At 35.2% G+C, this 123,825-nt stretch overlaps 7 protein-coding genes and 1 long non-coding RNA gene across 29 annotated transcripts in view; all 8 read left to right on the forward strand.

The window, feature by feature from the left end:
* Positions 1–28,921, forward strand: part of LOC113660904 — a 50,525-nt gene extending 21,604 nt beyond the window's left edge. For 9 of the 17 annotated variants that reach the window (XM_047804833.1, XM_047804835.1, XM_047804837.1 and 6 more), the window contains 40 exons: positions 7,012–7,044; positions 7,160–7,294; positions 7,592–7,765; positions 10,215–10,247; positions 10,363–10,497; positions 10,793–10,966; positions 12,094–12,126; positions 12,242–12,376; positions 12,648–12,821; positions 15,605–15,637; positions 15,753–15,887; positions 16,184–16,357; positions 16,650–16,682; positions 16,799–16,933; positions 17,228–17,401; positions 17,695–17,727; positions 17,844–17,978; positions 18,279–18,452; positions 18,743–18,775; positions 18,892–19,026; positions 19,326–19,499; positions 19,794–19,826; positions 19,943–20,077; positions 20,378–20,551; positions 20,800–20,832; positions 20,959–20,973; positions 21,824–21,985; positions 22,159–22,268; positions 22,437–22,501; positions 22,592–22,728; positions 22,840–23,007; positions 23,701–23,898; positions 24,074–24,238; positions 24,682–24,860; positions 24,953–25,123; positions 25,319–26,680; positions 26,773–26,814; positions 26,978–27,037; positions 27,135–27,198; positions 28,046–28,921. In XM_047804833.1, coding sequence (XP_047660789.1) covers positions 7,012–7,044; positions 7,160–7,294; positions 7,592–7,765; positions 10,215–10,247; positions 10,363–10,497; positions 10,793–10,966; positions 12,094–12,126; positions 12,242–12,376; positions 12,648–12,821; positions 15,605–15,637; positions 15,753–15,887; positions 16,184–16,357; positions 16,650–16,682; positions 16,799–16,933; positions 17,228–17,401; positions 17,695–17,727; positions 17,844–17,978; positions 18,279–18,452; positions 18,743–18,775; positions 18,892–19,026; positions 19,326–19,499; positions 19,794–19,826; positions 19,943–20,077; positions 20,378–20,551; positions 20,800–20,832; positions 20,959–20,973; positions 21,824–21,985; positions 22,159–22,268; positions 22,437–22,501; positions 22,592–22,728; positions 22,840–23,007; positions 23,701–23,898; positions 24,074–24,238; positions 24,682–24,860; positions 24,953–25,123; positions 25,319–26,680; positions 26,773–26,814; positions 26,978–27,037; positions 27,135–27,198; positions 28,046–28,107 — 5,729 coding nt within the window. In that variant the 3' untranslated portion in view covers positions 28,108–28,921. The remainder of the gene's footprint in view (positions 1–7,011; positions 7,045–7,159; positions 7,295–7,591; positions 7,766–10,214; positions 10,248–10,362; positions 10,498–10,792; positions 10,967–12,093; positions 12,127–12,241; positions 12,377–12,647; positions 12,822–15,604; positions 15,638–15,752; positions 15,888–16,183; positions 16,358–16,649; positions 16,683–16,798; positions 16,934–17,227; positions 17,402–17,694; positions 17,728–17,843; positions 17,979–18,278; positions 18,453–18,742; positions 18,776–18,891; positions 19,027–19,325; positions 19,500–19,793; positions 19,827–19,942; positions 20,078–20,377; positions 20,552–20,799; positions 20,833–20,958; positions 20,974–21,823; positions 21,986–22,158; positions 22,269–22,436; positions 22,502–22,591; positions 22,729–22,839; positions 23,008–23,700; positions 23,899–24,073; positions 24,239–24,681; positions 24,861–24,952; positions 25,124–25,318; positions 26,681–26,772; positions 26,815–26,977; positions 27,038–27,134; positions 27,199–28,045) is intronic. The other 8 variants (XM_047804836.1, XM_047804845.1, XM_047804847.1 and 5 more) reach the window with 8 other exon arrangements.
* A 143-nt stretch (positions 28,922–29,064) lies between these two features.
* On the forward strand, positions 29,065–33,818 carry LOC113660910. The gene is made up of 8 exons (XM_047804853.1): positions 29,065–30,450; positions 30,970–31,017; positions 31,448–31,554; positions 31,980–32,028; positions 32,232–32,341; positions 32,534–32,598; positions 32,948–33,084; positions 33,566–33,818. Exons 2-8 carry the CDS (start codon positions 31,005–31,007, stop codon positions 33,778–33,780), a joined length of 696 nt encoding a protein of 231 aa, XP_047660809.1. The 5' UTR covers positions 29,065–30,450; positions 30,970–31,004; the 3' UTR covers positions 33,781–33,818.
* An 812-nt stretch (positions 33,819–34,630) lies between these two features.
* LOC125139729 (adhesion G-protein coupled receptor F1-like) lies at positions 34,631–39,171 on the forward strand (the record flags this gene model as incomplete). The annotated part of the gene is made up of 9 exons (XM_047804851.1): positions 34,631–34,790; positions 34,968–35,132; positions 35,532–35,707; positions 35,800–35,970; positions 36,177–37,535; positions 37,628–37,669; positions 37,827–37,886; positions 37,980–38,043; positions 38,679–39,171. Coding segments are annotated over 9 exons (2,259 nt in total), but the record flags the coding sequence as incomplete, so codon positions are not given.
* A 2,966-nt stretch (positions 39,172–42,137) lies between these two features.
* LOC125139730 (adhesion G-protein coupled receptor F1-like) lies at positions 42,138–46,247 on the forward strand. The gene is made up of 7 exons (XM_047804852.1): positions 42,138–42,396; positions 42,571–42,635; positions 42,985–43,121; positions 43,469–44,788; positions 44,881–44,922; positions 45,088–45,196; positions 46,037–46,247. Exons 4-7 carry the CDS (start codon positions 43,733–43,735, stop codon positions 46,198–46,200), a joined length of 1,371 nt encoding a protein of 456 aa, XP_047660808.1. The 5' UTR covers positions 42,138–42,396; positions 42,571–42,635; positions 42,985–43,121; positions 43,469–43,732; the 3' UTR covers positions 46,201–46,247.
* Positions 46,248–53,836: 7,589 nt separating this feature from the next.
* On the forward strand, positions 53,837–61,846 carry LOC125139769 (GATA zinc finger domain-containing protein 14-like). The gene is made up of 13 exons (XM_047805154.1): positions 53,837–53,883; positions 54,426–54,581; positions 54,714–55,901; positions 56,647–56,783; positions 56,997–57,182; positions 57,786–57,932; positions 58,794–58,969; positions 59,068–59,238; positions 59,484–60,833; positions 60,984–61,025; positions 61,106–61,165; positions 61,269–61,332; positions 61,661–61,846. The coding sequence occupies exons 1-13, from the start codon at positions 53,837–53,839 to the stop codon at positions 61,735–61,737; spliced, it is 3,801 nt and encodes a 1,266-aa protein (XP_047661110.1). The 3' UTR covers positions 61,738–61,846.
* Positions 61,847–73,104: 11,258 nt separating this feature from the next.
* On the forward strand, positions 73,105–89,259 carry LOC113660905 (adhesion G protein-coupled receptor F5-like). 6 transcript variants are annotated; one of them, XM_027174769.2, is made up of 23 exons: positions 73,105–73,168; positions 74,567–74,629; positions 76,489–76,583; positions 76,959–77,007; positions 77,121–77,270; positions 78,482–78,652; positions 79,225–79,440; positions 79,684–79,833; positions 80,287–80,457; positions 81,087–82,007; positions 82,189–82,298; positions 82,445–82,509; positions 82,821–82,957; positions 83,981–84,166; positions 84,322–84,522; positions 84,736–84,882; positions 85,594–85,772; positions 85,871–86,041; positions 86,269–87,618; positions 87,753–87,794; positions 87,879–87,938; positions 88,057–88,120; positions 88,629–89,259. In XM_027174769.2, the coding sequence occupies exons 2-23, from the start codon at positions 74,617–74,619 to the stop codon at positions 88,709–88,711; spliced, it is 4,731 nt and encodes a 1,576-aa protein (XP_027030570.2). In that variant the 5' UTR covers positions 73,105–73,168; positions 74,567–74,616; the 3' UTR covers positions 88,712–89,259. The 6 variants fall into 6 exon arrangements, with proteins under 6 accessions (XP_027030570.2, XP_047660806.1, XP_027030573.2 ...); XM_047804850.1 differs by having other exon boundaries at positions 79,297–79,440; XM_027174771.2 differs by lacking the exon at positions 73,105–73,168 and having other exon boundaries at positions 76,994–77,007.
* Positions 89,260–99,118: 9,859 nt separating this feature from the next.
* LOC113660902 lies at positions 99,119–121,674 on the forward strand. The gene is made up of 38 exons (XM_047805155.1): positions 99,119–99,308; positions 102,900–103,073; positions 103,442–103,576; positions 103,707–103,880; positions 104,531–104,704; positions 105,143–105,277; positions 105,379–105,552; positions 106,007–106,141; positions 106,241–106,414; positions 107,039–107,215; positions 107,583–107,717; positions 107,838–108,011; positions 108,467–108,601; positions 108,701–108,874; positions 109,904–109,936; positions 110,472–110,699; positions 110,882–111,016; positions 111,147–111,320; positions 111,625–111,657; positions 111,760–111,894; positions 111,995–112,168; positions 112,356–112,388; positions 112,508–112,642; positions 112,817–112,990; positions 113,201–113,233; positions 113,786–114,058; positions 114,239–114,348; positions 114,526–114,590; positions 114,763–114,899; positions 115,172–115,357; positions 116,869–117,072; positions 117,319–117,483; positions 118,308–118,486; positions 118,634–118,804; positions 119,046–120,398; positions 120,550–120,591; positions 121,127–121,186; positions 121,349–121,674. Exons 1-38 carry the CDS (start codon positions 99,119–99,121, stop codon positions 121,403–121,405), a joined length of 6,549 nt encoding a protein of 2,182 aa, XP_047661111.1. The 3' UTR covers positions 121,406–121,674.
* LOC125139748 lies at positions 102,081–102,718 on the forward strand. Its single transcript, XR_007138850.1, has 3 exons — positions 102,081–102,247; positions 102,439–102,471; positions 102,590–102,718. It is a non-coding gene; the product is annotated as an uncharacterized LOC125139748 (long non-coding RNA).
* Positions 121,675–123,825: the final 2,151 nt, after the last annotated feature.

Here is a 123,825-nt window from a genome sequence, read left to right on the forward strand (position 1 = left end):
TCTGCTGCTGTCCCTAAGGTAGCTGAACCAGGAGTGGAACGTTAAAGGTTCTGGTTGCTCCTTGGGAAATTGGGATGGCATGATGTTCATGATGATCTGGAGTCTTCTGCAGCCTTGAATCGTATACAGGCACTGAGCCTTCCATTGGTTTTGGGGGGGTTTAATGGCCAGTGGTTGCTAGTAAATGGTAAAGGAACTGCTTTCCGTGCCTGATAACATGTCCTCTTCTCTGTTGGTATTTAACTAATAAGTTTGGCTAGTGAAAAGCTCGCTTTAATCCTCTGCTGGCTCTTCAGTTAGCATGAAGAGCTAGGGAGGATTGCCTGGCATGGTCTGTTTGGGGGGGATTTTGTCTGGCTGCTTTCCCAGTTAATGGGAGATTGTCTCCCCACGAAGCTGCTGCTGTTCCCTGACTAGCTTTCATGGAGCTCATGAAAAGGAAGGGGAATTCAGAACAGAGCCATACCGCCAAATGTAAATTTCATAAGCTTGCAAATAAAAAATTTAAATATTTCAAAGAATTGTCTTTATTTTGACTCAAGTGGTCCTGACTGAATTATAATTATAAGCTGAGAGCAGAGTCAAGGATGTCCTTAGCACTTACCCATGATCTCACTTCTGGGCCATACCCCGCCCAGTCATCCAGGTGCTCCAACTGGCCCCTCTTGCTACAAGAGTCCAGTATCATGTGGACAAGGTATGCTGGTGTCCCATCCTTTTACAAGGGCAGAGGAGTGCTTTATGGTGCTTTAAACCTCTACTCTTCTCTAATTTAACCATCTCTTCTTTTGAATTTCATGCCATTTCAGTTACCTCTCCTATCAACCTTGTTATCATTGTTGTCTACCGCCCTCCTGGTCCCCTAGGAAACTTCCTGGAAGAAATGGACTCACTGCTTAGTGCTTTCCCTTCCGATAGCTCCCCTCTGACAGTGCTTGGTGACTTCAACCTCCCCTCTGACAAGCTACATTCTTCTTCCCTCCTGTCTCTTCTCGACTCTTTCTCCCTCACACTCAACAGCTACATCCCCACACACAAAGGAGGCAATGTCCTGGACCTGGTTTTCACCCGTCCTTCTCCAGCTACAGATGTGACTGCTACCCCACTCCACGTCTCTGATCATCACCTGGTATCCTTCACCATCACTCTACCTATCTTACCTAAAACTACCTCTCACCCCCTTGCTCTTACTCGCCGCAACCTTCACTCTGTCTCACCTTCATCTGTAGCTTCTGGCACTCTTTCTTCCCTTCCTGATGCTAAGTCTTTTTCCTCACTACCCTTAGACTCAGCCACAGATACTTTCCTCTCATCTCTTTCCTCAACTATGGACTCCCTCTGCCCTATGTTCGCTAAACCCAAGAAAACTTCTTCTTCTGCTCCTTGGCTTTCAGATGTGCTGCGCAACAATCGAAGAGAGCTAAGATCATCAGAGAGAAAGTGGAAGAAATCACAACTTGATGCAGATCTTGATTTTTACAGAACACTTCTTGTCAAGTTCTCCTCAGATGTGACTTCTGCCAAGACTTCCTTCTACAAGGAAAAGCTTGAAGCTTCCTCACATGACCCTCGGAAATTCCACAACATCATCTCTTCTCTGCTCAACCCCCCGGCTCCACCTTCTTCATCCTCCCTGACTGCAGAAGACTTTGCTTCTTTCTACCAGGAGAAGATTGAGGAAATCTGCCGGACCTTCACTTCAGCCCCGACTGCACTTACATCTCAGAGTATGGATTCCCCTACACCTTCGTTGTCACATTTTTCAACTGTGGCAGCAGAAGAGATTTTACAACTCATCCAGTCCTGCAATCCTACCACCTGCCCATTGGATCCACTCCCTACCACTATGCTCCAGACCATCTCACAAGACCTCTTGCCCTTCATTTCTACTATCGTCAATAGATCCATAGCATCTGGTCAGGTACCAACTACTTTCAAGAGAGCAAGGGTTATTCCCATCCTAAAGAAACCTGCTCTGGATCCATCAGACATCAGTAACTACAGACCGGTATCACTTCTCTCATTTCTTTCAAAAATTCTTGAACGCATTGTCTATAATCAACTGTCTGTCTATCTCTCACAGAACAACCTCCAAGATCCCAAACAGTCTGGCTTTAAAGCAGCTCACTCTACAGAGACAGCCCTTTTGGATGTCTCTGAGAAGCTACATACTGCTAGATCAGCCAAACTATCATCCGTCCTTATCCTCCTTGACCTTTCAGCAGCGTTTGATACGGTCAACCACAAGACTCTCTTATCCTCCCTCAAGAGTCTTGGGATTTGCGGATCAGCTTGGGAATGGTTTGCCTCCTACCTGGAAGGACGCTCATATCAAGTAACATGGAGGGGAGTGACATCTGCTCCACGCAGACTCTCCACTGGCGTCCCACAGGGCTCAGTACTTGGTCCTCTTCTTTTCTCCTTGTATACTCACTCTCTTGGTGAAGTTATTTCATCACATGGGTTCTCTTACCACTGCTATGCTGATGATACACAACTTATCTTCTCTTTCCCACCCTCAGATGCCACAGCTTCTGACCGGATCTCAGCATGTCTGGCAGAAATTTCATCATGGATGACTGCTCATCAGTTAAAGCTCAATCCTAGCAAAACTGAACTGCTGTTCATCCCAGGTGATCCATCCCCAGGTCACGATCTTGCTATATCCTTGCACAACGATCTGATCTCCCCTTCAGCCACAGCTCGCAACCTTGGGGTAACCATGGACAATCAACTGTCCTTTTCCTCTCATGTTGCAAATGTGACTCGCTCATGTCGGTTTCTTCTCTACAACATTAGAAGGATTCGGCCATTTTTGTCCACACAGACTGCCCAGGTACTTGTTCAGTCTCTTGTCATTTCTAGACTGGATTACTGCAATGCACTGCTGGCAGGTCTACCTATGAACGCAATCCGTCCTCTGCAAATGATCCAAAATGCAGCTGCCCGGCTTGTTTTCAACCTGCCAAAGTTCTCGCATACCACCCCGCTACTGCGATCCCTCCACTGGCTTCCGGTAGCTGCACGCATCCGGTTCAAAACACTGATGCTGGCCTACAAAGCCAAAAATGGACCAGCCCCCTCTTACCTCAAAGCCCTCATCATTCCTCGCACTGCACCCCGCAACCTCCGATCTACCAGCACTGCTCGACTGGTTCCACCATCTCTCAGGGTAAGAGGCAAGTATACTACAAGACTCTTCTCTGTACTGGCACCAAGGTGGTGGAATGAACTTCCCATAGAGGTCCGGACAGCCGAGTCACTGGCTATTTTCAAGCGGCGGTTGAAGACCTACTTATTCAGGAAGCACTTCAACTAGCACTTCTTTCCTTATCTTTTGCATTTTAAAAAAAAAAAAAAAAAAAAAAAAAAAAAAAAAAAAAAAATTGACACTTTTTCATTGTAACTTTGAACAAATGTTTTAAACTCATGGTATCTTAAGTATGTAACCTAGTGAACCAGCATTAATGTATTCAGTGTTAGAGATTTAAGCACTTATGTACGTCGCTCTGGATAAGGGCGTCTGCCAAATGCTGTAAATGTAAATGTAAATGTAGGAGGAGAGGCATTGTTACCGGAGTGACTAGGTTTTAGGACGGAAGCATAGAATGATGGGCATACAGTATGCTGTAATTGGCTGGTAGTTGCTGTCTGTATGTTGTAGCGATTTTGGCTCGCGAAGCAAGGTAAACGTTTATAAGTAACTATAATGTGTTATAGTGACTTCTTCTAAATATTTTAACCTAAGTTGAAATTAACGGTAATGGAATTAACGTTACACTTATTTGGTCTGTTCGTCTGGCGAACAGGCCGTGTAACCTTTATTAATTCTATGAAGGCAGTATCTTCCCGGCCAAGAAAGATTCGCTTCCCATTTACTTTATACCGTAATTTAAATTGAATTAACTTAATAGAGCATGTAGTTCAGACCTGATGTTGCAGGTACCTTAATTTGTGAGCGATACTCAGAGACAAATCATCTGTGGCTCAAAATTATGACATTTAATGAATGAGACAAACACAACATAAAACTAACTACACAAACAAACAAAAGAAATAGGGAAAACGAAAATGAAAATAAAATAAAACAAAAGAAATTAAAATTGGGGAAAGGGAGGAAGAGACTGGAAAGAAGAAACTAGAGAAAGGAAGGAAAGGAATGGCAAGCTTAGACTCAAAAATTAATCACACCCTACTTAAAATTACGCATCTAAACTGGTTGGTAAAGGAAACAGTTACTTGCATTGGCTTACTGCACAAGAGTCCGGATGCAACAGAGAAATCTCTGAAAAGTCAGTTAGGGTGGGGTCAGACGTTCTTCCAAGTTCTCCTGAAGATCAGAGCAGTTGTCGTTCTTGGAAGTGAAGCTTGCTGGAACTTCTTTGAAGGAAGATGGAGTCGTCTTCAAGCTATTCCGAAAGTCTGACCACGGATTAGTGGTGTTTGTGACAATTTAAAGGTCGTGAACTCCACCCATCTTTGGGGAGATGACCAATACTTCGGTCAAGATTTTGGAGGGAAAAACTCCCTTTGTTTCAGGTGTCTGTGGGCGTGGTTTAGCTATCAAACTTTTAGATGACTTTAAAGTTTGATCCAGGGTATATTAAGACGGTATGGCACCTTTCGTGCTCAAATAAAATACACCATTGTTTTGAAAAACAAGTAACCGATAATTTAGTGGTCATTTGGATACTAAACATGAAGGGTAATGGCGGTATAAAGGCAGCGGTACATTACATACATAGATCAGTAATCGAAGGGTAACTGATGTTAATACGATATTGTGTTGTTATAAAGGCAGAGAAACAAAAGGAAACACAAAACAAAATGCACTTTCCTTAGGGAAGTAAAAAGATAGAAAACGATAGCTTCGTATACATTCTGACATCGGACCTTAAAGGGGCATACAGCATTAGAACAGGTATACATTAACATGCCATGATCAGTAATTGGAGTATAACTGATCTTAAATACAATGTTGTTTCTGACACATGAATAAAATACACCCTTGTCAGGAAAGTAAGGAGCAAATAATTTTAAGTCAGGCAAGCCTTCCTTAAAAGAAGAAACCATTACAAAAAGGGTTATAAGAATGTGAACCTTAGAGTATCTTATCTTCGGGTTTTATTAGTAAACGGAATGTCTCATTGTGGTTTTTTGTGTGTGTGTGTGTGTGTGTGTGTGTGTGTGTGTGTGTGTGTGTGTGTGTGTGTTCTGTTTGAGGGCCCCTATGAGTTCAATTGGAGGAGCCACATGGGGTTATCTGATCTTTGTGTAGGCTCCAGACATTCTGGAGCCAGGTGTGTGTGTAAAACTGGGTTGCTCATCGGTTAATTGAGGAGTTGCTGTTGAAATTTAGGGTGCCTGGGACATGAAATCTAAAATGACCTGTACCAGACGCTACAATGTTATCGGGTTAATTTGTCTGAAAATTTTGAAGGGCCCAATGTACCTGGGGTTCAGGTTTTGGCATGGGAGTTTAAGGCTTGGTTCTCAGTCGATAGCCATACGATTTGTCCTGGTAGGTAGGGGACATGGGGGTGCCTTCTGTGGTTAGCTTGTATGCATTGTCTGTGCACAGATCATTGTAAACCCATATGCTCAGTCTCCAAGGTTTCTCTGCTCTGTTGATAAAAATCGTCTACTGTGCAAACATTCAAGGGCTCCTCTGACAAGGAGAACAGGGGTGGTTGGTAACCAAGAATACACTAGAACAGTATGAGACCAGATGGCCCCCGTAACAGAGAGTTTTGTGCATACCTGGCCCACGAAATTAATTGGCTCCAATCCTGTTGTTCATTTCTGCAATAGATTTTCAGGTAGGTGCCCAGCTCCTAATTATTGTGCTCCACCTGGCCATTGGCTTAGGGGTGATAGCTGGACGTAAGGCTCACATGTATGTCCAGCTTCTTACGGAAAACACCTCCCAGACCCTGGATGTGAACAATATCCTCTCAGATGCCGAAGCAGCGGGATACAGTATGTTTTTGAATAAAATCGTGGCTGTTTCCATTGACATAGGTAGCCCTCTTAGGATGCTGAGTCTGCAGGCGCTGTTCAAAAACAGATTAATATCTACCAGAACCACCATGAAACCCTGGGAACTAGGGAGGTCAGTTACTTAATCTATCGAGAGGTGGGACCATGGTATTTCAGGTACTGGCTGGGGTTGTATGAGGCCTGAAGGCGTGGCAAAAGTCGATATATGCTCTGACATCCCTGGCCATGGAGGGCAACGAGAAAGCATTTCTGAGCATGTTTAAGGTTCTTTGAATGGCAGGGTGTCCTGAGCTAGGTGCAGTATGTACCCACTTTATGGTGCATTGAGGGAGTGCAGTTGGGACGTAAGAACTTGGAAGCTTGCTGGACCCCTGCATCTCCACTGGTCTAGTGTCTCTTTTATGGACAGGATTTCCCAGTTGCCAATGTCATAGTTAGTTTCTGCTGGGCTTAACTTGCAGGAGAAAAGTCACAGTGGTGAAGCTTCCCTGGGTCTCTGTTTAATTGGTAAAACACCGATTCTGCAACACAACGTATCTGCTTCCAGAGTAAATAGGCTGAAGTGGTCCGGCTGGCAGAGGATGGGGGCTGTGGTGAATATTTTTGAGTATTTCAAAGGCTTGTTAAGCAGCCTTTAACCACTAAAGTTTTTTGGGATTCCCTTTAAATAGTGAAGTGACGGTGTGAAGAACGTAGCTTAGAGGTTGGGTATAAACACCTGGTTGTGAACCGGAACTGTACCGGGAAGGTAAATACATTGGTGAGGGCTTCCTCCCATGGGTAGGTGGATGCTTTGCAGGTGTAATTGTAACAGTAAACTACGACCACATAACATGCTCAATATAAAAAGGACAACAGACTCTCTAAAGGTAAAATGCACAATAGTGAGGAATGAAAGAGAAATAGCACATATTCTTTAGATATTTGTCTCTGAATGCATTAAACTAGTTGATTTCAAATTTGATATTTATCCATTTATTTTTAAAATTGTACCATGTCTTTACTTTACAGATAACACTGCCTGCCTCACTGAGCCACTCCCAGGTAAAACTATGCCAATAAATTCTACATGACGTACAGAGTCTCACCAATGTTCTTGCAATATTAATTTCTCTTAAAATTATATATTTAAATGGATTTTCTTTCATGGTTCTCCAAGCTGATTATCTGATTGAGGTTGAGATTGCTGTAGCAGACATATATATTCAGTATCTACTGAGGAACCTTTTGGAGAGAAGAAATTTAACCTTAATAAACAGTGACATCAATATCACTGACATTAACATCACTACAGGTATCCAACTTTAAATTTTATATTAAATCTTATACACAAAATCTGTCAGAGATCATTATATACTTGTGTTTTCATATGAATCATCATTATGTGTGTCACTGTGTCATTATCTTAAAATATTCACTTACAATTTTAATGGAGTTATGTAAGCTCTTGTCAGATAGTTAAATTATTTGTTTCTCCTTAATTAATCTATAAGCTTTATTAACAAAAAATAGATTTTTTTCCCTCTAAATGTTCAAAGGAAACATAATCATAAGAAAACCACACCTTATAATGTTTTATTCTGTTCCACAGTGTGCAGTTTGACTGGTACTGATTATCAGTGCAGGTGTGAGAATCAGTATTTCTGGCCGTGTGAAAAATGCACACTATATGGATCTTGTAATAACATAACCAATTCGTCGTGTGGCTGCATCAATGCTTTACCAAAGGATGGACACTTCTGCCAACCAATGAATGAGTTGATGAGTATGTATAATATGTAACATGAATTATAAGCTGAGAGCAGAGTCAAGGATGTTTTTCACCCGAAAAAGCTTGCCGAGTTTGGTGTAGACAGTTCTAAAGCTTGCAGAGATATAAACCTCAAAAATTTATAATGGGAGTCTATGGGGAAAAAGGCCAATTTGAGACCCGGTACCGGAAGTACCTGTACTCGGATCGCTTAGAAAAGTAAGAGCAACAAACTTCAGACCATAGTCTACAACATATCCGAATTAGGTGCATGTGAGTCGAAATACCTAGGAGGAGTTACTCTTGATAAATTTTTGTCTAAGCTTAAATAGGTAAACAGAATGTTGGCTTCTACGAAGCCAACATAATTATAAGCTGAGAGCGGAGTCAAGGATGTCCTTAGCGCTTACCCATGATCTCAGTTCCGGGCCATACCCCTCCCAGTCACCCAGGTGCTCCAACTGGCCCCTCTTGCTACAAGAGTCCAGTATCATGTGGACAAGGTATGCTGGTGTCCCGTCCTCTTACAAGGGCAAAGGAGGAGAGCCGTTGTTACTGGAGTGAGGAGGTTTTAGGATGGAAGCATAGAATTACCGGCATATGCTGTAATTGGCTGGCAGTTGTTGTCTGTATGTTATCGGGTTTAAATTTTCGGAAAATATTTTGAGTCGATAGCCATACCATTTGTCCTGGTAGGTAGGGGACATGGGGGTGCCTTCTGTGGTTAGCTTGGATGCATTGTCTGCGCACAGATCATTGTAAACCTATATGCTCAGTCTCCACGGTTTCTCTGTTCTGTTGATAAAAATTGTCTACTGTGCAAACATTCAAGGGCTCCTCTGACAAGGAGAACAGGGGAGGTTGGTAACCAAGAACACACAAGAACAGTGTGAGACCAGATGGTCCCTGAAACAGAGAGTTTTGTGCATACCTGGCCCATGAAACTAATTGGCTCCAATGCTGTTGTTCATTTCTGCAATAGATTTTCGGGTAGCCACCCAGCTCCAAATTATTGTGCTCCACCTGGCCATTGGCTTAGGGGTGATAGCTGGATGTAAGGCTCACATGTATGCTCAGCTTCTTACGGAACACCTCCCAGACCCTAGATGTGAACAGAAACAATATCCTCTCGAATGCCGAAGCAGCGGGATACAGTATGTGTTTGAATAGAACCTTGGCTGTTTCCATTGCCATAGGTAGCCCTCTTAGGATGATGAGTCTGCAGGCCTTTAAAAACAGATTAATTTCTCCCAGAACTGCTGTGAAACCCTGGGAACTGGGAAGGTCAGTGACTTAATCTATCGAGAGGTGGGACCATGGTATTTCAGGTACTGGCTGGGGTTCTATGAGGCCTGAAGGCTGCTGATAAGGTGTGTGGATCTGGGCAAAGACGTCCCAAAAGTCGATATATGCTCTGACATCCCTGGCCATGGAGGGCAACGAGAAAGCATTTCTGAGCATGTTTAAGGTTCTCTGAATGGCGGGGTGTCCTGAGCTAGGCGCTGTTCAAAAACAGATTAATATCTACCAGAACCACCATGAAACCCTGGGAACTAGGGAGGTCAGTGACTTAATCTATCGAGAGGTGGGACCATGGTATTTCAGGTACTGGCTGGGGTTCTATGAGGCCTGAAGGCGTGGCAAAAGTCGACATATGCTCTGACATCCCTGGCCATGGAGGGCAACGAGAAAGCATTTCTGAGCATGTTTAAGGTTCTTTGAATGGCAGGGTGTCCTGAGCTAGGTGCAGTATGTACCCACTTCATGGTGCATTGAGGGAGTGCAGTTGGGACGTAAGAAATTGGAAGCTTGCTGGCCCCCTTCGTCTCCACTGGTCTAGTGTCTCTTTTATGGACAGGATTTCCCAGCTGCCAATGTCATGGGTAGTTTCTGTTGGGGTTAACTTGCAGGAGAAAAGGCACAGTGGTGAAGCTTCCCTGGGTCTCTGTTTAATTGGTAAAACACTGTGCCGATCCTGCAACACAAAGTATCTGCTTCCAGAGTAAATAGGCTGAAGTGGTCCGGCTGGCAGAGGACAGGGCCTTGGGGAATATTTTTGAGTATTTCAAAGGCTTGTTAAGCAGCCTCGAACCACTAAAGTTTTTTGGGATTCCCTTTTAATAGTGAAGTGACGATGTGAAGAAAGTAGCTTAGAGGTTGGGTATAAACACCTGGTTGTGAACCGGAACTGTACCGGGAAGGTAAATACATTGGTGAGGGCTCCCTCCCTTGGGTAGGTGGATGCTTTGCAGTTGCAATTGTAACAGTAAACTACGACCACATGACATGCTCAATATAAACAGGACAACAGACTCACTAAAGGTAAAATGCACAATAGTGAGGAATGAAAGAGAAATAGCACATATTCTTTAGATATTTGTCTCTGAATGCATTAAACTAGTTGATTTCAAATTTGATATTTATCCATTTATTTTTAAAATTGTACCATGTCTTTTCTTTACAGATAACACTGCCTGCCCCACTGAGCCACTCCGAGGTAAAACTATGCCAATAACTTCTACATGACGTACAGAGTCTCACCAAAGTTCATGTAATTTTAATTTCTCTTAAAATTATATATTTAAATGGATTTTCTTTCATGGTTCTCCAAGCTGATTATCTGATTGAGGTTGAGATTGCTGCAGCAGACATATACATTCAGTATCTACTGAGGAACCTTTTGGAGAGAAGAAATTTAACCTTAATAAACAGTGACATCAGTATCACTGACATTAACATCACTACAGGTATCCAACTTTAAATTTTATATTAAATCTTATACACAAAATCTGTCAGAGATCATTATATACTTGTGTTTTAACAGGAATCATCATTATGTGTGTCACAGTGTCATTATCTTAAAATATTCACTTACAATTTTAATGGAGTTATGTAAGCTCATGTCAGATAGTTAGATTATTTGTTTCTCCTTAATTAATCCATAAGCTTTATTAACAAAAAAAATTTTTTTTTCTCTAAATGTTCAAAGAAAACATAATCATAAGAAAACCACACCTTATAATGTTTTATTCTGTTCCACAGTGTGCAGTTTGACTGGTACTGATTATCAGTGCAGGTGTGAGAATCAGTATTTCTGGCCGTGTGAAAAATGCACACTATATGGATCTTGTAATAACGTAACTAATTCATCGTGTGGCTGCATCAACTCTTTACCAAAAGATGGACACTTCTGCCAACCAATGAATGAGTTGATGAGTATGTATAATATGTAACATGAACTAGATTTGTAAAGTTTGTCGTGACAACTTTGATGTTGGCTTTGACAATGCAAAGGCTGGTGCTCTTTTTAGGCGAGTGGACATAAGGGTCAGTGTTACTTTTGGAAGCAAGTAGACAGAAAGCTAGGGTGCCAAAACATTTGGAGGTAAGTGGAGACGAGCATGTGATGTCATCTGAATACTCTTGAGGAAGTTCCCCACATTGGGCTGTTTTGATATGTCACATGTCCATGTTGTTCTAATTTTTTTTTTCATGTGATGTCACGTGACGTGACCAGAATACACATGAAGCAGTTCTCATTGTGCTGAGTGTTTTTATATGTCAGAAGTCCATGTTGTGCTAATTTTTAATTTCTACATGACATCACGTGATGTGACATCACGTGATGTCATCATTATACCCGTGAGGAAGTTTCCCTCATTGATCTGAGTGTTTTGATATGTCACATGTCCATGTTGTAAAAAAGTTTTTTGATCTAGCATATTTTAGGGGCGGGGCTGCGGCACAACCGAAAGGCCAGTCGATACACCAATTTAAAATTTTCAATTTAAAAGTATCAACCGAAAGTATCTGGCCGAGTTTGGTGTAGATAGTTCTAAAGCTTGCCGAGTTATAAACCTCAAAAATTTATAATGTCAGTCTATGGGGAAAAAGGCCAACTTGAGACCCGGTACCGCAAGTACCTGTACTCGGATCGCTTAGAAAAGTAAGAGCATTTTTGTTTTGTTAACCAGTAAAGTTTTTTGGGATTCCCTTTTAATAGTGAAGTGACAATGTGAAGAACGTAGCTTAAAGGTTGGGTATAAACACCTGGTTGTGAACCGGAACTGTACCGGGAAGGTAAATACATTGGTGAGGGCTCCCTCCCATGGGTAGATGGATGCTTTGCAGGTGTAATTGTAACAGTAAACCACCACCACATGACATGCTCAATATAAAAAGGACAACAGACTCACTAAAAGTAAAATGCAGAAAAGTGAGGAATGTAAGAGAAATAGCACATATTCTTTAGATATTCGTCTCTGAATGCATTAAACTAGTTGATTTCAAATTTGATATTTATCCATTTATTTTTAAAATTGTACCATGTCTTTTCTTTACAGATAACACTGCCTGCCCCACTGAGCCACTCCCAGGTAAAACTATGCCAATACCTTCTACATGACGTACAGAGTCTCACCAATGTTCATGTAATTTTAATTTCTCTTAAAATTATATATTTAAATGGATTTTATTTCATGGTTCTCCAAGCTGATTATCTGATTGAGGTTGAGATTGCTGCAGCAGACATATATATTCAGTATCTACTGAGGAACCTTTTGGAGAGAAGAAATTTAACCTTAATAAACAGTGACATCAGTATCACTGACATTAACATCACTACAGGTATCCGACTTTAAATTTTATATTAAATCTTATACACAAAATCTGTCGCAGATCATTATATACTTGTGTTTTAATATGAAACATTATTAGCATCATATATTAATATGTTAATGGAGTTATGTAAGCTCTTGTCAGATAGTTAGATTATTTGTTTCTCCTTAATTAATCTATAAGGTTTATTAACAAAAAAATTTTTTTTTTTCTCTAAATGTTCAAAGAAAACATAATCATAAGAAAACCATACTTTATAATGTTTTGTTCTGTTCCACAGTGTGCAGTTTGACTGGTACTGATTATCAGTGCAGGTGTGAGAATCAGTATTTCTGGCCGTGTGAAAAATGCACACTATATGGATCTTGTAATAACGTAACCGATTCGTCGTGTGGCTGCATCAACGCTTTACCAAAAGATGGACACTTCTGCCAACCAATGAATGAGCTGATGAGTATGTATAATATGTAACATGAACTAGATTTGTTCGTCATGTCAACTTTGATGTTGGCTTTGACAATGCAAAGGCTGGTACTTTTGGAAGCAAGTAGACAGAAAGCTAGGGTGCCAAAACATTTGGAGGTAAGTGGAGACGAGCATGTGACGTCATCCGAATACTCTTGAGGAAGTTCCCCACATTGGGCTATTTTGATATGTCACATGTCCATGTTGTTCTAATTACTTTTTTTCATGTGATGTCATGTGACATGACCAGAATACACTTGAAGCAGTTCTCATTGTGCTGAGTGTTTTGATATGTCAGAAGTCCATGTTGTGCTAATTTTTAATTTTTACATGACATCATGTGATGTGACATCATGTGATGTCATCAGAATACCCGTGAGGAAGTTTCCCTCATTGATCTGAGTGTTTTGATTCGTCACATGTCCATGTTGTAAAAAGTTTTTTATTTATCATATTTTGGGGGCTAAATATTCGGCTAAAAAGGCCTAACCAAGGCCTAAAAAAGGACTAACCAAAAGGCCAGTCGACACACCAATTTAAAATTTTGTTCAGAGTATCACCCGAAAAAGCTTGCAGAGTTTGGTGTAGACAGTTCTAAAGCTTGCAGAGATATAAACCTCAAAAATTTATAATGGGAGTCTATGGGGAAAAAGGCCAATTTGAGACCCGGTACCGGAAGTACCTGTACTCGGATCGCTTAGAAAAGTAAGAGCAACAAACTTCAGACCATAGTCTACAACATATCCGAATTAGGTGCATGTGACTCGAAATACCTAGGAGGAGTTACTCTTGATAAATTTTTGTCTAAGCTTAAATAGGTAAACAGAATGTTGGCTTCTACGAAGCCAACATAATTATAAGCTGAGAGCGGAGTCAAGGATGTCCTTAGCGCTTACCCATGATCTCACTTTCGGGCCATACCCCTCCCAGTCACCCAGGTGCTCCAACTGGCCCCTCTTGCTACAAGAGTCCAGTATTGTGTGGACAAGGTATGCTGGTGTCCCGTCCTCTTACAAGGGCAGAGGAGGAGAGGCATTGTTCCTGGAGTGAGGAGGCTTTAGGACGGAAGCATAGAATGACGGGCATACAGTATGCTGTAATTGGCTGGTAGTTGTTGTCTGTATGTTATCGGGTTAATTTGTCGGAAAATCTTGAAGGGCCCAATGTACCTGGGGTTCAGGTTTTGGCATGGGAGTTTAATGCGTAGGTTCTTAGTCGATAGCCATACCATTTGTCCTGGTAGGTAGGGGACATGGGGATGCCTTCTGTGGTTAGCTTGGATGCATTGTCTGCGCACACATCATTGTAAACCCCTATGCTCAGTTTCCAAGGTTTCTCTGTTCTGTTGATAAAAATTGTCTACTGTGCAAACATTCAAGGGCTCCTCTGACAAGGAGAACAGGGGTGGTTGGTAACCAAGAATACACTATAACAGTGTGAGACCAGAGGGCTCCCGTAACAGAGAGTTTTATGCATACCTGGCTCACGAAATGAATTGGCTCCAATGCTGTTGTTTATTTCTGCAATTAATTTTCAGGTAGCTGCCCAGCTCCTGATTATTGTTCTCTATCTGGCCATTGGCTTAGGGGTGATAGCTAGATGTAAGGCTCACATGTATGCCCAGCTTCTTATCGAACACCTGGATGTGAACTGTATCCAGCTGTCAAAAACAATATCCTCTCGAATGCCGAAGCAACGGGATACAGTACATGTTTGAATAGAACCATGGCTGTTTCCAACACCATAGGTAGCCCTCTTAGGATGATGAGTCTGCATGGCCTTTAAAAACAGGTTCATTTCTACCAGAACCACCGTGAAACCCTGGGAACTAGGGAGGTCAGTGACTTAATCTATCGAGAGGTGGGACGATGGTATTTCAGGTACTGGCTGGGGTTCTATGAGGCCTAAAGTCTGCTGACAAGGTGTGTGGATCTTGGCACAGACGTGGCAAAAGTCGACATATGCTTTGACGTCCCTGGCCATGGAGGGCAATGAGAAGGCATTTCTGAGTATGTTTAAGGTTCTCTGAATGGCGGGGTGTCCTGAGCTAGGTGCGGTATGTACCCACTTTATGGTGCATTGACGGAGTGCAGTTGGGACGTAAGGTCTTGGAAGCTTGCTGGGGCCCTTCATCTCCATTGGTCTAGTGTCTCTTTTATGGACAGAATTTCCCAGTTGCCAACGTCATAGTTAGTTTCTGCTGTGGTTAACTTGCAGGAGAAAAGGCACAGTGGTGAAGCTTCCCTGGGTCTCTGTTTAATTGGTAAAACACTGTGCCGATCCTGCAACACAAAGTATCTGCTTCCAGAGTAAATAGGCTGAAGTGGTCCGGCTGGCAGAGGATGGGGGCTGTGGTGAATATTTTTGAGTATTTCAAAGGCTTGTTAAGCAGCCTCGAACCACTAAAGTTTTTTGGGTTTCCTTTTTAATAGTGAAGTGACGGTGTGAAGAACGTAGCTTAGAGGTTGGGTATAAACACCTGGTTGTGAACCGGAACTGTACCGGGAAGGTAAATACATTGGTGAGGGCTCCCTCCCATGGGTAGGTGGATGCTTTGCAGGTGTAATTGTAACAGTAAACCACCACCACATGACATGCTCAATATAAAAAGGACAACAGACTCACTAAAGGTAAAATGCACAATAGTGAGGAATGAAAGAGAAATAGCACATATTCTTTAGATGTTTGTCTCTGAATGCATTAAACTAGTTGATTTCAAATTGGATATTTATCCATTTATTTTTACAATTGTACCATGTCTTTTCTTTACAGACAACACTGCCTGCCCCACTGAGCCACTCCCAGGTAAAACTATGCCAATACCTTCTACATGACCTACAGAGTCTCACCAAAGTTCATGCAATTTTAATTTCTCTTAAAATGATATATTTAAATGGATTTTCTTTCATGGTTCTTCAAGCTGATTATCTGATTGAGGTTGAGATTGCTGCAGCAGACATATATATTCAGTATCTACTGAGGAACCTTTTGGAGAGAAGCAATTTAACCTTAATAAACAGTGACATCAGCATCACTGACATTAACATCACCACAGGTATCCGACTTTAAATTTTATATTAAATCTTATAGACAAAATCTGTCAGAGATCATTATATACTTGTGTTTTAATATGAATCATCATTATATGTGTCTCTGTGTTATTATCTTAAAATATTCACTTACAATTTTAATGGAGTTATGTAAGCTCATGTCAGATAGTTAAATTATTTGTTTCTCCTTAATTAATCTATAAACTTTATTAACAAAAAAATAGATTTTTTTTCCTAAATGCTCAAAGAAAACATAATCTTCAGAAAACCACACCTTATAATGTTTTATTCTGTTCCACAGTGTGCAGTTTGACTGGTACTGAATATCAGTGCAGGTGTGAGGATCAGTATTTCTGGCCATGTGAAAAATGCACACTATATGGATCTTGTAATAACTTAACCAATTCGTCGTGTGGCTGCATCAACGCTTTACCAAAAGATGGACACTTCTGCCAACCAATCAATGAGTTGAAGAGTATGTATGACATGTTACATGAATTATAAACATGTTTATGTGAGGCACTTTATATAGTTCATTAACATATAATGATTACTTTTAAACAACAAATGTGTGATAACCCACCACTACATGACATGCTCAATATAAAAATGACAACATACCTGGTTAAGATAAAATGCACAGTACTGAGGAATGTAAGAGAAATATCACATCTCTAAATAATCGACTCTAAATACATTAAAGTAATTGATGCCAAAGTTGAAATTTATCCATTTACTTTTAATATTGTGGCATTTTTTTTTCATAGATAACGCTACATGCCCCACTAAGCCACTTCCAGGTAAAACTCTCCCCATAACTTCTGCATGATGTGCAGAGTCTCACCAATGTTTGTGTATTTTTTACATTTTCTTCAGATGACATATTTAAATGGAATTTCTTTCACATTTCTCCCAGTTGATTATATGATTGAGTTTGAGATTGATGCAGTAGACATAATGATCCAGAATGTATTGAGGAGCCTTTCGGGGACAAAGAGTTTACTCTTAATAAACAGTGACATCAGTATCACTGAAATTAACATCACTACAGGTAACCGATTTAAAATTTTATATTAAATCTTATACTCAAAATCTGTCAGAGACCATTATAGACTTGTCTTTTATTATGAATCCTCATTATGTGTGTCACTGTGTCATTATCTTAAAATATTTGCTTACAATGTAATTGGAGTTATGTAAGCTCATCTCCGATAGTTCAATTATTTTTTTCTCCTTAATTAATCTATAAGCTTTATTAACAAAAAATATATTTTTTTTCTAAATGCTCAAAGAAAACATAGTCATAAGAAAACCACACCTTATAATGTTTTATTCTGTTCCACAGTGTGCAGTTTGACTGGTACTGAATATCAGTGCAGGTGTGAGGATCAGTATTTCTGGCCGTGTGAAAAATGCACACTATATGGATCTTGTAATAACGTAACCAATTCGTCGTGTGGCTGCATCAACACTTTACCAAAAGATGGACACTTCTGCCAACCAATCAATGAGCTAATGAGTATGTATAACATGTAACATGAATTATAAACATGTATTTGTTAGGCACTTTAAATAGTTCATTAACATAAAACAGTTACTTTTAAACAACAAATGTGTAATAACCCACCACTACATGACGTGCTCAATATAAAAATGCCACAGACATGTTTAAGATAAAATGCCCAGTACTGAGGAATGTAAGAGAAATATCACATCTCTAAATAATTGACTCTAAATGCATTAAAGTAGTTGATGCCAAAGTTGAAATTTATCCAATTATTTTTAAGATTGTGGTATGTCTTTTCTTTATAGATAACGCTACATGCCCCACTAAGCCACTTTCAGGTAAAACTCTGCCTATAACTTCTAAATGATGTGCAGAGTTTCCACAATGTTTGTGTATTTTTCACATTTTCTTAAGATGATGTATTTAAAAGGAATTTCTTTCACATTTCTCCCAGTTGATTATATGATTGAGTTTGAGATTGATGCAGTAGACGTAAGGGTCCAGAATGTATTGAGGAGCCTTTCGGAGACAAACAGTTTACCCTTAATAAACAGTGACATCAGAATCACTGAAATTAACATCACTACAGGTAACCGATTTTAAATTTTATGTTAAATCTTATACTCAAAATCTGTCAGAGATCATTATAGACACATGTTATTATACAAATCATCATTATGTGTGTCACTGTGTCATTATCCTAAAATATTTGCTTAAAATGGTAACGCAGTAATATAAGGTCATGTCATATAGTTAGATGTCTTGTTTCTCATTAATTAATCTATAAGCATTATTTACAAAAAGACAGAAAAATGAATATTCCTAAATGTTTATAAAAAACATAACCATAAGAAAACCACACCTTATGATGTTTTATTCTGTTCCACAGTGTGCAGTTTGACTGGTATTGATTATCAGTGCAGGTGTGAGGATCAGTATTTCTGGCCGTGTGAAAAATGCACACTATATGGATCTTGTAATAACGTAACCAATTCATCGTGTGGCTGCATCAACGCTTTACCAAAAGATGGACACTTCTGCCAACCAATGAATGAGCTAATGAGTATGTATAACATGTAACATGAATTATAAACATGTCTTTGTTAGGCACTTTAAATAGTTCATTAACATAAAACGGTTACTTTTAAACAACAAATGTGTAATAACCCACCACTACATGACATGTTCAATATAAAAATGACAACAGACGCGTTTAAGATATAATGCACAGTACTGAGGAATGTAAGAGAAATATCACATCTCTAAATAATCGACTCTAAATACATTAAAGTAATTGATGCCAAAGTTGAAATTTATCCATTTACTTTTAATATTGTGGCATTTTTTTCATAGATAACGCTACATGCCCCACTAAGCCACTTCCAGGTAAAACTCTCCCCATAACTTCTGCATGATGTGCAGAGTCTCACCAATGTTTGTGTATTTTTTACATTTTCTTCAGATGACATATTTAAATGGAATTTCTTTCACATTTCTCCCAGTTGATTATATGATTGAGTTTGAGATTGATGCAGTAGACATAATGATCCAGAATGTATTGAGGAGCCTTTCGGGGACAAAGAGTTTACCCTTAATAAACAGTGACATCAGTATCACTGACATTAACATCACTACAGGTAACCGATTTTAAATTTTATATTAAATCTTATACTCAAAATCTGTCAGAGACCATTATAGACTTGTTTTTTTATTATGAATCCTCATTATGTGCGTCACTGTGTCATTATCTTAAAATATTTGCTTACAATGTAATTGGAGTTATGTAAGCTCATCTCCGATAGTTCGATTATTTTTTTTCTCCTTAATTAATCTATAAGCTTTATTAACAAAAAAAAATAGATTTTTTTTCTAAATGCTCAAAGAAAACATAATCATAAGAAAACCACACCTTATAATGTTTTATTCTGTTCCACAGTGTGCAGTTTGACTGGTACTGATTATCAGTGCAGGTGTGAGGATCAGTATTTCTGGCCGTGTGAAAAATGCACACTATATGGATCTTGTAATAACGTAACCAATTCGTCATGTGGCTGCATCAACACTTTACCAAAAGATGGACACTTCTGCCAACCAATGAATGAGCTAATGAGTATGTATAACATGTAACATGAATTATAAACATGTCTTTGTTATGCACTTTAAATAGTTCATTAACATAAAACGGTTACTTTTAAAGAAGAAACGTGTAATAACCCACCACTACATGACGTGCTCAATATAAAAATGACAACAGACATGTTTAAGATAAAATGCCCAGTACTGAGGAATGTAAGAGAAATATCACATCTCTAAATAATTGACTCTAAATGCATTAAAGTAGTTGATGCCAAAGTTGAAATTTATCCAATTATTTTTAAAATTGTGGTATGTCTTTTCTTTATAGATAACGCTACATGCCCCACTAAGCCACTTTCAGGTAAAACTCTGCCTATAACTTCTAAATGATGTGCAGTGTTTCAACAATGTTTGTGTATTTTTCACATTTTCTTAAGATGATGTATTTAAAAGGAATTTCTTTCACATTTCTCCCAGTTGATTATATGATTGAGTTTGAGATTGATGCAGTAGACGTAAGGGTCCAGAATGTATTGAGGAGCCTTTCGGGGACAAACAGTTTACCCTTAATAAACAGTGACATCAGAATCACTGAAATTAACATCACTACAGGTAACCGATTTTAAATTTTATGTTAAATCTTATACTCAAAATCTGTCAGAGATCATTATAGACACATGTTATTATACAAATCATCATTATGTGTGTCACTGTGTCATTATCTTAAATTATTTGCTTAAAATGGTAATGCAGTGATATAAGGTCATGTCAGATAGTTAGATGTCTTGTTTCTCCTTAATTAATCTATAAGCATTATTTACAAAAAGACAGAAAAATGAATATTCCTAAATGTTTATAAAAAACATAACCGTAAGAAAACCACACCTTATGATGTTTTATTCTGTTCCACAGTGTGCAATTTGACTGGTACTGAATATCAGTGCAGGTGTGAGGATCAGTATTTCTGGCCGTGTGAAAAGTGCATACTATATGGATCTTGTGGTGACGTCACCAATGTCTCATGTGGCTGCATCAATACTTTACCAAATGATGGACACTTCTGCCAACCAATGAATGAGCTGATGAGTATGTATAATATGTAACATGAATTATAAACATGTATATGTGAGGCACTTTAAATAGTTCATTAACATACTGTATAATGGTTACTTTTAAACAACAAATGTGTAATAACCCACCACTACATGACATGCTCAATATAAAAAAATCAGCACATCTCCAAATAACTGACTCTAAATGCATTAAATTAATTGATGCCAAATTCATCATTTATTCCTTTATTTTTAAAATTGTGCCATGTCTTTTCTTTATAGATAACACTACATGCCCCACTGAGCCACTTCCAGGTAAAACTATGCCAATAACTTCTACATGATGTGCAGAGTCTCACCCATGTTTGTGTACCTTTTAAGTTTTGTTAACATGATACATTTAAATCTAATTTCTTTCACATTTCTAACGTACATGTTCAGCTACAACCACCACAGGTAAAAACACACCTTCATTCTCTCTCTCCATCTTTTCACTATTAATGATATAACACTATAGATTTAAATGAGAAGACCTTTGGGGATTTTATACATACAATGACAGTGTGTCTGCTTGTTTTGATTTGATTAGGCATCTTTGAGTAGATGGTGTTTTTTCTTCTTCTCCTCTTCTTGATGTTTTCAGTTCCAAAGTTAAGACCAGCAGTTTATTTAGAATTACCGTTTGATTTTGTTTAATTCAAGCAGCTGTTTGTTTTTGTTTTGTCAGGGTGTTTGAGACATTCCATTGAGATTGTGTTTTAGAGCTTAATGAGAGGTTAAAGATTTAATTACGTATTACTATTTGACTTGGTTTATTTGTGTAAATAACAATAATAAATAGAAATATTTCAAAGAAATGTAAAAATTGAATGTTGCTTGCATAACAAAAAATGCTGCCTGTATAAGTTTACAATACCCCAGTTTTATAGAAGATAAAAGCTAGTATCATAATTAGGAAACATTGAACAAAAACCCCTGAACAAAAACTGCCACTGATGCAAGGGAGTAAAAATGAAGATGAATTTAAAGACAGGGTAATAGAATTTCATAACTTTCATTACATAACAGAGTTGTATCTAATATTTTGGACATCCAAATAATCACTGTTGGATAAATAGTGATGTGGTGGATGCTACAACATGACCTAATCTAAGCCCTAGCTAGACAAGGCTCTCATTCAAATCTCAACAACAGAGTGAGACCAACAGTGAGACCAACAAAGTACAAAAACTAAAAAACCATTTCATGATTATGCTGAGTAACTGAGTCCTGTATGAGAAAGAAAGCTTTGCTTTGTTCACCTCAGCATCCACGCCTACCTCAGCATCCACACCTACCTCAGCATCCACATCTATCTCAGCATCCACACCTACCTCAGCATCCACACCTACCTCAGCATCCACACCTACCTCAGGATCCACCTCAACTACTACAATTCAAACCAACGTTCCCATAATCACAACTCCAAGTACAATTTAAATCTTTATCTTATACTTTATCAAACCTAATTTTTAATGCAATTTTTTTTAATGTTTTATGTATTTAACTTTGGATATGTACATATTTCACTTTCATTTTTATCATAATTTTATCATCCTCCAAGGTTTTTTTAATTGTCTGTTTTGTTATTTTTTTTAACAGCCAATTATATATTAAGTTTCTCAATGGTAATAAATGAAAATTTTGACTTGTTACTCACTGACACATCCAGTGCAAAATACAAAACATATAAAGCAACAATACAGAATTCAGTAAGTATTACACCATAGAATTATATATATGAATGATTTATATGATATTAATAATAATAGAATCCATGTTATTATTATTCTTAAAAGCAGTAATAATGTTGTGTCAAATATAGCTCCTCTACTCTAATGGAAAGATAATTTTACATTCTGTGCATTTTTTCCTTTCAGATTAATAAAAGTTACAGTACTGTACCTGGCCATCAGGCCAACTCGGCAACAGTGACTAACTTCAGGTGATGCTACTTATTGTTATCTAGAGTTATTATTTAGATCTGTTATATTTTAGAGGTAATGTCTTCAATGATGTCCTGTGTTTTTAACAGGCCTGGCAGTGTGATTACAGACTTTACTATTCAAGCAACAAGTGCTAACCTTGACTTGGTATCAGCAAACCAAAACCTTGCTAGCAGTCTCCGTTCTCAGGGATTTAATGTGAGCGATAATGCGATCAGTCAAAGTGGTAGGTGTTTGTTATCTATATTCAACTTCTACGGTATTAATGTTGTACATGTTTACAAGTATGGAGAGTTCTTGGACAACAAATAGAAATGTACTCGACTCTTTATTTCAGTGAAAGATGGACTATATCAAAGTAATGGCATTATCTATCCTGGGACAAATCTCAAACTCACCTGCAATCCACCTGTGCTTAATGATATACAATGGACCCTGAATGGGGCTCCGATAACCGGATCAAGTAATATCCTTCTACTGAACAATGCCACTTCCAGTAACAGTGGTAAGTTACAAATAAATATACTAAATTAGTATCTGAGTGGTCAGACATAATGTGCACAATGAAGACGAAAAAATAAATAACTTGCAAAGAAATCCACTTATTAATGTCTCAGCACAATATACTGTAGGTCAGCATATAATATAGTGTACTATACATAATACACTAAACATATACTGTACTGTGTAAAGAAATGCTGTTGAGAAATTTTGTTGTTGCCATTTTAATGTATTCATTACAAATACTGTAGAGAAAAAAAAAGGTAACCCAAACAATAGCCTCATGTACAATTTATGTAGCTTCTTGAGGTTTACTTAGGACAGTATTCCATATTATATACAGATTATAATGCTGCATTCCCTGTGTCACGAACGTGAAACAGGTTCAATCCAAATGCTGGTTTATTTATTATTATTTATTAGGCAATATCGAAGACAGGCTTAGTTCTGAGTGAGCTTAAATAGACCGGGTGATTACAAATGGGAAACAGGTGTGCTGAGTTGGTGGTGCAATGAATAGTGGGAAATAGTCCTGATGCTAAAGTGCAGCAAATCCTCTGCAGGCTAGCAGAGGGAGCCCTCATGGCTCTCATAACACACTGACTGTGTTTCATAATTATTACATTTCATATTTTTATATTATTTGCATTCTAGTTATTTTTATATATTATTATTAATTATTTCTCTGCTTTCTCAGGTCTATATGCCTGCAGTACAACAGTAAACTCTCTGCCCTATGTTATCTGGCAAACCATTACAATTCAGCCGTACCCTAATATCGAAGTGAGCACTGACAAAACTTTAGAATGTAAGACTGATACAATTGCACTGAAGTGTTGTGTTCAGGTGGTGTATCAACTGGAATGGGGCACTGCTTGCAGCTCACCTTCAACAGGTGACACACAACTGTTTTTTCTTTTTCTTTTTGTTATATGTGTTATGGAAGGTCATGAATCCAAAACAACTTGATTATTGATTTGTATTTAGTATCACTTCACCATTTTAAATATGGTGTTTAACTGAATGATTATTTGCCTGATTTTTTTTTACCATTTAATTGTATTGCACAGACCCAACAACAGGCTGCATATTCTGTAACTATACAGTTAACCAACAGCAGTGTAGGACTAATGGCCAAATCGTACAAGTCTCATGCCAACTCAAAACTCCCATCAATGGAATTACAAATCCATCTTACAACCTAAAAAGCATTACACTAAATATAATAAACAAACGTGAGTAATCATTTATTTTTATTTACATTTCTTTCCCCGGCACCTCATGTAGTATAAAATAAAAATTTAAAACAGCAAAATAATTCTTATTACTTTTACAAATCATTAATATCTTTGTGACGTCCATTTTCTGATCAAATGTTCATTATAAATATAATGCAATACAAAATGTTTTACAATATTATTAAATAATATGTACAAAAAATATATTATAAATACATTTTCTTGGCATGGAGAAATATTGATCTACAAGGTTACATATTATATCTAGAGGAATGCATTATTATTATTATTATTATTATTATTATTATTATTATTATTATTATTATTATTATTATTATTATTATTGGTGGTGGTGGTGGTAGTAGTAGTAGTAGTAGTAGTAGTAGTAGTAGTAGTAATAGTAGTAGTATAATAATCTATTTTTCATTTTCTTTCTTTAGAATTTGACTGCTTTGATTCTGTATTTGGAGCTGGAAATCAGGGAGAAAAACACAACGGAGACTGTGCTGAAAACATGGATGGCTATCAAGTAGCTCAGTGTAATGCATCAAACCTCTGGAACACCATAGAAGACCACTGCGTCCTGCTCATTTTTGTCATTTTAAAAGAAGAAGCTAAGGCAATTGGATTTTGTTCTTACTTCCATGATGGATAATCTTGATAGTGATTTCTGTTTCCTGCTTAATAATATTTTGTGTTTTCTTTCTGTAGACTGTACCCTTGGAAAACATCCCACAGTTTATGTTTAACATCAGCAGTAATGCTACATCAGAGATTAAAAACATTGTTGACTCTCCAGATACCATACTAACACTTGTAGAAACACTGACAACCATTTCCAGTCGCTGTCAAGCAATTTCAGTCAATCAACCAGTTATGACAGTAAGTCATTTTTAGAGCATATGATTGGCTTGTTTTGATTGCAAAAGTGTTTCATACTATGCAGCAATTTTACATTTACTGTACATCTCCTGTTGGAACTTCAGTTGTATTTTTTATGATTAGATATTTCTACTGTATACTATTTGGACCAGATATGCTATATTTAACATATTTTACCTTTTTTTTTTTTGCAAGAATTTCCTAAAAATAACTGATGTCATTGGATCAGAAGGTGCAAAAAATACATGGGCGATTTTAAACAAGAACAGTACAACAATGAATGCCAGTTCTGTACTTCTGAACTCCACTGAAAGCATTGCACGCAGACTTTTGGATGAAAACGCCAATATAACAACAAACTTCTCTTCTTTTAATAAACTGACATTTTCTTCCATTAACATCTCCTTTTCTGGAACATTTGGAAAAAATTCAACTACCCAAATAAATATTCCCATGACTAAGGCCAAGACGTCCCTCACAGTCATAATATCTTCAGTTTTTAACAACATCTTACCTGTTCGAAATCTGACCAACAACAACAGCAGTCAGACTGGCACCAAGATCAATGGAGATGTAGCTATGATTGAGACAAACTCAACAATTAACAACATCTCTCTCTCTTTTGATGTCATAAATACTACATTGGGAAAACCTCAGTGTGTCTTCTGGAACTTTAGTCTTCTGAATGGTGTTGGTGGATGGGACTCGACTGGATGTCAGTTAAATCTACTTGGGAATGAAAGTAAAAGATACACATGTGAGTGCAATCACACAACCTCTTTTTCAATCCTGATGTCACCATTTACGCTGGATAAAGTCCAAGCCATAATCTTAGACTATATAACCTACATTGGTGTTGGCATTTCAATGGGCAGCTTGGTTTTGTGCCTCATCATTGAAATCATCATATGGAAATCAGTGACACGAAATGACACATCCTACATGCGCCATGTCGCCATAGTCAACATCGCAGTCTCCCTCCTGATTGCGAACATTTGCTTCATCATTGGAGCAGCTGTTGTTAATCAAGAGGGTCCCTGCAGTACAGCGACGTTCTTCATGCACTTCTTTTATCTTGCCCTTTTCTTCTGGATGTTTCTATCAGCACTTTTGCTCCTCTACCGCACCCTCATGGTCTTTTCCAGAATGACCAGAGGAGCAATGATGGCCATAGGCTTCACTGTCGGCTATGGAGCCCCGTTAATCATAGCTGTCATTACTGTGGCATCTACAGCTGGAGGCAAAGGATACATTCAACAAGGTTACAATTGTTGGCTGAACTGGAATAAAACAAAGGCTCTCCTGGCATTTGTGATTCCTGCTCTGACGATTGTAGCTATAAACCTCCTGGTGCTTATTGTGGTTCTGTTTAAGATGTTGAGGAGAGGAGTTAATGCTTCCACTCAGCCAGATGAGAAACATCCCCTAGTGGTCATTGCTAGATGTGTGGCGATTTTAACACCTCTCTTTGGTCTAACGTGGGGATTCGGCATTGGGACCTTGGTGTCACCAAACTTTGGGATTCATGTGGTGTTTGCATTCCTTAATTCACTTCAGGTACTATTTCACGATTTCTCAAATTTGAATCATTCTATATAATGTCATATTTATTATATTAAATGTTAAAAAATATTTCCGTCTCTTTGAAGGGTTTCTTTATTTTGGTATTTGGAACATTACTGGATAGTAAGGTATGATTACTCTAAAGTCATTACACACTCTTCAATTCAATCAAAGAAACAAACAGACAAATATTTCTTTGATATTGCACATACTTTTGAACATTTGTAAGTCACTCTGGATAAGGGCATCTGCCTAATGCTATAAATGTAAACAAATGTTTTGTGGTTGCAGGTCCGAGAAGCATTGGCAGGAAAGTTTTTACTGAGGAACCTAAGTTCTGGCCAGACTAGGGTAAATATAGTTTATATTACATATGCAAGTTCTTTAGAAAATAAAAATGACTTTACTGCAGTAATTAAAGTTGATGACAAATGTGTCTGGATTACAGAGTACGACTGCAGGACCATCATCCTCAAGTGGATTTCCTTTCTTTCAAAGACTACGGCAGAGAAGTATGTAACTAAACTGAAAATTCACATGCACAAATTAAATCTTTTCACTTCATATTTGACTATATTTTAACATTCACACACTAAACTCTCTTTTAAAGTTTGTATTAAAACAAGTAATATTTTAAATGTATAGTTTTTAAAATAAACCAATTTTGATTGTGGAACATTTCAGATTTGATCTGTTCAGCATGTTGAATGATATCCAGAAACATGTATTTATTCATCGTTCTTGCTGAAAGCTGTGGCATATTCATGTGTGACATTTCTAAAATTGCATTTGGCATAAGTGTACAACATTCCTGTTGATTCCAACCCAGTGCTATGACACTATGACACTTCAGAATGACTAATTGTGTTGTATGGCTGTTTAACATGGACAGCAGTTTTTTTAATAAAATAAAAGCCATACTGTAGGCAATGCATGCTTTTCTTTAATTAGGAAAATTGTAAGAATAATTGAATAAAAATTGTCAACTTTGATGATTTTACTCCAGGAATTAGTGTGAGTTTAAACTGACACGATTTGATTAAAGGCTGAAATATAGTAGTGGTTAACTGCTGATTAAATAGTGTCTAATGGTGTCTGCCAAAATGCTGCAAATATAGGAATATTATTGCATTTTAAACCTTGCTCACTGTGCATGATTTGTACTGAACTGGCTATGTTCCTTGTCCTCACCTCTATTTAATTTACAACATCATAGTTTTAATAATCTTTTCAGTCCTGTTCTTTTGATATTGCACTTAATACATTTATTTAATTTTGGTTTTGTTACATGAGCTTTATCATGCATAAAGAAAGTTGCAATTACCTCATTTGTGAATATATATATTTTTTCTTTTTCAGGTGTTTATAATATATCGAGTGGCAGCAATATGTCTTCAAGCAACTCAGATACAGCTAATTGACATCTAAACTAAAAACCCATGTTATAAGGATCTGTTTAACTGCAAACATCAAACACAATACAGTCTGCCTCACATAAGTCTAGTGCTTCTTATTACTATTTCTGAAATTTATTCTGCAATGAACTTGTTTATCAGCTAGGTACAAATATATTTCCATAATTTTAACACCCACAAGGATAGACAGAAAACTTCAAAACATACAGTTTTTCCACATATGTCAAAAGTCTCATTTTTAAACTTCATTATTTGATTTTTTTAACCCAAAAATTATCTGATATTTTCTTCCTTATTCCCAAAAATATATGCTCTCGTTCCACTGTTGCTCTACAAAATGCTTTGTCCTTATTTCATATTTTACGTACATTATATTGACTGATATTTACCTTGATTCATCACATACTACAATTATACTAATTTACTAATATTTTGCATTTTAGCAATAATGCAATTTTGGGGTCCGACAAACAGGCTGGTCTTATACAGATATGTGCAATTTGTTAATGCTTAAACTAATTTTAAGAGTCAAAGGGAAACAACTTTAAAGTCAATTGCCATCATTATATCATCCTTTATACACAATTTGTTTTACTACATTCTGTCATGGCCAACTCTAAGGATCCCTCATCGTCTCACATGGACTTCAACAACCGAAGCATAATTTTTTTGTTTTAGCTTTTGTGTCTTGGATTGCATTTTGGTTGCATGTCTTTATTCTTAACTGGACATTGTCTGTTTAATAACTTGTCAAGTTTGGATGTAGGGCTGGATTTTGTCACTGGTGTAAGATTTAAATAAATACTTCTCAACAAATTAATTACTATTTACATTAGTTTTAATCAACCTAGATTTGGTTCAGCTTTACACACTAAGCATCTCACACACATTAAGTAAGTGTTCCTTATTTTAATGTAAATATTAATTACCTACCCTAATAATAAAATAATGTTCCTGCTCCACAACTTTACTGCTAACGAACTTTGAAAGCCCAATTATCGTATATTGATATAATCAGCCCCTTTGAATATTTACTGATTTGTCAAACTAAAACTTTTAGACACTATCAAAGTACAATATCTGAAGTACAAGATTGTACTTCAGATACTTCAGACTTTTTTAAAGATATAAAATTGCATACATTTTAAAAATTGATTCAGTTAAATACTGTATATTTGGTTTGCTTGTTGAACCTCACAGTCTAAACACATCAGCAATGATATTTAGAGATGAGTTCAGACTTTGTGCTAGCCAGAGGTGGGAGTAAGTCACACATGTGCAAGTCACAAGTAAGACTCAAGTCATGAATGTCAAGTCAAAGTCAAGTCGAGTCTTTTTTTAATATTTGTCAAGCAAGTCTCAAATTTGCGACTTAAGTCTGACTCGAGTCCCCCATCTCTGGTGCTGGCCAATCAAGTTTCACACGAATCCTAGGAAACCATGTTTTTATTGATTTTAAATTGCCTAACAGGATATATTCATGTAAGTATCATTGAGATGCAAGACACAAGTGTATATCAAGTGTACCACATCATATCAAGTGTACAAGTGTACCTCATCATATCTGCATAGCAGGTGTCAGGGAATAGACAGGCAACATCATATAAGTATAATCCAGGACAATGAAACCAGAAAACAGAAAACTAGAATAATGCAAATAATAAAGAAACAATAAATATTTATTTAAAGCTCAGGCTCAAATAGTTTTGATTGCAAAAAAAGATTTTTGCCTATTTCAAAAGACCGAAAAAGGCAAAAGGCTTCAACTTGAGACACAGAACCAGGGACTTTTTAGGACTTACACTAAGGCACTATTCAGCAAAGAACTGAAAACAAGTAAGAACATTCATGACATACGAGATACCTAATAAAACAATGACCAGACAGGGGTGAGGTCAATAACCAAAAGCAATTCAGTAATGACTGTAGAAGTAATTATAAACACATGGCACAGTACAACTAAAATGGAGATATGATGTGCATCGAAAGCTGCAGCATGTGCTGGGAATCTGTGACAGTCAGGTTTTGGCCTTCAAGTGAATGATAATCTTAATGTTACAGCATGCATTCATGAATATTATGATCTGGTGTCCACGTAGTTTATGCCATATAACGTAGCGACACCTACAACCAACCTCGCTTTAACCATCCATTTGTCTTGAAACAAGGAAATAAGTCATTGCAGTAAATGCTGAGATCTGAAACAGGTCTGGCTAGTATGCCATTCTTTGATTCTAAGACATCTGGAAGGTCAGGTATCAGAGAAATCTGAGCGGAGTCTAAAGCTCAGACCTTTCTAGCTCTCTTCTTTATGTTTAATGAGAAAATCGTGGGCTGGATAGAGCCAAGGTAAGATAAATCATGTGTTTACATTTGTATTCAATGATCAATCAGCATTATCAATAAAGGGCAGGAACAAGTTTCTTCTGTAGTTCTAGGTTTGTGCTTCTATAGTAGTTGGTTTTCTCAAACTAGATACATATATATTTATGTGTGTGTGTGTGTGTGTGTGTGTGTGTGTGTGTGTGTGTGTGTGTGTGTGTGTGTGTGTGTGTGTGTGTGTAAATTTTATTTATTACCTACAAGTGTTTTTTTTTTTTGAGTGAAATGAGGAACTGCAGTAGCTGTGAAATGCCATACTATGTAATCTGGAACTACAACAATCGTTATAATGATAGTTATTGGCACCTGTTTTAGCATGCCATGACAGGATGACTCTTAGTGGATGCATCTATATTTGTAATTTTTATTTGTTTAATCTGAAAAGTTTTTATTATTACTGTTTAGGTTAATTTTTACTGAATTAAGATTTTACTATTTCCTGGTGAGTTATGAATGTGCTAAATAACTCTTGTATTTTATATGTAGAAACGACAAGGTGATACCAGCTGTAGTCCAAAATTATGGCTAATAAAGGTACGTTTAAATTGTCTCATTAATTAAGCAAGCAAAACAAACAAACAAGAAAAAAAAACACATTACATTTTGTGCTAAAAAGTTGCACCACTGACCTTGATTAAAGATGTACAGCTGACAAATCTGCAGCAAATATGTAAAACAAGGATCAGATAGTGGTATTCAGATGGAACAAATGCATTTTTTATTAAAATAAAACAGAAACTAAACAAAGTAGAACAAGGATTATCTGTAGAGCTAACAAAACAAGAAAAGAGCAATGTCACATGACCAGTAATACACAATTATAGAGTCATGTGATTTGTATCACTGCTGGGAAATGAAACAAAATACCAAGCCACCACTGCTGTAACTTCTTTGCATTGAGCTGGTGTTTCCAGCAGATCCGATCGTTTTTGCAGTTTTTTCATTTTTTTCATTTACTTTACAGGGAAAATATTAAAATATGATTTGCCAGTATTTGCTGCCATCCTGCTGATTCATCTGCAAGTGGTGAACTTACAATTGCTTAATGGGATTTCTGACATAATTGTAGAGGTAAAATAAAAATAACTTTTTTAATTTAATTGCTTGTTAGGCACAAACATAATTAAAGATTAATGGTAGATTTTTTTTATTTTATTTATTTATTTATTTATTTTTACCTCTGAGGGTATGTATACTTACAGGCACATCCACCTTAAGGTTTGATGTGTTGTACATTCTGAGATGCTTTTCTGCTCACCACTTTTCTAAAGAGTGATTTTTTGAGTTACAATTCTCTGTAAACTCTAGAGGTTGTTATGTGTAAAAATCCCAGTTTTGGAAATACTAAAACCACAATCACAGTAACAGAGATCACACTTTTTCCTCTTCCTATATAATCTATATAACCTCAAAGGTAATTAAAAGTTTCTACCTGTTATTATATAGTAATTATTATTCAACATTTTCTAAGTAATACATTTTTAAAAAAAATTCAGGTTAGCTTACCAGAAGAACAAATGCCTCACCTAAGGAAAATACGAGAAGGTAAACAATAATTTAGATGAGATTTTTATGTTTAAATCCAATCTTTATATTATAACTGTATAACTGTATATTATAAAATGTATTTACTGTGTAATTTTATTTACCTTTATTCTAAGTCATCTTCCATGGCTTGAAGGTTTGAATTGAATACAATGGTCAATTTATATTATTTTTAATTTTTCATTATTGTTGTTTATTTCAAGGGACCCGTGTACTAAGCCTCTCATTGAAACTAACTCAGACCTTTGACTTTGACCTCAACAATAAAGATAGTGACAAATATATAACATATAAAAATACAATTCAGAGTTCAGTAAGTATTGCACAGTATGTAATATTTCATGATTTTATCCATATTATTATTATTATTATTATTATTATTATTATTATTATTATTATTATTATTATTATTATTATTATTATTATTATTATTTTGTAGTAGTAGTTATTGATTTGTATACAGTTCTTCACATTAAACTATAGGACAATCATTTTGTACCCTCAGATTGAACGAAGCTACAAAAATGTACTTGGCTATCAGCTCAACTCTGCATCAGTGACTGGTTTCAGGTAAAATATTTATTGTAAACTAAGTTAATTGTGCTTCAGATCTGTTCAGCATACATAGTTCTGATAAAAAATTAATTTAATTAACAAAACATTGTTTTAATTAACATATGTTGACATACTGATGAATTATTTAAAAGATCAATAAATTCATTATTCATTTGTAGTAGTAGTAGTAATCAAATTAAGTCTTCTTCTTCTTCTTCTTCTTCTTCTTCTTCTTCTTCTTCTTCTTCTTCTTCTTCTTCTTCTTCTTCTTCCAGCATCAGATGAATCCAATTTATAATCAAAATTTTTCTTCATCTGTAATTGCAAATTTCAGCATTTTTTTGTGTGTGTGTGTTTTAAACAGACCTGGAAGTGTGATTGCAGACTTCACTATTACCTCAACAACAAACAACATTGATTTGGTTTCAGCAAACCAACAGCTTGCTGCCAATCTCATTAATAGTGGATTCAGTGTATCTAGTGATTTTCTCAGTCAAAGTGGTGAGTGGACTTCTTCTTCTTCTTCTTCTTCTTCTTCTTCTTCTTCTTCTTCTTCTTCTTCTTCTTCTTCTTCTTATTATTATTATTATTATTATTATTATTATTATCTGCCACTGTTGGACCCTCACTGTGCTTTATCAAAGCTGCCCCTGCACTCTGACCAAAATGTCCTCAGTTAGGATATGCTAAGTAAAGAATTCTGCTGTAATGTATGGCAATAATAAAGGCTTCTATGCCCCAATTTCATTCATTGATTACTAATGAAACTACTTATCCAAGGAGCATAAAGAACAGTAGATTATTTATCTTACCATTTACTACTATAACAATTCATCATTCTTTAAACCAGTTTAATTAGTAGCTATTTACAGCACATCGTTATTTGTTAACTATAGTCATTTAGATCTACTTTTAACCATATCTGCCGTGTTAATTCTATACATTAAAAAACACCTGAGATATACATGATTCTTTGTTTCAGTGAAAGGAGAACTAATTAACATCAAAGAAAACATATATCCTGGGACAGATCTCAAACTGACATGTAATCCTCCAGAGACAAATGGTATAAAATGGACAATGAACGGAATTCAGTTACAGCAGTCAGACAAGTATGTGATTAATAATGCTGAACTCACTGTGAAGAATGCCGGTCCCACTGACAGTGGTAAGTCTGAAGGATTTCTGTTAAATTAACATCTTACAATGATCAGATTATTTCCTTAACTTTTCTTTTAAAATACTTCTACTACTACTACTACAACGACTACTACTACTACTACTACTACTACTACTACTACTACTACTACTACAACTACTACTACTACTATTACTACTACTTCTCCTTCTTCTTCTTCTTCTTCTTCTTCTTCTTCTTCTTATTATTATTATTATTATTATTATTATTATTATTATTATTATACACTGCTCAGACAAGATCCTTCGGGCAATTACTGTAGTGAATAATAAGTTTCAGCTTCAAAAGTAAAATTTAAGATTGAGTTATTTATCTCTAATATTTATTCCTAATGAGCAAGCCTGAGGTGACGGTGGTGAGGAAATCCTCCCTGACATGATATGAGGAAGAAACAGAACCAGACAGAGCGAACCTCATCCTCATTTGGGTGACACTGAACAGGAAGTAATTTAAATGTAAATAATGTCCTTTCTACAACAATTTATAGTCAAGTGGAACTGTGCAACCAAGAGCTCCTGAGGAACTAATCAGTCAGTGTTATTTCTGAGTGCATTACAGACTTTCTGTAACACTATTGACTTAGATCAAGCAAATAAGGATTCAGCAAAGAGGATTGCTGAAACTACTAAAATTAAGTTGAGAATTGTACAACACATTATTATGTTTGTTACTGTGCAATGCATTAATATGTACTGTTATGTGGAAACAAGGCTAATCTAGCCACAAGAGTTGCAAGCCAGTGACTTCTGTGCTGGTCCCAAGCCTGGAAAAATAGCGAGGGTTGCGTCAGGAAGTGCAGTCGGAGTAAAACGCACCAAATTTAAACACGCATCAGTGGGAATTCCATAATGGATTGGTCGTGGCTCCATTACAATTCAGCCGTACCCTAATATCGAAGTGAGCACTGACAAAACTTTAGAATGTAAGACTGATACAATTCCACTGAAGTGTTGTATTCAGGTGGTGTATCAAGTGGAATGGGGCACAGCTTGCAGCTCACCTTCAACAGGTTACACACAACTGTTTTTTTTTTCTTTTTATTTATGTTATATGTGTTATGGAAGGTCATGAATCCAAAAACTTGATTATTGATTTGTATTTGGTATGACTTAACCATTTTATATATGGTGTTTAACTGAATGATTATTTGCCTGATTTTTTTTTACCATTTAATTGTATTGCACAGACCCAACAACAGGCTGCATATTCTGTAACTATACAGTTAACCAACAGCAGTGTAAGACTAATGACCAAATCGTACAAGTCTCATGCCAACTCAAAACTCCCATCAATGGAATTACAAATCCATCTTACAACTCAAAAAGCATTACACTAAATATAATAAACAAACGTGAGTAATCATTTATTTTTATTTACATTTCTTTCCCCGGCACCTCATGTAGTATAAAAATAAAAATTAAAAACCGCAAAATAATTCTTATTACTTTTACAAATCATTAATATCTGTAACGGCTATTTTGTGACGTTTTTTTTTTCTGATCGAATGTTCATTATAAATATAATGCAATACAAAATGTTTTACAATATTATGTACAACAAATATATTATAAATGCATTTTCTTGCCATGGAGAAATATTGATCTACATGGTTACATATTATATCTAGAGGAATGCATTATTATTATTATTATTATTATTATTATTATTATTATTATTAGTAGTAGTAGTAGTAGTAGTAGTAGTAGTAGTAGTAGTATTATAATAATATATTTTTCATTTCTTTCTTTAGAATTTGACTGCTTTGATTCTGTATTTGGAGCTGGAATTCAGGGAGACACACACAACGGAGACTGTGCTGAAAACATGGATGGCTATCAAGTAGCTCAGTGTAATGCAAACCTCTGGAACACCATAGAAGACCACTGTGTCTTGCTTATTTTTGTCATTTTAAAAGAAGAAGCTAAGGCAATTGGATTTTGTTCTTACTTCCATCATGGATAATCTTGATAGTGATTTCTGTTTCCTGCTTAATAATATTTTGTGTTTTCTTTCTATAGACTGTACCCTTGGAAAACATCCCACAGTTTATGTTCAACATCAGCAGTAATGCTACATCAGAGATTAAAAACATTGTTGACTCTCCAGATACCATATTAACACTTGTAGAAACACTGACAACCATTTCCAGTCGCTGTCAAGCAATTTCAGTCAATCAACCAGTTATGACAGTAAGTCATTTTTAGAGCATATGATTGGCTTGTTTTGACTGCAAAAGTGTTTCATACTATGCAGCAATTTTACATTTACATCTCCTGTTGGAACCTCAAGTTGTATACAACCTTCAAGTTGTATTTTTTTATGATTAGATATTTCTACTGTTATACTATATGGAGCAGATATGCTATATTTAACATGTTTTACTTTTTTTTGCAAGAATTTCCTAAAAATAACTGATGTCATTGGATCAGAAGGTGCAATAAATACATGGGTGATTTTAAACAAGAACAGTACAACAACGAATGCCAGTTCTGTACTTCTGAACTCCACTGAAAGCATTGCACGCAGACTTTTGGATGAAAACGCCAATATAACAACAAACTTCTCTTCTTTTAATAAACTGACATTTTCTTCCATTAACATCTCCTTTTCTGGAACATTTGGGAAAAAATCAACTACCCAAATAAATATTCCCATGACTAAGACCAAGACGTCTCTCACAGTCATAATATCTTCAGTTTTTAACAACATCTTACCTGTTCGAAATCTGACCTATAACAGCGGTCAGACTGGCACCATGATCAATGGAGACGTAGCTATGATTGAGACAAACTCATTAATTAACAACATCTCTCTCTCTTTTGATGTCATAAATAAAGCCTTGGGAAACCCTCAGTGTGTCTTCTGGAACTTTAATCTTCTGAATGGTGTTGGTGGATGGGATTCGACTGGATGTCAGTTAAATCTACTTGGGAATGAAACTAAAAGATACACATGTGAGTGCAATCACACCACCTCTTTTTCAATCCTGATGTCACCATTTATGCTGGATAAAGTCCAAGCCATAATCTTAGACTATATAACCTACATTGGTGTTGGCATTTCAATGGGCAGCTTGGTTTTGTGCCTCATCATTGAAATCATCATATGGAAATCAGTGACACGAAATGACACATCCTACATGCGCCATGTCACCATAGTCAACATCGCTGTCTCCCTCCTGATTGCGAACATTTGCGTCATCATTGGAGCAGCTGTTGTTAAACAAGAGGGTCCCTGCAGTACAGCGACGTTCTTCATGCACTTCTTTTATCTTGCCCTTTTCTTCTGGATGTTGTTGTCAGCACTTTTGCTCCTCTACCGCACCCTCATGGTCTTTTCCAGAATGACCAGAGGAGCAATGATGGCCATAGGCTTCACTGTCGGCTATGGAGCCCCGTTAATCATAGCTGTCATTACTGTGGCATCTACAGCTGGAGGCAAAGGATACATTCAACAAGGTTACAATTGTTGGCTGAACTGGAATAAAACAAAGGCTCTCCTGGCATTTGTGATTCCTGCTCTGACGATTGTAGCTATAAACCTGCTGGTGCTTATTGCAGTTCTGTTTAAGATGTTGAGGAGAGGAGGTAATGCTTCCACTCAGCCAGATGAGAAACATCCCCTAGTGGTCATTGCTAGATGTGTGGCGAGTTTAACACCTCTCTTTGGTCTAACGTGGGGATTCGGCATTGGGACCTTGGTGTCACGGAACTTTGGGATTCATGTAGTGTTCGCATTCCTTAATTCACTTCAGGTACTATTTCACTATTTCTCAAATTTGAATCATTCTATATAATGTCATATTTATTATAGTAAATGTTAAAAAATATTCCCATCTCTTTGAAGGGTTTCTTTATTTTGGTATTTGGAACATTACTGGATAGTAAGGTATGATTACTCTAAAGTCATTACACACTCTTCAATTCAAACAAACAGACATAAATAATACTTTGATATTACACATACTTTTGGACATTTGTAAGTCACTCTGGATAAGGGCATCTGCCTAATGCTGTAAATGTAAACAAATGTTTTGTGGTTGCAGGTCCGAGAAGCATTTGCAGGAAAGTTTTTACAGAGGAACCTAAGTTCTGGCCAGACTAGGGTAAATATAGTTTATATTACATATGCAAGTTCTTTAAAAAATAAAAATGACTTTACTGTAGTAATTAATATGACAAATGTGTCTGGATTACAGAGTACGACTGCAGGACCATCATCCTCAAGTGGATTTCCTTTCTTTCAAAGACTACGGCAGAGAAGTATGAAACTAAACTGAAAATTAACATGCACAAATTAAATCTTTTCACTTCATATTTGACTATATTTTATTATAACATTCACACACTAAACTTAAACTCTCTTTTAAAGTTTGTATTAAAACAAGTAATAGTATAAATGAACAGTTTTCAAAATAAATCAATTTTGAGTGTAGAACATTTCAGATTTGATCTGTTCAGCATGATAAATCTGTTGGATTTGTAATTTTAAATAAATCTGTAATTTTTTAAAATAGAATAAAGGCCATACTGTAGGCAATGCATGCTTTTCTTTAATTAAGAAAATTGTAAGAATAATTGAATAAAAATGGTTAACTTTGATGATTTTACTCAAGGAATCAGTGTAAATTTAAACTGACTCGAATTTTACTATAGGCTGAAATATAGTAGCAATTAACTGCTGTTTAAATGTGTCTGCCAAAATGCTGTAAATATAGGAAAATTATTGTTTTTTCAACCCTGTGCATCATTTGAACTGAACTGGTCTTTTTAGTCCTGTTCTTTTGATATTGCACATAATATAATTTTGGTTTTGTTACATGAGCTTTATCATGCATCCTGCAAGAACATTGCAATGTCCTCAATTGCATTGGCAATAATATATATTTTTTTTTCAGATGTTTATAATATATCAAGTGGCAGCAGTATGTCTTCAAGCAACTCAGATACATCTATTTGACACCTATATCTATATTGTCACATAACTACTACTATTATAGTAATCTACTCAAATTTAGCATTTTAGCAATAATGCAATTTTGGGGTCCAATAAACAGGCTGGTCTTATACAGATACAGTATATGCAATTTGTTAATGGTTAAATTAATTTTAAGAGTCAAAGGGAAACAAATGTTGCTGCTGAAAAAGTGAATTGAAGTCAATTGCCATCATTATATCACCCTTTATACACATTCTGTCACGGCCACTTCTAAGGATCCTCCATCGTCTCACATGGACCTCTACAACCGAAGCATACTTTTTTTGTTTTAGCTTTTGTGTCTTGGATTGCATTTTGGTTGCATGTCTTTCTTCTTGACATGCAACTTGACATTGGACTTTGTCTGTTTAATAACCTGTAAAGTTTGGATGTAGGATTTTGTCATTGGTGTAAGATTTAAATAAATACTTCTCAACAAATCAATTACTATTTACATTAGTTTTAACAAACCTAGATTTGATTCAGCTTTACACACTAAGCATCTCACACACATTAAGCAAGTGTTCCTTATTTTAATGTAAATATTAATTACCTGCCCTAATAATAAAATAATGTTCCTGCTCCACAACTTTACTGCTAATGAACTTTGAAAGCCCATTACTCATATTTTGATATAATCAGGGACTTTAAATATTTACTGATTTGTCAAACTAAAACTTTTATCTTAAAAGGTACACTATCTGAAGTACAAGATCCCGTAAAATTGCACACATTTTAAAAATTGATTCAGTTAAATATATTTGGTTTGCTTGTTGAACCTCACAATCTAAACACATCAGCAATGATATTTAGAGATGAGTTCAGGCTTTGTGCCAGCCAATCAAGTTTCAAACGAATCCTAGCAAACCATGTTTTTACTGATTTTAAATTGCCTAACATGGTATATTCATGTAAGTATCGTTGGGATGCAAGACACAAGTGTATAGCAAGTGTACAAGTGTACCTCATCATATCTGCATTGTGGGTGTCAGAGAACAGACAGGCAACATCATATAAGTATAATCCAGGACAATGAAACCAGAAATCAAGAAAACAGAAAACTAGAATAATGCAAAGGACAAAGAAACAATAAATATTTATTTAAGGCTCAGGCTCAAATAGTTTTGATTGCAAAAAAGATTTCTGCCTACTGTATTTCAAAAGACCGAAAAAGGTAAAAGGCTTCAACTTGAGACTCAGATCCAGGGACTTTTTAGGACTTACACTAAGGCACTATTCAGCAAAGAACTCAAAACAAGTGAGAACATTCATGACATACGAGATACCTAATAAAACAATGACCAGACAGGGGTGAGGTCAATAACCAAAAGCAATTCAGTAATGACTGTAGAAGTAATTATAAACACATGGCACAGTGCAATTAAAATGGAGATATGACGTGCATCGAAAGCTGCAGCATGTGCTGGGAATCTGTGACAGTCAAGTTTTGGCCTTCAGGTGAATGATAATCTTAATGTTACAGCATGCATTCTACACAATTCTAGACAATTGTGTGCCTTCAACATTGTAGCATCACAATATGAATATTATGATCTGGTGTCCACGTACTTTATGCCATATAGCGTAGCGACACCTACAACCAACCTCACTTTAACCATCCATTTGTCTTGAAACAAGGAAATAATACTGAAACCTGAAACAGGTCTGGCTAGTATGCCTTTCTTTGATTCTAAGACATCCAGAAGGTCAGGTATCAGAGAAATCTGAGCGGAGTCTAAAGCTCAGACCTTTCTAGCTCTCTTGTTTATGTTTAATGAGAAAATCGTGGGATGCATAGAGCCAAGGTAAGATAAATCATGTGTTTACATTTGTATTCAATGATCAATCAGAATTATCAATAAAGGGCAAGAACAAGTTTCTTCTGTAGTTCTAGGTTTGTGCTTCTATAGTAGTTGGTTTTCTCAAACTAGATACATATATGTGTGTGTGTGTGTGTGTGTGTGTGTGTGTGTGTGTGTGTGTGTGTGTGTGTGTGTGTGTGTGTGTGTACGTACACATATACATTCAGTGCAATTTAAAATTTTATTTATTACCTACAAGTGTTTTTTTTTTTGAGTGAAATGAGGAACTGCAGTAGCTGTGAAATGCCATACTATGTAATCTGGAACTACAACAATCGTTATAATGATAGTTATTAGCACCTGTTTTAGCATGCCATGACAGGATGACTCTTAGTGGATGCATCTATATTTGTAATTTTTATTTGTTTAATCTGAAAAGTTTTTATTATTACTGTTTAGGTTAATTTTTACTGAATTAAGATTTTACTATTTCCTGGTGAGTTATGAATGTGCTAAATAACTCTGGTATTTTATATGTAGAAACGACAAGGTGATACCAGCTGTAGTCCAAAATTATGGCTAATAAATAGTTGCACCACTGACCTTGATTAAAGATGTACAGCTGACAAATCTGCAGCAAATATGTAAAACAAGGATCAGATAGTGGTATTCAGATGGAACAAAAGCATTTTGTTTTTATTAAAATAAAACAGAAACTAAATAAAGTAGAACAAGGATTATCTGTAGAGCTAACAAAACAAGAAAAGAGCAATGTCACATGACCAGTAATACACAATTATAGAGTCATGTGATTTGTATCACTGCTGGGAAATGAAACAAAATACCAAGCCACCACTGCTGTAACTTCTTTGCATTGAGCTGGTGTTTTCAGCAGATCCAATCGTTTTTTGCAGTTTTTTAATTTTTTTCATTTACTTTACAGGGAAAATATTAAAATATGATTTGCCAGGATTTGCTGCCATCCTGCTGATTCATCTGCAAGCGGTGAACTTACAGTTGCTTAATGGGATTTCTGACATAATTGTAGAGGTAAAATAAAAATAACTTTTTTAATTTAATTGCTTGTTAGGCACAAAAATAATTAAAGATTAATGGTAGATTTTTTATTTTATTTTATTTATTTATTTATTTATTTTACCTCTGAGGGTATGTATACTTACAGGCACATCCACCTTAAGGTTTGATGTGTTGTACATTCTGAGATGCTTTTCTGCTCACCACTTTTCTAAAGAGTGATTTTTTGAGTTACAATTCTCTGTAAACTCTAGAGGTTGTTATGTGTAAAAATCCCAGTTTTGGAAATACTAAAACCACAATCACAGTAACAGAGATCACACTTTTTCCTCTTCCTATATAATCTATATAACCTCAAAGGTAATTAAAAGTTTCTACCTGTTATTATATAGTAATTATTATTCAACATTTTCTAAGTAATACATTTTTTAAAAAAATTCAGTTTAGCTTACCAGCACAAATGCCTCACCTAAGGAAAATACGAGAAGGTAAACAATAATTTAGATGAGATTTTTATGTTTAAATCCAATCTTTATATTATAACTGTATAACTGTATATTATAAAATGTATTTACTGTGTAATTTTATTTACCTTTATTCTAAGTCATCTTCCATGGCTTGATGGTTTGAATTGAATACAATGGTCAATTTATATTATTTTTAATTTTTCATTATTGTTATTTATTTCAAGGGACCCGTGTACTAAGCCTCTCATTGAAACTAACTCAGACCTTTGACTTTGACCTCAACAATAAAGATAGTGACAAATATACAACATATAAAAATACAATTCAGAGTTCAGTAAGTATTGCACAGTATGTAATATTTCATGATTTTATCCATATTATTATTATTATTATTATTATTATTATTATTATTATTATTATTATTATTATTATTATTTTGTAGTAGTAGTTATTGATTTGTATACAGTTCTTCACATTAAACTATAGGACACTCATTTTGTACCCTCAGATTGAACGAAGCAACAAAAATGTACTTGGCTATCAGCTCAACTCTGCATCAGTGACTGGTTTCAGGTGAAAATATTTATTGTAAACTAAGTTAATTGTGCTTCAGATCTGTTCACCATACATAGTTCTGATAAAAATCTAATTTAATTAAAAATACATTGTTTTAATTAACATATGCTGACATACTGATGAATTATTTAAAAGATCAATAAATTCATTATTCATTTGTAGTAGTAGTAGTAGTAATCAAATTAAGTCTTCTTCTTCTTCTTCTTCTTCTTCTTCTTCTTCTTCTTCTTCTTCTTCTTCTTCTTCTTCTTCTTCCAGCATCAGATGAATCCAATTTATAATCAAAATTTTTCTTCATCTGTAATTGCAAATTTCAGCATTTTGTGTGTGTGTGTGTTTTAAACAGACCTGGCAGTGTGATTGCAGACTTCACTATTACCTCAACAACGAACAACATTGATTTGGTTTCAGCAAACCAACAGCTTGCTGCCAATCTCATTAATAGTGGATTCAGTGTATCTAGTGATTTTCTCAGTCAAAGTGGTGAGTGGACTTATTATTATTATTATTATTATTATTATTATTATTATTATTATTATTATTATTATTATTATTATTATTATTATTATCTGCCACTGTTGGACCCTCACTGTGCTTTATCAAAGCTGCCCCTGCACTCTGACCAAAATGTCCTCAGTTAGGATATGTTAAGTAAAGAATTCTGCTGTAATGTATGGCAATAATAAAGGCTTCTATGCCCCAATTTCATTCATTGATTACTAATGAACTACTTCATTATTAAACTACTTCATTATTAATTAGTGATTAAATATTTCTGATAAATTAGATTGCTCAGATTTGCTTTGTTTAATAAATATTTCTCTTTTAAGGATTTCATAAAAACAGCCGAGGTCATTGGAACAGATGGTACATCAGGCACTTGGAAGCATGTAAACAGTAACAGTGCAACAAGTAGCACCAGTAATAAACTTCTGAACACTACTGAGAACATTGCACATAGACTCCCGGATGAAGACATTATAATAACAACAATCTTCACTTCTTTAGAAAAGAAATTGATTACTGCACCCTTTTCTAAAACATTTGGAAAAAAATTCACTACGCATATATATATTCCTGTGACTAAAGCCAAGATGTCCCTCACCGTCATAATCTCTTCAGTTTTTAACAACATCTTACCTGTTCGAAATCTGTGCAACAATGACAGCAGTCAGACTGGCACCATGATCAATGGAGACGTAGCTATGATTGAGACAAACTCACTAATTAACAACATCTCTCTCTCTTTTGATATCATAAATACTATATTGGGAAATCCTCAGTGTGTCTTCTGGAACTTTAGTCTTCTGAATGGTGTTGGTGGATGGGACTCGACTGGATGGCAGTTAAAGCTATTAGGGAATGAACCTGAAAGATACACATGTGAGTCCAATCACACCACCTCTTTTTCAATCCTGATGTCACCATTTAACCTGGATAACTTAGCCTTAAACTATATAACCTACATTGGTGTTGGCATTTCAATGGCTAGCTTGGTTTTGTGCCTCATCATTGAAAGCATCATATTGAAATCAGTGACACGAAATGACACATCCTACATGCGCCATGTCTCCATAGTCAACAACGCTTTCTCCCTCCTGATTGCGAAGATTTACTTCATCATTGGAGCAGCTGTTATTAAACAAGAGGGTCCCTGCAGTACAGTGACGTTCTTCATGCACTTCTTTTATCTTGCCCTTTTCTTCTGGATGTTGCTGATTGCACTTTTGCTCCTCTACCGCACCCTCATGGTCTTTTCCAGAATGACCAGAGGAACAATGATGGCCATAGGCTTCACTGTTGGCTATGGAGCCCCGTTAATCATAGCTGTCATTACTGTGGCATCTACAGCTGGAGGCAAAGGATACATTCAACAAGATTACAATTGTTGGCTGAACTGGAATAAAACAAAGGTTCTCCTGGCATTTGTGATTCCTGCTCTGACAATTGTAGCTATAAACTTTATGGTGCTTATTGTGGTTCTATTTAAGATGTTGAGGAGAGGAGATAAACATCCACTATTGGACATTGTTACATGTGTGGCGCTTTTAACACCTATCTTTGGTCTAACGTTGGGATTCGGCATTGGGACCTTGCTGTCACAGAACTTTGGGATTCATGTAGTGTTCCCATTCCTTAATTCACTTCAGGTACTATTTCATGATTTCTCAAATTTGAATCATTCTATATAATGTCATATTTATTATATTAAATGTTAAAAAATATTTCTGTGTTTTTGAAGGGTTTCTTTATTTTGGTATTTGGAACATTACTGGATAGTAAGGTATGATTACTCTAAAGTCAGTACACATTCTTCAATTCAAACAAACAAACAAACAGACATAAATAATTCTTTGATATTACACATACTTTTGAACATTTGTAAGTCATTCTGGATAAGGGCATCTGCCAAATGCTGTAAATGTAAACAAATGTTTTGTGGTTGCAGGTCCGAGAAGCATTGGCAGAAACTTTTATGGCAAATGCGTTTGATTTGCAGAGTATAGAACCAACAGCTGCCAGTAGATTTCCTTTTTTTCAGGGTTTATGGCAGAGAAGTAAGTAATCACTAAGGCTGTTTTTGCTCTTTGTGTTTGACTATATATTTTTTAAAACATACACATATGCAAAACTCCATTGAATGGCTTCTGTTGCTTATCTGTCACAGTGTAGTCAGCTGTGGCCTAATCTTGTGTGACATCTGAAATGGTGTTTGACATAAGAACATACCACATTCTGTAACCCAGTACAGCACTATGTATTTCTTAGGGGGGCACGGTGGCTTAGTGGTTAGCACGTTCGCCTCACACCTCCAGGGTCGGAGTGTGGAGTTTGCATGTTCTCCCCGTGCCTCGGGGGTTTCCTCCGGGTACTCCGGTCCCCCCCTGGTCCAAAGACATGCATGGTAGGTTGATTGGCATCTCTGGAAAATTGTCCATAGTGTGTGAGTGTGTGAGTGTGTGAGTGAATGAGAGTGTGTGTGTGCCCTGCGATGGGTTGGCACTCCGTCCAGGGTGTATCCTGCCAGGATGCCCGATGACGCCTGAGATAGGCACAGGCTCCACGTGACCCGAGAATGCAAATAATACATACAATTTTTTTTGTTCAAAAGATCTGCTTTTTATTCATTATCTTAGTGTTTATTTAATATGGACAGCAAGTTTGACAAATTTCCTTGTATTCTAAACATCAGGCCCATTCGACTAGCTATTGCATATTTTTTCCTGTCCTCTTTCAATTTACATTACAGTTTTTTTGGTAATCCTTTCAGTCTTGTTATTTTCATGTTGAACTTAATACATTTAACTATGTTTTTTTTATGTGCAAGTTTTATCGTGCATCAAATATTTAAGCATTGTCCTGAATATTATTGTTACTAATATTTTGGTCTTTTTCAGTGTACAGAGCACCGAGTAGTTACCAGTATGTCTTCAGGCAACTCCGATACAGATTATTGACAACTCAAATACAAGACCCTGCTACAAGGATCTGTATAACTACAAACATCAAACATTATATAGTAAGGGAGAGTGGGGATGGTGGCAACACTTTTTGTATTTAGTTCAATTTCTCAGAGATTGTTTATATGCATTAACAATGTAACACTGCTGTAATGTGTACATATGATGATATAAACTAAAATAAAACTAATATAAAAATAAAAAATACCTGACTATTGAAAGTTATTTATGAATCCATAAAATTTAATTTTTGTTCTTATCATAAGCACTAATACCAGTACTGGGACAGTACTGTAGCAACAGCATCCTGGAATGTTGCTACAACAGGTTACAACAGTCCCTACACTGACAGCCATAATGAAACTTGCATGCAAAGCTTGACACAATAGGTCTGACACATGCAGGCTATGCCTTTTAGAAGTGAAGAAAATGCTGATTCATATGATATGACTCTGCAGTTCTTCGTTCAAACAATGCAGACAGTATAACAAAAGGCCTGATTATAAAACTCAACTTGAAAAGTATTTTTGGCAGAGAGAATGTAAACACGAGGCTGCTTTCTTCCAAGAATGAAGAGGGGTTAACTGAGCACGTACTAACTAATCATTGTAGCTCATTCCTAATTAGAGATATGTGCTATGTCCCCACCGTCCCCACTCTCCCCTACCCTGGATTACTGCCGCAAACTGATATGGCTTTGTTTAAAATTAAGATTTAATTTGATCAAATGTTTAATGTTTAACTTAAGTGCAATGACAGTGATATGTCATATGTATATATATATATCGTATGTTTTCCACATATATTAAAAAAGACAATTCTTTCTTTACATATCCCAACTGAGAAGGTTGGGGTCAGAGCTCAGGGGCAGCTATGATACAGCAGCCCTGGTGCAGGGATCGTTAAGGGTCTTGCTCAATTGCCCAACAGGGGCAGCTTGGTAGTACTGGGTCTCAAACCCTGACATGGAGACAAGATTACATACTGTCATGGTCATGTAACTGTGACATTTAGACACTACATTGAAAGTACAAGACTCCCTTAAATTGCATACATGTTTGCATCAATTCAGTTAAATACATTTGTTGGTGAAAAGGATGTGAAAACCTGAGCAATACACCTTTAAGTGCTTGTTGATCCTCCCAGTCTAAATACAATGTCATTAATATAGCTATGAGGTTAGGGCTTTGTACAGACACACCAAGTGCCATACTAAACCGTGTTTCTATTGATCATAAACATAGGGATCATTGAGCTGCAAGTGTATATCCTCATCATATTTGCATAATGGGGGTCAGAGAACAGGCAACATCATACAAATATAATCCATACATCAAAAAGTCAAGGAAATTGAAAACTAGGAAAATCACAAAGGACACAAAACAAGAAATACTCATTTAAGGCTCACATTGTCAAAAGGCAGAAAAAGGCAAAAAGTTTCAACTTTAAAGACTGAGGATGTAAATAAACACATCCAAGTTTTACAGGAAAGAAAAAAAACATATACTGTACATCAATGACAAGACAGGGGTGAAGATAATAACCAAAAGCAATCCAGACATGATTGTATAAACAAAACATGACTAGAAGTAATTATAAACACATCGCACAGTGTTATTCAAATGGATATACTGTATGATGTGCTTCGAGAGCTTGGAAAGGTCTGGACCCTTCAGGTGAATGATAATGTTAATGTTACAACATGCATTCTGCACAATTCTAGTCAATAGTGTGCCTTCAACACTCGCATCACTATACTGTATGAATGTGATGATCAGATATCTACAAAGGTTTTGTAATATAATATATTGTATAGTATATTGACCCCTTCAACCAGTCTCACTTTATCCGTTCATTTGAACTGGAATGAGGAAATAAAACAAACATATTACAGTGAACACTGAGATCTGAAACTGGTCTGGTTAGTATGCCTCTTTTTGAGGCATTTGGAAGGTCAGGTATCAGTAAGTCAAAAGCTCATAAGGCCTGGATAACCTGCTCATGCTTAGTGAGATACACGTGGGCTGGCTAGAAACAAGGTAAGACCTATGGTACAAGCTAAGATTTCATGTTATACTTGTGATTTAAGTAAAACAATTCATGTTTTTGTATTTGTATTTAATGATCGATCAGAATTATCTGGACAGTTCAGGAATGATTTGCTCCTGTAGTGCTTGAAAATAGCTACTTTTATTAAAGTGTATTTGTATTCAATGCAATTCAAGTTGTAGGTATTTTATTTACTTATATTTATTATTACTTTTTGTCTTGAATTCTGAGCTAGGGAAATGCAGTAGATATACCATATCATGTAATCTGCAACTACAACAATAGTTATTTAAGAGATATAATCAACGAAAGAACTTGTACTTTAGACTGCAAGAAGTATAAATGACTGATTTAAGACAAAAACAGTTAAAACATGTAAAATCGTAGATAAATCTTGTAAGCATGAGTGACTATAAATAATATGTATATATTTTTAAAAAATCTTATTTTACCTTAATCATTTAATATTATTTGAAAATCTTTTCTATTTTTTGTCTCTCTAATGTGTTTTTTACACTGAATATTGATGCTTTATGATTTGGTATATTGTGGTTAATTCCATTTTGGAAAATTACCTCATGTTTTGAATTGTTCTTATTTTATGGTGAAATATGACATACTGATCAGACAAAGTGCCAATAATCACTGCACCAATTTTAGTCTATACTCCTCAATACTTGTTAAACTTTTAAGCTGTTAAATGTAGAAAAGGTTTTCCTAGATTAACTTCTGGCCAGTTTCAACAGACCCTTTTAGATAATTTCTACAGATTAGTTTTAGTTTTTAAAATCTTTAAAATTTTTCACAGCTCACAAATTTTAAATTTTAAAACGCAACAATACACTCAACACTACTAAAACAGCACTCGCAAAAACGTAAATGCACAGTTTTGGTGTAGTTAGAATACTATTTACTTGTACTTATGTTTCCAAGCAATACAAACTAAACAAAAGTTTAGTGGTTTAAAAAATGACAAAAGTGTAAATATCTCTAACTACTTGGTGTAAAATCTGTGTAAAGTCTCTTTGTTGATTGCTACTTTATATTTCTAATTTTAATTTGTGGTCTCCTGGAGATGTGAGTATTTCAAATGAAACCAAAGGCATCCTGAACAGAGTTATTATTACTTCCTTATGCAGTAGGATAGCTCTTTTATATATTTATTTCCTGTAAATAAACCTATCTTACTGCTTCCTGGTGTTTTATGAATGTGGTCAATAGCTCTTGTATTTTATCTCTAGAGACACCAAAGTGATACCACCCGAATCTGCCTTAGCATTATGGATAACGGTAAGTTATAATTTAACTTACGTGACTATTACAGCAACAGCTGAAACATTTGCAACAATTATGTGTCAATCATGTGACAATTATTTAACAATTATCTAATCATTTCAACATGGACAAGGATCAGTTATCAGTGTGAAGATGCAAATGTATTCAATTCAGTTCAATTCAAATTTATTTATAGCACTTTTAACAATGGACATTGTCTCAAAGCAGCTTTACAGAACATAAAAAATATTGCAAAATGCACAAAAAGGTTAACATTATACGAAGATTTATGCAAAGAGTTAAGATTAATATTGTACTTAAATTTAAATGTAATTTTATTAAAGTTTAAATGTATTAAATAAAACACAAACAAAACAAAATAAAAGCAAGAATTAACTGTAACACAAACAAACAAACAACAACAACACAAAAAACAAACAAGTGCAATACTATACATGCTCAACTAAGCATAACAAATATGGTACACAATGATAGAGTCATATGATTTGTCGCACTACTGAGAAATGGTGCCCTCATTGCCCAGTGGCACTTAAATACCTGACAACATAGTGAGGTCCTGCGCTTAGATTAGTTTTCTGAATAAGAACTGAGATGCTCTTAATTTTTAGTCTAGAATAATTTGTGTAAGGATGATGTCTCAATAATGGTACTAATACAATAATGTATTACTGGTCAGAGATTAATTATTGAATAAGTCTTTTCCAATCTATACACATGTTATTATTGTGTACTGCTCTGAACAAGCCTCTGCTGATCCATGGCCGCTGTGCTACCACACACAGGTCGTGTCCAAGATCAACCGCCGCCCTTCCTCCATGCAAACCATTTAGACTCGAAGAAATGAAAGCTGATTTGTTTTGCTGGAAACTTTATAGTTTCATGCACACACCCCATGCTGTATCTTGTTATGACTGAGATCCAGCCTTTCTTCATAGTAATGTTACTTTCTTCTTCTTCGTTATGGACATTATCGGATGGGTGATACATTAGGGTTTTACATGAAATATGAAATGTATGTATGAAAGTGTTTAACACTGAATCAATAAAACTTACATATGAGTGTTTGGATATATAATATCTGCTATACAATACATTCAGATGGCTCAGTCTGTAAAGGAATGTCCTCAGTGGTTTCACGCTCACCGCACTCTTGGTATTTGTCATTTTTTAATGGAATTGGTAGACAGCCAAAAGAGAAAAAAACTTGACGGTTCTCACACAATTGCTTCTTCTCCTCAAGGTCACGTTCAGGTATTTTAACCATGCTCAAGCCCTCATCTATGTGAAGTGCCATTTCTATTTCTAACATATCTAGGCGTTGTTATTGCTATGGTTCAATAACAATGTTTGTCCACCTGTCTCTCGTATTTGGATGTGTTTGTCTTACAGACTTTACTTTTTGATTGAACTTTGCCTGTTTTATTTATTATGCCTTGCTACTTGTGTTTGTTGATTTAAATAAATGTATATGGATTCCAATCAGCTGGTTCATGGTTATCCGTTACAACTAAACAGTCAACCCTCAAACACTCAACAATGCAATTAGAAAGACGGCAATGCTTTGCAATGAGCTTACTGTATGTAAACTGGGCTTATGTAACGAGTGAGTCTCATGACAGGTGACATATCAACTGGTATAGTGTCCTGGTGATGTGGACATCTGCTGGTGTTGAGTGGAACTTCCACTTGAGTCTGCATACGTTTTTAGTTTAGGTTTTCCCCATTGGTTTGACATGACTTACTTTCATACAATTTCTGTAAACACCATAAACACTCTTCTGTTCTGTTTCTAACCTTGATAGGTTTACTGATGTTCAAATCGTATACCTTTTTATTGTTATAGGAAAGATTCAAATTTCAAAAGAAATCTGCTTCTTTACACCTTTAATTTATCCAGTGAATGGACAAATAGCGATAAAAAGATGCATTCAGAGTATTCAGAGTTAATGATTCCAATATTTACTTCAAATATTAAAAGTTATTCATATTCAGAGAGGAGTTATTTTTGTGTTTAAAATTTATTTTCTGTAAATCACCTGTGTGTGGTTCCTGTCTTGGTTGAGCAATATGTCTTCCTTCCTCATTATTCTGTAGCTTATAAAAACATGATCCACCAGATCCAATTGTTTTTTCTTTTTTTTTTCTTTAATGTATTAGACATTAATAGGTCATGATGCATATTTTTTTATCACAATTTTAATGTTTTTGTTTGTGAAATTAATAATAATGACAGTATTCATTTTCATTCAAATCAACATTTTTTTATATTAATTTTATGCACTTTCCTGTAAAGAAAAAGTCCTGACATACTTGTTGATTCCTTCATTTGTTTAAAAAAAGCAGTTATTAAAGTGTTTAGTGAAAGACTAACTGCACATTTGGCTTTGGTTAAGTTATTAGAAACAGTTGCGTTTATTCAGCAGCAAAGCAAACTCTTAATAAAATATAGACATAGCTATTCTAAATATATATATATACTATGTGTTATATTTGTATAAAGTTTTATAAAGTATCTAAAGAAATTTTTTAACATGTTTATACACTTACAGGGAAAATATCAAAATATGGTTTGCTGGGATTTGTTGTCATACTGCTGATTCATATGCAAGTGGTGAACTCTGAACAAGTGTTCCCTGAAACTTCAGACATTATTGTAGAGGTAAAATTAAATAATTTATATTCTAAAATAAATTTTTTTTATAATAAATTTATATCTTTTGTTAGAAAGGTATTTTCATACAGCAATAAAAACTCAGGTTGTTACCTCTGAGGGTATGTATACTTACAGGCACATCCACCTTAAGGTTTGATGTGTTGTACATTCTGAGATGCTTTTCTGCTCACCACTTTTCTAAAGAGGGCTTTTTTGATTTACAATTCTCTGTAAACTCTAAAGAGTGTTGCGTGTAAAAATCCCAGTAGATCCGCAGTTTTGGAAATACTGTTTCTGTATATATTCCCTCAAAGGTAAACTCATAACATAACTCTTTTTAACAAACTGCTATTATTTTATTATGCAACATTACCTAAGCTATAACATTTTTAATGTTCAGTTTAGCTACCCTGAGGAACAAGTGCTTCTCTTAAGAAAAACACGAGACGGTAAATAATAATAAATGTTATGTTTAAAAAGAAAAATCTATATTATGTCTGTAATATTTTTATTTTTATATTTATCATTCAAATAACCAAAACCACGTTATTGTTATTTTTTAGTGAACACAGGCATAGTAGAATACCTTGTGGTCGTTGAGGTGAATGTGACAGAAATTATTTTATTTGACCAAATCAAATCATCAGCGGATTCCATCACTCCTTTACAAATAGACAGCATCACAAACATCACTAGTTTGGACATTACAGCAGGTAAGGTTTTTTTTATTACTATTCATTTGTTTTAATTTAAATATTTAGGTTTTTAAAATTCTTATTCTTATTCTTATTTTTATTTATTTAGCATCATATTGTGGCAATTGGTTAAAAGTTTCAACTTATAAACTTTTGTAAATCTCTATATATATTTACTAACCATACATATTGGCTGAGTAGAGTCTTGTTATTTAATCCTTGACCTTTTGTTAGTTTGTTCAATTTACATACATTTAAACAGTTGGATATTTGCATCAAAATATATTTAACCAGAATGTTTGTATGTATTCTGCAAACTTTAGTGGCAGAAATCAAGTCTAGATCCTCCTTGTGTGAAAGCATGCCCCCTCTTTGCACTCACAGTTATGTTCCATAACTTCTATAAGCACTGAAAAAGATTTATTGTTAAACTGTGTATAAAATTAGCTGGCTATGAAATAATTTTCTACCACACATAAAACCATTCCAAAGGACTGCATTAATATGTGATTTCTCTTGTGATGGATCTCAACTCATATCATTGTGTTATATGAGTGTTATATTGAACCTACAGGACTTACCCTGACAGGAGGAATTAAAAACCATGGCAATGGCTAAAACATGTGAAAAACTTTCAAAGTGTATGCAGCTTAAAGCAAAAGCAAACATGTGTATGTTAGTCTTATATACTAATTAACAGGAAGTAACCAGGAATAACAGCTTCTGAACAATTGTTTGTGTGTATTTCATATGGTATGCATATATATATATATATATATATATATATATATATATATATATATATATATATATATATATATATATATATATATGTGTGTGTGTGTGTGTGTGTGTGTGTGTGTGTGTGTGTGTGTGTGTGTGTGTATAATCTAAATTGCTATATATATTGTTTAATGATTTTTCCCCCCCCAGTGTGCCAGCCAATATTCAGTTTCAATGAATCTCAATACCAGTGCATGTGTGAGGATCAGTATGTTTGGTCCTACAATAACTGTATTACATATAATGCCTGTGATTATCTAAATGAAGGAACATGTACCTGTATCAGTGCCATTCCCAGTGATGGACAGGTCTGTGTGCCAAAAATTGGTAAGAAAAACATTTAATAGTTCTTTATGTAAATGGCGAGTTCATTCCTTAATTCATTCCTTCATTCCTTCTTTGCTTCCTTCATTCCTTCCTTCCTTCATTCATTCCTTCATACTGTACATTAATTCCTTACTTTATTCCTTCCTTCATTGCTTCCTTCATTCCTCCATTTATTCATTCATATCTTCATTCCTTTATTGCTTCCTTGCTTCTTCCTTCCTTCCCTCCCTCCATCCCTCTCTCCCCTCCTATTTATACAATCTAAAAGTTGATTCTTCTTCCTAAGTTTTAAATGGTGTATATGCACACATGCATATATGTGCATCTATAATATATAGATATATCTACTCATATAACTATTTACCTTTGCATGACCTTAAGATTTTCCACAGTCATAACTAACACAGCTCTACTCCCACATCCACAGCCAGTACAAGTCCTTTTACATTAGCCTACACAACACTTGAAACAGCAGCCAGCACAATTGTGACAACAGCTATCACATCAACTCCTTTAACAACAGCCAGCACAACAACTCCTGTAACAACTGCAAGCACAACAACTCCTGTGACAACAACAGACACAACAACTCCTGTAACAACAGACACAACAACTCCTGCAACAACAACAGACACAACTCCTGTAACAGCTGGCACAATCAGTCCTGTAACAACAGCAGGCACATCAACAACTGTAACAGAAACCCGCACATCAACAACTGTATCAACAGCCAATACAACAACTCCTGTAACATCAGCCAATACAACAACTCCTGCAACAACAACTGACACAACAACTCCTGTAACAACAGCAGGCACAACAACTCCTGTGACAACAACAGACACAACAACTCCTGTAACAACAGACACAACAACTCCTGCAACAACAACAGACACAACAACTCCTGTGACAACAACAGACACAACAACTCCTGTAACAGCTGGCACAACAACTCCTGTAACAACAGCAGGCACAACAACTCCTGTAACAACAACAGACACAACAACTCCTGTAACAGCTGGCACAATCAGTCCTGTAACAGCAGGCACATCAACAACTGTAACAGAAACCCACACATCAACAACTGCAACAACAGCAAATACAACAACTCCTGTAACATCAGCCAATACAACAACTCCTGGAACAACAGCAGGCACAACAACTCCTGTAACAATAACAGACACAACAACTCCTGTAACAGCAGGCACAATCAGTCCTGTAACAACAGCAGGCACATCACCAACTGTAACAGAAACCCGCACATCAACAACTGTATCAACAGCCAATACAACAACTCCTGTAACATCAGCCAATACAACAACTCCTGCAACAACAACAGACACAACTCCTGTAACAGCCAGCACAACAACTCCTGTAACAACAGCAGGCACAACAACTCCTGTAACAACAACAGACACAACAACTCCTGTGACAATAACAGACACAACAACAACTGTAACAGCTGGCACAATCAGTCCTGTAACAACAGTAGGCACATCAACAACTGTAACAGAAACCCACACATCAACAACTGTAACAACAGCAAATACTACAACTCCTGTAACAGCTGGCACAACAACTCCTGTAACAACAGCAGGCACAACAACTCCTGTAACATCAGCCAATACAACAACTCCTGCCACAACAGCAGGCACAACAACCCCTGTAACATCAGCCAATACAACAACTCCTGCAACAACAGCAGGCACAACAACCCCTGTAACATCAGCCAATACAACAACTCCTGCAACAACAGCGGGCACAACAACCCCTGTAACATCAGCCAATACAACAACTCCTGTAACAACAGACACAGCAATGACCACCACATCTACACCTCCCACAACTACACCCCTCACAACTACACCCCCCACAACTACAACTACCACATCTACATCTCTCACAACTACACCCCCCACAACTACAACCACCACAACTACACCCCCCACAACCACCACAACTACAACCTCCACAGTTGGCATTACAACCCCAGCCCCAAGTATGTTAATCCTTGTTCTTTTTACTTTTTTTTGTCATTGACCAAAAATACACTTTAAACTCATTTTAAAAATGTATTCACTCTGTTAATTACTGTATTATGCAATTATTGTGATTTTATTTACTAAATGATATTTGTTTAATTTTTCATTATTGTTATTTTTTTCAAGACAACAAGCTACTGAGCCTCTCACTGAAACTAAATCAAGTTTTCGACTTTGAACTCAACAATAAAAATAGTGCAACATATCAAACATATAAAAATAAAATTCAGAGTTCAGTAAGTATTGCACAATATATTAGATTATTATTATTATTATTATTATTATTATTATTATTATTATTATTATTATTATTATTTAGTAGTAATATTAATGCTGTGGATTACCATGTAGTATTTCTTCTTTCACTTAAAACTATACTTTTTTACCATCAGATTGAAGAAAGCTACAGAAAAGTACCTGGCTATCAACCCAACTCTGCAACAGTGACTGGTTTCAGGTTATAATATATATTTGAATCTAATATAATTATGTTTTTTATGATTTCCTACCTAATGAATTATATATTGATGAATATATTATTATAGTATTAATGAATGATAAATCAATTTATTATTTAATAATTATAGTGATTTAAATAGTATTATATACAATTGGAATTGAACAATCTATATTCTATATTTTTTGGTGATCTAAAATTGTAAGGTTCTGTATTATATTGAAGATGTGATGTGTTTTAAACAGACCTGGAAGTGTGATTGCAGACTTCAGTATTACCTCAACAACTAACAACATTGATTTGGCTTCAGCAAACCAACAGCTTGCTACCAATCTCATTAATAGTGGATTCAGTGTTTCTGGCGATTTACTTAGTCAAAGTGGTGAGTGGACTTAGTAGAATTATTATTATTATTATTATTATTATTATTATTATTATTATTATTATTATTATTATTATTATTATTATTATTTTGGTTGTAGTTGTACTTGTAGTTGTTCAGTTATAGTTACTTTTAGTTATTCATTTTATTTTTAAATCTGTAGTATTAATGCTATTAACCACAACAAGAAGAATGCATGATTCTTTATTTTAGTCCAAGGAGAACTAACCAACATCAACAGAAACATATATCCTGGTTCAGATCTCAAACTAACATGTAATCCCCCACTGACAAATGGTATAAACTGGACCCTGAACGGGATTCAGTTACAGCAGTCAGACAAGTATGTGATTAATAATGCTGAACTCACTGTGAAGAATGCCGGTCCCACTGACAGTGGTAAGTCAGAAAAAAAAAATAATATATATATTATTTTAGTATATATTATCTATATATTAGTATTATTATTATATATTTAGTATTATCATTATTGGAAATTATAGTATTAATAACAATAATAATATTTTCTTCTCTGTTTTTTTAGGTCTATATTCATGCATAACAACAGTAAACTCTCTGCCCAATATAATCTGGCAAAGCATTACAATTCAGCCATATCCCAATATTCAAGTGACCAGTAATAAAACTTTACAATGTGAGGATACAACAGTCTCACTGCAGTGTTGTGTTCAGGGTGTATATGAGGTACAATGGACTGACACTACAACCTGCTCAAGTTTACCAGGTCATACACACACACAGATTTTATGTGACGTTTTATGTGATGTGGTCATGAATACCAGTGTAACCAAGCATAAATAAGGAAAAAAACAACAACACATTACTACAAACAAATATTTAGTCTATGTTTACTAAATGACATTGTGTCTAGTTTAACCTGAAAATGAAATGTTTCCAGTTTCTGTAAAATGAAAAACTATCTAAGAGAAGCTACTTCAGTTTTGAACACATTTAACCATTTGTGTTGCACTTTCTCACCAGGAGGCTGCATCACATGTAACTATACAATTAACAAACAGGATTGTCAGAATGGTGTGCAAACAAAACAGTTCAAATGCCAACTAACACAACCTATCAGTGATAGTAGTTACAACTCGGAGACCATCGAAATACAAGTAAAAAACCAAGGTGAGTAAAGAATTATTTTTAAAATTACATTTTCCCCCAAAAATTATAAGAAAACTTCATGTAGTAATCTACATATCTTCAATCAAATATTGTAATAATAATAAATAAATAAAAATACAAAAGGAAACGCATTATTGAGAAGAATTATTGTAACAACGCAGCTCAATTATCAACTCATTTTTAAGTTAAATGAATAAATTGAACAAAGAAATTAGTTGATTTTTATAAAATCCAATGATAAAGGTTGTATCAAAATTTAATGTAGAGCTAAATTTTGATACAACCTTTATCATTGGAAATTACAATATATCAAAAAAAAAAAAAAAAAAAATCAACATTCCTGTGATGGGTTGGCACTCCGTCCAGGGTGTATCCTGCCTCGATGCCCGATGACGCCTGAGAAAGGCACAGGCTCCCCGTGACCCGAGAAGTTCGGATAAGTGGTAGAAAATGAATGAATGAAAAAAAAAATCAACATTTTTAAGAACATATTCGTTGCTTTGTCATTATAGATTATTTTATGTTGGCCAAAATTTTTAGTCAATCAATTTTACTTGATGAATCAATTTTAAAAATACAGAAATACAAGATATACTACATTAAAATGTATTTTTACCAAAAGAAAAAAACAGAAACACCCCCCCCCCCACACACACACACAAATACTGGCAGCACTATACACTTTGTAAAAACAGTGATACTGTATAATTAGCCTGAACTGGTGTCAAATGGACTTTGTATTTCCACTATTTATTTTTGGTAGACATTGGACATTACTTTGCCCAACAAACTGCAAATACAAAAATGTTATTATATTTATTTATTTATTTGTTTGTTTGTTTGTTTGTTTGTTTGTTTTAGGATTTGACTGTTCTGATAAGGTATTCGGAGCTGGAAATCAAGGAGCAATCCAAACTGCTAACTGTGATGAAAACATGGCTGGCTATAAAAAAGCTCAGTGTATTTCAAAAAAGTGGACCATTATAGAAGACAACTGTGTTCTGATTGAAATTCAAAATTTAAAAAATGAAGCTGAGGCAATTACATTGTTTTCTTGCTTCTGAGAAAGATAATGAAAAAAATAATTTTAGTGTAATTTCTGTTTGATTTTTCATAACAGTGTGTGTTTCTGTAGAATTTACAGGTATCAGCTATCCCACAGTTTATGGCCAGCCTCAGTAGTAATGCTACTTCACAGTCTCAAAACCTCTTTGCTTCTGCAGCAACAATAACAACAATTGTAGACATTCTAACCATTGTTTCAGGTCTCTCACAAACAACTGTAGTCAGTCAAACCATTATGACGGTAAGAAAATTCACCGTTTTACAAGATAAGAAGCTTTTTGAAGCACATCATAAATACTGGATTGTTAATAGCTTTAATATTGAATATCAGTTTTTATAATCCATACTACAGCATTTTATACTATTTAGTATTTTTTATAAGAATCAAAACAGTTGTTTCTGCTTCATTATTAGTTAGTGATTAAATATTTCTGATGATAAAATAGATTGCTCAGATTTTTGATTAATAAATATTTATTTTTTAAGGATTTCATAAAAACAGCTGAGGTCATTGGAACAAATGATACATCAGGCACTTGGGAGCAATTAAACAAAAACAATGAAACAAGTAACACCAGTAATTTACTTCTGAATGCTACTGAGAACATTGCACGTAGACTCCCGGATGAGGACATCATAATAACAACAAACTTTACTTCTGTCAAAAAAAAAACCTTTACTGCACCCTTTTCTGAAGCATTTGGAAAAAATTCTACCCAAATAAATATTCCAGTGAGTGATGTCAAGACGTCCCTCACAGTCATAATCTCTTCGGCTTTTAACAACATCTTACCTGTTCGAACTCTGACCAACAATAACAGCAGTCAGACTGGCACCAAGATCAATGGAGACGTAGCTGTGATTGAGACAAACTCAACAATTAACAACATCTCTCTCTCTTTTGATGTCATAAATATTACATTGGGAAAACCTCAGTGTGTCTTCTGGAACTTTAATATTCTGAATGGTCTTGGTGGATGGGACTCGACTGGATGTCAGTTAAAGCTATTAGGGAATGAAACTGAAAGATACACATGTGAGTGCAATCACACCACCTCTTTTTCAATCCTGATGTCACCATTTACGCTGGATAAAGACCAAGACATAATCTTAGACTATATAACCTACATTGGTGTTGGCATTTCAATGGGCAGCTTAGTTTTGTGCCTCATCATTGAAATCATCATATGGAAATCAGTGACACGAAATGACACATCCTTCATGCGACATGTCGCCATAGTCAACATCGCTGTCTCCCTCCTGATTGCGAACATTTGCTTTATCATTGGAGCAGCTGTTGCTAATTTAGAGGGTCCCTGCAGTACAGCGACGTTCTTCATGCACTTCTTTTATCTTGCCCTTTTCTTCTGGATGTTGCTGTCAGCACTTTTGCTCCTCTACCGCACCCTCATGGTCTTTTCCAGAATGACCAGAGGAGCAATGATGGCCATAGGCTTCACTGTCGGCTATGGAGCCCCGTTAATCATAGCTGTCATTACTGTGGCATCTACAGCTGGAGGCAAAGGATACATTCAACAAGGTTACAATTGCTGGCTGAACTGGAATAAAACAAAGGCACTCCTGGCATTTGTGATTCCTGCTCTGACAATTGTAGCTATAAACCTCCTGGTGCTTATTGCGGTTCTGTTTAAGATGTTGAGGAGAGGAGTTAATGCTTCTGTTCAGCCAGATGAGAAACATCCCCTAGTGATCATTGCTAAATGCGTGGCGATTTTAACACCTCTCTTTGGTCTAACGTGGGGATTCGGCATTGGCACCTTGGTGTCACAGAACTTTGGGATTCATGTAGTGTTCGCATTCCTTAATTCACTGCAGGTACTAAAGATATGTTAATATAATTTTGACTGTAATTCTCATTGCAAACACTTAATATACTATATATTAATATTAATGCATATATAGTATATGTATATTATATATTATAAGTAATGTAGTGAATAGTAAAATATTGTTCTTTCTTTCAAGGGTTTCTTTATTTTGATTTTTGGAATAATCCTGGACAGTAAGGTAGGTGTGATCTAAGACCATGAAAATTCTCACAGAAACAATAGAAATAATATTTTGATATTACTTTTTTGCACTTTCAGGTCCGAGAAGCATTGGCAGGAAAGTTTTCACTGAGGAACTTAAGTTCTGGTCGCACCAGGGTAAATATTGTTGATGGAGTATATACTAGATCTTTAGAAAAAAACTTTATTTATACTTAAATTGATTTTCTATAAGTTCATGACGGATATATCTGAATTTCAGAGTACGAGTGCAGGACCAACGTCCTCAAGTGGACTTCCTTTCATGCAGAGGTTACGGCAAAGAAGTATGTAACTGAATATTAATCAATAAGACACTTTGATCACATTGCATTTGACCAGCTCATTTTTTTTTTAATATACTGGGTCTGTTAGTTGGAAGATTTGGATTCAATCCCCAGCACCGGCAAGCTGTCACTGTTGGCTAATCAAACAAGACCCTTTTCACCCCCAATTATTTCACTTTTGTAATTTATATTTTTTCTTAGTTTTATTCTTACTTTTTGCATTTTGCTTTCTTATGTGTTGTATTTATTTAGCTTTATCATGTATAAAGTATGTGAGCATTGTCCTGATTGTGATTAGCGCTGCCACTAATATTTTGGTCTTTTGCAGATGTGTACAATGTACAAGCAAACAGCGGCACTACGGCTTCAACTTCAAACAACTCATATGCGCCTATCAACACTTAAGGCAGTAAACCCCTATTACAAGAGCCTGTTTAACTGCTATCATACAGTACATGCATGTTTTAACAAAGTAAATAATGAAAATTAATAAACAACAAATAATATATATTTCTAAAGCACTTATAAAAGTGTTTCTCATGAAGCTCCACGGAGCTGATTTCAGAGTAATGAATAAGGAATTAATTTTTTACATCAAAAGATCTATATAATTTATTAATAATTTAAATGTTCTGATTGTTTTTCCATTTTGTCAAATTAATTCATAATTTTTTTAAATATTAAATTTTATTAAATATTGCTGTATTCCTAAAGACATTTACATTTACTCCAAAAAATTTACAACATTTAAAACATTTACTCAAAAAACAAACAAAAAAAACCCCAAAACAAAACAAAACCCAACAACAACACAGTACTACTAACAATGCTAACAATAAATAGATAACTCTCTTCTTAATTATCTTCATTTTATTGTACTCATACTCTGATGAGATACAGTACTGTATGTGATTCCCTCACCTCTAAAGTATGGATTATAGACTGTGATTTTTGATGCTGTTTCTGTGTTGTAAATACATTTTTAACAAATGAATTATAATAAATAGTCTATGGTCTGTGGTATCAATCAGGTTTTGTTTCAAATTATTTAGAAAGTAAGACTATGTACAGGTATATGCTTCTTTGTTATTTCTTTTAAAAAAAAAATTAAATTAACCACTTTACACAACACTATTACCTTCTCTCATTTTATATTTAAATAATATTTGTGTTTTTCTCCCGTGAGTCTCCTCCAGTATCCCAGCTTCATGTCAGCACACTTCAGCACACCAGCTCAACTGGTTGGACAAGTTGAGCAGTGCTGGTAGATCTGAGGGAGCAAGGTGCAGTGTGAGGAATGAAAAGAGCTTTGAGGTAATAGGGTCCATTTTTGGCTTTGTAGGCAAGTTTCAGTGTTTTGAATCTGATGTGTGCAGCTACAAGAAGCCAGTGGATGAGTGCAGCAGTGGGGTGGTGTGTGAGAACTTAGGTAGGTTGAAAACAAGTTGTGCAGCTCTTCAGTTTTGCTGTGATTGAGGGTAATTTGCAAGACATGAGAAACAGATGTGTAGAGGCAGGAACAGGACAAGGATACTCAATTTCCTCCTGGGGATTAATAAAGTATTCTGATTCTGACCGACCTCAGACCTAGGGGATATCTAGTCAGCACCTAAGGACACACAAGTGGTGAAGGGTATTCTCATCAGGTATGAGAGAATATGTATAAATGGTGTACATCACCCAAGTATGCTTTGCGTTTGCTCCTGGTCTCCAAGGCTCAAATGCTTGGGCTTTACTGCACATGTAGCCCTCCTCAGAGTAACCTCTTCACTCAATGGCTGTGCAAATGACCCAATTCCCAGGTTGGGATCCTAATGAGTTAATTTATCTATGAGGTTGCCTACAAGTTCCTGTTCCACAGATATTGACAGGTAAGCAGATGCTTGTGCTGATTTTGATGTCACCAACTGTGGTTGCTGGTATGACTGGAGATAGTTCTGTTCTGTGATATCCATGGTTAATCTCTTCTGCGGTCACTCGAAGATCACAGTGTGGCTGACAATGAGACTGTTTGTTTGAATGAAACTGTTTTTCTTTCATATACTGGTAATGGTCTGGGGTTACATGCATATTCTTCCTCTTTTGCTGAATCCTGCTTAGTCGTGAAACGGAGACTGACTCTTCCTGTGGTGCTGTTTCTGCCTGTCCTGTCCTCATCCTACCTCACCCTGTCTATTATGTTCTAGTGGCAAGACATTCACAAGCAATAGGACATTACAGTGAAATATATGGAGAGTGCAGTCACTGCTTTGGCTTGAATTCAATATATCGGACCATCTCCCATTCTTTCAACTATATGCTGAATGGTACTTTCCCAGTAAGCATGTAATATGCCTTGTTGCCTTTCACAGATAGGCTGTAAACCAGCACAGATAGGCTGTAAACCAGCACATAGAAGAAGCACTCTTTAACTGACTCCAGGATTATATAGTTCATTCCACCACCTTGGTGCCAGAACAGAAAAGAGTCTTGTAGTATACTTACCTCTTACCCGGAGAGATACCAGTGGGACCAGTCGAGCAGTGCTGGTAGCTTTGAGAATGCAAGGTGCAGTGCGAGGAGTGACAAGGGCTTTGAGGTAAGAGGGAGATGGTCCATTTCTGGCTTTGTAGGCAAGGATCAGTGTTTTGAATTTGATGCATGCAGCTACCGGTGTTACAGATGGAAGCCAGTGGAGGAATTGCAGCATCAGTGTGGTATGCAAGGACTTAGGCAGGTTGAAAACAATTTGGAGAGGGAACCAACATGAGTGTGTCACATTAGCAACATGCAAGGAAAAGGACAGTTGATTGTCCATGGTTACCCCAAGGTACACTATATAACATTGTGGTGTTTCTGCAAATGTTATTTCCTAAAAAGCAGAGATTAGCACTTTACTGATAGGTGCATTGGCAGTTTGAGCTTCTTTCAAGATAGCAACATTAAATTTTCTCCCTGAGGGGCATTTTCTTTGATGACATGTACTTTTGGTTCGGCTGACACGGTGGTTTTGACTGTGAAGGTATCACCATGCTGGCTTTTACATGTGGCAGTGCCCTGTTTAAGGTCACAGGTTGGCCCTCTATAGTAACCTCTTCCCGTTTCCCAACATCATACATTAAAGATGGGCAAAGGAACTATGTCCAGGCTGTCCACAAATTAAACAATGGGGACAGTTCATGATGCTGTTTTGTACACAGACATGGCATTTTCCTTTTGCCTTGGTTGCTGGTTGCAGACAAGGGGTAGTTGTCAAATGGGTTAAATGCTTCGTTATAAGAGGGCACTTGAGCTGTCAGTTCTTTAATAGCATCACGTTTGGCCTGTAATTCAAAATCAACTTTGGCTTGTCTTGTCTGGACAGTTAGTTCACTTGGGTCATGTTGAACTGAATTTATAATCACTGGCATGGTTTTAGCCACTGTGCTCAGTTGTTTAATCGTCCCGCTTCCTCTTCTAGATTTAAAAACATAAACAAAAGAACATGGCACAAGACAGAAAATAAACCCCTGTTGGAACACCAGAGGGGTCTTCTGGCAGAGAATTGTCCAAGACATCATGACAAAATTTTTAATGTTAAAAGAAAATATTAAAATCATGAAAATGAAGAAAATTATAGCTAGAATGATATAATGTAAAACATGTTATATAACATGTACCATGTATAAAGATACATAAATAACAGTATACATCATTCATAATAAATGCTGAAATATATACAGATTGGTTGCACTGTGTAAGAAAACAGAGGTTTTGTTAAAGCAGAGCGGATTAAAAAAGAGTGTATCTCCAATTTTAGGCACTGCTCTATTGGACTGCACATTAAGTAAAATTTAGTTAAGAAATTTAGTTTGGCAACTCTCAGACAGCAACAAGGGCATTTAAACAAAGATTAAGAATAAATAAAGTACGTGTTTGAATATAATTTAATCAGTTTTCAAATTATGGATGGATTTTTACTATTTTTGGAAAAGTAAGATCTAAACAACCGGCAAATCTAAAAAGTAATCAAGGCATGGGTAAAAACAGGAATAAGAATCATAGTGTACATAGCTCAAAAATAACATGAATGCTAAGGTTGGAAAGACTTGCATGTGATGGCATTATATCGTTTGCCAGGATGTATCCAGGAAGTACTAGGTTAGTACTCAGAAAGGGGATATCCCTGCTGACAGGAATCAAGCATCGCATTAGTTCTGGCAGGCCACGTCGTCAAGCGTGCATCAGCTGTTAATCAGCTGTCCACGACGTGCACCTATCCGGTTACGACATCCGTATTACCCGACCATTTAAATTCCCATTCATAGAGCCGTTCAGCGCTTCGCTGCTGCCGCGATCTAAACTCCCTCCTCCAACACCGACTCCACCACGCCGGAACCCGTTTTCGCTGTACCAGTTGTCTTAAATCTCCACATACCTTTTTCTCTCTCTCTCCCTCTCTCTCTAATTATTTGATTATCTATCTATCCATTCATTTATTACTTTCCAAAAACGTGTAAGCGAGCTTATCAATACTATGCATGCACATGGACAGGCACGTGGATTCTTGCCCAGAACAGAACCATACCGCCAACACTAACTGTATGCATATCATCTAATTCCCTTGTGACAAAGTGGTCCTGACAGAAACATATTTATACAGTATATGGCATATTTCAGCACCGATCTCATTCGAGCCTTCCAAACCCATTTTCAAGCAGCCTACTGTATGAGCCACAGTTTCTGCCCCAGGTCAAAGAGAAGCATCCAGATAGGTATACAGATTTACTGAAGGTGGGGAGCACCGAGCAAAATGCATGACGTCGTGGGACCTGCTGTTTATACTGGTCATACAATAAACCTCCCTGGTGGGAAAGAGATGGATTTAAGGTGTAGGATTAAAGCTGGCCCTCAAAGGAAGACTTATACAGCACTGATTGAAGGCCATCCCTCCTTGCAGCTGCCCCAGGACATCCTGGTGTTCAATGTGAAAAGAGGTTGTGCTCCAGTTTGTTGCATCCCTTTTTATTTTTGTGTTTTCTGTTTAGGGAGTTGTCTGTGTTTCTGTGCAGGATGAACACCGATTGGTTCCTGAAGGTTACCTGGTGCCATGCCCTGCCTGTTCAGTCCTGCTGCCTATAAAGCCTCCACCACCTCTTCCTGCTTTAGCTTTTTTGCTCACTTGCTGTGTTTGTGCTACTCCTTTTCAGGTAGTTAGTGTGGTGTGTTAATGTTGGTTGAGTCGTCTGTGGTATTAGTGTGTTTAGCCATTCCTTTTAATGCTGACTAGTGCCTGTTCTTTTGACTTTGATTCTGGATTGCCCGTGTTTGGACTTATTAGCTAACCTGTAAATATTTGTATATAGTATTATTGGGGATGTAGGGAGACCGATGCCATTTTTGTTTGAACCTTTTATTGATTGAGGGTTTTTTGTACGGGGAGTTAGGGAAGTAATTTTCCTTTCTTTTTTTTTGTTTGCAAAGTAGGGAAATTAAAGGCTACAAGAATTAGTTGTTTCTGTTTGTTATTTTGGCCTTGTCAGCTCCTGAAGACATACCCCAAGTTGTAATGTGAAATTTGTTATTCTCATTAAAAATATTGTTCATTCAGTTAACTCGTTTCCTCGTACCCTTTCATATTGCGCCTTCACCCCTAGATGGGGCGTAACAAATTAGAGTGATGAATCTTTCCCAGCAAGTAATTACAATCAAATGACACACAAATCTGTCTAGTGCAGTCCTAGTGGACAAGGTGGTGGAGTTTCCAGAAAAAAGCATGGTGAAGTTGGGAACAGAGGGGCATGTCTCAGTCTGGACCAAGTAGTGGCTAGCTGCAGGGTTGACCTAAATGACACAGTCGTGGAAAGTGAGGACCAACATGTTCTACTAAGGGGTCTGCTGGACAAGCATGCAGATGTGTTCTCCCAGCATCCCATGGACTATGGTCACAACACAACTGTACAGCATGAGATTCCTTTGGTGGATCAGAGGCCCTTCCGACTGCCATACCGCAAGATTCCACCCTCCCAGTGGCAAGATGTGAAGCAGTTATTGATGGAGATGGAAACAGCAGGAGTCATTTCTCCCCAGTAAAAGACCATATGCATCCCTTGTGGTGGTTGTGACCAAGAAGAATGGATCACTTTGATTGTGTATTGACTACTGGAAGCTCAACTCCTGCAGCACACAAGATGCTTGCCAAGGATAGAGGAGGCTCTAGAGGCTTTAGGCCAAGCAAAGTACTTCTCCACCCTTGACCTGACCTCTGGATACTAGCAGGTAGAGGTTGTGGATAAGCACAAGACAGAATTCAGCACTCCCATGGGGCTGGTTGAGGCCAATAGAATGCCTTTTGTGCTGCAAAATGCACTTTCCATTTTACAAAGGCTCATGACCTACTGTTTTGGGGACTTAAATTTCACCCATCTCCTTATTTACCTCGATGATGATATAGTTTTCTCTAAGTCCTTTAATGAACATCTAGAGAGGCTCCAGTTGGCTTTTGATATGCTTTGGGAGGGCATCAGGACAGACCCAGAGAAGATCAGCAAGGTCAACTATTGGGTGAGGCGTACTAATCATATGGATGTGCTGTGTTTTTTTAGGTTTTGCAGGCTACTAAAGGAGGTATGTTAAGGGCTACTCCAAATTGGCTGCCCCATAATACTACCTTACCTCTGGAGACCGTAGAAAGAGAAAAAGGGATTGAGAAAAGCCCAAAACCTGACCAACCCATTTCTGTGGACTGCAGACTGTAAGGAGGCCTTTTAGTCTTTAAAAGAAAAGCTGATAAGTGCACCAGTGCTTGGCTATCTGGATTACAGTCAACCCTTTCTGTTGCAGACTGATGCCCTGGGAATGGGCCTTGATGCTGTACTAGTACAGGAACAAGATGGGATGGAATATGGTCATTGTGTATGCGAGGCCTGAGTCCACTTGAGTCAAGGTATCTGGCACACAAGCTTGAGTTCCTCACTCTCAAGTGGGCCATGACAGATAAGTTCCATGACCACCTCTGCAAGTTCTGCCAAACTCGATGCCACTAGTCAGTGATCGGTTTCTTATCTGCTCATATTTGATTTTGACATCAAATATCGGAGGGGACAGGATAACTCCAACGCTGACACCGTCTCACATATGTGCAATGAGGAGGTGGTGGAGACCCTGCAATCATGTCCACAGCAGGTGAGGACTGGTGGACTGAGACATAATGAGGCACAAACCACCCAGGGGGCTGAAGAGGTCTAAGCCAAGGACACGGCTGTCACAGAGAAGCTGGAAAGCTGTCTGCAGCTGCAGCCCAGTGAGGTGTATGCAGATGTGGGGATGGAGTCATTACCTGCTATTACCACGCATGAGCTTTGAGCATCACAGAAGAAAGATTGCTCCCATCCTCCACTTTAAAAGCAGGAACCATAAACCTGGCCACAACAAGAGGATAAATGTGTATGCAACTGAGGGTCTCCTCTGAAAAGAGTGGACGAGGTTAGTTGTAAAAAAAGTGGAAGAACTAATTCTGCCAGAGAGGCTGCTTTAATCTATCAAAATAGCCCTTCACAATGACTCAGGGCATCTGGGATTTGAGAGGACACTACAGATGATAAGGGAAAGATTTTACTGGCCAAGAATGTTTCAGGAGATCAAGCTTTGATGCGAACAGTGTGAGAGATGCTGCCTTAAAAAAACTCCCACAGCCAGCAACAGGGCCCCCCCTCATTAGTATCCATACCAGTGCCCCCATGGAGCTAGTCTGTGTGGACTTCCTGATATTGGAGTACTCAAAGAGAGGTATGGAGAATGTGCTCATTGTTACAGATCACTTTTCTTACTATGCACAGGCCTACCCCACAATGGTCCAAAAGGCAGGGCCATGGACTTGTGGGGAAATTTCTTCTGCCATTTTGGTATCACTGCAAAATTGCATGCAGATCAAGGGCACAACTTTGAAATTGCAATTGTAAAGGAGCTATGAAAGTGTGTTGACCACTGGGGCCCACACCACACCCTACCACCCCCAGGGCAACAGGACCACTAAAAGATTCAACCGTACCCCGATAAACATGCCGGGAACTCTAGAGCTGCACCTGAAGCCCCAGTGGCATGAGCATGTGGAAGCCATGACACACACATATAACTGCTCATGACATGACTCAACTGGATATAGCTCGTACTATATGAGGGGAGGCAGAGGTTGGGAGAGCACGACCATACGATGTGGTGAAGAAGCAGCCAAATTTGCCTGTGTACGTGTTGCGACCAGTAGATAGAGGATAAAAGTGAATGGTTCATAGAAAGCTTTTAGAGCAGTCTATGTTCCTGCCAGTAGAGCGAGACAAGAGAGTTATTGTAGAAAGGAATGAGTCAGATTGTGAGATATGAGAGGCACACATTGAGTATGAGGCCAGAGAGGTAACAATGGGTGACAGTTCAGAGGAGATGCTGGACAGAACACTGATTGAAACAACAGATAAAGAGGAGGAGCAAATGAGCACAGAAGAGGCAAACAAGTAGAGGAGAGGGAGTGCTTGTGACTGGTAGTGGTGTTTTTTAGTGGTGTTTTAGCAGGTCAGCCTGGTATGCCTGCAATACTGCCATTTGTGCAGTTAACTTGTGGCCATGTAGGCCTTCCCTGGGGCCAAGGTGGACCAAAAGGGCTTCAGTGGGAGCACTGCTTACAAGAGATAGCTTGCAAGCACATATTCAACAGCATTGTAAGCATTGTAGGTGCAACAGCATTGTAAGCATTGTAGTTCATTCCTTATTGTTGCAATCGTCTGCACTCTCCTCTGTCTGGACTACTGCCACAAACTCGCATGCTATTATTTTAGAAATGTATTCTGCTATGACCTTGTTTAAAAACTTACCTTGTGATACATTGCCAGAATACACCAAATTTTGAGGTCCTGGGGTCTCATATATAAAGCGTGCGTACTCACAAAATGGGGCTGGAAACGTACGTACGCCAGTTCCCACGCAAAGTTTGTGATCTATAAAAAACAAACTTGACGGGAGAATGTGCGCACCTTTAAGCAAACATTGCTTACGCGCACATTCTGGAGACAAAGGGAATTGGCGACACAGATGGTGAAGTTGTGAACTGAAGTTAGATTGTAGAAAATAAATGTGAGAAAAACGATTATAAGAATTAATGTCATTTACTTTTCACTCCACATACGTTATATCCACATTATCATGAAGATTAAATGCAATAGTGTTATTTGTGCCAATTGTTTTAGGATATATACATCTAGTAAAATCCAAACATAATTCAAAATGTATTAAAAAAAATAATAATAATCTGTGCTGCCTTACAGGCACATTGTCCACAACGGGAGTGCAAGGGGAGATGGCGCGAATACATGTGATACAGAATAGCATGAAATACCCTTTTATTAGAGAACTGCAGAACACAGTATAAAAACAAAACATTTTCCTTAATGTACATATATCATAAAATGTCAAAGTCTGCAAATACAGTCATGAAGCACAATCGCTACTCATCATCGGTCCTAACTATTACGATGTTCATTACAAAACCGTCATGAAGAAGCATGTGTTCACTATAACATTTTTGTCTTAAATTTTCACCCACAAATAAATTCTATGATTTTGTCAAGTTGTTAATGATCAGTCTAATTGCTAGAAACATATAAATCCTCCGGTGGCCCGGGTATGTAATGCTTTATGATGGCACTGCTGGCACTGTTGGAGGATTACACCAATGGCAGAATAATGAGAGAACTAGTTTTCAGGGACCATGATGATTTCCTGGCCCATGATGATGACTGGCTAATAAGCCTATTTAGATTCCCTATAGCTGTGCTCTTGGATCTATGTGCTGAATTGAGTCCAGTATTAGAGAGGGCACCATGCCGGAACCATGCCATCCGAGTCCAAATACAAGTCCTCACCACTCTGGGGTTCTTGGCAACCGGCTGTTTCCAGCGGGAATTGGCAGACAGGTAAATTATTTATATAAAAAAAAAACTATAAGTAATCCTCAACTTTGTCTCTAAGACCTTTTTGTATATGAAATAATTCTATTGGAATCTATCATCTCACTCTATAGGTCTGTGGTATATCACAGCCGTCCCTGAGTGCCATAATATCTGTCGTTTTGAATGGTATACTTAATGTGGGTAGTTGATACATCAGGTTCCTCGACAGTGTGCGAGAACAGGCCGAAATTAAAATGCAATTTGCAGCAAAGTCTGGTTTGCCAAATGTAATCGGCGCAACTGACTGCACTCATGTTGCTATAGGCACCATCTGAAAATGAATTTGCTTATGTTAATAGAAAGCATGTGCATTCTATTAATGTGCAAATCATATGTGACTCAATGTTGCTTTTAATATAATTATAATCTGCAGGTGACAGTGGCTACCCCGAGACACTGGCTCCTCACCCCATTTTTAAACCCGCAGAGCGCAGAGGAAACTCATTATAACGAGGTCCACTCCCGTGCCCGTGCAGTTGCAGTATTATAAATGAGACCCCTGAGCAATGTGACCAGTTTTTAAACAAGATCCAACAAACAGACTGGTCCTATAAATATGCAATATAAATGTGAAATCCATTAATGATTAAATGGATTTTATTGAATCAAAATGAAACAATTGTTGCTGAAAAAATGTGATTAGAGTAACTTGCCAGCATTATATGCTTTGTTACACATTTTTTGTTTTATTACATACTGTCATGGCCACCTCAGGTTGGTGTCTAAACTCTTAGTACCTTGAAAGTCCCTAAAATTGCACACGTTTGCATCAATACTGTTAAATACATTTGTTTGAAAATTTACACGGAATGGCTAAAAGGATTAGCATCATACCTCTAAGTGCTTGTTGAATCTCACAATCTAAACACATGGGCATTGATATGAAGAGATGAGGTCGGGGCTTTGTGTAGGCCACTCAAGTGCCACAACAATTCTGGCAAACCATTTCATTGATCTTAAATTGCCTACCAGGGCATTGCCACTGTACGGATCATTAAGATCCAAGACACTGTATATCCTTATCAGATCTGCATAACTGGGGTCATAACTGGCAGGCAACATCATACAAGTATATTCAATACATCAAAAAATGGGAAGTAAACTAGAATTAAAAGGACTAAGGAAAAACAGGAAAATGAAACCAGAAATCAAAGAAAAAAAAAAACTAGGAAAATCACAGAGAACAAACACAAAATACACAATTAAGGCTCACATTGTACAAAGGCAGAAAAAGGCTTCATCTTGAGACACTAACATTACCAATATACACGTTATTCACGAAAGAACTAAAGACAGTTAACAACATTCTTGCATGCTAGATAACAAACGAATCAATGCCAAACCGGGGTGAGGACAATAACCAAAAAGAATCCAGTCGTGACTGTTGTGAAACAATCCAGTCATGACTGTGTAAAAAAAAAAAACATGACAGGAAATAATTATGAACACATCGCACAATGTTATTCATATGGAGATATGACGTGCCTCAAGAGCTGCAGCATGTGCTGGGAATCTGTGACAGTCATGTTGGAACAGGTTTGGGCCTTCAGATAAATGATAATCTTAATGTTACAAAATACATTCTACACAATTCTAGACAATTGCATGCTTTCTAAATTGTAGCATCACTATATAAATGTGATGACCAGTTATCTAGAAAGGTTTTGTAATGTAGTATAATAACCCCTTCAATCAGCCTCATTTAACCATCCATTTGAATTGGATCAAGGAAATAAGACATTACAGTAAATGCTGAGATCAGAAACTGGTCTTGCAAGTATGACTGTGTTTGAGGTGTCAGAAATATTTGCACAACATTAAAAGCTCATACACCATCTGCTCATGCTTAGTGAGATAATCGTGGGCTGGCTATACCCAAGGTAAGATCTCAAACTACAAAAGATTTCATGCTATATTTCATTTTGTGATTTTAGTAAAACAAATCATGCTTTTGCATTTGTATTTAATGACCAATCAACATTATAGTTCAAGGTTTCTGCTTGATAAAAGCTGATATTATTAAAGTGTATTTGTATTCAAGTTTAATTTATTTTATATATTTACTTTTATTGCTTTTTGTCTTGAATTCTGAGCTGAGGAAATTCAGTATGTGTGAAATGCCATATCATGCAATAGCTATTAAAGTGGTATAATCAGCAAAATAATTTACAGACAAAAAAGGAATAAATAAAGGCAACTAATGGAAAGAAATGTGTATTTATCATAGCTGAAGGGAAGAACAATACGATTGCAGATAAACAAACAAGCAAAAATGACACACAAGCATAATCAAGCAAAGGACGGCATATATTAGTTCTGTGTAACAAAGCAAAACCAACTCACCTATCGAGAAGGAAAAAAGCAGCCTCGGCATCTTAAGTAAAGTGAATGGCCGCATATTCACAGATTCCAATTTCCCAAGTCAATAACTCCTGAGCTAAACACTGTTACTGGAAAAATGCGGTTGTATCTGCCTCTCTACATTACTATGATAGAAAAGAGGTGTTATTTGTGTAGAAATCTGTGAATATGCGGCCAACTTCCCACTCCTTCAGATATATATTATAGATTATATATATATGTATATATATATATATATATATATATATATATATATATATATATATATATATATATATATATATATATATATATATATACATATATATATATATGTATATATATCTATGTATATATATATATATATATATATATATATATATATATATATATATATATATATATAAAAGCTCAAAAATGGAATTGAAGTCTTATTTTAAAAACCCATAGCAAAATCACAGCTACTTATCAAAACAACCCCAGTGGTATATCATACTTGCCTGTAACCCATTTTAATTTGGAAAAACACAATATCTGCATTTTTTTCATTACTATATATTTAATACTTTAATAATACACTTAACAATACTTAAACTGCATAACACAGCAACAGTTTAGTGCTCTAACACCTAAACACTAAATGGTTCAGAAAATTACAAAAATCCTAATATTTCTTGGTATAAAATCAGTATAAATTGTTCCTGCAGACTGCTAATTTGAATTCCTATATTGCCTTTAAATTCTCTTATATAATATGGCAGCCATTAATAGTAAAGGAACCAATAATTATGTAAAGTCATATAAGTATGCATACATACTCTTATATTACTTCCTAATACTGTAATTCTATCATAGGTTCATTTCCTGTAAGTAAAACAATTTTACTGCTTTCTGGTGTGGTAAGAATGCGCTCAATATCTCTTTTACTTCACATGTAGATAAATCAAAGTCATAGGTCCAGCTGAAGTCCAAAATCTTCCTTAGCATTATGGGTAGACAAGGTAAGATATAATTTTTTTTTTCTTCCAGCACCTTGTTTACTCCATGTCAAACCTATCACACTGAGGTCTTGCCCAGTCTTAGACTAGTTTTCTGAATATGCATGGAGATGCTGTTGTTAAATATATATTTTTTCAGGATTAAGAAATATATTTGTCTAAACCAGCTTTGCAGCAAGATGGAAGATTTGTAATGTATTTCCTTTAGACACTGTTATATGTTAGACATATTCTATATCTGAACAGTTAATATAGGAATAATTTATAGTCTATAAGATAATTATTTTGTGTAAGGATGAAGTCTCTGTAATGTATAACTGGTCAGTGACTATTTAATCATATGTCTAAACCTATTCCAGTTTATTTAGTAATTACATAACACCATGCGAAACACTAGAGACCAAATAGTTAGCTGAAATGCCAGGCCAATTACTCTCTCTCTCTCTCTCTCTCTCTCTCTCTCTCTCTCTCTCTCTCTCTCTCTCTCTCTCTCTCTCTCTCTCTCTGTGTGTGTGTGTGTTTGTGTGTGTTTATTGTGTTTAGTAATGAGACACATACAACAAAGTATTTCAGATCCTATATAAATATTAAGTCTTACTTGCTTGTTTGTTACCTAACGTATTATTAATTGATTCTAAACCTATTAGTCATTAAATAACACCTTATGAACCTTAATGACCATATAGGTAGTTTACACAATAGGCCCTTATTGCAAGTACAGTTATCATTTTCTCTGTGTTTGTGTCTAATGTGTTTATTAACAATGAGGATACATAGACCAATGTATATCAGCACCTAAAATGAGGTTTCCTACTCAATTTGTATTTACCGCTTATGAAATTTATCTTACCAAGCAGGTTTAAAGATATTTTTTGCCAACTGACTTCTTTGTTATTGCATTCTTCATCACCTACTTGTGCGTGTTCTTCTTATGGGTGAGTGTAGAAGTTAGGACATAACAGCCATAAATAGTTAGTTGTTATTCTTCATTGGGAGGGGAGAGCTTATAAACCAGTTTAACTGTGATGTGGTTGTTCCGCAATTCCTTTTCGAATAGTCAGATGGCTCAGTCTGCAAGGGAATGTCCTTAGAGGATTTTAATAAGATTTAATATGAATATAATCCTATACACCTTTTTTGTTGTTATGGGAAAAAAATCAAATTAAATTTAAAACTTCATCAGCAAAGTCTTAGCAACAAAAGGCAGTAGAATCTTATAAGAATGTGCAAATACAGTTTTATATTAGTGACGTGACATACAGCTAAGTACGGTGAGCCATACTCAGAATTCGAACACACACACACTGTGAACACACACCCAGAGCAGTGGGCAGCCGTTTATACTGGGGTGTCGATGCCTTGCTCAAGGGCACCTCAGTCATGGTATTGCTGGCCCGAGACTTGAACCCACAACCTTAGGGTTAGGAGTCAAAGAGTCTCTAACCATTACGCCATGACTTCCCCCTTATGATTTGTGTAAACTGATGGACTGTTCTTTAGAAGTATTTAGAGTTCTTGATTTCAATATTTATATGAGCAAAGTTACTCATATTTAGAGATGCGTTATGTTTGTGTTTGATTGTTTCATTTTCTGTAAATCACTTGTGTGTAGCTCTATTCTAGTTAAACCATATGGCTGCCATCCTCATTATTCAGTAGCTTAAAAAAGAATTTGATCCAGCAGATCCAGTTGTTTTCTTGCTATTCTTTCTTTAATATATTAGATTTTAATAGGCACGCATGAGCACTAATTATTTAATACATGAATATTTGTGTAAAGTTTATCATAAAATTTCCCTGCAAGATATATATATATATTTTATAATTTTTTTTATAATTTGTGACATTTATATACTTTACAGGAAGAATATCAAAATATGATTTACCAGGAATTGTTGCCATCCTGCTGATTCATATGCACGTGATGCACTCACAAGTGCTCAATGAAATCTCTGAGGTAAAATTTTATTGCTTTTTAGAAACAAAAATAAAGGTAGAATTTTTTCAGACAGCAATAAAAACTCAGGTTGTTACCTCTGAGGGTATATATATATACTTACAGGCACATCCTCCTCAAGGTTTGATGTGTTGTACACTCTGAGATGCTTTTCTGCTCACCACTTTTCTAAAGAGTGCTTTTTTTGAGCTACAGTTCTTTGTAAACTCTATAGATTGTTGTATGTAAAAATCCCATGAGATCAGCCATTTTGGAAATACTGTCTCTGTATACTGTATATTCCCTCATAGGTAAACTGATTTAAGCAAACTGTTATCTGTTATCATTATATAATCATTATGCAACATTACCTAAGCAATAACGTTTAATATTCAGTTTAGTTACCCAATGGAACAAATGCCTCTCTTAAGGAAAACACGAGACGGTAAATAAGAATAAATTTTATGTTTAAAAAGAATTCTCAAAATTAAGTCTGTCTGTTAATTTTTATTTTTATTTTTGTCAGTCAAATAACCAAAATCACATGATTATTTTCAGTGAACACAGGCATAGTAGAATACATTGTGGTCGTTGAGGTGAATGTGACAGAAGTGATTTTATTTGACCAAATCAAATCATCAGCGAATTCCATCACTCCTTTACAAATAGACAACATCACAAACATCAACAGTTTGGACATTACAGCAGGTAAGTTTTTTGTTTTTATTTATTTTTTATTTTAGGAAGGCTGAGGACATAAGTTCTCATATGGTGGACATAAGTTTTCAAGGTCCTAGACTTCGACTGGGCCAGAATGAGACAGTTGTCCGGGTAATTCAGTAAAACTAAAACAGTAAAACTAAGTCCATCTACTTCATAAATGTGCATGGTGAGAGGGTCTGACCAAACAGAAGAACAAAATACTGGTAAGCTGCACCCCCAAAGTAAACCTGAGGGACTTCCTGTGCTCTGGCAGAACGGCTATTTGAAAATATTCATTTTGGAGGTCTATTGTCCCAAACCAGTCCTCAGACCTGATCTGTGATGCAATAAGCTTGAGCATCTTGAACCTGAAAGTCTTCAGAGTACAGAGAAGAAAAAAAAAAAACGCTTGCCAGATTGTCTGTAAGAGGTATAATCCTCATGCTGAACTCTGTAAACAGTGAAACAGTGTGCTGGCAGGTGCTGACAAAACAGGCTATAGATCTGTGCATGGAAATCGAGTAGGGCAGACCCCACTGACACCCAAAGCACCAGAGGATGCTGGGCAGGAAGTAGAGGAAGGACGATCCTAGGAACCCGAGCTTTCGGGCATCAGGATTACTTTTTAGACTTCCTGGTGGAGATGACAGATCTCCAGTCTGGGCCTGGCCACACTCCCCAGCCTCCTTAGCTTTAACAGGTGCCACAACACTCGCCCTTCTCTCCGCTCTGAGTGAGCTAGGATTGGTAGTTTTGCAGCTGGAAGATGACCCTGGCTGCTCACTGTAGTGAGCTATAAATCCCCTGAAAACCGCTGACTGGCACTTCACCTCTTGGTGCCTGTCGACGTCAGCACACACTGCACCACCAAAAAGGCCCTTCCAGGAGAAAGTAGCTATTTCTGTCCTTGATCTCTGTTAAATTAAGGTACAGGTGCCTCTCCGTGGAACCTAGCGAAGCCATTGAATGGCCTATGGCATGGGCCGTGTGCTTTATTGCAAAGTCATCCCCATAGTAAAGTAACTGAAAGGATAAGGATGAAATGCCATACTAATTAATCAGTAACTACAACAATAGTTATGATAAGAGATATAATCAACAAAAGATCTTACAGACATGAAAAATGAACAGTTAAAAACATCATGTAAGTTACATCATGTAAGTATATTTAATTATGAATATATATATAGTACTTAACAAATTCTTTTTTTCCCCAGTGTGCCAGCCACTATTCAATGAATCTCAATACCAGTGCACATGCGAGAATCAGTATGTTTGGTCCTACAATAACTGTATTACGTATAACGCCTGTGATAACCTAAATGAAGGAACATGTACCTGTATCAGTGCCATTCCTAGTGATGGACAGGTCTGTGTGCCAAAAACTGGTAAGAAAAGCATTGAAAAGTTCTATGTATTCAAATAATGCCTTTGTTTGTTCTTTCTTACTTTCTTTCATTGCTACAGTATACTGTAGATGCTCATTGATACTCAACGCTATAGATCAATGCTACTTTAGAGTGATAAACATTTACTGAATTTAAGAATTTGAAGTTGTATATGGTGTGTTTGTGTGCGCGCACACACACACATATTGTGTGAAAATGTGTTTGCCCCTCGATTTTTATTTTTTTTTCACGTTTGTCACACTTTAATGTTTCAATTCATCAAACAAATTTAAATATTAGTCAAAGATAACCCAAGTAAACACAACATGCAGTTTTTAAATGAAGGTTTTTATTATTAATGGAAAATAAAATCCAAACCTACATGGCCATTAAAAATCAGGAAAGGGGCAAAAACTTTTTATATGCATATAAAATATATAGAGATATCTACTCATATATCTATTTGATCATCCAACTTCGATATCCTTGAGATTTTATACAAAAAAAAAAGCAAATTTACATTGAAACAATCTACAGTCACAGCTAACACAGCTCTACTCCCACATCCACAGCCAGCACAACTACTGTAACAACAGCTGGCACAACTACTGTAACATCACACAGCACGACTACTGAAACATCAGCCAGCACAACTACTGTAACAACAGCTGGCACAACTACTGTAACATCACCCAACACGACTACTGTAACATCACCCAGCACGACTACTGAAACATCAGCCAGCACAACTACAACCACCACAGCATCTATTACGACCCAAGCCCAAAGTACGATTTTAAGTGTTCTTCCTTTTCCATGTTATTTTTGCCTTTGACCAAAAACAGTTTATGACACTGATTTATGCTTTGATAAAAGCTGTTTTTTAACTACTATATACATATTAAGGAAAACATGAAACGGTAAATAAGAATAAATTTTATGTTTAAAAAGAATTCTCAAAATTATGTCTGTCTGTTTTTTTATTTTTATTTTTGTCAGTCAAATAACCAAAATCACATCATTATTTTCAGTGAACACAAGCTTAATAGAATACATTGTGGTCGTTGAGGTGAATGTGACAGAAGTGATTTTATTTGACCAAATCAAATCATCAGCGAATTCCATCACTCCTTTACAAATAGACTATATCACAAACATCAACAGTTTGGACATTACAGCAGGTAAGTTTTCTGTTTTTATTTATTTTGTATTTTAGGAAGTCTGAGGACATAAGTTCTCATGTGGTGGACATAAGTTCTCAAGGTCCTAGACTTTGACTGGGACCACCGAAAAGGCCATTCCAGGAGAAAGGAGCTATTGCTGTCCTTGATCTCTGTTAAATTAAGGTACAGTTGCCTCTCCGTGGAACCTAGCAAAGCCATTGAAGGGCCTATGGCATGGGCCGTGTGCTTTATTTCCCCGCAGTAAAATAACTGAAAAGATAAGGATGAAATGCCATACTAATTAATCAGTAACTACAACAATAGTTATGATAAGAGATGTAATCAACAACAGCACTTGCAGACATGAAAAATGAACAGTTAAAAACATCATGTAAGTTACAGCATGTAAGCATATTTAATTATGAATATATATAGTAATTAACAAACTATATATAATTCTTTTTTCCCCAGTGTGCCAGCCACTATTCAATGAATCTCAATACCAGTGCATGTGTGAGAATCAGTATGTTTGGTCCTACAATAACTGTATTACGTATAACGCCTGTGATAACCTAAATGAAGGAACATGTACCTGTATCAGTGCCATTCCCAGTGATGGACAGGTCTGTGTGCCAAAAACTGGTAAGAAAGGCATTGAAAAGTTCTATGAATTCAAATAATGCCTTTGTTTGTTCTTTCTTTCTTACTTTCTTTCTTTCAAAGCTATAAACTCATTGCTATAGATGCTCATTGATACTCATTGCTCAACACTATAGATCAATGCTACTTTAGAGTGATAAACATTTACTTAATTTAAGAATTTGAAGTTGTATATGGTGTGTTTGTGCACACACACACACACACACACACACACACACACACACACACACACACACACACACACACACACACACAGTATATACTGTACAGTTCCTGATTTTTTATTTTTTTGCACGTTTGTCACACTTTAATGTTTCAAATCATCTAACAATTTTAAATATTAGTCAAAGATAGCCCAAGTAAACACAACATGCAGTTTTTAAATGAAGGTTTTTGTTATTAAGGGAAAACAAAATCCAAACCTACATGGCCATTAAAAATCAGGAAGGGGCAAACACTTTTTATATGCATATAAAATATATAGAGATATCTACTCATATATCTATTTGATCATCCAACTTCGATATCCTTGAGATTTTATACCAAAAAGCAAATTTACATTGAAACAATCTACAGTCACAGCTAACACAGCTCTACTCCCACATCCACAGCCAGCACAACTCCTGTAACAACAGCTGGCACAACTACTGTAACATCAGCCGGCACAACTCCTGTAACAACAGCTGGCACAACTACTGTAACATCAGCCAGCACAACTACTGAAACATCACCCAGCACAACTACTGTAACATCACCCAGCACATCTACTGAAACATCACCCAACACGACTACTGTAACATCACCCAGTACATCTACTGAAACTTCACCCAACACGACTACTGTAACATCACCCAACACGACTACTGTAACATCACCCAGCACATCTACTGAAACTTCACCCAACACGACTACTGTAACATCACCCAGCACATCTACTGAAACTTCACCCAACACGACTACTGTAACATCACCCAGCACGACTACTGTAACATCACCCAACACGACTACTGTAACTTCACCCAACACGACTACTGTAACATCACCCAGCACATCTACTGAAACTTCACCCAACACGACTACTGTAACATCACCCAGCACGACTACTGTAACATCACCCAACACGACTACTGTAACATCACCCAACACGACTACTGTAACATCACCCAACACGACTACTGTAACATCACCCAGCACATCTATTGTAACATCACCCAACACGACTACTGTAACATCACCCAACACGACTACTGTAACATCACCCAGCACGACTACTGTAACATCACCCAACACGACTACTGTAACATCACCCAGCACATCTACTGTAACATCACCCAACACGACTACTGTAACATCACCCAACACGACTACTGTAACATCACCCAGCACGACTACTGTAACATCACCCAACACGACTACTGTAACATCACCCAACACGACTACTGTAACATCACCCAGCACGACTACTGTAACATCACCCAGCACGACTACTGTAACATCACCCAGCACGACTACACCCCCCACGATTACCCCAAGTATGATTTTAAGCCTTTTTCCTTTTCCATTTTATTTTTTTTTTGCCTTTGACCAAAAACAGTCTATGACACTGCTTTGTTAAACGCTGTTTTTTAACTACTGTGTTATGCAATTACTGTGATTTTTTTTCACCATATTATATTATCTGTTGAATTTTTCATTATTGTTATTTCTTTCAAGGGCCCAGAGTACTAAGCCTCTCATTGAAACTAAATCAAGATTTTGAGTCTGAACTCAACAGTAAAGATAGTCCATTATATCAAACATATAAAAATAAAATTCAGAGTTCAGTAAGTATTACACAATATATTATTTTATAATATTTCATGATTTAATTTATATTATTATTACTCAGTAGTAATGATGTTATTGATTAGTACACAGTACATTCAGTTTTACTTTAAACTATATTACACTCTGGACCTTTTACACTCAGATTGAACAAAGCTACACAAAGGTACTTGGCTATCTGCCCAACTCTGCAACAGTGACTGGTTTCAGGTGATAATATTTATTGTAATCTAATATAATTATGCTTTAGCTCTGTTCATCATCTCCTCTGTTAAAAACGTTATTAAATAATTGTCGTTAATTAACCAAATGAATTAATTTAGTATTAAAAGTGGTGAATATTAATTAACTGACATTATTTTCATAATGAATTACATATTGATCAATCAATTCAATATTCAATAGTAGTAGTAATATTAATATTACTTCTTCTTCTACCAACATACAGTTATTGGAATAATCTAGCATATATTCTATATTTTTTGTTGATCTAAAATTGTTCTGTGATGTGTTTTAAACAGACCTGGCAGTGTGATTGCAGACTTCAGTATTACCTCAACAACTAACAACATTGACTTGGCTTCAGCAAACCAACAGCTTGTTTCCAATCTCATTAGTAGTGGATTCAATGTTTCTGGCGATTTACTTAGTCAAAGTGGTGAGTGGACAAAGGAGTCATTTTTATTATTACTATTATTAGTATTATTATAATACTTTAAAACTAGAGAGTAAAGAACAGAAGCATATTTATCTTTAATCTTTACATCAGTTTTATTTAGTAACTATTTTCAGCACTGTTACGACCTTTTAAAAAGTTGTCTAGTGTAAGGAGTAACATTTATGGTTGTGGTATTTTTGTGGGTGTAGTAAGCAAAAAGAAAAATGCAGGGACAAGAAATAACCATGAAATGTGTGTTTTGTAATATCCAGGTGAAAAAGGAGATAAATTGACAATTCTAACAAAATATAAAAAAATATTAACCCAAGAGAAAATGAGACGTTAGTGATGCCAAAGTAAATAAAGAAAAATAACAAAACCAATACTAACTGTTTTAAACCTCTAACCTAACTAAGGAAAATAAACAAGAAAAGAAAGTCTTCAGCTCCCTATACTTCCCTACTCTAAGCTATTAAACAAAAACATACAGGGTGTGGTGAACACCTCTTACCTAATGTATTTAACACCGAGTTACCAAAGTGTGGTATGATGGAAGTCACGCAACATCTTACCTGTCCCACTCACTCTGGTATAACAAAATAAACAAAAGGAGCAAAAGCTCCTAAGACTGAGAGAGGAAACACGACACCAATGTTAAGGTAAAAGTGCAAGGTCTTTTTTGCTTGTTTTCCTGGCTTTTTTTATATCTGCCAGCTGAAGTTCATTGTCAGCGGATAGGTCAAAGCCAAATGATGATTGACGTCTCCCCGAGCCAATCAGTAGTCACAGAAGGTTCTAAGAGGGTGAGAGATGAGAGAGAGAGAGAGAGAGAGAGAGAGAGAGACACTCCCACAAAACATTCTTAGGGACGTAACAAGCACTTATAATTGTTTAGTTACTTAGTTGTTTAGATACTTTTAGTTATTAATTTTATTTTTGAACATGTCTGCAGTATTAATGATATAAATGTAAAAGGGGGAACGGCAAACAACAACATCAACAATGCATAATTCTTTGTTACAGTTGAAGGAAATCTAACTAACATCAAAGGAAACATATATCCTGGGACAGATCTCAAACTGACATGTAATCCTCCAGAGATAAATGGTATAAAATGGATCCTGAAGGGGATTCAGTTACAGCAGTCAGACAAGTATGTGATTAATAATGCTGAACTCACTGTAAAGAATGCCGGTCCCACTGACAGTGGTAAGTCTGAAGGATTTCTGTTATACTAACATCTTACAATGATCAGATTATTTTCTATATTTCTCTTTCATACTACTACTATAATAATAATAATAATAATAATAATAATAATAATAATAATAATAATAATAATAATAATCTATTTTGTTTTTTAGGTCAATATTCATGCATAACGACAATAAACTCTCTGCCCTATATAATCTGGCAAAGCATTACAATTCAGTTGTACCCCAATATTCTAATGGCCAGTAACAAAATTGTACAATGTGAGGATACAACAGTCTCATTGCAGTGTTGTGTTCAGGGTGTATATAAGGTGCAATGGACTGACACTACAACCTGCTCAAGTTTAACAGGTCATACACACACAAAACATCCCATAAAATCTATGTGATGTGGTCATGAATACTAGTATAACTGAAAATGTAGACCAAACATAAATAAGGAAAAAAGCAACACATTACTACAAACAAATATTTAGACCATGGTTAGAGAATGACATACTATTTAAGAGAAGCTAATTACATTTTGAAGAAAGCTTAACCATTTGTGTTGCACTTTCTCACCAGGAACCTGCATCACATGTAACTATATAATTGACAAACAGGGTTGTCAGAATGGTGTGCAAACAAAACAGTTCAAATGCCAACTAACACAACCTATCAGTGATAGTAGTTACAATTCAAAGACCATTGATATACAAGTAAAAAACCAAGGTGAGTAATGATTTATTTTTAAAATTACATTGTCCCCCAAAATTTTAAGAAACCTAGGAGCATCAGGTAGTAATCTACATACTGTATCTTCAATCACATACTGTTATCATTAGGAAAAACATAAATACAAAAGAAAAATGCATTAATACTAATTATTGTTAATAACTCAACTCATATATCAACTCATATTTTCCAAATGTTTCTTAAACAAATGAATGAATCAAACATAGAAGTTACCTGATTTATAAAAATCTAAGATTAGTGATTACCTTAACAGGATGTAAAAGTGTATTAAATTCGAACAGTGTAAAAACATTCAATTTTGATATAAACTTTATCCTTAGACAGTTGAGTGTAATATAAATTTTATCTTTAAATTTGCCCAAGTAATTTCCAAACATGATCTTTACAATAAATATAAAATCTTAGAAAATGAAGATCTCATTCTGGATTATTATATAAAATCAATCAAATTTCAAGATATAATAAATTAAAATCTCCAAAACCACACAAACCCTGGCAGCACTACACACTTTATTAAAACAATAAATGCTAGAGTCTAACTGTATAATTACTTTGAACTGGTGTCAAATGGACTTTGGATACCCACTATTTATTTTTTGTAGTCATTGGACATTGTTTTGCCCAACAATCTGCAAATACAAAAATGTTCTTATATTTAATTATTTAATTATTTATTTTTTTATACAGAATTTAGCTGTTCTGGTGATTTGGTATTTGGAGCTGGAAATGAGGGAGCAATCCAAACTGCTATCTGTGATGGAAACCTGGTTGGCTATAAAGTAGCTCGATGTATTTTAAAAAAGTGGACCATTATAGAAGACAACTGTGTTCTGATTGAAATTCAAAATTTAAAAAATGAAGCTCAGGCAATTATTTTCTTTTCTTGCTTTCATGAAAGATAATAAAAAAAATAATCTTAGTATGATTTCTGTTTGCTTTTTCATAACAGTTTGTGTTTCTGTAGACTTTACAGCAAGCAGCTATCCCGCAGTTTATGGCCATCCTCAGTAGTAATGCTACATCACAGGCTGAAAACATCATTGACTCTGCAGCAACAATAACAACAATTGTAGATATTCTAACTATCGTTTCAGGTCTCTCACAAACAACTGTAGTCAGTCAAACCACCATGACGGTAAGAAAACTCACCGTTTTACAAGATAAGAAGTTTATTTGCTTTTTGAGGTATAATAATTGGTAATAGCTTTAATCTATGCTACTGCATTTTATATTATTTAGTAATTTTATCAGAAAGAATCAAAACAGCCATTTCTGCTTTATTATTAATTAGTGATTAAATATTTCTAATGACAAATTAGATTGCTCAGATTTGCTTTGTTTAATAAATATTTCACTTTCAAGGATTTCATAAAAACAGCCGAGGCCATTGGAACAGATGGTACATCAGGCACTTGGGAGCAAATAAACAATAACAGTGCAACAAGTAACACCAGTAATTTACTTCTGCATGCTACTGAGAACATTGCACGCAAACTCCCAGATGGCACATCAATAATAACAAATTTTACTTCTCTTGAAAAAAAATCCATTACTGCCCCCTTTAATAAAACATTTGGAAAAAATCTCACTACGAATATATATATTCCTGTGAATGAGGCCAAGACGTCCCTCACCGTCATAATCTCTTCGGCTTTTAACAACATCTTACCTGTTCGAAATTTGACCAACAATAACAGCAGTCAGACTGGCACCATGATCAATGGAGACGTAGCTGTGATTGAGACAAACTCAACAATTAACAACATCTCTCTCTCTTTTGATGTCATAAATACTACATTGGGAAATCCTCAGTGTGTATTCTGGAACTTTAATCTTCTGAATGGTGTTGGTGGATGGGACTCGACTGGATGTCAATTAAAGCTATTAGGGAATGAAAATAAAAGATACACATGTGAGTGCAATCACACAACCTCTTTTTCAATCCTGATGTCACCATTTACGCTGGATAAAGACCAATCCATAATCTTAGACTATATAACCTACATTGGTGTTGGCATTTCAATGGCTAGCTTGGTTTTGTGCCTCATCATTGAAATCATCATATGGAAATCAGTGACACGAAATGACACATCCTACATGCGCCATGTCTCCATAGTCAACATCGCTGTGTCACTCCTGATTGCGAACATTTGCTTCATCATTGGCGCAGCTGTTGTTAAACAAGAGGGTCCCTGCAGTACAGCGACATTCTTCATGCACTTCTTTTATCTTGCCCTTTTCTTCTGGATGTTTCTGTCTGCACTTTTGCTCCTCTACCGCACCCTCGTGGTCTTTTCCAGAATGACCAGAGGAGCAATGATGGCCATAGGCTTCACTGTCGGCTATGGAGCCCCGTTAATCATAGCTGTCATTACTGTGGCATCTACAGCTGGAGGCAAAGGATACATTCAACAAGGTTACAATTGTTGGCTGAACTGGAATAAAACAAAGGCACTCCTGGCATTTGTGATTCCTGCTCTGACGATTGTAGCTATAAACCTCCTGGTGCTTATTGTGGTTCTGTGTAAGATGTTGAGGAGAGGAGTTAATGCTTCTGTTCAGCCAGATGAGAAACATCCCCTAGCTGTCATTGCTAGATGTGTGGCGATTTTAACACCTCTTTTTGGTCTAACGTGGGGATTCGGCATTGGGACCTTGGTGTCACCAAATTTTGGGATTCATGTAGTGTTCGCATTCCTTAATTCACTGCAGGTACTAATGTTACGTTAATCTAATTTTGACTGTAATTCTCATTGCAAAAACTTAATTTACTATATATTAATATTAATGCATATATAGTTTTCTAAGTAATATAGTAAATAGTAAACATTTTTGTCTCTTTCAAGGGTTTCTTTATTTTGCTCTTTGGAATATTACTGGACAGTAAGGTAGGTGTGATCTAAGACCATGAAACTCTCCACACAGAAACAATAGAAATAATGTTTTAATATTAATTTCTTTTGTGGTTGCAGGTTCGAGAAGCATTGGCAGGAAAGTTTTCACTGAGGAACCTAAGTTCTGGCCAGACTAGGGTAAATATAGTTGTTGTATATGCTACTGTAGTTCTTTAAAAAAAAAAAAAAACATCACCCGTAATTAAAATGATTTCCATTTAAAATGAAGTCCATGACGGATATGTCTGAATTACAGAGTACGAGTGCAGGACCAACGTCCTCAAGTGGATTTCCTTTCATGCAGTGGTTAAGGCAAAGAAGTAAGTAACTGAATTTTAATCAATAAGGCTGTTTGATCATATTATATATGACTAGCTGATTTTTTCCATTGTAATGTTCCTTTGTACACAAAAAGTCTGTGAAGTAAAGTCTCAGGTTTATAGTAAAACAAGTAATAGAATAACCACTTTTTCTACATGTGCTATACACACAGATCTTCTATTTGAAGGTTTCTGTTATGTAAAAAAATGAAAACAAGATAAATATATTTTCTCATCTTGCCATCATTCCCCATTTCTCTTCTCCAATTAATTAATTAATATTCCTATGAGTATTGCTTTTGATATTACAGATAAACTTCAATGACTTCAATTTGACTGCATCAAATTATTTCACTTTTGTCATCTAATTCCTCATTTTAACACTATAATAATGTTTAGTTTTTGCTCTCTTATGTGTTGTATCTATGTAGCTTTATCATGCAACAAGTATGTTAGCATTGTCCTGATTTGTGAATAGCGTTGCCACTAATATTTTGGTCTTTGGCAGATGTCTACAATGTACAAGCAGCGGCAAACAGCGGCAATATGGCTTCAACTTCAAACAACTCATATGCACCCATCAACACTTAAGGCAGTAGACCCTTATTATAAAGATTTGTTTAATTGCTAACATTATATACAGTAGTACATATACAGGCATAAATGAAAAGCCTTTTATTGTTTTAACAAAGGAAAAAATATAAATAAATAATAAATTAACATAAATTCATCATTCTAAAGTACACTTTTCAAAATTATTTCTCCTGAAGCTCAATGGATTTAAACAAATTTTGTATTGCTTAAATTAAAAAAAAATCTGTATAATTTATCTGTATATTTTAGGTATTCTGTTTGTTTTCCCATTTTATTAAATCAATGTATAATTTTATTAAATATTGCTATATTCCCAAGGATAACATTTATATATATAAAAAAACAGTTCCATTAACAATAAATAAATAAATAAATATTACATTATGTAATACTGCATGTTATTCTCTCACCACTAAGTATGGATTAGAGATTATAATAATTGATATGGTCTTTGGTAGTTAATCAAGTTTTTTTTCAGGTTGGTTAGAAAGTATTTACATGTTTCCATTTTTTATTTTTAAATAAATGTAAATTACTTTACACAACATGATTACCTTCTCTCATTTTATATATAAAGATTATTTTTGTTTTTTTCTGAGCTGAACCTGACATGCCCACATGAAGGTGTCACAGCTTCAGACGAGTGAGAGGCATTACATAATGTCAGATATGGGTCGCTCCAATGAAACAAAAACCCAGACCCATATTCGGGGATAGGGAGGGAGGGTAATTAGCAAGACATGTAACAGGCAGTGATGGGAGAAATGAAGCATTTCAAAAGCCTTGAATCAATTTCGGCAAATGATTCACTGATTCAAAACTTTCGAAACACCACATGCTAGCGACTGCTGCTGGTTAAAAAAATGTAAAGTCAAAAAGATCTAAGCCCAAACATAATGGCACCTTTTACAAACACAAAACAGAGCAGAGCTGGGGCCTGTTTCAGAAAGGTGGTTCAACCAACTCTGAGTTTAAACTTGAACTCTGAGTTGATTTACCCTGAGCTGGGAAACTCTGAGTTCTTGGTTTCAAAACAGCTGAAATTAGTTAGTTTTATCAACTATCAAAGTGACTGACTCTGAGTTAAGCCTGTGCACTACAACTAAAAAAGCCATTATCAATGGAACGCAGATCTAATGAGTCACCATGGCAGCAGCGTCAGACAAAAGAAAGTCTGCATATTTCTCACCAGCAGAACTGGAAGTACTTATGCAAGCATATGGAGAATTTGAACACTCACTCTCTCACTCACTCATTTTCTACCGCTTATCCGAACTACCTCGGGTCATGGGGAGCCTGTGCCTATCTCAGGCGTCATCGGCATCAAGGCAGGATACACCCTGGATGGATTGACAACCCATCGCAGGGCACACACACTCTCATTCACTCACACACTCACTCACACACTACGGACAATTTTCCAGAGATGTCAATCAATGCATGTCTTTGGACCGGGGGAGGAAACCGGAGTACCTGGAGGAAACCCCCGAGGCACGGGGAGAACATGCAAACTCCGCACAAACAAGGCGGAGGCGGGAATCAAACCCTGACCCTGGAGGTGTGAGGCTAACGTGCTAACCACTAAGCCACCATGTCCCCCAGAATTTGAACACGTATTTAAAAAAAAAAAAAAAGCAACACTGCTGTATAAAACAATAGTGGATTTAATATCAAATTTTTAAAAGGTGTATTAAATATATCATTTATATATATATATATATATATATATATATATATATATATTTATATATATATATATATATATATATATAATATTTTTAATATATATATATTAAAATATACCTTAATGTATATTTTTTATGTAAACTTCTCCCTCTAGTTACACACTTTGTTCAATTCAAGGATAATTCATGCAATTGTATATTGTTTATTTGAAAGCATTAGAAAGCCAGTTTCTTGTCTCTCCTTATTGTTCAAGTGGTTGAGGTTGATTTGGGATTTAGAAAGTAATTAATAAGTAAGTAGACCAAATTAATAAGTAGACCAATACTTTCTAGAGATATTAAGTATTACATTAATCTAATTAGACTTGTTGAAGGTATAATTTGTAGTTAGTAATTAAGAACTATTTAAGAGTAAATTCCCAACTGTTATAATATCAGAGGTGAAACCGGAAGAACAGTATTTTATTTTATCAGGAAACAACATACAAATTGTCAGAAAGCACTTAAGAGTGAGGCACACCATCCTGACTGCTCTGCAAACGGTAGCCTTACTAATGTGTTCTGCATCCCTGATGTTATACGCAAAACTACCATTTGCAAAGAAATATAAGGCAATGCAAAGCTTGGATGTAAGAGCACGGCCACGATGGCTGATGTAAGGATGGATGTATCTTATTGACTCTAAAGAAAAACGGTACCGCTCAAATAAAAATTAAAACTCTGGGCCTCAAAATCCTCTCCCGATGTAAATGTAACTCCCTACGAATTAATACAGCCTCTTCATCTACAGGATCGTCCATAAAAGGACATTTCACTCCCTTAGATACTCTTTCGTTCCCTTAGATACTCTCTGTGTAACTGAAATGTGTTAATGACATCTTTTTGACTCTGGACAGAGGGGAAAATTCTGTTTCGATTCTTCTAGGTCTCAGTGCTACATTCGATATGGTGGACCACGATATTTAATCCAACGTCTGGAATCTTGGGTTGGCCTAAAGGGGAATGTCTTAAAGTGGTTTAAATCTTATCTTAGATCTTTTTCGGTGTGTGTAAAAGATGGTATGTTCCTCAAGTCCCTGCTACTGTGTGGGGTTCCTCAGGGATCGATTTTAGCTCGTGTTTTATTCTCTTTATATATGTTACTGTACCTCTTGGGTCGATCTTGCGGAAATACAACATGTCTTTTCACTGCTATTCGGATCTATTTTTTGGCAAAACAGTCAAACTGTGATGTTTTTGGCAATCTTCTAGCATGTATGCAGGAGGTGAAAGACTGGTTGGCAGCTAACCTTTTCAAATTTAAATGAGGAGAAAACTGAGGTTATAGTTTTCGGTCCTGATGCCCACTTAGCTTCTGAGAGTCTAATAGATACCTCCCTGTCAGTTGCCAGCTCTGACAGGGTTAAAAGCCTGGGGTTTATCTTGGATTCTGAGTTAAAAATGGATAAGCAAATAAATTCTGTGGTTAAATCCAGTTTTTTTTTTTACTTCAGGCTCTTAGCGAAAACCAAAACATTTCTATCTCCTACAGACGTTGAGTCGTTTTCTCTAGAATGGACTACTGTAATTCTCTGTATGTTGGGATTGATAAAAAAGCACTGGCATGCTTGCAAAATATACAAAATGTGTCGGCCAGAATGATTAAGTCAGCCAAGAAAATGGACCATGTTACACCTTTATTGAGATCCTTGAACTGGCTGCCTGTCCAGTATAGAGTACATTACAAGATTATTGTTCTAGTTTTTAAAGCACTACATAATTTGGCACCACCATATCTCTCAGATTTGTTGTCGGTGTACACCCCATCTAGGTCGCTGAGATCAGAGAAGCAAAATCTCCTTGTGACTGTGAGAACAAATTTACAAACGCAAAGGGGACAGAGCATTCTCACTTGTTGGTCCTTTATTATGGAACGACCTTCCACACTCCGTCAGATACAGTAGGCAAAGTTGCTGGGTGTGTTTAAGGCCTTGTTAAAAACGCATTTATTAGAGGTAGCATGGGGGGCAGTGTGAGGGGGCTGGGTCTTTTGGGTTTTAGCTAGTGATAGGATAGCTTTCTGTTGTTTTAATGTCTGCTTGTTGTTTTTTTCTTTTTTTTTTCTTATACTGTATTGTAGTTGTATGCAACTCTTAAATTGTTTTATATGACTGTTTGTGAAGCACCTTGGTCAATGTCAGTTGTATAATGTGTGCTATATAAATAATAAACAAAGAAAAAAAGTAATGATTGAAGTGTTTAAATATCGCTTCCTCTTTAAAAAAGGGGAGGAGTCCGACAGAAACTCTGGGTTTACCGAAGAAAACCTGCTCCTGACCAGGTTAGGTTCATAGAGTTACTATGGTAATTGTTAATACAGTAACTGACTCTGAGTATAAGTTACCTCTCTTTCAGAAACAGGCTTGACTTAACCTGCTTTCTTGGGTTTAACACACCTTCCTTTCTTAAACGGAAAACCTAGACTTTCCCTTATTTCAGGGTTAGCATCCTCAGAGTTTTCACTTAACCTCCTTTCTGAAACAGGCCCCAGAACACCAAAACGTAAACAAAAGCACATGGCACAAGACAGAAAATAAACCCATTGTCCAAGCCATCATAACATATGCTTAATACTAAAAATAACCTCAGCTCCAATAATGTCTTAAACATAATACCAAAAGCTTCAAGATTAAATAAAGATTAAAATCATGGAAAGTGAGCATAAATCAAAACTAGAATGATTTAATTTAGTTTATAAAACATAAACATACAAAATATAAGTATACAATCATTCAAAATAAATACTTTAACAGGAAAGGCCCACAAATAGGTGTGCTAGTAAGGTGTTTATATGGATGTACAGTATAATGTCAGATACCTTAAACCTGCCTCAACCTTAGATATTCTTATAAACTTCAGGATCTGAATCAGGAAGCAGGAGAATGCAGGACATGGCTGAAGTAGGAAACTGGTCTGGCAAGTAGGAAACATAGTAGGATTAAGTGTTTAATTCTAAAGTATCTGCATGGTCAGGTGACAGAAATTATAACCTGAAAAGCTTAGAGGTTTCTGGCAAACCTCCTTCCTTGGGCTGGCTGGAGCCAAGGTAAGTCCTAAGAACTACAAATTCATAAGATATTTAATATTCTGATCTTTTTATTTTTCTTGCATGTATCAGAATTTGTCTTTAATAATAATCAAGGCTGATTTTATCTTGGTGTGAAATAATAGCTTTTTTGAAAACTGTTTATGTTTCTGTGCTTTTCTTTATTGCCAAAGTTCTTTGGTCTGAGTTCTGAATTGAGAAAAAGCAGCAGTTCTGAAATGTAATATTGTGTCATCTGTAACAGTAGTTATCATGGATTAATGATAATAATAAGAAAACCTTTATTTTTTTTAAAACAAAAAAGAAATAATGATCTCTGCATTCAAAATCTAAATAAATAAACAAACGATAAAAAAATGAAACAGATTGAACTGATGAATTAATGTTAATCCTTAACATGTAGACACCTTTATATTCTCCTATTACATAAAACATCTGATGTAGTTTGCTTAAATAAATGCTAAGAAAATCTAAAAATTGATTAAAAAAAGCAAATTTTTACTGAAATTTCATTTTAAAGTGAAATTTAAAATGTCCTGAAATGAATTCTTTATAGAAATACCTGACAGTTTCCCAAATCTTTCTCAAAGCACAGAGAGAAAAAAATATACATATTGTATACTAATCAAATAAGAGGTTACCCTTAATGACATTTAATCAACACATAAATAAAATCTTTCTGTGATTTTATACATAAATAAATGAATAAATGTAACTGAAACGTTCATATTAGCAACATGCCAAGTCTTCTAGGCTTAAAATAAATGAATGTGTATATGTAGAAATTAGTTTTTAGTTCTAATCTCTTAATGACTCTTTTAATACATTTACCACAGTCATTTTATCACAGAATTGATATGTTGGGAATAGTTTAGAATAGAATAGAAGATTTTATTTGTCATATATAAATTACAGTTCAGTGAAATTCTTTCTTCACATATCCCAACTTTGGAAGTTCATAAAAGCCTTAATAAAGTTACTATTATCACTACATACTATTAAGCTTCTGAAAGTGCCTAATGATTATTTTATATGTAGAGACACTACAGTAATACCAGCTGAAGTTCACGTCGTTATCTGCCTGAGCATCATGGCTAATAAAGGTAAGGATTTATTTTGTTTAGAAATGCAAAAACAATTATTACTTATTTAGAGCATTTTTGTTTTCTACAAATCAATCACTTATGTTTAAATGTGTTTGTTTTCAAAGAAACATTTCAGAACTGCTTGGCTTATAATCTCTAACCTAAAAGAAGCAAACAAATTACGCTCCATGTTTCTTTCTTCTAGAGGAAATCATACCAACTTTTTAATTCAGTCTCAAATATTAAGTCTATACTAAATCTGATCAGGTTGATCATAGAATACCTAAATTATTATTTCAAATCCAGGACTTAGAATATAGCTCTATTGTATATTACATTCATTTTTCTATGCAAATGTACAGTCGGACAGTTAAATATAAAGAAGAGGTTATGGTTTTTAGAAAACCTGTTAGCCAACAGAATAATAATAAAAATACCTTTAAGAATATAATTTAGTATTTATCTCATTCTTCCAAGTTCCAGACTTGTAGCATCTGTTCCAAAGTACACTGAAGCTTGTCAAGGCTCAACACCTTACTTAAACGCATTATAGTGTTTTTGTTTAATTAATTCTCACCAGTTTTTGTATGAAAGGTTCCCACAAGAGGTGAAACCCTCTGTTTTTCAGCAACCAGCAATATCTGCCTGGTTCACCTCCTACTGCCTTAGGCAATAGTTAAACATTTAAAGTTTTGTTTGGGGTTACAGTTACTGAATAATTCATTGGGGTTTTGGAATAATATGACAGACAAGCAAAGACTTTAGAGATTAAAACATACAGGTGAACAAAATTTATGCATAATACTGCTTTCTACTATGATGTGAATACAATTTTTTTCATCTTTAAGATACTGTTTCTTCCATTAAAAACAAAATATATCATCTTAGGTCCGAGGTCAGAAGGGGAAATTACGGACCTCATGTGTATTTTAAGCCGCACTTCCTCTTCTATGGTTGCCAAAAGAACGTACTTGGCTATTGTCCAATGTAATTCCTAGTATTCATTGAATTTACTCAGCCGAGTTATGTGCGTGATCGAAAACAAAGTCAAGCCTATGGACACAGCTGTCAACAAATAAAGCATCCATTGTCTAAGACTTCAACTATTTGTTATAGTTGTATAATGTTTGATCAATTAATTTGATAATTAAGAAAAGCTAAATATTGTATTTTTTTCAGGAAAAACATTACAATATTTCCTGGGATTTGTTGTCATCCTAATCATTCATATGCACATGGTGAACTTACAAGGACTTCCTGAAATTTCAGACATGAATGTAGAGGTAAAGTTTAAAGTGATAATAGCTCTGAAATCATTCATTCATTCATTCATTCATTCATTCATTCATTCATTCATTCATTCATTTTCTACCGCTTATCCGAGCTACTCGGGTCACGGGGACCCTGTGCCTATCTCAGGCATCATCGGGCATCAAGGCAGGATACACCCTGGACGGAGTGCTCTGAAATTATTATATATTGCTAATATTTTAATAAACATAAATTTATTAAATAAATATTTCAAGCAAGAAACCCAAAAAATCATAAAGAATCAAAAACACAAGAAAATAAAAATAACCTCAAGAAATGCACCAAGAAAAAAAACCCACTAATAACTTGTTAATATGTGTATTTCTAACTCGAGTTATTATTTGTACACCATTTATTTTCATGGTATCGATATCTTTTGCTAGTGAAGCACTCAAATATCTACCTCAGCGGATCAATAATGATGAAAAAAATCTATTTATCCATCCATTCTGACTGTAATACTTATGTGATAAACTGCAATAAACATAAATACACTATAAGCTACACTAACAATTATTAGGCAGCTTTAATAATGTTCTTTTTTCCAAATTCAGTTTAGTTATACAGATGGACAAATGAATCACTTAAGAGAAAAACGAAATGGTAAATAACTCTGATGTTACAATTAAAAATTCTGTTACTTTATTTTAAAGTAAACCTACAGTATATACTGTATTATATCTGTATCTGCTATATTCTTTTTATACCTGTCACTTTAATAACCAAAATCATATTGTTTCCAGTGAACAGCCAGATACTAGAATACACTGTGATCATAGAGGTGAATGTATCAGGAATTATTTTGCTTGATCAAATCAAATTATCCCTCGAGTCCATCAGGCCTTTACAAATAGACAACGCAACAGAAATTGATGAGATGAACATTACAACAGGTGACTTTAAATTTTTATATCTCTTTTATAATTAGATATTTTATTTTATATATATACACTTACTTTGCAAGCTCAGGTAAGGTAAGGAACTGTATTGTTGTACACAATACAAGAAAACTTTGTCTGGTTACTCACAGACAGCAACAAGGGCATTTAAATATATAAAAATTTTAATTAAGAAGTAAAAAAAAAAGAATAATTAAGAATTAATAGAGTATATGTCTGAATAGAACTAATTTAGGTTTCCAAATGATGAATACATTTTTGGTCTGTGGCAGATGTAAGATTTAAAAAAGGGTTTAAAAATGATGTACATTTATTCTGGAAACCTGAAAAAGTATGATGCACCTTGCGGGACTAAAATCATTAAGAATACTTCAGCTGAAGTTTGTGCTTTGAGCCATGATCCATATTGAAATATGTCCTGCCCTGATATGAACCCTAGCACTCTCTCTATATCATCATTTATGCAATGTGGATTGACTGTGAATTTTCTGTTCTATGCCTGATATACTGTGTATGACCATTGATTGCTACCCAAGTGACTGTTCCTGTGACAATATTTATTGGATTCTGTATCAGATAAAGTTTTCCACAGTATTTTGGTACAAGGCAAGACCTTTTTATATGACCCCAATTCTAAAGATTTTGTATCTAAATCATCTTGCACATGGATCCACATTGTGTGTCACAGTTCCCTAGATCATAAAAATAATTACCTACACAGGACTTTTTTATACATTTATAAGCTTTTATCGAATAAATGTTTTCTATCACGTACAATCCTTTGTCATAATTCTTCAGGAGGACTGAAATGAAGCAGGTGATTTCTCTAGTATCATCTCATATTTACCTTTATTTATTCCCAGTGTGCCAGCCAAATGACTCCAAAATCCAGTGCACATGTGAGGATCAGTATGTTTGGTCCTACAATTACTGTATTACTTATAATGCCTGTCATAACCTAAATGATGGAACATGTACCTGTATCAGTGCAATTCCCAATGATGGACAGATGTGCGTGCCAAAAAATGGTAGGAGGAAATTTATATACAGTACAAGTATATTTAAAAAAAAAAGACTGGCTTTTAAAATAGCTTTTTTATGTATAGTATTTACAATGCCCATTATACTTCTTTCTTTTTTCTTTCTTAGAACTACCATTTTTTGACTTTCTGGTAGAAATGGAGATAAATGCTACAAGCACAACAATTACAGATGAACTGAGAAACCACCTAATAATGCTCAGTTTCCCAATTTTATTTGTTCCTGTAGCAGAAATCACAGATGTGGATATTTCAACAGGTAAGAGTTATCTTGTGTTTAAAAATATTCCAAAGTCACTGCAATATATTATGCTGATTTTTGTCTGTGATTGAGATGATTTGGGGTGGAGGTGTTTGTGTGTAGGGTTGGTGAAGGCTGTAGAGGTGTCTGAAAAGAATATGAAGCTTACTCCATAAATCTCTGAATGAACCATGATACACAACATGTTGCCAAAAGTGTATGCACACCTGACCATCACAGCTATGAGAGTTTGTCAAACATCTCATTGCAAAACCAAGCATTGCATTTTGAAGCATTTCATTTAAACATCAGATATTTTTTAAATAATTTCTTATCATTTTGGTTATTCTCTAATTTTGATATGGATCAAATACTCATATGGATTACAAGTTAGCTAATGTTTAGAATGTCAATAGAGAACAATCAATAAACTCATATCATAGCAATTACAATATTATATTACAACATAAAACATGATTTTCTGTTCCACAGTGTGCAGTTTAAATGGTACCGAATATCAGTGCAGGTGTGAGGATCAGTATTTCTGGCCGTGTGAAAAGTGCACACTATATGGATCTTGTGGTGATGTCACCAATGTCTCATGTGGCTGCATCAATACTTTACCAAATGATGGACACTTCTGCCAACCAATCAATGAGCTGACAAGTATGTATTATCTGTAAATTGAAGAAAAAAAAAATAGAAAAAAACATGCATAATGAATTCACATTTAATGCCTTTTAATATCTTCAGAATACATTTGTCATTTTTAATTGTTTATTGAAAAACAATCTGTCTTATTGGTGATTTCTGAAACATCTGGTCAATGTAAAAATAAAAATAAAAACAAAGGTAAAAGGAATTTTATATTCGCTCAGCATGTTTGCAGATAAGTGAGAGGAGGTTAAACAAATTAAATTTGACTTTTTATTCAAGCTGTTGGTTTCACTTTATAGATAGCTGGACATGTCCAGCTGTAACACCCACAGGTAAAGCAAACATACTTTAATACATACCAGAGGATGTACACGTTCTCACCTGTTTTACTTTATTTTGACATGTTGACTACATTAATATGGAATATTGATGCAGAGGTTCTTTTAATCATTCCCTCAGCTGAATATCTGATTGAGATTGAGATTAATGTAGAAGACATACAACTCTTAAAACTTCTGAGGAACCTTTCAAAAACAATTTTACCCTTTAAACAACGTAACATTAATATCACTGAAATGAACATCACTACAGGTAACTGATTTTGCTGAATTCTCACAATTTTAGACCTGTATTATAGACCTTTATAATGTGAGCCTACTGTATCTCAAAGTCAATAAAGTCATATGGAACATTTTCGAGATTCTTTACAAATTGTAAATAATGTAATGATTGTCCATTCCACAGTGTGCAGTTTGATTGGTACTGAATATCAGTGCAGGTGTGAGGATCAGTATTTCTGGCCGTGTGAAAAATGCACACTATATGGATCATGTGATGACGTCAACAATGTTTCATGTGGCTGCATCAACACTTTTCCAAATGATGGACACTTCTGCCAACCAATCAGTGATCTGACTGGTATGTATTATCTGTAATATCAAAATAAAGATTTCTGATAGATGCATGTTCAATACATCTTATAATACATTGGATAGTTGTAATGATTTTCTGAAATATATCTGTCTTAGTGGTCAATTTTAAAGCACTGTTCAACACAAAAGTAAACTGAACAACAAATGGCCAGATAATAATGCACGTCAAAAACATTATATTTGCTCTAGATTTTAACCCATTTGAAGATATGTTTCATAGAGAAAAGTTCTCTAATTGAGGCTTGAGTAAATAAGCAGTGTTTCTTAGTACTTTATGTACAAATAATACAGTTGGTTTTAATTTACAGATAACTCTACAGCTCTGAAACCCACAGGTAAAATCTTTATTTTTCAAAAAGTATGATGTTTCCATTATTTTGCGAAATTAACTACAATAATTCAGAATATTTATTCTGAATTATTTTCATCTTTCACTCAGCTGAATATCTGTTTGAGATCGAGATTGATGCAGTAGATATGACAGTCTTGATGCTATTGAAGAACCTTTCAGTGACACTCAGTTCACCGTTCATACATGGTAACGTCATTATGACTGAAATGAACATTACCACAGGTACCTGACTTTTCTCTGTCTTCTGTAACTCAATCACAGTGTGTGATTTTCTTAGTGGTGTTATAGTGGTTTATTGACCTGATTTTCCATTCCACAGTGTGCAGTTTGAATCTTAATAAATATCAGTGCAGATGTGAGGATCAGTATTTCTGGCCGTGTGAAAAGTGCACACTATATGGATCTTGTGATGATGTCACCGAATCCTTATGTGGCTGCATCAATGATCTTCCAAATGATGGACACTTTTGCCAACCAATCAAAGAGCTGTCCAGTATGTATGATCTGTTAAACTCAAAATAATTTGATGAATGATTTTTAAATTATATTCTCTAGATATCTAAGTATTTGTTGCATTTAATATGTCTGAAGATATGTTTCATTTAATAATATTAACTAAGTAGGACTAGGGTAAACCCATCATTTTGTACTTTTTAATCATCCTGTTCTTGTTATTTGATAGATAAAGCTTTGTGTCCAGCTTTAAGACCAACAGGTAAAACAAACACACTTCAATAACTACAAGAAAATATTCAGTTAAAAAGGTGATCCTTTGTATTTTTGCCTGTAATATAGTATACTTATGCAAAAATTTATTTTCCCCTTTCCTTCAGCTGAATATCTGATTGAGATCGAGATTGATGCAGTAGATAGAACAGTCTTGATGTTACTGAGGAACTTTTCATCAACACTCAGTTCACCCTCCAAAAATACTACAATTAATATGACTGAAATGAACATCACTACAGGTTACTGACTTTTCTCTGTCTGCTTAATCTCACAGTGTGTTATTGTTAAAGACCTGAGTTTTGCAGTACAGTCAAACATTTTAATTAGTTTACCTAATGTAAAAGAGATGGAATTGCATTGCCTTAAAATATGTAGTAAAACAAATATTGTCATGATTTTCTGTCCCAATCACAGTTTGTAATTTTTTAGACTGATGTTATAGCGGTTTATTGGGCTGCTTTTCTGTTCCACAGTGTGCAATTTGAATGGTACTGAATATCAGTGCAGGTGTCAGGATCAGTATTTCTGGCCGTGTGAAAAGTGCACACTATATGGATCTTGTGATGACGTCAACAATGTCTCATGTGGCTGCATCAATGATCTTCCAAATGATGGACACTTCTGCCAACCAATCAGTGATCTGACTGGTATGTATTATCTGTAATATAAAAATAAAGACTTCTGATAGATGCATTTTCAATACTTCTTAAAATACATTGGATAGTTTGAATGATTTTCTGAAATATATCTGTCTTAGTGGTCAATTTTAAAGCACTGTTCAACAAAAAAGTAAAGACTTAACAACAAATGGCCAGATATTAATGCAAGTTAAAAACATTATATTTGATCTAGATTTTAACCCATTTGAAGTTACAGTATGTTTCATAGAGGAAAGTTCTCTAATTGAGCCTTGGGTAAATAAACAGTGTTTCTTAGTATGTTTTAATAATACAGTTGGTTTTAATTTACAGACAACTCTACATGTCCAGCTCTAACACCCACAGGTAAAATCTTTATTTTTCAAAAAGTATGATGTTTCCATTATTTTGCAAAGTTAACTACAATAATATGGGATATTTATTCTGAATTCTTTTCATCTTTCACTCAGCTGAACATCTGTTTGAGATCCAGATTGATGCAGTAGATATGACAGTTTTGATGCTATTGAAGAACCTTTCAGCGACTCTCAGTAAACCATTCATACATGGTAACGTCATTATGACAGAAATGAACATTACCACAGGTACCTGACTTTTCTCTGTCTTCTGTAACTCAATTACAGTGTGTGATTTTTTTAAGACCGGTGTTATAGTGGTTTGTTGACCTGTTTTTCTGTTCCACAGTGTGCAGTTTGAATGGTACTGAATATAAGTGCATGTGTGAGGATCAGTATTTCTGGCCGTGTGAAAAGTGCACACTATATGGATTCTGTGATGATGTTAACGAATCCTTATGTGGCTGCATCAATGATCTTCCAAATGATGGACACTTTTGCCAACCAATCAATGAGCTGTCTAGTATGTATGATCTGTTAAACTGAAAAATAATTTTGATGAATGCTTTTAAAATTATATTCTTTAGATATTTAAGTCTTTGTTGCATTTAATATGTCTGAAGATATGTTTCATTTGATAATATTAACTAAGTAAGACTAGGGCAAACACATCATTTTGAACTTTTTCATCATCCTGTTCTTGTTATTTGATAGATAAAGCTTTGTGTCCAGCTTTAAGACCAACAGGTAAAATAGACACAATTCAATAACTACAAGAAAGTATTCAATTAAAAAAGTGATCCTTTGTATTTTTGCCTGTAATATAGTATACTTATGCAAAAATTCCTTTTCCCCTTTCCTTAAGCTGATTTTCTGATTGAGATCGAGATTGATACAGTAGATAGAACAGTCTTGATGTTATTGAGGAACTTTTCATCAACTCTCAGTTCACCCTCCACAAATACTACAATTAATATGACTGAAATGAACATCACTACAGGTTACTGACTTTTCTCTGTCTGTTTAATCTCACAGTGTGTTATTGTTATAGACCTGACTTTTGCAGTATAGTCAAACATTTTAGAGATTACTTTACCTAATGTAAAAGAGATGTAATGGCATTACCTTAAAAATATGTATTAAAACAAACATTGTCATGATTTTCTGTTCCACAGTGTGCAGTTTGAATGGTACTGAATATCAGTGCAGGTGTGAGGATCAGTATTTCTGGCCATGTGAAAAGTGCACACTATATGGATCTTGTGATGACGTCAACAATGTCACATGTGGTTGCATCAATACTCTACCAAATGATGGACACTTCTGCCAACCAAACAATGAGCTGACTAGTATGTATGATACTATTACATTAATAATACAGATGTATAATGACTGCATTCTCAGTATTTCTTCCATATATGCTTTCTGAACAATATCTGTGTAAAAAATATAATGTACTGTAAATATATGTCTGTTTATCATTAAACATGTTTAAAAGTGATAGTTCTCATGAATTATGGTTTATTAAATCATACTTTTTAGTCCTTTTTAATCATGCTGTTATTTTCACTTCATAGATAACTCTACCTGTCCATCTGTAACACCTACAGGTACAACAAACACTCCAGTTATGGCAAGAATATTTCAAAACTCTTAGTTGAGATGCTTCAATTTGTAATTTAGGCTACAATAATACATTTGTCTTCCTTTCCTTCAGCTGAATATCTCATTGAGTTTGAGATTGATGCAGTAGATAGAACAGTCTTGAAACAAATTAGAAACCTTTTGAAAACACTCAGTTCACCCGTCATGCATAGTAACATCAATATGAGTGAAATGACCATCACTACAGGTAACTGTGTTTTAGAACATTTTAGCGATTGTCTTTGCCTATTGTAATAGTTATGCACTGACATTATGTTTGAATATTTTAGCAAAAAAAAAACAACAAACAAACACTGTCATGATTTTCTGTTCCACAGTGTGCAGTTTGAATGGTACTGAATATCAATGCAGGTGTGAGGATCAGTATTTCTGGCCGTGTGAAAAGTGCACACTATATGGATCTTGTGATGATGTCACCGGATCCTCGTGTGGCTGCATCAACACTCTTCCAAATGATGAACACTTTTGCCAACCAATCAATGAGCTGTCTTGTATGTATTATCTGTTAAACTGAAAAATAATTTTGATGAATGCTTTATAAATTATATTATCTAGATATTTAAGTCTTGGTTTCATTTGATAATATTACTGTAACTAAGTGAGACTAGGGCAAACCCATCATTTTGTACTTTTCTGCCATCCTGTTCTTGTTATTTGATAGATAAAGCTTTGTGTCCAGCTTTAAGACCAACAGGTAAAACAAAAACACTTTAATAACTTTAATAAATCATTTCAATAAGTACAAGAAAATATTCAGTAAAAAGGTGATCCTTTGTATTTTTGCCTATAATATAGTATACTTCTGCAAAAATGTATTTTCACCTTTCCCTTAGCTGAATATCTGATTGAGATTGAGATTGATGCAGTAGATAGAACAGTCTTGATGTTACTGAGGAACTATTCATCAACACTCAGTTCACCCTCCAAAAATACTACAATTAATATGACTGCAATGAACATCACTACAGGTTACTGACTTCTCTGTCTGCTTAATCTCACAGTGTGTTATTGTTATAGACCTGACTTTTGCAGTATAGTCAAACATTTTAGAGATTACTTTACCTAATGTAAAAGAGATGTAATGGCATTACCTTAAAAATATGTAGTAAAACAAACATTGACATGGTTTTCTGTTCCACAGTGTGCAGTTTGAATGGTACTGAATATCAGTGTAGGTGTGAGGATCAGTATTTCTGGCCGTGTGAAAAGTGCACACTATATGGATCTTGTGATGACATCACCAATGTCTCATGTCGCTGCATCAACACTCTACCAAATAACGGACACTTCTGCCAACCAATCATTGAGCTGAATAGTATGTATGATATGAAACATAAAAAAAAGCATGTCTGATGGATGCTCTTTCAATACTTCTTAAGTAAACACTGCTCAGTTTCCAAAGCTTTGTTAACAATATCGGTCGATTTTGTACCCCTATTCAACATAAATAATAATAAGCAAATCTAAAAAAAACAAAACAGATTAAATTCTCTATTATGTAAACATTGCGTTGCAGTCAGCATGTTGGTATCTGTTTCTTACCATAAACTTCACTATGTAAGAATGCAGTAAATAAACTCTGTTGTATTTTAGTCATGCTGTTGTTTTCACTTCATAGATAGCTTTACATGTCCAGCTGTAACACCCACAGGTAATCTCAACACACTCCAATAATTACAAGAACATTATTTTGGTGTGTATCTAGACTACAATGATATAGAATGTAAAGAATTTCTTTTCACCTTTCCTTCAGTTGACTATCTGTTTGAAATTGAGATCGCTGTACTAGATATGACTCTCCTGAATGAACTTAGGATCCTTTCGGCGACACTCAGTTCAATTGTCAAACAGAATAGCATCAATATAACTGAATTGAACATCACTACAGGTAACTGACTTTTCTCTGTCTGTTGTAACGCAGTCAAAGTGATTGTCATTTTTTTAGACCAGTGTTATAGCAGTTTATTGGGCTGATTTTCTGTTCCACAGTGTGCAGTTTGAATGGTACTGAATATCAGTGCAGGTGTGAGGATCAGTATTTCTGGCCGTGTGAAAAGTGCACACTATATGGATCTTGTGATGACGTCAACAATGTCTCATGTGGCTGCATCAATGATCTTCCAAATGATGGACACTTCTGCCAACCAATCAGTGATCTGACTAGTATGTATTATCTGTAATATCAAAATAAAGATTTCTGATAGATGCATTTTCAATACTTCTTATAACACATTGGATAGTTTGAATGATTTTCTGAAATATATCTGTCTTAGTGGTCAATTTTAAAGCACTGTTCAACACAAAAGTAAACTGAACAACAAATAGCCAGATAATAATGCAAGTTAAAAACATTATATTTTCTCTAGATATTAAACCATTTGAAGTTATGTTTCATAGAGAAAAGTTCTCTAATTGAGCCTTAGGTAAATAAACAGTGTTTCTTAGTACTTTTTAATAATACAGTTGGTTTTAATTTACAGATATGACTACATGTCCAGCTCTAACACCCACAGGTAAAATCTTATTACTCCAAAAAGCATGATGTTTCCATTATTTTGCGAAATTACCTACAATAATATGGAATATTTATTCTGAATTATTTTCATCTTTCACTCAGCTGAATATCTGTTTGAGATCCAGATTGATGCAGTAGATATGACAGTCTTGATACTATTGAAGAACCTTTTAGCGACACTCAGTAAACCGTTCATACATGGTAACGTCATTATGACTGAAATGAACATTACCACAGGTACCTGACTTTTCTCTGTCTTCTGTAACTCAATCACAATGTGTGATTTTCTTAGAACGGTGTTATAGCTGTTTTTCGACCTGATTTTCCGTTCCACAGTGTGCAGCTTGAATGGTAATAAATATCAGTGCAGATGTGAGGATCAGTATTTCTGGCCGTGTGAAAAGTGCACACTATATGGATCTTGTGATCATGTCACCGAATCCTTATGTGGCTGCATCAATGATCTTCCAAATGAAGAACACTTTTGCCAACCAATCATTGAGCTGTCTAGTATGTATGATCTGTTAAACTCAAAATAACTTTGATGAAAGCTTTTTAAATTATATTTTCTAGATATTTAAGTTTTGGTTTCATTTAATAATATTTACTAAGTAAGACTAGGGAAAATCCATCTTTTTGTACTTTTTCATCATCCTGTTCTTGTTATTTGATAGATAAAGCTTTGTGTCCAGCTTTAAAACCAACAGGTAAAACAAAACACTTCAATAACTACAAGAAAATATTCAGTTAAAAAGGTGATCCTTTGTATTTTTGCCTATAATATAGTATTCTTATGCAAAAATTCCTTTTCCCCATTCCTTCAGCTGAATCTCTGATTGAGATTGAGATTGATGCAGTAGATAGAACAGTCTTGATGTTACTGAGGAATTTTTCATCAACACTCAGTTCACCCTCCAAAAATACTACAATTAATATGACTGAAATGAACATCACTACAGGTTACTGACTTTTCTATGTCTGCTTAATCTCACAGTGTGTTATTGTTATAGACCTGATTTTTGCAGTATAGTCAAACATTTTAGAGATTACTTTACCTAATGTAAAAGAGATGTAATGGCATTACCTTAAAAATATGTATTAAAACAAACATTGTCATGATTTTCTGTTCCACAGTGTGCAGTTTGAATGGTACTGAATATCAGTGCAGGTGTGAGGATCAGTATTTCTGGCCATGTGAAAAGTGCACACTATATGGATCTTGTGATGATGTCAACAATGTCACATGTGGTTACATCAATACTCTACCAAATGATGGACACTTCTTCTGCCAACCAAACAATGAGCTGACTAGTATGTATGATACTATTACATTAATAATACAGATGTATGATGACTGCATTCTCGGTATTTCTTCCATATATGCTTTCTGAACAATATCTGTGTAAAAAATATAATGTACTGTAAATATATGTCTGTTTATCATTAAACATGTTTAAAAGTGAGAGTTCTCATGAATTATGGTTTATTAAATCATACTTTTAGTCCTTTTTAATCATGCTGTTATTTTCACTTCATAGATAACTCTACCTGTCCATCTGTAACACCTACAGGTACAACAAACACTCCAGTTATGGCAAGAATATTTCAAAACTCTTAGTTGAGATGCTTCAATTTGTAATTTAGGCTACAATAATACATTTGTCTTCCTTTCCTTCAGCTGAATATCTCATTGAGTTTGAGATTGATGCAGTAGATAGAACAATCCTGAAGCAAATTAGAAACGTTTTAACAACGCTCAGTTCACCCGCCATGCATAGTAACATCAATATGAGTGAAATGACCATCACTACAGGTAACTGTCTTTTAGAACATTTTAGCGATTGTCTTTGCCTATTGTAATAGTTATGCACTGACATTATGTTTGAATATTTTAGCAAAAAAACAAACACTGTCATGATTTTCTGTTCCACAGTGTGCAGTTTGAATGGTACTGAATATCAATGCAAGTGTGAGGCTCAGTATTTGTGGCCGTGTGAAAAGTGCACATTATATGGATCTTGTGATCATGTCAATGGACCCTCATGTGGCTGCATCAACACTCTTCCAAATGATGGACACTTCTGCCAACCAATCAGTGATCTGACTGGTATGTATTATCTGTAATATAAAAATAAAGATTTCTGATAGATGCATTTTCAATACTTCTTATAATACATTGGATAGTTTGAATGATTTTCTGAAATATATCTGTCTTAGTGGTCAATTTTAAAGCACTGTTCAACACAAAGGTAAACTGAACAACAAATGGTCAGATAATAATGCAAGTTAAAAACATTATATTTGCTCTAGATATTAAACCATTTGAAGTTATGTTTCATAGAGGAAAGTTCTCTAATTGAGGCTTGGGTAAATAAACAGTGTTTCTTAGTACTTTTTAATAATACAGTTGGTTTTAATTTACAGATATGACTACATGTCCAGCTCTAACACCCACAGGTAAAATCTTATTACTCCAAAAAGTATGATGTTTCCATTATTTTGCGAATTTAACTACAATAATATAGAACATTTATTCTGAATTTCTTTACAACTTTCCTTCAGCTGAATATCTGTATGAGATCAAGATTGATGCAGTAGATATGACAGTCTTGAAGCTATTGAAGAACCTTTCAGCGACACTCAGTTCACCGCTCATACATGGTAACGTCATTATGACTGAAATGAACATCAACACAGGTACCTGACTTTTCTCTGTCTTCTGTAACTCAATCACAATGTGTGATCTTCTTAGACCAGTGTTATAGCGGTTTATTGACCTGGTTTTCTGTTCCACAGTGTGCAGTTTGAATGGTAATAAATATCAGTGCAGATGTGAGGATCAGTATTTCTGGCCGTGTGAAAAGTGCACACTATATGGATCTTGTGATCATGTCAATGGATACTCATGTGGCTGCATCAATGATCTTCCAATTGATGAACACTTTTGCCAACCAATCAATGAGCTGTCTAGTATGTATGATCTGTTAAACTGAAAAATAATTTCAATGAATGCTTTCTAAATAATATTCTCTAAATATCTAAGTCTTGGTTTCATTTGATAATATTAACTAAGTAAGACTAGGGCAAACCCATCATTTTGTACTTTTTAATCATCCTGTTCTTGTTATTTGATAGATAAAGCTTTGTGTCCAGCTTTAAGACCAACAGGTAAAACAAAAACACTTCAATAACTACAAGAAAATATTCAGTTAAAAAGGTGATCCTTTGTATTTTTGCCTATAATATAGTATTCTTATGCAAAAATTCCTTTTCCCCTTTCCTTCAGCTGAATATCTGATTGAGATTGAGATTGATGGAGTAGATAGAACAGTCTTGATGTTACTGAGGAACTTTTCATCAACACTCAGTTCACCCTCCAAAAATACTACAATTAATATGACTGAAATGAACATCACTACAGGTTACAGACTTTTCTATGTCTGCTTAATCTCACAGTGTGTTATTGTTATAGACCTGAGTTTTGCAGTATAGTCAAACATTTTAGAGATTACTTTACCTAATGTAAAAGAGATGTAATTGCATTACTTTAAAAATATGTAGTAAAACAAACATTGACATGGTTTTCTGTTTCACAGTGTGCAGTTTGAATGGTACTGTATATCAGTGCAGGTGTGAGGATCAGTATTTCTGGCCATGTGAAAAGTGCACACTATATGGTTCTTGTGATGTTGTCAACAATGTCTCATGTGGTTGCATCAATACTCTGCCAAATGATGGACACTTCTGCCAACCAACCCACAAATTGACCGGTTAGTATAACATGTAATATAAAAAATCCGCATGTGCCTTTACTTCGATTGTTAATACAGTATATCATAAACATTTTGATCTGCTTACTGGTTGGTATTAAGACATGCATAGCTTGACAGAATGACAGCAAAATAAAAATAATAATTTCAAATGAAATATGCAAAAATTTGTTCTATTTTTTTCTTTCAGTTTTAATTTTGTTAAAAGCTTTTGTTTTTTAATTCACAGATAATGATACATGTGCAGCTGTAACAACCACAGGTAAAAAAATCTCCTTCTTTTAAGCACACTATATACAGTATACACTATCTGATCTATATAGAGCTTAAAACAGTTGATAGATCAGTCCATTTACTCTAAAGTCTTTAGGTGGTTTCAAAATAGAGATTGAATTTTCTATAAATATGTCTATAAATGTGTGTTAACTTGTTCCTCAGAAAATGTGGTTAACATGCTTGTGGATCAAAAGCTAGATACATGCATCTGGTTTTTGGCTAATTTTCTGTTCTAATACAATATAAAATACCTGCATCAGAACCAGTGTGGTTTATACTTAACACAATATTTAAGACAATAGATAATGTCGGTTAAGTGGAGATAAACCAGATAGGCAACATTTCAAACATGCATGCAACTCATGTGTCAAACATTGAGTTATTAGCATGTTCTCTAGTAACAACAGCAAGACCTGTGATTACTATGTATTGTCCTACTTTGGATTTGACATGATTCTTGTGTTTCAGTTTTGACATCATTTTTTTTATTTGAAATTTGAAATGATTGTTTTTGCTTTTTTTAACCACAACAGCAAAACCCACCACATTGACACAGTCTGTTGAAATCACAGCCAATGCAACATCTGCTGCAACAACATCCACCACAGATACACCAACCACATACACAACCAACACAACAACTGCTGTAGCCTTAACCACCACAGATACACCAACCACATACACAACCGACACATCTACTACTGTAACATCCACAACAACCACAACTACCACATTCACTGCATTTGCAGGTAGGATCCTAATTCAACCTCTTTTTTTCAATGTCAAAACATATCTATTTTTCATGTAACATTTATTTATTTTGCAAAGATAATGCACTTTGCAATATTGCACAAGATTATAACTCTTGGATAATTGCTGTAATGCATCTACAATCAATATACAATAATACACTTCTCTTCCTTTCCCTCAGATGAATATCTGATTGAGTTTGAGATTGATGCAGTAGATAGAACAATCCTGAAACAAATTAGAAACCTTTTAAAAACACTCAGTTCACCGGCCATGCATAGTAACATCAATATGAGTGAAATGAACATCACTACAGGTAACTGTCTTTTAGAACATTTTAGCGATTCTCTTTGCCTATTGTAATAGTTATGCACTGACATTATGTTTGAATATTTTATCAAAAAAAAATAAAAAAAAAAACACTGTAAAGATTTTCTATTCCACAGTGTGCAGTTTGAATGGTACTGAATATCAGTGCAGGTGTGAGGATCAGTATTTCTGGCCATGTGAAAAGTGCACACTATATGGATCTTGTGATGACATCACCAATGTCTCATGTCGCTGCATCAATACTCTTCCAAATTCTGGACACTTCTGTCAACCAATCATTGAGCTGAATAGTATGTATGATATGAAACATAAAAAAATAAACATGTCTGATGAATGCTTTTTTAATACTTCTTCAGTAAACACTGCTCAGTTTTAAAAGCTTTGTTAACAATATTGGTCAATTTCGTACCCCTATTCAACATAAATAGTAATAAGCAAATCTAAAAAAACAAAACAGATTATATTCACTAGAAAGTAAACATTGCGTTGCAGTCAGCATGTTGGTATCTGTTTCTTATCATAAAGTTCTCTATGTAAGAATACAGTAAATAAACTCTATTGTATTTTGGTCATGCTGCTGTTTTCACTTCATAGATAGCTTTACATGTCCAGCTGTAACACCCACAGGTAATCTCAACACACTCCAATAATTACAATAACATTATTTTGGTGTGTAACTAGACTACAATGATATAGAATGCAAAGTATTTCTTTTCACCTTTCCTTCAGCTGACTATCTGATTGAAATTGAGATCGCTGCACTAGATATAACTCTCCTGAACGAACTTAGGATCCTTTCAGCGACATTCAGTTCAATTGTCAAACAGAATAACATCAATATAACTGAATTGAACATCACTACAGGTAACTGACTTTTCTCTGTTTGCTGTAACTATTCAAAGTGATTGTAACTTTCTTAGACCGGTATCATAGTGGTTTATTTGGCTAATTTTCTGTTCCACAGTGTGCAGTTTGAATGGTAATAAATATCAGTGCAGATGTGAGGATCAGTATTTCTGGCCGTGTGAAAAGTGCACACTATATGGATCTTGTGATCATGTCAATGGATCCTCATGTGGCTGCATCAATGATCTTCCAAATGATGGACACTTTTGCCAACAAATCAATGAGCTGTCTAGTATGTATGGTCTGTTAACCCGAAAAATAATTTTGATGAATGCTTTTAAAATTCTATTCTCTAGATATCTAAGTATTTTTTGAATTTAATATGTCTGAAGATATGTTTCATTTGATAATATTTACTAAGACTAGGGCAAATCCATCATTTTGTACTTTTTCATCATTCTGTTCTTGTTATTTGATAGATAAAGCTTTGTGTCCAGCTTTAAGACCAACAGGTAAAACAAACACACTTCAATAACTACAAGAAAATATTCAGTTAGAAAAGTGGATCCTTTGTATTTTTGCCTATAATATAGTATACTTCTGCAAAAATTTCTTTTCCCCTTTCCTTCAGCTGAATATCTGATTGAGATTGAGATTGATGCAGTAGATAGAACAGTCTTGATGTTACTGAGGAATTTTTCATCAACACTCAGTTCACCCTCCAAAAATACTACAATTAATATGACTGAAATGAACATCACTACAGGTTACTGACTTTTCTCTGTCTGCTTAATCTTACAGTATGTTATTGTTACAGACCTGAGTTTTGCAGTATAGTCAAACATTTTGGAGATTACTTTACCTATTGTAAAAGAGATGTAATGGCATTACCTTAAAGTATGTAGTAAAACAAACATTGTCATGGTTTTCTGTTTCACAGTGTGCAGTTTGAATGGTACTGAATATCAGTGCAGGTGTGAGGATCAGTATTTCTGGCCATGTGAAAAGTGCTCTTTATACGGCTCCTGTAATGATGTCACTAATGATTCCTGTGGCTGCATCAAAGGTGTTCCAAATGATGGACATTTCTGCCAACCAACCCACAAATTGACTGGTTAGTATAACATGTAATATAAAAAAACAGCATGTGCTTTAATTCGATTGTTAATATACCATAAACATTTCGATCTGCTTAATGTTTGGTATTAAGACATGCATAGCTTGATAGAATGATAGCAAAATAAAATTACAAATGAAATATACAAAAGATTTGTCCTATTTTTTTCTTTGAGTTTTAATCCTGCTTTTGTTTTTTAATTCACAGATAATGATACATGTGCAGCTGTAACACCCACAGGTAAAAACATCTCCTTCTTTTAAGCACACTATATATACAGTATCTGATCTATATAGAGCTTAAAACATTTGATAGATGAGTCCATTTACTCTAAAGTCTTTAGGTGGTTCAAAATGAGAGATTAGCACTGAGTTGAATTTTCTATAAATATGTCTATAAATGTGTGTTACCTTGTTCCTCAGAAATTGTGATCAACATGCTTGTGGATCAAAAGCTAGATACATGCATGTGGTTTTTGGCTAATTTGTTGTTCCAATACAATATAAAGTACTTTTATCAGAACCAGTGTGGTCTATACTTAACACAATATTTAAAACAATAGATAATGTCGGTTAAGTGGCGATAAACCAGATAGGCAACATTTCGAAGATGCATGCAACTCATGTGTCAAACATTGAGTTATTAGCATGTTCTCTAGTAACAACAGCAAGACCTGTGATTACTATGTATTGTCCTACTTTGGATTTGACATGATTCTTGTGTTTCAGTTTTGACATCATTTTTTTTATTTGAAATTTGAAATGATTGTTTTTGCTTTTTTAACCACAACAGCAAAACCCACCACATTGACACAGTCTGTTGAAATCACAGCCAATGCAACATCTGCTGCAACAACATCCACCACAGATACACCAACCACATACACAACCAATACAACGACTGCTGTAGCCTCAACCACCACAGATACACCAACCACATACACAACCAACACAACAACTGCTGTAGCCTTAACCACCACAGATACACCAACCACATACACAACCAACACATCCACTACTGTAACATCCACAACAACCACAACTACCACATCCACTGCATTTGCAGGTAGGATCCTAATTCATCCTCTTTTTTTCCAATGATAAAACGTATCTGTTTTTCATGTAACATTTATTTATTTTGCAAAGATAATGCACTTTGCAATATTGCACAGTATTATAACTCTTGGATAATTGCTGTAATACGTCTATAATCAATATACATAGTTTTTAATTTCTTTTTTAACAGACATCCATGTATTAAACTTCTCACTGGCCCTAAATGAAGAATTTGACTTTGCACTCACTGATCAACATAGTGCAAAATACCAAGCATATAAAACAAAAATTGAGAGTTCAGTAAGTGTCACACAACAAAACTTTCTTTATGACTCTATTCATTTTCTACTTATTATTAATCATGTATCCTGCACATCTCAGTTAACAGCAGTTAGCATGAATGGGAAAGTTGGAATAAAAGCACCTTTACTGTTACTTCATATTAAATATGACATAATGGCCATTTTCTGTACTTAGATTGATGATAGTTACAGAAATATACCTTCCTACCAAGCCACCTCTGGAAAAGTGACTGGATTCAGGTTCTATTTTTTTTCCTTTCTTTCTTTCTTTCTTTCTTTCTTTCTTTCTTTCTTTCTTTCTTTCTTACTTTCATTTATTTATTTATTTATTTATTTATTTATTTATTTATTTATTTATTTATATCTAATACTTTAAAAAGTATTACTTATTTGTGCATTTTTTTTAAACCAGACCTGGTAGTGTGATTGCAGACTTTACTATTAAAACAAGAAGTGATAACCTTAATTTGGTATCAGTGAACCAGCAGCTTGCTAGCAATCTTCGTTCAGAGGGTTTTAATGTGAGCGAAACTGCATTCAGTCAAAGTGGTAGGAACTTCTTATTCTTACTATTCATATTCTATAATTAAGCTTATTAATTACCTTACATTATTCTAATAATTAATTTATTATTTATATTTTACTTTATTTTTTTGCAACCGGTTAGCCTGTTTATTAACCTATCATACTTCATACCAGTTTTATTTTATGATAACTGTGTACAAATTGTCCAGTGTTAGTGATGTATGTGTGTAAAATGAAAAAAAAAACAAAAACAAAAAAAAAAAAAACCTAGTGATATACATGGCTCTTCATTTCAGTAAAAGATGGGCTCTATGAGAACAACGGCAATATATATCCTGGGACAAATCTAACACTGACCTGCAATGCTCCATTTGCTAATGACATTATATGGACCATGAACGGGAATCAACTACAAACATCAAATAAGTATGAAATTAATGGTTCTGGACTCACGGTAAAACATGTCACTCCCAATGACAATGGTAAGTCAGAATTCTGTTAAATGAGCATCTTTAATTTGTTAGATTTAATAAGTAAAATTGATAAATACATTAATAAATGATTTAACTTTGGTTTGTTAATTTCTCAAAATACATGAAGTGTATTACAAAAATAAAAATATGATATACAATAATACAATAATAATGGTAACATTTTATTTTAAATAGAACATACTTTCATCTTCTTAGCCATTTTCACAATTACTTTTAACCCTGATATTTTCCTCCGGTCAATCAGACCCAGCTGGAAAGTTTAATGTGTCATAACTTGGGTTTTCTTCCACATATATGCCTGAAATTTACCAGGATTGTTCGAAGTTATGAACTTTGCAAGTAAAATTCATTTTGTATATTTTTGTTGAACTATGTGTTCAAACTAGTATATACTATGCGTTTTGGATCCTCCCGGGTCATTTTGACCCGGCCACATTTAGTAGGGCATTGGTAACACTTTTTCCCTTTTCAGCACAATGAACAAACATACAGACACAAAACTGCACACACAAAATGTCCACAAACACACGCACCCAAAACACACACTCACACACCACACACCACACACACACACTGACACGCACGTGCGTGCACACACGTTAATATTCTAGGAGTTCAAAAATAAAATACATGTGTTTTGCAAATCATATTTGTTTCCTCTATCTTATTTATATTTTTATTTAGTTGCATCAGTAAGCTTTGGCCTGGAGATATGCTGAGTAATTTTTAACATTTATCAGTCAGTGGTTATCCAAAATAATATTTAATTCTGCTTATTTTACTCAAATCATGGCATAACTTCATAAGGTTTATTTTGGCCTGTAAAAAATCAGGTTTTATTATATCTGCTGCTCTTGAAATATACAGTAACAGCCTGTAATTGTGCATCAACTTTTGTGCCTCTATAGTGAAAATAATTCAAAATTTCAGTTTTTTTTTTTTTTTTTTACTAAAAAAAGTAGGCATTTTTGTATATAAATAAGGTTTATTATACCAAATATACATTTTTTTTTTGCAAAATATATGTTAATATGTTGGAAACAAGTTAGAAAAAAAAAGGCTATCATATATAGTATATATAATTTATATAAGCAGTCAAAACAGACAAGGTCCTAATTTGCATAGGAGGAAAATGAAAGGGTTAACAATGTCATTTATAGTGGATTTATGTAGTCAATTAATCTTTTTTTTCCTGCAGGTGCACTAACAGACTATAGGTTAACTGTGGGTTATGGGTTAAATTATTAAATATTATAGATTTTATGGTAACTATTTTGCTTGTGTCAGAAAATGGGGGTGTCTTCATGGAAAGGAGAACATGGGATAACACAAACACAAGGACTCAGCAAAAACAGTTTTATCATTTTGTTTTCTTTTGAAAAGTGTAAAATCCCTAAAACATATATAAAAAACATTTTTATAAGTTTTCAATGCCATTTCCGAATCATGGTGTTTAATTAATGCACATTATTCTTCTCTTATATTATCTTAATTTTTAGGACAATATGCATGCACAACAACAGTAAACTCAACACCCTATGTTATTTGGCAAACCATTACAATCCAGCCTTACCCCAATATCCAAGTGAGCAGTGACAAAGTTGTGAAATGTGAGGACTCGGTGATCACACTGAAGTGTTGTGTTCAGGGAATATATGAAGTGAAATGGACTGACACTGTAGCTTGCAAGTCAACTTCAACAGGTCATACACATATTTTTTTTATATGTGATGTACATAATAATAAATAGCAGCTGAATATTCGACTGAGCTCAACTGATTATGTAAGGCAAAACATAATTACAAGTAAATATTTAACCTGATTTTAAATTCCTTTATATTTGATTCGGCGATTGACATCATGACTATTTGCTCAGTTTGTCTGAAAATGAAGCTACATTTAATTTTTAGCGAATTATATTCTTGTGTTGCTTTATTTGTGTTGTACAGTTCCAATGAAAGGCTGCACATTATGTGAATATAAAATAAACAATCAGGAATGCCAGTCTACAGACCAAGTAATACAGGTCACCTGTCAACTCACTTCACCTATCAGTGGAAATACAGCTCCAAGTTACAATTCAAAGAACGTCAGAATTGAAGTGAGCAAAAGGGGTGAGTAATCATTTATTTTTTAATTTTTATTAAAGTAGGGGCATAATACTGTAATGGCTTTAACTAAATTTTGGTTATCCATTAAAAATGAATATCTATATTTGATTTGAAACTGGAAGCAAACATGTTCTGAAATGAACCCTTTCATTATAGTCCCAAAAACCTTAGAAAATATTGAAATAAGAATTAATTTACAAATATATAGATTAAGAATCACTGTACTCACTGAAAAGCATTAAGATGTCATTATAATGAGCAACTCTGTGCTTACTGACAAGCATTTTTTTTTTCACCAATTCAAAGTTCCATACTGGAAATTTAACTGCAGTTACATATTTCATGGTCGAGTTGGAGTAAGAGGAGTTTTGTTATAGTACAATTATAGTAATAAAGTAATATTAAATACAATGATTGCTATTGTCAATATTGTTGAATTATTTCAGACATTGAAAATTAAAAATCCTAAAAAAATAAACAAATCCTACAATTAAAAAAACAGACTACATTTGCATTATAATTTTGGCAGCAACTTAACATTGCTGAATGTGGAAATTTTGCAACAGAATTTAATTTAGTATTTTAAATATAATCATAAGGGAACTACCAATAACATGTTTGACTTAAATTAACTTAAGTCAGTTCAGAACATGCAGCCGAATGCTACATTTTTTAGATCACTTTTGGAAAAATTGGAGTGCTAAGGGTAAATATTACACAACTATTTTACTCAGTGATATTGGTATAAATAAATAAATTCTTCTTCTTCTTCTTCTTCTTCTTCTTCTTCTTCTTCTTCTTCTTCTTCTTCTTCTTCTTCTTCTAAGTATTTGCCTGCTCTGATAGTGTTTTTGGAGCTGGAAATCTGGGAGATGTACACTTTGGTGACTGTAATGAAAACATGGTTGGCTCTCAAAAGGCTGTGTGTAATACATCAGGCCTCTGGGACACCATAGAAAACAACTGTATCATACGCATCATTAAAAATTTAAAAGAGGATGCTAAGGCAATTATTATTATTATTATTATTATTATTATTATTATTATTATTATTATTATTATTATTATTATTATTCCTTGAAAGATCATTTTAAAAAATACGTATATATTTTCTCTTCTTCATAAGAATTTCTGCTTTTCTTTTTTTTTATAGAATTTGCAGGTAACAGGCATTCGAGACTTTATGGGCAATGTCATCAATAGTACTACAGAAGAGGCTAAAAGCATAATGGAATCTCCAGCTACCATATTAACAATTGTAGACATATTGACAATCATTTCCAATCTCTCACAAACAATTTTAATCGATCAACCTGTCATGAGGGTAAGTAATTAATTTAAAAGACTTTGTATTTAGTTTATATACTATTTGATGTACACTGTAAAAACTTGAGTGGGAAAAGCTTTGACATAATAATTTTTAGTTGAAACTCCTTTATATTTTTTATTGAAAAGACTCAAATCAGTTCTTTCAGCTTTGCGATTATGTATTTAATGATTTTCTTCTATTGAACAAAATGCTAAGCTGTTCTGTATTTAATGAATAATTCACTTTCACATTAAAGGATTTCCTGAAAACAACTGACATAATTGGATCAGTAGGTGCTCGGGACAAGTGGACACATTTGAACAAAAACAGTACAACCATGAATGCCAGTTCTGAACTACTGAAGTCTATTGAAAGCATTGCAAGCAGACTCGGCAATGGCAACTTCAACATAACAACAAACTACACAACTCTCAGTAAAATTAATGTTTCTGCCCCCTTTTCTGAAACATTTGGTATAAATTTAACTACTCAAATAAATTTACCCATAATTAAGAAACCAATTTTTATCACAGTGATAATTTCTTCTGCCCTTGAAAATGCCTTACCTGTTCGAAATCTGACCAACAATGACAGCACTCAGACTGACACCAAGATCAATGGAGATGTAACTATGATTAAGACAACATCACCAATTAACAACATCTCCTTTTATTTTGCCATCAAAAATAAGACATTGGGAAACCCTCAGTGTGTCTTTTGGAACTTTAGTCTTTTGAATGGTAGTGGTGGATGGGACTCGACTGGATGCCAACTAAAGCCATTAGGGACTAAACCTGAAAGATTTACATGTGAGTGCAATCACACAACCTCTTTTTCAATCCTGATGTCACCATTTACCCCGGATAACTTAGCCTTAGACTATATAACCTACACTGGTGTTACCATTTCAATGGTGAGTTTGGTTTTGTGCCTCATCATTGAAATCATCATATGGAAATCAGTGACACGAAATGACACATCCTTCATGCGCCATCTTTCTATAGTCAACATCACTGTCTCCCTTTTGATTGCGAATATATGCTTCATCAGTGGAGCAGATGTTGTTAAACAAGAGGGTTATGAGGGTCCCTGCAGTACAGCGACGTTCTTCATGCACTTCTTTTATCTTGCCCTTTTCTTCTGGATGTTTCTGTCAGCACTTTTGCTCCTCTACCGCACCCTCATGGTCTTTTCCAGAATGACCAGAGGAGCAATGATGGCCATAGGCTTCACCGTCGGCTATGGAGCCCCGTTAATCATAGCTGTCATTACTGTGGCATCTACAGCTGGAGGCACTGGATACATTCAACAAGAAAATAGCTGTTGGCTGAACTGGAATAAAACGAAGGCTCTCCTGGCATTTGTGATTCCTGCTCTGACGATTGTAACTATAAACTTCCTGGTGCTTATTGTCGTTCTGTTTAAGATGTTGAGGAGAGGAGTTAATGCTTCTGTTCAGCCAGATGAGAAACATCCCCTAGTGGTCATTGCTAGATGTGTGGCAATTTTAACACCTCTCTTTGGTCTAACGTGGGGATTCGGCATTGGGACTTTGGTGTCACAGAACTTTGGGATTCATGTGGTGTTCGCATTCCTTAATTCACTGCAGGTATGAAAATCATGTCAATCAAATGTTCATTGTACTTCTATTTGTGCACATAAACTAAGACTAATGTACAAAATAGTGTTAAAAATTCTATAAAGCCAATCTCTATACTTTTTTATGTAAATGGTTAAATATCTTATTTGTTTCTTTAAAGGGTTTTTTTATTTTGCTATTTGGAATATTACTGGACAGTAAGGTATGTGTGTTTCATTACACAACTCCTTACAAAAAAGACCATTATTACTAGCAGGAAAGAGCTGTCACATTTGTAAAATTCGATAGTTTATCTTAAGTTTCTAAAAGATTATTTCAAATGCAGTGTATAATTTCATACAATTTCATATTTCATTTTTTGTCAATTCTATTAGATTTACATTACAATTTTATTGTTCTATACAGTTGCATACAGCGCTTTGCAATCAAAAAAGATTTAGTTGTGCTGTCTGTTTTATCTCTGTATCACTGTTATTGGGAATAGGGGCTCACACTCATCCTATTTCCAACCACCATGCTCAACGGTATCTAAACAAAGTACAAATACTTTATAAACAGAAACCCAATGTTGTCTTGACTAATTATCTCGAGTAACTGTAAATGACATACTTTCAGTCATTAATGAATTCAATTGTATTTATAGATTTAAATTTTCAATTGTATTTATAGATTTAAATTTTAAACTTTTTTTAATGCATGTACAGAATGCTTTTACTTTCCTTATATTTTGGTTACAGGTCAGACACACATTGGCAGGAAAGCTGGGTCTAAAGATCCTCAGCTCGAACCATACCGGGGTAAATATGATTGATCATATTCGGCATATTGTAGTTCTTAAGGGGGAAAAAACTGTTCATTGTGAACTCTTAATTAAGAAGTAAATAGTAAATCATAATTAAAAAAAAAATAAAATAAAATAAACCACTACAATGCAATGATGGCATGTGTCTATGTTATAGAGAATGAGTGCAGGACCATCATCCTCAAGTGGCCGTCCTTTCTTTCAGAGGGTATAACAGTGACGTATGTCAATAAACTGAAATGTTATGCTTTTTTTTGCTTTCCTGTCCTTGTCTCCATTCGGTTAATACTCTTTTTAGTTTTGTTCTTTTATTATTGTACATATACATACATTTTATTGTCCATGTGAATTTTATTTGTTAGCTACAGTAGGTATTGTCACCCTAGCGGACCAGTAGCTTTCACAATCTGTCTGTCCACTTGCCTCCAAAAGTAACACTGATCCTTATGTCCACTCGCCTCCAAAAAGCACCGGCCTTTGCGAATACTTGCACCGTCAAAATCATCAAAGTTTGTTGAGACGAACTTTACAAATCTAGTTAGACTTTTCATTTCATATTGATATATTTCATATTTCTATCATCTATCATTTTAAATCATATTTATAATGATTTTAGAATGATGTAAAAGGAATTAATTTAGAAATAAATCAAGTGATATGTATAATTGTATATGAATATATATTTTTTCATATTTCCTGGTTTAAGACTCCTAGTGTTTCCTGGTATTTGTGAGATGAGTTATCCTTGTGATCTGTTGTTACTCTGTACACTGTTTTACACTTTCTTACTTTTTGTTCTGGACACTGACAATTATTCTTGGATTTATTCAAATACTGTAAATACCACACTGGGTTCACAAAAATGCCATATTGCAAATGTGCTTCAAATACCGCTTCCTCAAAGAAGCGTTCCCATAGCATCAGCCCTGATGCAGCGTCTTGTTCCCTTCTTAGGGAACTATAACAGAAGCGTGTAAATGAACTGAAATTAGATTTTGTGTGTGTGATTTCCTGTACTGTCTTCCTTCAGTTAATACTCTCTTCAGTTTTGTTCTTTTACATCCTTTCATAATGATTTAATTATGACTTCATGCATAAGGAATTCTTTACATACAGTATAAGGAATGAATTTAGATGTAAATAACATGATCTATATAATTGCTTGTACTAAAATTCTTTATATATTTCCATCTAAACAAATGTCACAAAGTATCAAATGTCACAAACATATTTTAAAGGAGCAAATTTTTCTTTTCATTATTTTGGACTTTTATTTTAGAAAAATCCTTAATTAGTGCACAAACCACAAATAGTTATTTGGAGATGCTAAAATAGTTTTCCTGTTTCTTTCTTTTTTTTTTATAATATGAAGCATTTCCTTGTTTTGACTCATCGTGTTTCTGATATTTTTGAGATGGGTTGTGAACTTGTGTTTTTACCCCTGTTCTGGACATTGACTATGATTTTAATGAATAAATACCACATTGGTTTAATAAATTTTAGGAATAAGTACCACATTGGTTCCTGCTTCAGCTTCTACTTTATGTATGTTATAATTAGTAAAAAAAAAAAAAAAAAAAAAATGCAATATAGCATTTAGATTTAGATTACATACTCAGACAGATGGTTATCTCACATCTCTATACCTTCATCTTTTCTGTCATCAGTGACTATATGGTCTATCTGATTATGCATTGATGGCATTCAAGACTGCAATCGTTATTCCCATTCAAACACACTTTAGACACTAGACATCATCAACCTCCAACCAGTATCACTTCCCTCTTTTCTATCTAAAGCCTGGTCATGTGCTCTCAACTCAACTCAACTCAACTGTCTCTCTGAATAACCTTTAATAATCCTGACCAGATAATATCATACTGTAGCATGACATCTACATTGTGGAATGTGGAAACATTTACAGCATATGGCAGACGCCCTTGTCCAAAGCGAATAACATTTAATTACATTTACATTACTTTTTTTTTGTTTCCATTCGAGCAGTTGAAGGTTTAAGGTCTTTCTCGAAGTCCCAGAAGTAGCAGCTTGATGGTTCTATCAGTAGTCCAACACCGTAAGCACTGAGCTACTATTTTTGTAACAGATGTTGTGGAAACATTTTACAGATTGTATGATCCATGTTAGACAAGTGATTTATTGTTGTTATTATATTACTATACCAAAAATACCAGTTGTGCTAATTGTGCTTAGTAACTGCTCCTGTTATTGTTGATAAGGGAATGTAACTGGTGTGAATTATAATATTTTTATTATTATAACTTATTTATTATATTACTTATTATAATTTTATAACAACAACAACAAAACAACAACAACATTATTATTATTATTATTATTATTATTATTATTATTATTATTATTATATTTATTATATGTTCTTTCGTTCCTTCTTCCCCTGTTTGTGTTTCCCTCTTGGCCTTCCTCTTTCCCCCTTCCCCTGCCGTCCCTCTTTTCTTTCCGCCTCCTTTTTCCCTCTCCCTCTTTCCTCCCGCGCCACCTCATGGGAAAACAAGATGGTAAATTAAACTTATGTTTGAATCCTGCTACATGGTGAAGTAAATCAATATACAGTATATAATGAACATGCACAGACTAGAATACATTGTAATCCAC

This window comes from Tachysurus fulvidraco, chromosome 20 (genome assembly GCF_022655615.1).
Source record: "Tachysurus fulvidraco isolate hzauxx_2018 chromosome 20, HZAU_PFXX_2.0, whole genome shotgun sequence".
Lineage (NCBI taxonomy): Eukaryota > Metazoa > Chordata > Actinopteri > Siluriformes > Bagridae > Tachysurus > Tachysurus fulvidraco.

Bases quoted from the DNA above. Each gene is read 5' to 3' on its own strand.
- LOC113660910 (XM_047804853.1), top strand. The intron at 31,555-31,979 runs GTAAAATAAAAA...AAAAAAATTCAG, and splicing joins TTTCTGACATAATTGTAGAG to GTTAGCTTACCAGAAGAACA. The intron at 32,342-32,533 runs GTAAGTATTGCA...TTGTACCCTCAG, and splicing joins AAAATACAATTCAGAGTTCA to ATTGAACGAAGCTACAAAAA.
- LOC113660905 (XM_027174769.2), top strand. The intron at 84,523-84,735 runs GTCATACACACA...CTTTCTCACCAG, and splicing joins AACCTGCTCAAGTTTAACAG to GAACCTGCATCACATGTAAC. The intron at 85,773-85,870 runs GCAATTATTTTC...GTGTTTCTGTAG, and splicing joins ATTTAAAAAATGAAGCTCAG to ACTTTACAGCAAGCAGCTAT.
- LOC125139769 (XM_047805154.1), top strand. From the start codon at position 53,837: ATGAAGGAACATGTACCTGTATCAGTGCCATTCCCAGTGATGGACAG. The intron at 54,582-54,713 runs GCACATCAACAA...CTGTAACAACAG, and splicing joins CAGTCCTGTAACAACAGCAG to CAGGCACAACAACTCCTGTG. The intron at 61,026-61,105 runs GTAGGTGTGATC...TTGCACTTTCAG, and splicing joins GAATAATCCTGGACAGTAAG to GTCCGAGAAGCATTGGCAGG.
- LOC125139730 (XM_047804852.1), top strand. From the start codon at position 43,733: ATGTCCCTCACCGTCATAATCTCTTCAGTTTTTAACAACATCTTACCT. The intron at 44,789-44,880 runs GTACTATTTCAT...GTGTTTTTGAAG, and splicing joins CATTCCTTAATTCACTTCAG to GGTTTCTTTATTTTGGTATT. The intron at 45,197-46,036 runs GTAAGTAATCAC...GGTCTTTTTCAG, and splicing joins TCAGGGTTTATGGCAGAGAA to TGTACAGAGCACCGAGTAGT.
- LOC113660902 (XM_047805155.1), top strand. From the start codon at position 99,119: ATGTTGACTACATTAATATGGAATATTGATGCAGAGGTTCTTTTAATC. The intron at 111,658-111,759 runs GTAATCTCAACA...CCTTTCCTTCAG, and splicing joins TCCAGCTGTAACACCCACAG to CTGACTATCTGATTGAAATT. The intron at 114,059-114,238 runs GTAGGATCCTAA...CTTTTTTAACAG, and splicing joins CACATCCACTGCATTTGCAG to ACATCCATGTATTAAACTTC.